Source organism: Mustela nivalis, assembly GCF_964662115.1.
Source record: "Mustela nivalis genome assembly, chromosome: 19".
Taxonomy (NCBI): domain Eukaryota; kingdom Metazoa; phylum Chordata; class Mammalia; order Carnivora; family Mustelidae; genus Mustela; species Mustela nivalis.
In genome coordinates, this window is record NC_139038.1 from 3,414,885 (window position 1) to 3,552,455 (window position 137,571).

A 137,571-nucleotide genomic window follows, 5' to 3' on the forward strand; every position below is an offset into this window, starting at 1 on the left:
GGCTCCCTCCTGCCCCTCCCCACCCTAGGTCTGACACCCTCTGGAAGTCCCCCCCTCCCCCGCACCCTGCCTGCTCAGTTCAGGCTGTACGCGCATTTACCACACATGCAGCCTGCAGGCGGGAATACTGTGGCGGACACATCTTTCAGAAGGGCTAGAAGCTAGGTTTCTGTCTTCTAAGCCTGTTGCAGCCATGGTCCGTGGTTATGGCGGGCAGGGAATAAGACTATTCATAGCAGCGCTACAGCCCATGATAGGCACTAAATATGTGAGAGCCTCAGAACAGCAAAGCTGCACTGCGGAGGGGCTCGGCTGTCCTTGCAGACTGCTGGACACGGATCCGCCCAGCTACGGAGCGCGTGTCGGGTGCTCAGGTCATACTGAGCCAAGGACCCCCCCCCCAGGACAGTGCCGTGGGTGGTCAGGAGACGACCCAGAAATGGGGCAGTGGTGCGGGACCTGCCCACAGGTCCTCTCCTGACGGCACCCGCGTGCCCCAGAGTCCGTGGGGGGAGAGACGGACCTGGGATCCTGGGGTGCCAAGGTCCCGGGATCACAGGATCCTAGGGTCCCAAAGTAAGTTCCCGCGTCATGGGCTCCTGGGAGCTCAGGATCCCGGGGTGCCGAGCTCCTAGGTCTTGGGACCCGGGATGCTCAGGTTCCGAGGTCTCAGGGTCCCAGTCCACGGGGACTGGCGGCGGGCTCACGGCCGGCCCCGCCCCGGAGAGAAAGGCCTCCACCAAAGTCCATTGGCCGGCGGCCTGGCCGCCCCGCCCACGTGACGCAGCACGTGACGCAGCACGTGACGCGACCCGGAAGCGGTCGGGCTGGGTCTCCGCGAGGCGGCGGCGGCGGCATGTTCACGGCGGGGGCCGAGAGTCTGCTCCACCAGGCCAGGTGGCCCGGCCTTTCCCTTGGGGCTCCTGGCGGGGGCGAGGGATGTGCTTACAGAGCGGGGCGCGCGCGGCGACCTGCAGCAGCCCACACAGACCCGCGCTAGAGGCCCGGGGGGCGGGGCGGTCCGGCGGGTCCCAGAAGGCGGCGGCGCCTGAGCCTCCGGGCGAAGGGTGCGTGCGGGGGAAGCGGGGCGGGGGTCCCCAGGCTTGGCGGCGACACCCGCGCGTCCCGCAGCCAGGCGGGGAGCCAGAGGCTGTCCGGTGCTTCAGGGACAGGAGCATGAAGCCGCCGAGAGGCTGGAGAGCTGCTGGCAGTGAGGCCCGGCGAGCTCTGCGTGCCAGCCTCGGTAATCGGATACCGTCCGAGGGCTCTGGGGAGCCAGGGGCGAAATCCCCGATTCAGAAACTCGCTCTCCCCAGGGTGCATTAGATAGGGTGGAGAAATTACCCACCGGCTTCTGGCCCCCAGCTGGCCCTGGACTCCCACTGACTAGTCCGTAGCGCCTTTCCCGAGCCCCTAACCGGCCACGGGAGAAAGCAGGATGCAGGCTAGGACTAAAACCCCACTGTCCCTCAGACGGTGTAAAACTTGACGCCACTTGTTTAGAAGAAAATGCATTCGGGACCACAGGACAGTGACAAACTTAAAAACAAAACACAAAAAACCCTAAAACTGGATCGGGAGCTGGACCAGTTAGTGGGAAGGACTGGGATGGCTGAGGCTGCCGCCAGCTAGGGAAACAAGATCCTGAATACCAGTTAGGTTTTGAAGGCTGGGAACGGGGCAAAAATCTTCTGTGGTCAAAATAACCCTTAAAAATCTGCTCAGAAGGTGCCTTGTGGGTTCATAGCACGGGCTGCATCTCCTTCACTGTTGGACAGATACTCCAGTATTCAAGCTCGAGGATTAGAAATCGAGCTCACCTGAACTCCGGGGATGTAGTACGTGATCACATCAGCATGTGACACAGTCACCCTAGTGCTCTCGCCAAGAGGCACGTAAGCACTGAGACCCACCCAGAACCTCAAGGGGGTCACCTTTCCCCAGCTCAGCTTCTACTCCAGGTCATAAATCTGCAGAGTGAATAGTCCTCACTCTGCGTTCTCTCTCTGTCTCAGGTAGGGCAGTGGGGGAGTTGAGGGTAGTGCATTTTCCAATATCCCAAAGCAAGATGCATGAATCATGCCAATTATTATGCAATTATGCGAAATCTCTCCATTAGGGTTTGAAGAAAGCTAGTCATGATCAGTTAGGTCTTAGTTTTTCACTGTATTCTACCCTAAAGAAGCCTGTGATTCGGGGTGTCACAAGAGAAGTAGGACTCGTGGTTCTCGGAGAAGACAAGCCCAGGACCCTGTCAGCCTTGTTAGAGTCCGTAGGAGTTCAGGTTTGAAAGCACTGGGGAGCTGTTGGAGGGTTTGAGCAAATTGGCCTTTTAGAATCCTGGGATTTAGAGAACATACTGGAAAAGGGATTCACTGGGATGAGGGGTACCACCATTCTAGGAAAGAGTCTGCTGTGTGAGTTTCAGGCAGCCTGGTACCTTCCCGATCCGTCTCGTTAGCCCGGGGAGAAACACACCTGACCAGGCCGCTTTTTTCCTACATCCTCATCCCACACGTGACTGTTGTGTTTGTAAGAAATGAAAACGGAGTGGTGGGGAATTCACAGAGCTTCATCGGCCAACCTTCAAGGAAGAACAAGAAACAGAGGAAGCAGCCCCAGGCCCCCAGCCCCACAAGCTTGGCTGCCCTCCTCGTCAGCCCAAGACTGGAGCTGCCCCGTCTTGGTTCAAAATCCCAGGTTCTGAGGTCGAGTGATCAGTTGAGCCTGGATCCAGTGGACTTCCGCTGTGGCTAGGGGGCTGGAGGGGGCCCTCCTCTGAGAGCACCGCCCCCTGCCCCAGCCAGAGGTCCCTAGTACGGTGTTTCCTGGGCTTGCCTTGCCTTTCAGACTGGAAGAGAAACCCAGAAAACCAGGTTGCTGTTTTGATTTCTGTTTCTGTTGATGCTTGAAGATACATTTTTTTTTTTAACGAAGCCGAGTAAATACTAGGAACCGTGGTAGTCATACCTGAGAACGTGACCCAGTGTTTGTCCTCTAAGGTAGCAGATTTCCCTCTTGTTCCCAGGAGCAGGAGGCTCCCTGAAGGAATCTGCTGGAAAAGCAACTTATTTCAGACTATCCTTCATTTTGTGTGCTAACATCAATGGGTTTTACTTCTTTCACTCCTGGGACAACAAAAACCTGGAGGTGTGGCCTCTCTCCTGAAAGCCTTACCGGCGGGGGAGGGGTCTGACCCCCTGGTGAGAGGGGACAGTGGCTACGTCCCAGGGAGGGTGGAGCCGCAGGTGGTGTCCTTCCCGCACAAAGCCCGTGATGCTGGCTTCTCTGCTCCGTGGGGATGTCCCTTAAGACCCAGGATCATGGGTCAAAGCTCAGGGCGGCATTTCCGGCTCCCGCGGACAGGTCCCCCAACTCCAGGTCGCCAACACCCCGCTTTTCATTTAGGGAGATCCAGGATGAGGAGTTGCAGAAGTTCTGTTCGCGGGTCGCGAAGCTGCTGCAGAAGGACGACCCGGGGCCTGACGCGGCGGACGCCCTACAGAGGCTGTTCCTCATCGTCTCGGCCACGAAATACAAGAGGCGGTGAGGGTGCCGACCTTCGGGGGGCGCGGCCGCGTTGGTGGGGTGCTGAGTGACGTGCCCCCCATGCACGTGGCCCTGCGTTCCCAGGCTGGAGAAGACGTGCGTGGACCTGCTACAGACCACCCTCTGCTCGCCCAAGTGCCCTGAGCAGCTCCAGCTTCTGTGCGCGGCCATCCTGAGAGAGAGGTCGCCCTCCGACGACCTAAGCCTGTCCTGTGACCATGTCCAGAGCAGCCAGCAGCTGAGCCTGGTGGCCTCGGTGCTCTTGGCCCAGGTGATGTGCCCATCCTGCCCCTGGTGGCCCTGGGGCACCCACCAGCCTCCCCCTCCCCCTCCTGCTCTCCTGCCCCTTGTTCCCAGGGACAGGGCAGGGCTCTGGGAAGGGCCCAGTTTCCGGCTGCTCCGGTGACACCCCGGATGTGGTAAGCGGCGGCAGTACGGAAACAGGTGTGCTCGTGGAGCGGCGGCCTTCAGGACCGGCTGCCCCTTCCCCGGTGTTTTCAGACCAGATGCCGTGTCGCTCACACACACAGGCAGGTAATCACTTCACATTCCCCCATGTTCCGTTTGAAGGGTGACAGAAAGGAGGAGGTCCGAAGCGTGGGCCAGCGCGCCTTCAGAGTCCTCGAGAGCCGGCAGCCCGAGGGGCCCAGTCTGAGACACCTGCTCCCGGTCGTGTCCAAGGTCACGCGCCTGGCCCCGCACTCCCTCCATGAAGGTAGCCACCCTTCCGGAGAGGCCACTGTGGGCACAGAGGGAGAGGCATGCCCTGAGGGTCCAGCACCCTGTCCAGAGCTTGTTTTCTAGAAAGTTCTACCAGTGCCACTGCAGCCCGAGTCTGGGGGATTGACTATTTCCCACATGTTGTCCCTGCCCGCCTCCCACCCATAGACCAGACCAGCCTGCTCAGCAAGAGGTTGGTGGACTGGCTTCGCTATGCCAGCATCCAGCAAGGGGTCCCACACGCTTCTGGAGGCTTCTTCTCCACACCCAGAGCCCGGCAGGTGAGCCTGGAGACTCAGGACCTCCCTGTCCTTCCACCTGCCCTGGTTCCAGAACGATCCCTCTTTCATGTCTGCGCTCAAGTGTGGGGGGGGCCTTTGGGTCCCCGGGGTCACAGCCCTCCTAGCCCATGATGCTATGCGCAAAACCCACTGGCAGGGGTCACTTACCTGACAGAGGACCACGTCCACTCAGGTGCCAGTGTTTATGTGTCTTTTGGGGGCCGCCCCCAGTCCTTGAGAGCATGAAGGCGGGGCTCCCACTGGCACGCAGCCCCCCTCCCGCCTTCCCTGATATCTGTGAGCCCGTTGGCCGCACCCCCCAGCCTTAGACCCCAGCACCTCCCCAGCCTGCGTCCCCACAGCCTGTCCTTCCTTGCCTCCCGCAGCCGGGCCCTGTCACCGAGGTGGATGGGGCCGTAGCCACAGATTTCTTCACGGTGCTGTCCACGGGCCAGCACTTCACGGAGGACCAGTGGCTGAACGTGCAGGCTTTCTCCATGCTGCGGGCATGGCTGCTGGCCAGCAGCCCCCAGGGCCCCAGCGCCCCGGACTCAGGTGGGACATGGGGGTCGGGGGGACATGGGGGGGGGGTCACACAGGCAGGAGATGGACGGCACCAGGTGTGGCCCCCAGGTGACGCTGGGAGCACTGGTTGAGCCTCGTCAGCCCCGGGAGGCCTGTCCCTGTCTGCAGAAGAAGCCACAGAGGGCACAGAAGGTCACAGAGGGCACATGGCAGCACGGGTGCTGGCAGCTTTACCGAATGCCCTCCCCCGTGCAGACTGGCCAGTGGTGGGGACAGACTGGGCTTCCGGGAGAGACCCCGCCCCGCCCCGCCCCGTCCATGGCCTCCGGTGGGGGTGAAGGCGGCCACGGTGGGGCTGGGCCTCGGCCGCCTGCTGCAGGGACTCCGTGCCCTCGAGCACCTCATTCTCCTTTCCAGATGACAAGTCGGAGCTGGAGGGCTCCACCCTGTCCGTGCTGTCGGCCACGTCCACCGCCAGCCACCTGCTGCCGCCCCAGGAGCGGCTGAGGGAGAAGGCCTTCGAGTACTGCCAGCGCCTAGTGGAGCAGAGCACACGGCGTGAGTCCCGGCGCCGCATCTCCTTCCCGAGGGGGCGTCCCTGGCTGCTCCTTGGGGGCCTGCACAGCTTCTGTGTCCCTGGGGACTCTGTGTTCCGGGGGCAGAAGCTGTCCCCAGCCCCCAGGCATCTGTCCCAGCCTCCCGTGCGTCTGCCCTGCGGGGGTCGCTGTCCACCCTCCCCTCCAGCTTCCAGAACGGTGCTTCTCACTCACTGTGTTGCCTCTGACGGAGACGGGGGGCCTTTCTTCCTTCCCCAGGAGCCCTGAGAAAGGGGGACGCGGACCTGCAGAAAGCTGTAAGTGCCCGTGGTGTCGGGGGGCAGAGCGGGCCCCCACGCGGCTCCCTGTAATCCGGGCCCCCCGCGTGTCTCCGCAGTGCCTGGTGGAGGCCGTGCTGGTGCTGGACGTGCTCTGCCGGCAGGACCCGTCCTTCCTGTACCGCACGCTGTCCTGCCTGAAGGCACTGCACGCACGGCTGTGCGGGGACCCGGCGCGGGCGCGGGCGCTGCTGCCCATTGCGCAGTTCTTCCTGAGACACGGTGAGCCTCCCGCAGGGGGGTGGCCCGGGCCTCTCTTCCGTCAGTGGCTTCCTTCGTCTGTAGAACCGTGGCTTTGAGTGGTCCAGTGGAAAGGTGTTAGATGGGTTTGAGGGGCTCGTTGAAGCCGAGCAGCGTTACGCTGATCTTGGAACGCTCTTTGCCACGAGAGTTGGCGGGAGTTTCATATGAGGGACCGTGAAACCAGCACTTTCTAAAGAGCGTTCCTCGTCGTGTGACCCAGAGGGACTGGGCAGTTGCCAGAGGCTCTCGGGGCGGGACGGGCGAGGCTCAGCCCCATGCAGGGTGCATACCTCAGGGCCCCTGGCGTCCGGAACCCTGAGCGCCCCCCAGCAGGAGGGGCGTCCTCCTGACAAGGTGAGGTCCCTCGTGCCGGGGCCAGGCCCTGACGAGGCTGGTGCGTTTCAGGGGAGGCCGCCGCCGTGGACTCAGAAGCCATCTTCCAGCACCTGTTCACCAGGGTCCCCTGCGAGCTCTTCCACAGCCCCACGCTGGCCTTCGAGTTTGTCCGCTTCTGCGGGGACAGCCTGCCCCTGTTCGGCAGGAACCTTGACATTCTCAAGCAGAGCTTCCCCAACCTCTTCAAGGCACGCTCGGTTGTTCTCGGGCCGGTGAGGGGTGGAGGGTACAGCGCCCCCTCGTCTCCGTGTGGTCTTTGCAAATTTAACTGGAGCCTCGGTCCTTCTGGTAGAGGAGAAACAGTGACAAGTGCAAAGTGATCGCTGTAACTGTTGGTGCAAAAGGCGGCGCAGGGAAAGTGGGGGGCACCGACACCCCGCCCATCCGGGACCGAGGTGCACTCCCCCTGGGGCAGCCACGGGTCCAGCTGCTGGCCCGCACGCCCCACACGGGCCCTCCTGGTGCCGACCGAGCCGCCACACTTGTTCCTGCAGCTCCTGGCCTGGAACAGCCCGCCCCTCACCTCTGAGTTCGTGGAGCTCCTGCCGTGGCTGGTGGACCCCGGCACTGCTGTGGAGATGCTCCACGCGCTGCTGGACCTGCCCTGTCTGACCGCGGCCTTGGATCTGCAGCTCAGGTGAGCCGAAGGGACGATGCCTGTCCCCGGGTCCCCTCCCCGTTGCCCACTGGATCCCTCCCCGTCCCCTGCTGTTCCACGAGCTGCCCAGACGAGAGCACCTCTCTCCAGCCGCAGGCCCCCGAGGCCCTGGCCTCTGTCTCTTGCTGGGAGAGCCTCACCCTGCAAGTACCGAGCCCCAGGTCCCTTTTAGTTCCTCAGGCTCATCATTGGTGCGGGATGACGCCTGCTCTATCTCCGCAAGGGCTGGGACCGACTCGGGCCTCTGGTGGCCTGGGCCCAGAGCCCACATCTGAGCCTGGTCTCAGGCGTCTGCTTGCTCACAGGCTGTCACCGGCTGCGTCAGAGAGGCCACTGTGGGACACCTCCCTCAGGAACCCCAGCTGCCTGGAGGCTTCCCGGGACCCACAGTTCCAGGCTCTTCTCCAGCACCTGCTGCGAGCCAAGGCTAGCGGAACCGTGGAGAAGTAGGGCTGCTCAGGCCGGGGGGCCCTGGGGTGGGGCCTGGCTGGGGGGTCCCTGGCCCCACGGCCCTGGGTTGGCTCAAAGAGCACTACACATGGTCAGAGCCTGTTCCCAGGGTGGGTGGCACATGTCTGGGGACATCCGGCCCTGAGCATCATGCCTTCTAAGCTAAAGAGGCCCCCTGTTGTTGCTCCCCGGCCCCCTGCCCTGGTAGCCGCTAGCCACGCTGTGGGAGCTTGCTGGGCATAGGCCTCACGCTCCGCCCCTTACCAGCGCGCCAGTTCGGTTCCCACAACCCTGTGAAGTCGGTGCTGTGGTGACTCCATTGTCCAGAGGGAGCAACTGAGGGGTGGCGCACCCCAGGAGCAGGTTGGGGGGCTAGGACCGGAACAAGGCATCCTGAGCGCAGACCCCCACGCACACCCTCCCTGTGTCCCACGGGAGCGGGGAGCACAGCGCTCAGCAGGAGGTGGTGTGTGTGGTTCCCGGGGTGGGGGGCAGGGGAGGTCCTCCGAGGAGGCGGCGCAGGTGGTTTCAGAACTCTCCCGGGCCGCGGCACTGCGACCCCGTGCCCTGTCCCCTTGGGCACCAGGGCACTGCGACCCCGTGCCCTGTCCCCTTGGGCACCAGCATGTCTGTGGGCCCCCGGGGAGCAGGTGCGGGCGCTCAGTGGGACATGCGGCCTGCCCTCCAGGTTGGCGCCCCTCCACCAGCTGCTGCAGCCCATGGCCAGCTGCGCCCGGGTGGTCCAGTGCGCCGAGGCCGTGCCCACGCTGCTCCAGGCCTTCTTTACCGCAGTGACTCAGGTGAGCCTGCTTCCGGGCTGCTCGGTTCCCGCGGCGGGGGTGGTCCTGGGCCTCGGCAGAGCCGGTGTCCTTGAACACAGATCCCACTCTGGATCAGCGAGAGGCACCGGGAGGGCAGCCTGACCGCCCCCAAGAGCAGCCCCGGGCTGGCGGGCACCAGCGGGTGTGGAGCAGAATGTGGGGGAGGGTGATGGGGTGGAGGCTGAGTCTGTGTCTCCCTCCTGATCCCTAGTTTGCCGACGGGGTTCTGGCCAACCAGCTGGCGCTGCTGCTCCTGGAGAGATATGACTCCCTTTACCAGGTGCCCCAGTACGAGGCCCGTGTGCACAGGTGGGCCCTCCTGCCAGCCCCACGAGGTGTCACCCCCCCTGCGGACCCAGCCCCATTTCACTGCCCCCAGCTCAGCCTGCCTCGGCTCTGAGTCCCCACGTTCTCTGCGCTGAGCCCCTTTCCAGCGCCCTCTGCAGCCTGTGCCCTGCTCCCCAGCATCACCTGGGGCCAGCTGCTGCCCACACTGCTCTCCCCGGTCCAGAATGCCCCCGCCTCTGTTCCTCCTCTCCCAGATCTATAATCTCCAGTGCTGGCCCCAGTTCCTCTCCATGGAGCCTTCCAGACCATTTGTGCCCCTTTCCGAAGGCCTGATCCACACAGGCCTGTTTCCCCACACCACTCGCCAGCCCCAGCTTCCTCCCCAGTGGGCCATGGGTTCCTTTAGGGGCTGAAAGCCTCTGGACCTGAACCTGTTCGGAGGCTTTTCCCCCTCCCCTCCTGGCTCTGGTTCTGCATGGGGGGCCACGGTCTGGGGCCTGGGGGCGGCCGCGGTCCAGCAGTGTCCTCCCCGGGCAGGGTGCTGAGCTCCCAGTTCCTGGCCCTGTGCGCGCTGCACCCGTCACTGGTGGTCGAGCTGGCGAAAGAGCTGCTGGAGTTCGTGGGAAGCGTGAGCAGTGTCCGCAGCCGGGGGGCCATGCTCGCCTCCGTGGTAAGGCCGGCCGCCGCGCCACCGCCCCTCTTCCACACCGGGACTCCTGCCGGGATTAAGGCTCTGTCCCCATGCAGGCCTGGGCCATCGGCGAGTACCTGTCTGTGTCCTGGGACCGGCGGTGCACCGTGGAGCAGATCAACAGGTTCTTTGAGGCCCTCGAGGCTCTGCTGTTCGAGCTCACCCAGTCGCGCCCTTCTGCCGCCCTCCCCGAGTGCCCCCCACAGGTCATCGCCGTGCTGGTGACCACGCTGACCAAGCTGGCCTCCCGGAGCCAAGACCTGATTCCCAGGTACTGGCTGGGACAGAAGAAGGGGAGCTGGTGCCGGTTGCCCAGGGTCTGCATGTGGCTCGCAGCACGAGGGCTCCGGTCGGATACCGGTGGCGGCAATGTCCGCACGGCCTCGCTGCTCCCAGCTAATGCCCCCCGACCCAGAGCTTCGGACGTCTGGGCCCCCCTGTGGGGCCTCAGCTTTCACGTGAGGAGTGCACCTGCAGCTGACTGACCGGGATCCCTTCGTCCTCAGGGTCTCTCTGTTCCTGTCAAAGATGAGGACCCTGGCCCAGAGCCCGGCGCCGAGCTCCATGCACCGTGAGGAGGGCGCGGCAGCCGTCCGCACGCGGGCCACTGAGCTCCTGACGCTGCTGAAGATGCCCAGTGTGGCCCAGTTTGTGTTCACGCCCAGCGCAGAGCTGTCCGAGCCCCGCTACCACCGTGACGCCAACACCGCCCTGCCGCTGGCCCTGCGCACGGTCAGCCGCCTGGTGGAGAAGGAAATGGGCCTCCTGCCGGGGTGAGGGGCGCGACCCGCGGGACACCGGCCTGGCCGCAGAATGAGAGCCAAGATGCGGCTGCCACCAGCGGGGGCGTGAGACCTGGGGAGGAGCCCCGGGTGGGTCTGGGTCCCTCTGTGTGGGTCAGGCTGTCCCGTCCTCAGCCTTTGGGTGTTTGTCTCTGTCCCATGCTGAGCTGTGTGGTGACACAGATCTGATTTGGAGCTCTCACCCCGTTGGGGGTGGGTGGGGGCTGCTTGGTCTGTTTCTGGCGGCTCCTTGTTGGGAGGCAAAAGGAGGTGCAGCGGCAATAAACCTCTTCCAGAGAGTCCCTGTGTGCACGAGGCAGAGGAGAGGGCCAGGTGTGGGGAGCGCTGCTGGGCGGGGAGGCCTGGCCCTGGGCAGGTGGGGACCCCCGCCCCGCTGGGCCAGACACTTGGGGCCGTTCCTTCCCACCAACTCACCACCATGTCCCAGATGTTACAGAAATAACAGCATGGATGTAGGCGATCTGCAAGGGAGCCACGTGACTCTCCCACTGGCGCAGCCACCCCTGGGAAGGGCTTCTGCTCAGTGTCCTTTCTTAGCCCGCCTTCTGATGCTACTGAATGATGGAAGACGTAGAAGCTGCGGCTCTTCTGGCCTGCAGTCTTTTGCCATCTGGAGGAAGGGCCGGGCCAACCCAGCAGGGACCCCCCACCCCAAGCCAGGATCGCACTGGTATTATGCCGAGTGGGGGAGACTAGCCGAGTGTGGAAGCGCAAGAGAGGTGTCGTGGTTCCTCCCCCGACCCCTTAATGCCTTCTGCCCCAGTTCCACTGAGCTCAGCTTCCTGCCTTGGACACTAGCTCCCAGGGCTGCCCCTCAGCTCCGCCGGCTGCGCGCAGGCATCCGGGACACCAGGTGGCGCTGGTGCTCCGCGAGCCGCCGGTCTCCCTCGCCCCCCTCGCCCGCCCCGCCCGCCCCGCCGCCGCTCTCCCCGCCCCCGGACGCCGGACCGTGCGGACGCCAGAACCGCGCTGCTGCGGCGGGCGGACGCGGTGCGCGGACCGGACCGAACCGGGCTCCGGCTGGCAGAGTGTCCGCCTCGGCTCCGCCTGGCGTCCCGGGCCCCCGAGGACCTCCGGCAGACGACAGGTGACGCGCCCATGGAGCGGAGCGGTGGGCGTCGGGGCGGAGCGCGCTTGGGGCCCCCTGGTCCTCGCCGGACGGGACAGACCCGGTTCGGCCGCCCCCTGCCCGCCCCGCGCGGCCCGGGCCCGAGGCGGGAAGGCAGGCCGGGGCTGAGGAGCTGGTCGGTCCAGAGGGAGCTGCTGGTTTTGCCAGGTCTCAGGGCGTGCTTTCAGCCGGCGCTCGGCCTGCGTGCTGGAAGTTTGGGTCCCAAAGCGGCGCGCGAACTAGGTGAGCGTGGGTTGGAGAAGACACGTTCCCCCGCTTGTCGGCGAGCCAGGGCCAGACCAGAGACGCTGCCTTTACGTTTTCTCTGCCTGGCGGACCGCCCTGCTGCCTGAGAGTCTAGACAGAAGCTATCGAGTTCAAACCCGGGGAGTTTTCACTCCCTGAGTCTGCAGTCCATGCACTTGCTGCCGCCTGGTGGGGAGCGGGGAGCTTTCGTCCCCTGTGCTTTGGCCAACAGGCTGTGGACAGGAGGGACCGGAGCTTGAGACATCCTGGGGAGCTGGGCTTGGCCGCTTGCACGTCGGCCGTGTCTAAGAGCATTCCTGGTGGGCGAGTTGGCCTGCGAGGCCGGGAGGACCCCACCTGGAGCTCCGAGTCCCCTGCAGCTGCCCCGAGTGCGGGTGAGGGAGTTGTTCTGGGACCTGAGCGCTGTCCTGGTGTTTCAGGGTGACATTACGGCAGCGTCTGGGAAAGTAGGCGGGAGCTGGGCGCAGTAAACGGTTACTGCCTGGAAGGGACCTGCTGGGGACTCTGTGCGTTGTGTCCCCATTCCCAGGGCTCCAGCCCCTTGGGAACCCAGCTACGTAGGACCCCCATTCAGCTCCTCGGGTTTCTCTCCGGCGCTGAGCCGCCAAGACCAGGAGCTGGGCAGGCCTCCCTTGGGCCGCTGCTGGCCTTTTGGAACTGGCACCCTGGATTTGGGGCTCTACGCGTTTTCCTTTTGGGTTCAATCACGTGTTTAAAATGAGTTTTTTTAAAAAAATACATGTGATGTGGTCACGGGCACGCCTCTCCCCCGCACTCACCAGCGGGCCACTTGGGGCTGCGGGAAGCCACTAGGCTTCAGGACCGACCTAGTGCTCAGGTTGGCCGGTGGGGGGGGGGGCACGACACTCCCTCTCTGGGACCCCTCTCCCTGTGAGGGGTGTGTCGGCAGCTGACAGGGCCCCTATTCCTCCAGGTCTCTGTTCCTCTCCAAGACGACGACTCTGGCCCCGAGCCCAGCCCTGAGCTCCCTGCTACGGCCAGTGCTGCCGAGCCTGCTGAACACGCCTGGCGCAGGTGTCCAAGCCCTGCTGTCGCCGCGACCCCCACCACAGCCAGCCACCTGGTGGACCAGGTGAGTCTCCTGCTGGGGTGAGGGGAGGGTGACCCGGGGGACGCCGGCCCGGCCGCAGATTACCAGCTGGTATTAGGGCCCAGTCATGGCTGTGGTGAGGGAGAGGAGGCCCAGGTGCCCCCAGTGGGGTAAGGGCTCGAGCTACTGCCTGGCGGGGGTTGGGGCAGGCGGTTCTAGACCGTCTTTGAGCTATGCTGACTGTGCTGAGCAGGAGCTCCGTGCTTCAGGGTGGGGGCGGGGGGCAGAGGTAAGACCCCACTGGCAGCACTGGGACCCTGTGTCCTCCTGGGGAGCCCGGCGCCGCGCCCACCTTCATTCCACACACGGCCAAGCCCTTCAGAATACGAAAGATAGTTTATTGAATCTGTACATTTCCATTAAAATCTTTATACATAAAAGCTCTGTAACAAACATCACAACTTAGTGTTCTCTGTCCTATAAATAAAATATACACTAAGATGTACGTCTTCCACAACAGGGAACACGGGAACAGCACGGCAGGAGGTGGCCGTCGCCCTAGGAGGGCGGCGTGCGGAAGCGGATCTTCTTGGCTGTTTCCACGTCGGACTTGGCAACCAAAAACCGCATCTTCTTGCCCCCATTTCGGATCAGGTCCACGGCTCTGAAACCCAGCGCAGGGGGAGGAGGAGGGAGCCAGGCTCGCGTTGTGGGGACTCCCCGCAGGCCCAGCCTTGGGGTGGGTGAGGCACGCAGGGCTTTGGGGGAACCTGGGATAGGGACCCACTCTGTCACCCTGCTGTGACACACCCCCTCAAGGGGCCCCCCGGTGGGGCTGCTGTGTGCTCAGAGGTTGAAGGAGCCGGCTGAGCGCTGCACCTCTGCTCCCTCACACCCAGCACAGGGTCAGGATGGGACCTGCTCATGGGCCAGGGGCTCCCCTGGTGGCTGCAGCACGAGGGCGGGGGGGTACCTCAGGTAGCTGACACCCGCCAGGCTGCTGCCGTTCACCTCCAGGATGCGGTCTCCCAGGGACAGGCGGCCATCCGAAGCTGCCGGACTGCCCGGGAGCAGGGTCTGGATGTAGAGCCCGGGGGCGCCCAGCGGCGTGTGCTAGGGGAGAAGTGGCGGCCTCAGGCTTCTGTGCGCCTGGGCCCGGCTCCCTCACGAGCTCTGCCACGGGGCTGCGCCAGACACTGTCACGTCCCCTGCAGGCCCTTCCCTCCTCTCAGATGCCTGCGAGCCACCCGCTGCACTCCTAGCCCTGCTCCCGACCTTCCCCACGAGCTGGGGGCCGAAGAGGGCCTGGCCCAGTGGAGCCCAGAGGGCCACTCACCAGCCCGTCGATCAGGCCCATCCCCAGCCCGGAGGGGCCCCGCTCCAGCTCCACAACGAAGACGTAGCAGAAATCCTCCATGCTGGAGCTGCGGCTGGAAGGGGCCGCAGGGGGCTCGTCCGCGGGACCCACGCTGTCCCCTGTGTGGGCAAGGAGCAGGGGGGCTCTGTCTGCACTGCTGTGGTGGCCTGTCCCCAGGAAGGGTGCTCATTGTGTTCTAGCAAGTCCCCAACTACTGTCAGGGTAAGGGGGTCACACCCCTGTGTGTTTGGAAGAGGCACCTCCATCCCCCCACCCCCATGGCGGGCATTTCCAGGGGCTGAACGGGGGCCCTCTGCTCAGGCTCATTCTGAGACCCTGCTTCTTCCCTCTGTACCTCTAAGTGCTGACTCCACCTCTGTCCACCCCCCCCCCCCCCCGTCTGACCCAGCCCCCCAGCCCAGCACCAGAGCCCCGAGCCAGCCTGCCCCCTTCTTGAGCTGGAGCCACCTGGAAAGACCTGTGGAGGTGGCCCCAGCACTCAGATCTCCAGGAGCTCGGCTGGCGCTGCCATGGCCTGGAGACCCCCAGCCCTCTGCCTCCCCACCTTCCCTTCTGTGCTTGTCTCCTGAGCCATTCCTCCCGGCCTCCCTCTATCCCCAGGGTAGCAACTTACTCCCACAGATGGCTCTGCACGGCCCAGCCGCCCTCTGGCATCCTGGGCAGGCACTGCGAGCCCCAGGCGGACGTACCGCCAGGACCTCACGGTGGCATGACTCCCAAGGGGCTCTGCCAGGTGGCCACAGGGCTGGGGTGCGAGCGGGAGCCCGGGGACACGTCTCACCTCCTGGAGCTGCGTTCCTCCTCCCTTCCAGGAGCATTTTCCCTCTCGGCTCGGGCCAGTCCGGGCCAGTGGGCTCGAGGCTGAGTGGGGTGCTGGGAGGCGTGAGTAGGCACGAGGAGTCTACGTGCAGGGGGCCAGCCTGGGGGCCCCCGCGGCTCTGCCTTCCTGAAAGGCCCCCAGCACGGGGAGCCCCCGCAGAAGCCAGAGTGCGCCCCTGGCCAGCTTCACGGGCTCCCCTGCAAACTAGTGGGCCACTCTGGCCCTCAGAGGTGGTGTGGTGCGGGCCCTGGGCGGCAAGGGGAGAAAGAACTCAGGGACGTGGCGGCCGGGCGTGGTGGGAGAACAAGAGGGGCTCCGGGCACTCCCAGGGGCAGCAGCAGCCAGGCCCTGAGCTGGCTGCCCCCGGCCACCCTGCTCTCCGAGTCCGCGCACCCCCCCCCCCAGCTGCACCCGGTACCTCGAGGCCCCCTGACTGGGAAGACCCCCCACTGGGGCTGGGCTTGCTACGCAGACTCCACAGGAAGTGGCGGATGTAGAGAAGGTGCTGGTAGATGCTGTCGTCCAGGCAGTCGGCCTCCAAGTCCACCTGGAAGCCCTCGCTCGGCAGCACAATGGGTGGGGGGTTTTCATAGGACTCCAGGACCTCCTCTGTTGGGGGGAGGGGCAGGGGATGGCATGACAGGCCCAGCAAGACCAGACTTCCTGTTCCTCCCCAGGTGTGCCAGCCACCCCCACCCCATACCATCAGGACTGGGGACGCGGCCGTGGGGCATCCGGGCAAAGGGAACCTGCCCAGACCAGCGCTCCGCCATCTGTGTCCGGTGACCCACCAGGGCAAAGCTCGAGCTGCCGGCTGGAACTTCTGTCCACAGTGGGCCCCTAACGCTTCCCCTCCGGGCACCCCCCCCCCACTGCCCCCGTCCACTGTGACCTGCATGTGGCCCTGGAACTCAGACGGTGGGGGGCATGTCTGCCCTAAAACAGACCCACCCCATGGGGGCCTCCAGCAGAGCACCCCCACGTCGCAGGCCTCCAAAGTGAGGAGCCCACAGTCCTGCTCAGAGCTGTGGCTCTGTCCAGGCTGAGCCCCTGGGGGACAGGGACACAGTTTCCAACTATAGTTTCTACGTCCTTGTAACTTCTGTGTGTCATAGTATATCATGCAGCGGAGAGATGTGTCCCTAGTTGTGAGAGACACACAGGCCCACGTGGGCCATATGTGCACACGCACGTGGCAAGCACACTGTCTCCACGCGCAGACCCTGCTCTCCTCTTGGTCGGCTATGCCCCAAGCGAGGCCCCAGCCTCGGGCTCCTCAGTGGGTAGGACCCAGCCGGACCCGGAGGTTGGATCTGGGTCATAGCCTGTGGGCTCTGACTACGCCCACCCCACTCTGTGAGGGTCTCCAGGTCCCCAGGTGGGGGACAGGGCAGGGTGTTCCCAGAGGAAGATGGCCCAGGATGAAGGTCCCCAAGGCTCTGCAGGCTCCCGCAGGAAGTTCCCCAGGGAGCTCCTTTTGCCCCATCACGGCGCACAGGGCCTCCAGTTCGTGGCCTAGAGGCGGCTCACCTGACTTGAAGGCTTCAGGGCTGTCCTGGGCGCCTGGCTCCCAGGCACTCATGGGGCCCACGGCCGAGGCCAGCTGGTACTGGGTCAGCAGCCGGTGCAGCTGCGCGGGGCTCAGGGTGGGGAAGGCGGCCCGCAGGTTTGCCCAGCTCATCTGTGCGACAAGCAGAAGCTCGTGATCAAAGGCTCCTGGATGGCACTGCCACACCCCCAGGAGGGGTGTCCTAGGCACTCTGGGGGCAGGGGCAGAGGACCTGGGCTGCCTGGCCCCATGCTCCCAGCTCACTCACGCGGGCCTTGGTGCTCCTGGGGGCTGGTGAGGTCACTGAGGGGCCCGGGGGACAGCCAGCAAGCACCCCACCCAGGGCTCTGTCTACTGACTATGCCCACCACCACGGCACCCACCCCCAGGGCTGAGAAGGGAGGGCAAGAGTCCCAGGGATTTGAAAAGCAGGACTCCTGCTTTACAGCACATCAGAGACCTGACCCACCAGGCTGAAAGGAAAGCATAAACACAAAGCCTCCTACCACCTGGGACCCCCAAGATTGGCTCTGTGGGCACAGGACAGGGAGGCTCCCTCAAGTGGGACCAGCAGCCCAAGCTGTGCGGAAGAAGGTGAACTTGTGCATGAAATCCAACCGCCTACACCGTCCCCTGCAACCCTGGTCTCCACTGGCCAGGGACGCCCCTCCTCTCTGGTGTTCTGGGTCCATCTCTCCTCTGCGGGTGAATCCGCTTCTCTGTGACACCGTCACTCATGACTGCTGTTGGAGGCGCTGGCCCAACTCCTGCCCTCTGGGGCCCCCAGCCTCTGACTTGGCTCTTGAAAGTCAGAAAGCACCCTGGTGGCTCATCTCCAGGATGTGTCCTTATTCTTCCAGAAAGTTCACAGGCTTCTCATGGCCGGGTCCCGATGGTGCGGCGCTCAGCCCTCTGCAAGTCTGCTCCCCCTTCAACTCTTGGCTCCTGGCAGCGCGCTCTGGAACCTCAGGGAAACGGGGGGGGGGGGGGTATTGGTCCCCCCCATGCCGCAGCAGCCACCTCCCCTGCTCTTTCCTGATTCAGTGTTTGGAGCCTGGGCCTTGCCGGCGGGTCCTCCTCTCTTCCCTGCCTTTGCTCCTCTGCTTCTCTCTCTTCTGGGTTTACTGCCAAGAGGCTGGGGCTGTGGGTAGCCAGTGCCTTCACTGGATGGACAACCGTGTCCTGAGGCTACCTTGTTGGGGTGCAGGGCAGCCTCTGGGAGCTGCCCCCTTGCCGCCCAGCTCAGGACAGCCTCTGCTGGCCCGAGGTGGTGCCTTTGGGTTTGCTCAGTTCCTAGAATCCCAGCTTTCCTCCCGTGGCCGTGCGGCATCCAGGGCTGGTGTCAGCGCGGGCCCAGCACACTCCGTGTCCTTACCTGAGTTCAGGGACACTTTCTGGGTGACTTCCTGGACTCTTGTCTCCTGATCTTGCCACTGAGTCCTTCCTCTCTGCGGTCATGGTTTTAGTTTCCAAGAATCCTTTAGGTTCTTTTATAAAGTCCTGTTATTTTACCGACACTAAGGTCTTCTCTTTATGAAGATGGTTTTTTAAGTTTCTTCTCCCTGAAGTCTGTTTCAGGGAATGGTGAACTGTGGCCTGAAGCCTATATTTATAGGGCCCTCAAGCTAAAAATGGTTTTCAGATTTTTATAAAAGCATTAAAACAACAACAAGGAACCTGGGATGGCCAACTTCTCCATGGGTCATGAAGGCTGAAATATGGACCACGCAGCCCTTCACAGACAATCTGCCAACCCGATCCGTGTCCCCCACCCCCTCTCCCCACATCCATCTTGTGTCGGAACCCACTCCCTCCCGTTCCCAGAGAGGGTGCCAAGTCTGCCCGGCCGGCTCACGGTGGGACGCAGGTCTGCTCCCCCCAGGCTGTCACCAACCACCCAGCACTGCCAGGCCAGCCTGTGCCACAGGGAGGGCACAGGCCCCCACCGAGCAGGCAGCCGTCGTGCCTGCAGCACTCAGAAGCTCCCTGGCCCCCAGGAAGCCTCCTTGCTGTCTGCGCTCTAGAACTCAGCCCGGGCACCTGGCCGGGTGGGAAGGGGCAGTAGGACCCGGCGCCACTGCTTCGTCCTCTTCTTGTGCGTCTCGCATTGACAAGGGTGGCTGGGCGCGGAGTGGGGCGCTGGTGGCCCAGTGACCTCCGTGCGCGCATCTGTGACGTCTGGGCCGCAGCCCCTGTAGCAGGGCAGCCGCGGCAAACTCGCCCATTCCTGTGAGCAGTTTCAAATGTTTTCCACAGTTTGACAAAGACGCAGTCATCACTATCCGTCAACGTCCGTGCTGAAGATGTCCCCTTCTCGGTTTCCACACTGGCTGTTGGTGACCTCCCACTTCCTTCCGCTCTTCAGAGAGCCGCTCCTGGCCTGTTGCTCCTCTGCTCTCTTCACACTGCTGGGTTTGGCTGCTCCCGGGACAGGACCTTCCCTCTTGGGCCGGTTCTCTCTGCGTTCTCGGCCTTTTCCGCAGCTCAGATGGTCACCCGCCTGCTAGCTTGGCGCGTCGCATCTCCTCTGTGTTCTTTCTCCCTGGGGACTCGTGCCACCGAGAAGCCAACCAGATGCCCAGGTTCCATCCGTGATCTGCACCCACACGTCCTGTTTCTGAATTTCCTCTGGTGAACCCATGTGTTACTTTAAGAATAAAACAATCCCGGAACTCAACATTTTGACACCTGAGCAGGGTCTAGGCTCCAGCACGTGGGAGGCTGTACCCGCTGAGCGATCTGGGGCCGTGGGGCCCCGGGGTGGCCAGCACGAGGCTGAGGTCGCTGTGCGGGCAGCTGGTCACACCCCGCGGGTGCGCAGTCAGCCAGCAGCTACCGCCGTTACTTAGAGCACCGGTGACCCAAAAGCACGTGAGACCTTCTGTGTGATGACCCTCAGGCTGAGACGGAGGCTCAGACTTGACACCAGACGGGCAGGTCTGTGATCCCCGCAGGGGTGTCCTGGTGGCTATGCCCAAGGTGCCCATGGTCCCGACGCTCCCAGCAGTGCCAGCCGTGCGCACCTCTCCCCATGGTCCCTGCGGCACTCCTGCCAGGCGGGAAAAGTACACCACTGGTTCGCTTTTGTGGATCATCTGTGACCACTGTCAGGTAGCTACCGGGGGGGGGGGTGTCCTAGCTTCCTGTCAAGTGAAGTGTGAAGTGACCACACACAGTTCCGGGGGCCAGACGTCCCCAGATATGGGGCCGAAGCCAAGGAGCCAGCACGGCTGCGTCCTCCTTGCACACGTGGGCCGTCTGAATCCGGCTGAGGCCCATGCCCAGCTTCTGGAGGCCACCATGGCCCACAGTCCCTCTGCAGAGCCAGCTGGGCCATCGAGCCCCTCCTCCCGTCCTTTCTCGGACCCAGGCTTCTGCCTCCCTCTTCCGCTTCTAAGCATCACGTGCTTAGACGGGGCCCAGTGGACAAGCAAAGGAGGCCCCCATCCCGGGGCCCCTGACCTTCATCACACGTGCAGAGTCCCGGCTGTGTGGAGTCAGACGGTGCGGGGCACAGCTGTGGGACAGAAGCCTTCTGCAAGCTCTCGGGGCCCCGGAAGCCAGGGCCGTGACCCTCGCCCGATCTGTCTGGTGCCCCCCTACCTGGATGAGCTGTGCACGGGGCGTGGCCAGCAAGTTGAGTGTGCAGGAAAGCTTCCGGAAGAAGCGCTCCCCGGCCTCCCCATGGCCAGCACTCCGCATCCACTCCAGGAGCTGCTGCAGGCGGGCACAGGCCTGGACGCCGCGGGGCCAGTGGAAGCAGCTCAGAGAGGGGCCTGGAGCCGGGACACAAGGTCACACTTGATGCCCAGCAGCCCCTCCTGGGTGGCGGGTACCGGCCTCCCCAACGCCTGTCCTCCCTGATGGCAAAGCCTCTGAGAACAGGCCTGATAACCGTACACAGGTTTCCAAGGCCCCTAGCCTGCTTCTGGACCCCTCTCTGGGAGGGAGGGCTGGAACACCCACAGAATCCCAAATGCAACCATCGCACCTACAGCCGAGGACCCCTGCTCCCACCCAGATCCTGCCCGTGGACCCCGACCAGCCCAGGAAGGTCATGCTCGTGATATGTGCCATGGGTCTGCAGCACGGCATGGTCACGTTCCCGTGTCCCAGTGGGGCCTCCTGGCTGGAAGGAACTGGCACCCCAAGCCCCTGGCAGGGAGGAGAGCCAGGGGTGCAGAGGCCACGCCCCTTCTCTGAGCCTGTCCCTCCTCGCTCCCCGCCTGGGCTGTGTGGAGATAAAAGGAACAGAAAAGGCCTGTGCAGACCCCACCCCTACCCTGGGGCCGCTCTGCAGACCCTGCCAGACAGTACTGCTCCTGGAGGACCCGCTCTGCCGCAGAAGCTGCTCTCCTGGGCCTCGACCTGCCACCTCGACCCCCAAGCAGTGAGATGCCTCAGCACCCCCAGTGCCTGCGAGCACCCGCTTGGCTTCTCCCGCAGCAGGGGTAGGGGTCCCCAGCCGCCCCCCCCCACCCGGCCCTCACCCTTGTCCAGGAGCTGGTTGAAGAGCAGAGTGCTGGAGAAGAAAAAGAGGTAGGCCAGCACCTGCGAGGCGATCTCGGGGTGCACCCGGAACTGCCGCAGGAGGTCCATGGTGGCCTGGTACACGGACACGACATGGCGCAGTTCCTCAGGCAGCTGGGGGGCAGAGCACCAGCTCTCCCGGCGCTCCGTCTGGAAAGGGGGGCACTCCAGCAGGGCCGGGAGGCAGACGTACAGGGACTGGGGGCGAGAGGGAAACACCAGCTGCACACAAGGCCCTGCCTGGGCCTAGTGCATGTCCTGCCAGACAGGCCCCAGCTGCCTAGGGCCAGCCCCGGGGAAAGGTGCAGAGGACAGAGGGGCAGAGAGCCTGGCCAAAGGGCTGCCAGAGACGCCCCACAGGTCTGGGGGGGAGGGGGGCTGTGCCCCTGTTTTAGCAGACAGAAGAGTGGCCAGCGTCAGCCAGCTGGTCTCTCGGGACCACACCCCTGGTACTGGCGCACCCCTCCTGCAGAGCCAAGCCAGGCACGGCAGCCTGGGGCCCAAGGCAGCAGCCCTGGCGGAAGGCCGGGGGGACGGCAGGCACCCACACTCGTCTCGGGGGTAACAGGGCAGCATCGGCTGCTCCCCAGAAACAAGGTGAACGCACACCTCCCTGGGGAGTCCTTGCTGCCCCCATCCCTCAAGGTGATCCTGGGACAACAGGTCAAGGGCCACGTGCATCCCCACTCGGACCCCTGCGCACGTGGACTGGGGGCTTCTCCCCATTTGGCCGAGACACTGAGGCTGTGTCCTCCTCAACACCGGGCTCCGGGCAGCTGGGAGCAACTGAGCACAGGGCTGCCCGACTCAACCGTCTCAACCCCATCGGTTCTCCGAGCACTGCTCCAGCCCTCCAGCACCACGGGCCCTGCACAGCCGGCCGCCTCCAGGACAAGGGCGATGCGAGCAGGAGGGTGAGGAGCTGGGAGCCGGCCCTCGAGGGCACAGAGGCAGCCATTAGAGCCCCAAATCCTCGAGCAGTGGCGGGACGAGAACCCGTCTTCTTCCAGGTGTCCCACCCCCAGCCCGGGTGGGGGCGCCACAAGGAGCACCCCCCGCCACGTGGGAGCGAGCCAGCCGCGCGCCGCACCTTGGAGACGTAGTACACGCACTGCTGGAAGGCGTGCAGAATGACCTCCTCCAGCGCCGCCATGGCCTCCTCGCTGGCCGTCAGTGCGCAGGAGAACAGCGACTCCCTGGAGCCTACGGGGAGACGGCAGCACACAGTCACCCCTAGAGGGCGCAGGCCACGTCCCCATCTGGGGTTTGGGGCCGCAAGAACCAAAGCCACCCAGCCCGGCCGGCTGCCCCCCAGCCCGGCTGCCGCGCCTTCCCAGGGCCCTGTACTCCCAGGCCCAGCGATGCCAAAGCCACAAGAGGTGCATCCGCGGCTCGTTAGTGAACAGACTCTGGACACGTTTTCTGCTGGAACCAGCAGCCCCAGCAAGAGCAGATTCTGACCCAGGTCCCCTGCAGCCACTTCCTACTCCGCACACAGGTCAAAGGCACACCGGCCAGAGCTCTGAAGGAGACCGTCACTCCCCAGAACCGTGATGTTTCCGAGAAGAGAGAAACCAAACGGCCTACGTGCCCCGTACTCCTCCCGGCACGCGGGAGAGAATGCCCGGGATCTCCACAGCCCCACGGAGGGGGGCGGCCTCGTCTCCATGCGCGTCCCCCAGAACCACAGGCCCAGGGGCATCCACCTCCCCCATCGGGCTGGAGCTGAGCCTGGGCGGCTGGCAGGGAGGCTGCCCAGCAGGGAGACGGGGTGCCCGTGGATGCCTGGTGATTCCTTCCTTCTGGGAGGGGTTTCTGCAAAGGCAAGAAGCCCGGGGATGGGAGGGGGGAAGGGAATGTCCTGAAGGGCCCCCTCCCCCCGACACCGGAGACACGCAGCGCCCCAGCAGCGCTCAGCCGGAGTGCCCACGGCCCGGTCTCCCGCCCTCTCAGCAACTTGCTTCACCGCGGAGCTGCGGGCAGGCAGCTGGGACGCGTGTGTCCCGCAGAGACAGGCGCTGCTCATTTGCTACGGCCTTTTCATTCCCACGCAGCGCAGGTCCCACCGTCTGGGGCTCTCCTCCCAGGGCTGGGGAGGGGCTCCAGGAGCACAGAATGGAAACAGAGCCGCGCACCCCCGCCCCCCCCGCAACATCTGGATGCACCACTGTTCGAGGCACTTCTCTTTGCAGGTCTCGGGTCTCTCCTGCCCCTGGGCCCACAGACCACCCCCGAAGGGCTCACTCCTCTGGAACCCGCCAGAGGCCTGCCCCACCTGCCCAGGGTCCTCCCCTGAACCCGGCTATGGGGTCACACTTGGGACTGACCCTGATAGGGTCTTGCTGCTCCCGGCAGCCCCACTGGCTTTCAGAGAAGAGGTAAATCAGGCAACTTTGGGGGTCCCATGGCTTGGGGGAGCAAGAGGCTCTTACTAGGCTGCTGGACTGTAGCAACCCCAGGCTTACAGAAGCACACAAGGTGCCCACTGCTGACCACGGCCCCTGTAGATCAAACATGACCCCCAGCCGACCGAAGCCAGCAGGACCCGGACCAAGAAACCAGTTCCGAACCCTCTCCCTAGAGCGGGGCCCAGACCAGGGGACCTCCTAGGCAGCCACCTTGTCTGAGAAAGCCCACCTCGACCCCCGGCATGGGCACGAGGGCTCTGGCAGGGGAGGGATGGCAGAAAGAGGCAGCCAGGACTCTGCGGAGCACAGCCACGGGAAGGCTCCCGGCAGATGCCGCATGGGTCTCTCTGATGCCACGGGAAAAGCAGCTGAAACACTTGCTCCTGCGGCGCAGGCTCTGCTGGGTTGCTCCCAGATACAGGGTCCCTCTGCTCAGTTTCCGACCAAGCTGACAGGCACACAAGCCCTTAGGGGGTCAGGGGCCTCTACTGGAGGCCCCCAGATCCACAATGGCTAAGGCAAAGCCACAAAGGTACCCAGAGAGCTCTCCGTGGATAAAATGCCCCCCAACCCCTGCTGGGCCCACCTCCCAGCTGCCTGTGGGAGGGAGGCGTCCTGGGTAAGAGCTTGGAACAACCGAGATTGTTTGCGGAACGCAAAGGCGATTTTCCAGTATTCAGGACGTGACATCTGTTTTCAGAATTCTTCCCACAGAAATTTCCTGCTGAAGGTCAGGAGGCCGAGAGGCGACTCTAACCTGGCCTCTGGCCTCTGCTGATGTGATGTTTCCTCCAAGCTCTCCAGCGCCTGCCCCACACAGGACACAGTTTGTGGGACGCCCGGGTCCTGCCACAGCTTCCCCGGCCCACGCACTCCCCAGGGTGGACAGAGGCGGGGCCCCCGCCACGCAGCAGCCCTCTCCCAGCATCAGCCAGCCTAAGCGACCTCCAGGGCCAGACCAAAAATAACTCCCTCCAAGAGCAGAGGCAGCAGCTACGGAAGCGGAGCCCCCACCAGCTCCAAGTAGCCCGTTTAACGCAGCCAGATGCGGGGTCCCTGTGCTCGGGCAGCAGGCCCGACGGGACCCAACACTGTGCCCAGAAGCCACGGCGGGAGCACGTCTCCCCGCTCACTCTGCTGTGGCCAGAATGGGGGGACTCGCTGTCAACAGCCCCAAGCTCAGAAGGGCCACAGGCGCTTGGAGACCAGCCAGAGGCCCAGTGCTCCCCGGCCAGCGCCACGTCCAGAAGAGGGGCCCCTCCGCTTGGAACCACTGGAGGCCCCAAGGAGACCGGCTTCGGAGGAGGGAGGCCCGAGGTTCTGGAAGCACCACACTCAGGACAGCCCAGTGCCCTGGCTTTGGAGACGCACAGGGAAGGCCGTTTATGTCATATTCAGGAGGAAAAAACAGGTAACGGGCTGCTTCAGGCCCAGGCCTTGGGACAGAGCACACAGCAGCCTGTCCTGCGAGGTCTCACTGGACGCCTTGCACAACGTTCACCCAAGGATAACAGGGATGGGGGCAATAGGTCAGCAGGCCTGAATGCCCACTGGGACACAGAAGGTTCCAGTATGTCCCTCTATATGTCCCCAGAAGCCCTAATTCCCAGGCCCCAGAAGCCCAAGGAGCTCCCAATGTCCCTTTCACTGTGAGGTGGGGGATAAGAAAACACAAAGAAGCCATGGCTGACGAGAAGGGACCCAGACACAGCGGCTGGCTCTGCGTCCCGACACGTTCCCCCAGGCCTCCTCCACTGGCTCCACGTGGCCCAGCACCGGCCCAGCTGGCCCTCCAGTCCACCCATCTGCAGAGCTCCCAGGCAGCTAAGCCAGCACACAGTAGGAGCCTGACCTGTGCAGACCACTGCTCCTCACCGTCAGCCACCAGGAGCCCCTCAGCTCTGGGAATCTAGCCCCTTCTGGGGGCTCAGCAGGGTCCCACACCACCTGGACGAGGTCCAGGGCCAGGTCCAGGGCCCCGGGCTATCTGCTTGGGGTTCTCCCACACGGAGCCCACGGCCACCCCCCGGGAGACACAGCTAAGCACACAGACAACTAGCTGCGTCTGGCAGAGGAGCCCACGGGGGAGCCTTGGCCAGGCCCGGCCTGCCTGCTTGGCTTCCCTCCCAGCTCCGGGGGGAGCAGGGTGAGGGGGGCAGCCTTCAGGGGCAGGGCCGCTGACCACGCCTGCCCAGGACCCCCCCACCACAGGGACCGAGGCGGGTGAGCGGCTCTGGTTTTGTCATAGGAGTGAGGGAGCTGGATGAAAACCAGGCTCACCCACCGAAGGCTGTGGCCCCGGCCCCTGGAGCCACCCCACCCTCCTTTCCCGCTCGTTCCTGGGGCCACGAGGCAGACATGAGGCAACTGAAGTCCCAGCCAGCCTCAGGGCCCCGCCGCAACCACCCTCTTCTGGAAGCCCCACCCTCTTCTGGAAGCCCCACCCTCTTCTGGAAGCCCCACCCTCTTCTGGAAGCCCCACCCCCTCTGGAAGCCCCACCCTCTTCTGGAAGCCCCACCTCCGGCTGCCCCAGGCAGTCTCTCCTGCTGCTGCCATCTCAGGTTCTGCGGGCGCATCCCCTGCCACAGAGACCCCGAAGCCACCCAGCCCCCCGGGGGCACCGTGTCTCCTCTCAGAAACCCCGGAGCCCCCAGTAAGGGAGAGCCGGGGGCCGAGGCACCACGTGCTTTCTACCAGCCTCCCCAGGGGACACACGGGGGAAGACACTGAGTGCGTGATGCGACGGGGGACAAGAGGCTGGGTCTGTCTGACCGCCAGGGTCACCCCCTCAGAGGGACCCCGACACAGCGCCACCTCCCTTGGTTTGAGCGGCAGACTCCAGCCTGGGATGAAGAGGGGCCGGGCCACTGCCCCCCCAGGGGCCCCCAGTCCCCCCACTTGCCCTGGAGCGGCAACCCGCACCTGTGACGTCCAGCTCCTCCTCCAGACTCTGCATGTAGAGCGGGCACTTCTGCTGAATGAAGTAGAGCAGCTCCACCGAGTTGGACATCCAGAAGAGAATGTGCTGCAGGTCCGGGACCAGGCCCGCCATGGGGAAGCTGGCCAGGGAGAGGGGCTCCTGGCTGCCGAGACAGAGGACCCAGAGTTAGTCCTGGAGGGGCCCCCGGGAAGGGAGGCCGGATCAGCACTGGGCACACAAGGACGTTCGTTCCAACGGGACACCAGTGGGACCCCAGCAAACCTACCACGGCCCGGCTGGGACAGGGGTTACACAGACAAGCCGCGGGACACGTGGGCTGGAGACGCACGCCCTCCAGACAGTGCAGGAAGGGCCACCAGGGGCCACAGCCCTCGGGAAAGGATTCTCGTAAACTCTTCTAGCAGCTTCTCTTCTGGGACTGAGACGAGGAGGGAGCGTGGCAGAGCGCGTGGGTGTGTACGGGAGGGGGCGGCCGGCGGGCAGGAGCAGCAGCCCGAGAGTCAGGCTGTCACTGACGCTAAACCAACAACAAACGAACTGCTGTGGGAGGCGCACCGGCGGGATTAGCTAAGAACTTCTGGACGTAGCCGGAAGACGGTGTGGAGACTCTGTGGGTCTCAGTAGGTCTCAAGGCCCTAAGAGCGCGTCACTGGGAAACTTAGGGTTAACAGTCAGGAAACCAGAAGCTGCCCAATTCGGGCCTGGCGCTGCCCACACACGCTCTTCACACGGACTCCCCTGCTAGGGCCGCACGTGTCACTGCAGCTGGTTAAATCAGAAAGCTTCCAGGCACTGGGCACAGGGCTGGAATCTTCCCGCCCCTCTGATGCCCACTACAAGCCTGGGTGACAGCCAGCTCGGGCTGGAGGTAGCCCTGGGGGCACTCCTCCCTCCTGAGCCGGCACCTTGAGACTCCATGCTCCCTTTCTGGGGGACGATGGCGACATCAGGGCCACCTCTCTCCCGGGTCCAGGGGGTCTGGCCAAGCCCAGATCCACCCCAGGCCCCTCTCCTCGCCTCTGGTCTCCTGTGCACCAGCCCCTGGGATCCAGGACCTTGTGACTGTGGCAGGAAGCCCCCAGCACTGTCCTGAGCCACTCTCCGGAAGTCCGGGGGGGAGACGGCGAGGCCGTGCCGAGCTCTGGAGTTTCCTCGACTGCAAGTGTCAAGGGCCAGTCTCTCTGGGTCTGATGTCCTGTCCTGTCGCACCCACTCAGCAGAGGCAGGTCAGCAGGCTGCGCTGTGGTAGCCTCTGAGGATGCCCGAGCCTGGTGGCTGCAGGGCCAGGACACGGTCCCCGGGGCCAGCGTGACTGCACCCAGGGACTCACTCTTCTGACAGATGAGCACGGATCCGTTGAGCAGCAAACCACACAGATGTGACTCAGGTCTGTCTGCGAGGGACAGCGCCCTGGGTGCCCAGCGGTGCAAGTGACCCCACGCCAGAACAGCAACTCTGCGGGCAGACCGAGAGGGGCAGACCAGGCAGTGGCATCTGCGAGGACAGTGCTGTCCCCAGGCCCGGCCAGGGGACATCACAGCAGCTCAGGGACTTCCTGTCGTTCATGATGGTCACAGCCAGCGTCACGGTAGTCGGCTTGTGAGGCAGCCCCTGTGGGCCCAGGTGGGGACCTCAGGCTCCCATGTACATGTTCTCTCGTGCCTGCAGTTTCGTTGCTCTGACGTAGCTTTGCTCGTGTCACCACGGTGTGACCGCTCTCTCTGCCCTGCTCCCCGCAAGGGAAGGCAGTGGCTTTGGGCCGGGTGTCCCTGCTCTCACTGCTAGGTAGGTCTGTGGCTGCCGCCCCCTGCTCGTCTTCCAGAGCCCTGACTGCTGCGGGTCAGTAAGAAAGGATCGATTCAGCTCTTCGGAGCTGAATTCCATTGTGTTTTCCACATCCGTGGCCCTTCTCAATTTCACCCAGAACTCAAAGGGACAGACGGGCCTCTCCTGACAAGTCAACCACCAGGTATGGCCAAGTGGCGTTTTGGAGTCGAATCGCAGCACACCTGCCCCCGCAGGCCACACGCAGCAGTGCACGAACTCGGGGGGGTCTGGGCCCTCCCTTCAAGCAAGCACCGAGCAGAAGCAACAGTTTCACGGATGGGACCCCAAAAGCAGACAAGTGGGTTGACCTCGGGCTGCAAAGCTCCTGCACAGCGGAGGAAGCCACAGTAGAGTGAAAAAGCCACCCACGGCGCGCAAGAAACACTTGCAAACCCTGCATCTGCACGGGGCTACTTTCCAGACCCAGGAGGAACGCCTATCATTCGAAAGCAAAAAACACTAACAACCTGGATAAAAAATGGGTTGAAGACCTGAAGAGAGACTTCTCCAGAGAAGACCTCCGGACGGCCAACGGGCACGCGGGGAGGTGCTCGGCCTCGCCAACCGCCAGGTGAACGCAAACCAAAACCACGACGCGCACTCGCCTCGTACCTGTTGGAGTGGCCATCGTCGAAAGGGCAAGAGATGACAAGTGTCGGAGAGGGTGTGGAGAGACCGGAGACCCTTGTGCACTGCTGGGGGGTGGGTGCAAAAGGGAGCGGCCGCTGTGGGAAACAGGACGGATACCCTCAGAACATGGACAACGGCGCCGCCGTCTGACCCAGCAAGTCCACGTCTGCGTATTCACCAGAAGGAACCGATCAGGATCGCTGAGCGGTGCCTGGGTCAGCGCCGCATGGCTGCCAATACGGGACATGTGGGTCACACTCAGTGTCCACGGACGGAGGACAGGGTAAAAATGAAATCTGGTACATGGTCTGATGAAATGTATTTCAGCCTTTAAAAAATCAAGGAAACCCTGCAGTGTGCTAGACGTTCCGTGAAACGGACTGAGCTGATCACAGAAGGAAAAATACCACAAGATTCCGCTGCGATATCTGAGAAGGTCCAACTCATGCAGAATGGTGGCTGCCAGGGGCCGAGGGAGGGAGACACCGGAAACTGCGAATATGCATTTCAGAACTTAAAGGGGTGGTTTGGGGGGCGCCTGGGTGACTCAGCTGGACAAGCGTCTGCCTTCGGCTCAAGTCGTGATCCCAGCGTCCTGGGATCAAGCCCTGTATCGGTCTCCCTGCTCAGTGGGGAGTCTGCTTCTCCCTCTCCCTCTGCTGCTCCCCATGCTCCCCACACTCTCTGTCAAATAAATAAAATCTTAATAAAAATTTTAAAAAATTCTTTTACGATTTTATTTATTTGACAGAGATCACAAGTAGAAAGAGAGGCAGGCAGAGAGAGAAGGGAAGCGGGCCCCCCACTGAGCAGAGAGTCAGATGCAGGACTCGATCCCAGGACGCTGGGATCATGACCTGAGCCGAAGGTAGAGGCTTTAACCCACTGAGCCACCCAGGCACCCCTAGAAAACTTTTTTTAAATAAAAATAATAATTAGGTGTTTTTTTACCACAATAAAATGAATAAAAATAAGCCAAATCACTGATTGCACCAATATAAATTTTTAAAAACCTACTTGGGAAGCATATGGGAGAGAAATTATTACCGAAAGGAAAATCAAATGCATTTTTGCTAATAAAAATTAAACTAAAATTTAAGAAGTTCTAAAAATATTCAAAATTCAAAGAAATTAAAATGGGAATTGTGCAAGAATAAGGAAATAATAAAGAGGTTAATGGAGCAGAAATCAAAACCCAAGTGAGCAGAAACAACAAAACTGGTCCTTTTAAACATGACGACAAACAAATCCCTGGGAAAATAAATCGAAGGGAGGTAAGTGGAAAGACATAAATCCAACAGGAACTATATACATGAGAGATGAAAATAGTCCCAAAAAAATACAAGGAACGATTTTATCCCAGTAACTTGGAGGACGAAAGCAGAAGTCCCCAAAATCAATACAAGCAGAAGGACAGAACCAGACACACCGATAATCACTGACGAAGCAGGCCGGGCCGGGTCGCCCAGACGCTCCCACAGGCTACCTCGCCAGCCCCCACGGCCTCACCACACACGACCTGATGCGGCGAACTGGAAACAGACCAGGCGGCCCCGTTCGCCTTCTGGGAACCTTGCTATTAAAGTCAGACCAGGACAACGAGTGAAAAATCCTCCATCACTTTGACATGTGAATTCAGGTGAGAAAATGCTAATTAAAATGTCCACAAACTGTCAGTCACCATCCTGCACAAATCCGTAGCCACGAAGGGCTGAATCCCAGCGACTTGGCCACGGATCCGGATCCGAAGAGCGGCTAGCGCCGTGCCCGCACTTTCGGGCACCCGGGGAGAAGGCTGAGGACCACAGGGGCAGAAAAAGCATGCGGTGAAGGTCCCCAGTCACCCACAATGCGACAAGAAGCACAGCACGAGACCCTGAAGCCCACGGGGGCACAATGTGCAGGACGTGAAGCTCGGGTGTGGGTTCCTGGGTGGCTGCTGTCTGTGCTTTTCTACATTTTGGCAGTGAATCAATAACTGTTTAAAAAGGAGAAAGGCGGCATTCCCTGGGGATGGACACGGGGCTGTTTTTTAGCCCTAACGACAGGCATTCTGGATGCAGACTGGGCAGGAGCTGCTGGGGGGAGGCCTCAGTTTCCCCGATGAGCGGGCACTCAGGAGGAGGAGGAGCTAGTTCGGGTGAGGGCTGGGCGAGCCCCTAAATCCTCGGCTCCATCCCCTCCAGGCCCCAACACCACCTGGAAGCCAGGCTGTCCCTCAGGCTGGGGGGCAGGGGTGGGTGGCCACACCTGCCCCTGGGTCCCCAAGGCCAGCCCCTCACACAGAAATCCTAGCGCACGGTGGCCGATGCTGTTGTCTCCGCTACCCTCTGAGGGGCCTGGTCTACACTGAGCACCGCAGGGTGAGCTGGGCGGCAGAGCCCGGGACTCCCGGAACAGACTCGGCCTTGGCGGTACTGCCCTGGGCCCTGAACACGTCCCCTATTGTCAGCGTGGGCCAAAAAGCCCGCGTGTGCGAGCGGCAGGAGCCGCACTCCACCTCCAGCCATTGGTGCATGGGTGGGGGGGGGGCTGCGGCCCCTGCGACAGGGGCGGAGCCAAGTCCTCCTTGCCCATCGCTGGACCATGGACGACACCGAAGCACTGTGGCTACAGCACAGTCGTTGTGGACCAGTGGCAGACACAAGAGTCGAGCAGATCACGGACCCAGCTGCGACGGGCAGGAACCACCCCTGTGACCACGGCCCCTTGGCTGCTGCTGCACCTGCACAGCCCAGAGGGACGGCCAAGCGCACTCGCAGTGACATCGTGGGGCTCCACTGTGCGCCGGGCCGGGATTCCAGGGCAGGCGAAGCGCATGGGGTATTCACGCTCACTGTCTCCCGAGCGTCCAGGCACAACACACAGCACGCTGCCCCGGGGGCACGTGGCTTGTTCTAGCCTCTGTGCTTATGGACGAGGACTTAGGAGTGAACCGCGTGCGCCCCGTGTGCCAGCACCTTGTAGCAGGGCCCCCTCGGGAGTGCACATGGCTGGGTGGCTGCACATGCCCATCCCCATCATTAACACCAGTTTCCCAAGTCCCAGCAGCACTTTGCACACAACGACAGGGCTTTCAATGGACAAGGACCGCCCTAGCTCTACGCCCAGAGTCTGCATTCTCCTGAAGAGGCGAGCTTGCTGGAGCACCATCGTTAGGGGAAGTGAAGGCAGGACGAGGCTCTGGAGAGGTTCTCGCCTTCTCCGTCTAACGGGTGCCCTGGAGAAACTCCCCAAACCCAGCGCTTCCCGGGGGCGGAGCACAGACATGGAAACAGCCACTCGGAGACAGAAGGAGAGTGCAACAGAAGCCCATAGCTGACCCCAAAGGCGTCTGCCCCCCCAATCTTGGCCCCCATGGGGCGGTGCAGGTCTCCCGGGATCTAGGGGCCCATGGGGAAGCCAGACTTACAGCTGCGCCTGCTTCTCCGCCAGTTCTTTGGTTTTCTCCTACAGTTACAAAGACAAGAGAGCAAACATGAGAAAACACAGGATACCACAGGAGGCGCTCCATGAGAACACCACTAAATCCACGGGACGCCATCCACCTAAAAACCACGGCACTGTTGCGGCAGATATCCTGCACTGTGCGGGCCGTTTACCGGAAGCACAGCTGGAAAGGATGAGTGTCCGCTCCGTTCCGGAATGTGACCTGCGCACTTCCCACAGCAGACAGAACCTACACCCACTCGCTGATGGAACCACCGGCGCGGTGAGAAATAAAGTGGTCACGTATTTCACACAACCCGGAATGAACATTCAACGCCGCTTACTGTTGAGCCTCACACACAGGCTCTCCGGCGCCCGCCACTGGGGCAGTGAGTACATGGACGTGTGCTCAGGTGTCCACGCTACAGTTAAACATCCCGGCAGGGACACAGGCTTAACCAACATTTTCTGTCCTTTTTAATCAAGAAATGGTTCCTGCGGGGCACTTGGGTGGCTCAGTGGGTTAAAGCCTCTGCCTTTGGTTCAGGTCATGATCCCAGGGTCCTGGGATCGAGCCCTGTGTCACTCTGCTCAGCGGGGAGCCTGCTTCCTCCCCCCTCTCTGCCTGCCTGTGATCTCCCTCTCTCTCGCTGTCAAATAAATAAATAAATAAAATAATTTTTAAAAAAGAAAAAGGAAAAGAAAAGAAACAGTTCTGGCTTTCGTAGCAAGTTGTCTTCTGTCTAAGCAGAGCCCTAGCTGCTGACCCCGTTACTTGTTCTAGGATCTGCCTCGAGTGGGTGGGAGATAGAGCGGTTGATGCCCAAGACACAGACAGACAAACGAAATGTCTGGAGCTCTCAGAAGACCAGGGCTGAGGCCCACGAACAGGGGGAAGCACGTGGGGAGGCACACAGGGAATGGCCTAGGTCTGGACTCCTCTGCTTCTGAGCTCCAGACCTTGGATGAGGTTGTTCACCTCAACAAGCCTCAGTTTCCCCAGCTGGGACATGGCCTACAGCACAGGCATCACAGCGTCTGACTCACTAGGAAGTGTCCGCCCCAGAGCTGACTTAGGATGGGACGGTGTTCTGTGTAGACAGTCACCGCAGGCCCCGGTGTGGTCGGGTTCCCGCGGGGCACGGACTTGACCTGGTCCGAGCACAGACCACACAAGGGAAGCGACCACACCAGGACAGTCCCAACATCGATCCACGGGGGAACCCTGGGAGGTTCAGATGCCCGCGATGCACACGGGTAACTTACACAAACCTCTGGACTTGACGGCCCATGTCGGTTTTTGCTTTTAAAAGGTTTTGAACATTTTAAATTGGGTTTTAATCTTAGGACCCCATCCAGTTTCTACAACCTATGCAGTTTACAGGCCAAGATGAATGGGCAACTCTTGGAGGGACTGCATGTAACTACCAGCCACGCTTTGGGTCCCCGGGGAGTCCAGGCACTAGAGGGTGGGAGGGGCCAGGAGTCGGTGGGGGCCCTGAGGGCTGGACCCAGGCAGCCTGCAGCGCGCTTGCCCCGGCCCTGCAGGGACAGGCCTGCACTTGCCCCTAGGGGATGCCTGGCGGGGCCTGGAGCCGTTTCCGGGAGGGGAAGGGAGCGCGGGCAGGCAGCAGGTAGAGCCCAGGGGCACTGGCTGACATCGGACCGCATGCAGGCCGGCCCCACAGCTGGGCCCTAATAGGCGTGGTACTGTGCTCTAGAGACCCCAATGGAGGGAAGTGTTTCCACGGACAGAAGGCAGCCAGCCCTGTGCCCCCACCACCGGCTGATGAGGACTCCACACCAGAGTGCTGGCGGAAGACCAGCCTGCTCCTGGCAGAAAGCACGAGGCACGAAGTGGGTGTTGGGGCTCGGGGCCTCCGGGGCATGCCGTGGCTGGGCTGCGCTTGGGAGGGCCATGGGACCAGAGCACAAGATGCCACAGCTGACTGCACAGGAGACAGAGCGCCAAAGAGGACACCCTGGGCTCGCTGGGTGTGCACAGGCAGGGCAGGCTGGCCCTCAGACTTCCCATGGTGGCCCCAGTCCCCACCCAGCACCTCCCACAGCCACAAGCACCCTCCCAGCTGCCATGGCCACACCCAGCACGCCTGTGACTGACCCAGACTGTCTCTCGGATGGCCTTGGCGATCTTGAGCAGCAGCTGCCCGAAGGAGCCGGGTTCCAGGCGGGTGGCCGAGTGCTGGATGCAGAGGCAGAGGAGGAAGGCGGGGGCCAGCTTGTGGTCATCCCCTCCAGGCTCAACCAGTGTCAGGATTCGCTGCAGCAGCGCATCCTCCACCTCTGGCTCGAACTCCAGGTGCAGCGGCCGCGGCCGGGGTAGGGTGGCCGGCGCGGAGCCAGAGGCCGAGGCGCCCCGGGCCCGGAGTGCGGCTCCGCACAGCCCGCAGCTCCGCGGAATGGCACGCAGTCGGGCCAGGGCCTGGGCAGGCAGGGGCTGGGCCTGCGCCGGGTCCTTGAACAGCAGCAGGTAGTAGAGGCCAAGGGAGAGCAGGTCCCCGTGGCGCAGCACCACAGCCCGGCCCCCAACCTCCGCAAAGTTGACAGAGACGGGCGCCCCGGGGATGGGCTCCAGCACCAGCCTGCTCGCCGCCGGCTCTGGGCCCGGGGTCTGGTGCCTGCGGATGGTGCAGTGCAGGGGCAGGATGTCCGGGGCCGAGAGGCTGACGCTGGGCTTGCTGGATGGGGTCCTCTGGCCCACCGTATGCTGCTCCCGGTTCAGCAGGTACACCAGGCTGTCCTGAAATACAAATACTAGGCCTCAGGGGCAGGACACCACCTCAGGCAAATCCGGCACTGGGAAGAAAGGAAAAGGTGTCCCTGTCTCTGGTCACCTAAGTCACATGGCCAGGGCCACCATCCTGGGCCATCCCTACCCTGTAGCCCTTCCTAGCTTGCTGCTGGCCCCAGCCTGACCCATGCTGGGCACCCACACTGTCCCCAGGAGAGGATGCTTCCCAGAGAGGCCTCAGGGGCACACTGGACACCCAGGGATGACTCCAGCTCAGAGACAACAGAGGCCCGACTAGGGCCGCGCTGGGCACAGACACTGGTTCACAGGCATGGCCAAGAGCTGCCAAGTACCCCCCGCCCAGGCCGGTGATCTGTGACCCGCTGTGGGCAAACTCCTTCCCCTGAGACTCCAGCTCGGCGAGGACAGAAGCCTCCTCGAGAGACAGCATCTCCCCAAACCCTCATGCCCTGACACTGTTTCATAAAGAAACTTCCTGTAAGAAAACTCCTGAGCCTGCGTTTCTGGAGCAATAGGTCTTAGCAGTGCAGAAAGCAGATGTCAGGCTAAAGAGAGAGTCTGCACCCAGAAGAACCAGCGGGATCGGTCCGCACCAGCCTGCACCAAGACGGGCCCCCGACGCTGGCCTCCGAGTGTGTGCGGTGACCACCGGGGGCCCTCGACTTAGCTCGCCTCATGGGAATGCGACAAGTCACACCCACCACTGAAGGTCTAACGTGCTAGTGAGACGCGCCGTGTATGAAGAAGCACAATGAGGACGCACGTGCCGAGGGTGCCCTCCGCTCCCGACCCTGCCCACCTGGTGCTCGAGGGAACAACCCCCCACCCTGACCTCTCCGCGGGGAGTCCGCCTGAGGACTGCTTCCCTCCAGCTCTTGCCCGTGGGCTGGAGTGGAGCCCCAGGAAAGCCTCATCCATAACCCTGTCCGGCCTCCTGTCTGTGGCTTGCAGGCGCCAGGCCGAGTTTGGTAGGACTAAGCTGAGCTCGGAGAGCCGCACAGCGCGCACTGGTGCAGCCTAAAGGAGGCTCAGCAAACCGGCGGCGGGTAGAGAAGCCGGGAGGAAGAGCCGGCGGGAGGTTCTGGGGCCTCTGACCCTCCAGCCAAGAGCCCCCCACAGAGTGGGAAGCATGGGCCTGGGGGCCAGAGGCACCTCAAAGGCAGCTTCCCGCAGCGCACCCGGGGCCATGTGCCCCACAAGCCTACTAAGCACCCATCTGGACAAGGGGGCGGGCCTGTGTCGGGGTCCCCACAGCCAGGGCACAGCACGGCCTGAGACACCGTGTGGAAGATGGCAGACGATTCTTTGAGAAGGAACCTGGTATTGGGTGAGCCCCCCAAGCCCCCTGCGGGCTCCTGCTGGGACCTGGACGGAGAATGCTCTGGAAACCAAACACAGGGGAAGCCTCTGCTCCCTCCAGAATCTAGAACAGCCCCGCTTCCACAGCCTCCTCAAAGCCAGAGCTGACTTGGCGGCTCGGACCACTCCGTGGGGGGTGGGGGTGTGCAGCGGGCAGTGGTGCTCACGTGCTGCTGGCTGTAGCCCTGCAGGAGGAGCAGGTGGGGTGACTCGTAGAGGGAGAAGCGCATGGTGTCCCGGGCGCGCTCCTCGGGGCCCTGGGTGGCGGCCGAGCTCAGGCTGCTCTCACTAACGGTGCGGCGCAGCCGGGGTGTGGGGGGGCTCCGGGTGCCCCCCGAAGCCAGGACTGGGGTTCCCTTGGCACGGTGCCGCTGCAGCCTCCGGGCCTGGGCGTTTATCCCTGAAACAGAAGCAACACAGGGCAAATGGTCAGAGGCTAACTGAGTCCCGCCTCTGGGCACCGCTGAATTCAGATCTCATGGACCCACGCGTGACACCAGGCACCGTCTGCTCAGCATGAGATTCCACCCTTTGACCCCATCCCAGCCAGGCTGGGACACCTCTGGGGCTTCCTCCGAAAAGCAGGCAGCCCAGCCGTCCATGACCTGAGATGCCCTGCAGGAGCCCATAACCCTCCCCATCCCTACCAGTGGCACCGCAGCCCCTTCCCTCCAGATGCCACACCCACTGCAGCATCAACTTCTGCCGGGTCACCATGCTCATGTGAGTCGCTGCCCTGTCCCCAGAGCCCTGCTGGCCCACCAGCATGTGTGCACACATGTGCGGGGGGGGGGGCAGTGCCCATGTGCATGTACGCAAGTACGTGTTGTGACCAGGCAAGACGAGAACCCTGCATGGTCCCCCTGCACCCCCTTTACAGTGCCCGCGTCACCTGCACAGTGTCCCCGCACCCCTCCTTACCGTGCACTCGTCGCCTGGCGTACTGAGCCGGCTGGTCTGTCTAGGACAGCATGGCTGTTTGTCCCCTGAGGCTGCCCCCGCCAGGGCCAGGTCAGAACGCACATGCGTGCATGGACACACACACATGCAAACACGCACACACACATGTGCACAAACACCCCCCCATGAAAGAGTCTTATGCATCCAGGATGTGGTCTTTTAAACTGATGCCGCTGCAAACCCAGAAGTCAGACAGAGCCCAGGTCGGGCTCCCGTCACCAGCACGGGCAGAGCTGACCCCGGCGCGTTCTTCCACAGCCTCTGCCGACTCTGCTCTGCACAGCCTCCCTCCACTCCCCGGCCGCCTCCCTTCCTACAACCATTCACCCCCACCAGACAAAGCCCGAGAAGGAGCGGCAGGCTAGCTGCAGCGAGGTGCTGCCTTACCGGAGACCTGCCCTTCCCAGAGGAAGCCGGCTTCTGCAGCCCACGGGAGGCGGGAAGCTGAGTCCGCAGGAGGCCGGGCTGGCGGAGAGCTGCAGTGCGAGGCTGTCTGCCCGGCGCCCGCTGCTCCCTGCCCGCTGCTCCCTGCCTGCTGCAGAGCCGGCCAGCCCAGCCCCTGGCAGGCACCAGCGTCTAGGGCAGGGGGGAGGAAGGGTGGGGGAGCAGGGGAGGGGGGGGAGGGGGACCTTGGGCAGGCGGGGATGGGGAGAGTAGGAAGGAGGGAGCGGGGGAGGGGGGTGGGGGGAGCAGGTGGGGGGAGGCAGAGGCTGCCGGGGGCTATGGGAGGGGCAGAAGGAGGTGGGGGACAAGCGGGGCCAAGGGTGGGGCGAAGGCGGGAGGAACCGCCAGGGGCTGGTAGGGCAGATGGAAGCCAGCCTCCCCTGCCTCAACTGCCCTGTCCCACCTGCTCCTCTTAAGGATGACAGATCCCAGCACTTGAGGCAGCATGGCATGACCATGAGGCCATACTTAAAAGAAGAAACATTTAAAAACCAGCCCAAAATGAAGTTCTAGACCTGAAGCTTCTCCGTCTGGGATGGAGCCAGAGGATGGGAGGAGCCTCGGAACCACCTTCCAGGAGTCCGGAGCCTGAGACTGCGGTCCTTTCCTCTTAGATTCCCAGGGGCTCCCAGGGGCCCCCCAGATGAGGCCTGAGACCAACGGCAGAGTCCCCGGGCTGCAGCCCACAGGAGAGCTCCCCGCCGACCAGGCTCCAGTGCAGCTGGGCTCCTACAGCCCCTGGCACATGGCCCTCCCTTGGCCCAGGGCCGGCTTCTCTGACCCCGCTGGGGCAAGCAGCGGTTCTCACCCTGCACTCAGACCCTCCTGGGCAGCTTGGTCTGGCTTCCAGGTCCCCTTACTGGGTCCCGGGGTGGTCACGTGGCAGAAGGACCAGGGCTGAGGGGTGGTGGGGTGCAGCAGCCATCAGAAGGGACGCACCCAGGCCAGCATGACTCAAGGGCAGCGCAGCCCACAGCACCCAGCGGACGTGACCCTGACGGGACCCCGTGTACCCCCGGCCTGTGGCACCACCAGGAGAACCCTCACGCATGTGTGGACACCCATGCAAGGACACAGAATGGGCCACGGGACCCTCTGAGGGACTGTGATCGTAGGATAAAGATGCTGCGGGGGAAAGGGGGGGTCAAGCGTGCCCCTGGAAGCGGGGTGGAAGCAGCAGGCCAGAGCATGACACGGAAGGAGGAGGACCTCCCAGTCACACCCCTCAGAAGTGCGGGAAACGTCATCACGCACTGCTCACGGGTTACGGGTCACCCACGCACCCACGCACCCACGGAAAGCTCTTCTTAAAAACAGACAGAAAAGACACACATCGAACTGAGGAAACAGCTGTCTCGAGGGGGCGATGTGGAGTCTGCGTATGACACCGGGTACCGCAGCCAGCAGGACACAGGTGCTGTGCTGCCCCAGGACCTGGCCCTGTCTGTGGCCGTATACAGACAACGCTCTGCTTTCACTTGAGAAAATTCTAGATCGGTATGATTTCAAGATGTCGTGTCAGTTCTGGGAGGAAGATACGGGTGTCAGTCAAATTATTCTGTAAACTGTTACTTCTTTAAACTTTCTTAAAGTAAAACTCAAAAACATTTTGTGGGCCTGCCCCAGGCGAGTGACCATGGCTTCCCCACGGCGGGGTGGGGCGCTCCGGGGTCAGGCCAGCCTGATGCCGCTGCTGGAGATGAACCCCATCCCCGCGCCCAGGGAGCAGCTCAGAGGAGGACCCAAGGCTTCCTGAGGGCTTGTAGGACAGCCCCTTCCCTGATGACACCTGATTCTCCTTCAGCTTTGCTGTTGTCGGGTCCATGTGTCTGCGCACCGCGCACTAGGACAGAGCTGCTGAACTTTGTTGTCCTCTGCTCTGGGTGGGGGATGCCAGGTGGCACACAGCCCGACAGAATCCTGGCCAGATTCACCCTCAGAAACCTTCAAAAGCATGGCACATGCCGCTGGCCTGCACAGCGCAGCAATTTTCAGGGCGCTGAGCCCCTGGGGCCCAGGATGCCTGTGATGCGGCTAAGGAGCAGAGAGCAAGGGCTGGGGACCGGGGGGTGTCTGGGGCCTGATGGTGGGGTCTCTGCAACTCCCTCCCCGCACGGGTCAGGGATTTCATTCACAAGGGGGAGACTGGACCGGGAAGCACTGTTCTCCAGCGAAGGAGTTCTAATGAAATAAGAGGGCGGCAGGGTCCACAGCTCCCAAGCCACAGGGAGTCTCGGGGGAAAGCGGTTCGCCCTATGGAAGAGTGCCTCCCCCGGCCTGTGGGCGGAGCGGGTGGAGATGCGCTCCAAGGCCTGGGAGGCCGGAGGACGCCCACTCTCCCATCACACCCGCCACCCGCCCCACGTGGGCCGGACGTGCTGATCCCACAGTTTCCTGCTCCGCTGCGACTGAGCTCAGTGAGGCCAGAGGTTCTGGCCTGATTCTGTAGGTCTGAGGGACACCCAGGAATCTGTACTTGGTAAAAGCACCCAGAAGGCTCTGGAACACGGTAGACAGGCAGAGGAACTCCTGCAGGGTCACTCTCCCTCCTTTGTCCCCAAAGCCCTGTCTATAGAGATGCACGGAGCCCTTGGTAAACTTACTGGACCACCTACCAATTTAACTTGAGTTTTGGATTTCTAATTCTTTTCTCCAGGCAAGTGTGTGTGAGCTCCCGGAAAGGTGGCAGATACGAGCTCCCCACTCCCACCCTGACATACCTGCGCCAGTGGAAAAGCAGAAACACCCAGCAGAGGAGGGAGAGCAGGGGTCTGGGTAATCAGAACCTGGGGAGGGTTTGTGCAGCCCCAGGGCACACACGGGGCCCACCTCGTCCCATTCACAAACAAGGACACACACAGGACCCGTCTTGTGTTCACAACCAAGGATACACACACGGGGACCCACCTTGTCATGTTCACAACCAAGGACACACACATGGCACTATGTCATATTCACAACTAACGAAACACACAGGACCCACCTTGTCATGTTCACAACCAAGGACACACACAGGGCCCACCATGTCATGTTCACAACCAAGGACACACACAAGGGGACCCACCCTGTCATATTCACAACCAAAGACACACATAGGACCCACCTTGTCATGTTCACAACCAAGGACATACACAGGACTGACCTTGTCATGTTAAAACCAAGGACACACACACACCACCTATCTTGTCATGTTAACAACCAAGAAGACACACACAAGACCCACTTTGTCATGTTCACAACTAAGGACACACACACAGGACCCACCTTGTCATGTTTACAACCAACACACAAGGGACCTAACCTTGTCATGTTCACAACCAAGGACACACACGGGGAGCCACCTAGTTGTGTTCACAACCAACAACACACACAGGACCCACCTTGTCGTGTTCACAACCAAGGACACATACACAGGACCCAGCAGGCCACCTAACACTTGCTAATACACACAGGCACCAGACCCAGAAGCAAAGTGATTACTTTCCACATTTTGAGAGGATTACTGAACTCGAGGAGATTCTGAAGCAACTGGAGGCACAACCCAAACAGGAAGCATGGGGCCGCCAGCCTCTCCTGGGTGGTCGGCGTCTGACCCGGGAACTGGGAAGGGGCTCCAAACCTGCAGGTGTGACCGTGATTGAGACCGTGAGAGAATGGTCACATCTGGGACTTGCTTTCCCCTGGCCACCGGCTCTAGCTTGACCCTCACCCGCCCGGGGAGGAGCCCCCCCAGCGTGTGGCTCCGCAGGGCAGGGCTCCCTGGTTCCTCGTCCCCTGCTCGGACATGCTGGGGGGTGGGGAGGCAGCCAGCCGGGCAGGGAAGGAGGAGGTGAGGGTGACACCTGGGCACCACAGCTCTTTGACATGTATCCCCCTCTTCTCGCCCCAACAGACTGGAGCAGATGTCCCCTCTGCTGGTGGAGAGGAGAAGACTGTGCATACCAGGGGTGGCAAAATTAATTTTGAAAACAGTGGGTAGCTGTCACCAGAGCTCCAGTCATGGGCTCGACGCTGGGTCCAGAACAGCGCTGGAAAGAAAAACACAGCTCTTTCCTGAACGTCACTAAGTTCAGGACAATAAATTTAACCTGCTGGTTTTACCTCGGAATCCTGTTTGCTCTTCCCTCTGGGACTCTAAGAGTTTGAAACAATATGTATGATCTGGAAACTTTAGTGTTGTGTGCGCCCGCCGCCGGCCGGGGCTGGAGGTCTCACAGATGTGGTTACCACTGGCAATGGACAGGGCCACAAAACGGTCCTGCGTAAGGGAATTTTACTAGAATTGGGGGAATTAAACTATTTTAAATAATCCCTAAGAACAGTTGGGATACACTCTTAACTAATGCAGAGGGGGCTCAAGAGAGTCCTCTTGAATTAGGATGTCCTTTTGACCTTAGCAAAGGCAGGGGATGGAGTTCTCGGTACCAAGCAATCCTTAAAGTTAATGTTTTGTATTCAAAATACACAAAAAAGAACAACTAACTTACAGATAATTTGGGGAGCACCTACCTACTACATAGCCAGCCTTCTTCTGGGCATTCTGCATTTAATTCTACTTCGTTCTCACATTAAACCCCATAAAGGTTTAATACCGCAGGTGGATGGAAATACATTAGCACAGCTTTTGAGGACCAGTCTGACCACTGGCAGAGAAAATTCTCAACAAAATGTGTACCGAGCCCCCTCCCCCAGCAGGGAGAAGACGAGGATGCTGCTGACCGTTTCTGTTCAACATCACATTGGAGGTCCCCGGGCAGTATAATTAAGTCAGGGAAAACAAAGGAAAGGTCTAAGAATGGAAAAGAAAGAAAGAAAATTATAAGTATTTTGCAAACACTGTGATCGAGTTTCCAGAAACTGTGGAAGGATCTTATGGACAAATTACTAGAATTAGTGAGGTGAGGAGATGTGGCAGGTGTGCACGTCCCATCATGTTTTCACACGGGAGAGACAATGAGAAAAGGATCTGCAAAAGTAATGACACAAAACCACTGCAGAGTAAGTCCATCAGACAAGGTGCAGGACCACGACGCTGAAAACTGCACAGCACTGCTGGCGGAAAGAGAAGTCTTGACACATAGAAAGGTTTATACCAAGCTGATGGAGTGTACGAGGTCAATTCTCTCCAAATTGGTGTGTAAGCCCAATGCAGTGCAGACAGGGTCTCGGCAGGGGTGTGTGTGTGTGTGTGTGTGTGTGTGTGTGTGTGCGTGTGCACAGGGACATGTGCATGAGCGAGTTTGTGCATGTATGTGTGTGTATATGCAAACTGGTAAAATGCATATGGCAATGCAAAGGGTGAGGTAGCCTTGAAGACCAACAACAACACTGAACACTCATACTACCAGATAAGAACCTGTTTTAAGCTACGAGAACTGAGAGAATGGGGCACCGGTATATGGGACAGAATGGGACATATATGGGACAGAAATGAGAGTCCTGGAACAGAACCTCACATCCACAGGAAGGATGGTCTTCTCAATAAATGATACTGAGCCAACTGCATCTCCATACAGAAAAAACATGAATCACGACCCCTACCTCACACCATTCACAAAAATTAACTCCTGATGGATTACAGATCTAGACACGGAGGCAGAACAAGAAAGCACTCAGGATAAAACACAGGCCAAGATGTTCATGACGTTGGGCACACGAAGACTTCTTGCATGGGGGGGAAGGCGTCGCTCACAAAGGGAAGACTGCCCACGGATGCAGTCCTCCGTGAGGTTACAGACCCTGACAAGTACAGCTCTCCAACAGGACGCTCACATTGCTCAGAGAAACAAGAAAGGTTCGGAGGAACTCTAAAAGAATGCTTCTTTTGTCAACCAAACTAAAAATCGGATATAAAGTTTAACTGTGTGGTTTGTGGAATAACAGCGAAAACTGAATTCACAGCCTCACCAAGTTTCCCGTGTGTAAGTTAAGACACTGACTGGGAAAAAGAGGGACCCTAACATTTGGAAGAGGGAAAGCAGGGTGGGCTCCAATGACGCAGAGAAGCTTGAACCCCTGATTCAATCTGAGCCTTACTTACCAAGAGAAGTAGACTGTCTTCCTGAATCTGAAAAAGACCGGCCTTCCCTTGCTTCCAGAACATACAATAACCTCCTGTGGGAGCCACAAGAGGAGGCCTCCCTCTCTGAACACCCACTCCCGCCCTTAAGAGCACACCTCAGTGAGCGACTAAACCCACAGGGGCCAAGTTTCAGTGGAGACCAGAGCAAGAGGAGGATGGGCAGTGAGTCTGGGCTGCAGGCAAGCTGCCCCGACTCTAGGGATCCGACAGCCCCGGGAGAATCTGCGGCCACTCTGGGGTTGGGAGCATGGCTTCTTCTTTGAGAAATAACTCCTGAGCCATTACTGAGTGGGACTTGGAGGGTCTCATAAAGGGCTATGGCAGGACCGGAGACCTGAGTTCCCCTCCCCATCCGGGGTGGTTTCTGCTTTTCTGACACAATCATTGTACTATGAACTTCTCTTCAGAAGAATCCAGAGGCCAAGTGCAGAGTAAGAGGAGACATTTTCAGGACACACATTGGAAAAAGACTCGTCTCCAAAATCAATACGAAAAAGGCAGAGAACCCAACAGATAAGTAGATGAGACTTTGAACAGATACTGCAAGGTAAGAGTGTCCCGAATGGTCTTTAAACATAGGAAAATGTGGTTAGCCTCATTAATCATCAGATTTACAAATTAAAACCACAAAGCAGTACCACTGTACCACTGTGAGAAGAGCTAAAATGGAGAAGACAGGCCGCACCAAGTGTGAGAGAGAAAACGGAACAGCTGGAACTCTCACACCGTCGTTGGGAGGGAGAACAAGCAGGCACACTTAGGAGAAAAAGGTTGAGCAGCATCTCTGGCCGCGGGACGTGCGCGTGCCCACTGCCCCCGGCCCCGACTCCAGCGCCAGGTGCACACTTTATTTACTTATTTGAAAGAGCACGAGAAGGAGGAGGGGCAGAGTGAGAAGCAGACGCCCCACCGAGCAGGGAGCTTGATGTGGGGCTCGACTCTGGGACCCCGGAATCATGACCTAAGCCAAAGGCGGTCACCCGACCACCTGAGCCCCCCCAGGTGCCCCTCCCAGGTGCAGACTTGACAGAAGCGCACGCGTCATCACAACACGGGCCCAGCAGCACCACCCGACTGAGCCCAGCCTGGAAACAAGCCGAGTGTGTGTCAGCAAGAGAATGGCCGCACAAACCGTGCGCACTCACACGTCGCAGTACTGTACCGCAATGATAACGAGGGACCCGCTTCCCTAAGCAGCAATGTGAGCACGTCTTCAGAATAGGATATTAAGGAAAAAAACAAAACAAAACAAAACAAACAAACAAACAAAAAAGCAAGGCCAGAGACATCAAAGTCTCCAGCAAGACAATGGCAAACCAAATCCAGCAAGAGATAAAAAGGAGGGTACATCACCACCGAGCGGGATTTATGCCAGAACGCAAGGTGGATTTAACACACAAAAAGCAATCAATCACTGGAAGGCACCAAATCCAGAGACTACGAGCCTACGCCATGCGATCCTTTCCACAGACACAGCACAGTGCTCGGGACGCCTGGGACAGCTGAGGAAGGGTCTCCGCAAATCCTCTTCCCAAAGACCCACACTCTCAAAACAGCTGAAACGACACTACCGCGTAGGCAAAAACCACAGGGCTGCTATCACTGAAAAGCGGGAAGGCAGCCGGGAGGAAATCAGGACAGGGACTTGAGAGAGGGAAAGGCAAAGGCTGAGTCAGAGTGACCTGATGGGGACGGCACAGCATGACCCGCCCAGGAGCCAAGCCAGCAGGGACGCACCGGGACATGCGGGGACACGCCTGTCCTCCAGGCACAGCTCGGCTGCGCAGTGCTGGCCTCATACCGCTTTCCCCGAGGCCAGCCCCCCGTGCTCTCCGCCCTCACCTGCACACGGTCCCCTCCCCAACTGCCGCCACACATACCCCACCCTGGCCTCTCCAGGGCAGAGAGGACACAACCTGGCTGGCAGGGGGGCCCTGGAGGAGACCCTGGGGACCCCAGAAGCCAGGCACACGGCACAGAGACCACTCACAGTAGCCGTCTACACCAGCCTAGTCTACCCCAGCGGTTCTGAAAACGGGCTGCCACCAGGAGGGGCTGAGTCATGTCCGCTCCCTCCTGGGCACACGCAGGCTGTCCGCAGTGGGCGCCCACCGTCCACTGCCAGCCCTGCGGCCTCCGCTGCCCCCGGCTCCACCGCCATCGCGCACTGCCAGCTCTCCCCCCAAGGAGCTGCCAAATGCTTGCTTCCTGCCGGTGACCCAGGGACTCGATTCCCGGGGAAAATGCAGATGTCCTGAGCTCCCTTTCTCTCCATGTACCCTGGGAGAATCCAGGAAAACTTCCACAGGAACAACGCGCCCCCCGCCCCCCGGATCTCTGTAGCAGCCCTATCCCTTCAGCGGGGTCAGACGGACACTAATAGTTCAGCATACTAATCTGTGTCTGCTCTCATGCGCTTGCAGTATCTCAAATCCAAGCACACCGGTATGGAATGAGAAATATAAACACTTGATAAACATCATAAAAGCGGTCGACCTCGCAAATCCTCTGGGAACACAAACTGCTGCCCCGAGAAACCGTGCTCCCCTGTCAAACCAGCAGACAATTTTAAGTGACGGAATCACGCGATGCTGAGGATACGGAGATGCACATTCTCAGAAACTGCTGGTGGGGACGGAAAGTGGCCCTGACCCACCCCCAGCTTTAAAAGTAGCTCTCAAGGGGTGCCTCGGTGTCTCAGTGGTTAAGCGTCTGCCTTCGGCTCAGGTCATGATCCCAGGGTCCTGGGATCGAGCCCCACATCGGGATCCCCGCCTAGCAGGGAGCCTGCTTCTTCCTCTGCCCTTCCTTCACCCTGCTGGTGCTCGCTCTCTTGCTGTGTCTCTGTCAAATAACTAAATAAAGTCTTTTTAAAAATAAAAAATAAAAATAGCTCTCAAGATATGTTAGCTCTACCACTATCAGAGAGAGACAAAGCAGTATCTAGAGACGCCTCCTTCCTTCCACAAAGCAATTCTACTTTTAGGCTGCTGTCCTTCAGAAATAATCAGAAAGGAATCAAACATTTATGTACAAGGATGCTTATATAAGCTTATTTATGAACAAAAATGGGAACTATTCTTAACTCCAATAGAGATATGGCAGGTATCACTCACCGGCATTAAAAATTATGTTCCCCTGGGGCGCCTGAGTGGCTCAGTGGGTTAAGCCTCTGCTTTCGGCTCAGGTCATGATCTCAGGTCCTGGGATCGAGCCCCGCATCGGGCTCTCTGCTCAGTGGGGAGCCTGCTTCCTCCTCTCTCTCTGCCTGCCTCTCTGCCTACCTGTGATCTCTGTCTGTCAAATAAATAAAATCTTAAAAAAAAAAATTATGTTCCCTGGGGTGCCTGGGTGGCTCAGTGGTTTAAAGCCTCTGCCTTCAGCTCAGGTCATGATCTCAGGGTCCTGGGATCGAGCCCTGCATTGGGCTCTTTGCTCAGCAGGGAGCCTGCTTCCCCCTCTCTCTGCCTGCTTCTCTGCCTACTTATGATCTCTGTCAGAGATCAGATCAAATCTTTAAAAAAATTATGTTCCCAATATGAGCAAATAAATAAAAGTTTATAAAAAGGGCATATAAAGAACACAAAATATATAATGAAATGCCCATTTAAAAAAAAAGGGATATAACTATGTATATTTAGTTGTGTAAGAAAGTAAATACGACACTGAGCCTGGAACAATAGGCGGGGACATTTTGGTGATTTTTAGTCTCTTCTTTATACTTTCCCTATTTTCCAAATTTTCGACAATAGGAATGTCATTTTTTAAGCAGAGAAACTGCATTTTTAAAAATTTTTATTCTATTTTACTTAAATACAGTTAATTACCATACAGTATAGCATTAGTTTCAGAGGTAGAGGTCAGGGATTCGTCAGTTGCACGGAACACCCAGCGCCCCTTCCATCCCGTGCCTTCCTTCATGCTCGTCACCCAGGTACCCCCTCCCCGCCTCCGAGACACTGCATTTTAAAGCACTGATGAGCATTATTTCCGTGGTAAAACCTGGACCCTCTCCCATTAATTCGAGCCTCATGAGGAAGTAACATCCCCTCTTTAGAAGGAACTAATAACTCAATTAAGATCATGGGTAACCGAGTAGATAAAATGCTCAAGCTATTTATCAATCAGTGACAGACAGACAGACTGTGAAGAGCCTTCCAGAACCGTGGCAAAAAAAACACAGCGGTGTGGCAGAAGCAAGAATGTTATTTAGCTGAACCCAAGGCCCCGTCTGGTTCCCCCAAGATGACGAGATGGCGCTAAGTCTTCTCTCAGGAAGGACCGAGCGACACGTGACAGCTAGCACACACAGACGCGGCTGACCCCGGGCCACTTTCGGCTCCAGCCACAGCCAGTGGGCGTCCCCTGAGTCCAGAGGCAGAAGCAGTTCCTCCTAGCAAAGCAGAGCAGTCCCGTTGCTCTTAAGGAAGCCTGCCCCCAGAGAAGCGCAGCCCCCCCCCACCCCGCAATTCTGCATCTCCACCGCCCCCCACTGCTGCCCTGGAATGAGCTCCCCTTGCTCAGCGCTCACCGCGGGCTGGAAGAGACGGTGGAGGCTGCTGCTTTGAAAGTGGAGCAAAAAGACAAAGATGAGAAACTAGGAGACCAAAAATCAGAAAAACAGATCCAGGACTTGAATAACAGAAGAGCCAAAAGAAATCATCAAGGCAGTAACATAGCTTTTCAGAACTGAAGATCATGAGTTTTTAGACTAAAATGGCCCATCCAAAGTCCAACACATAAGAGAGACTAAAAACGCATGAAGGGGGACGCCTGGGTGGCTCAGTCGGCTAAGTGGCTGCCTTTGGCTCAGGTCATGATCCCAGGGTGCTGGGATCAAGTCACGCATCAGGCAGAGAGACTGCCTCTCTCTCTGCCTCTGCCTGCTGCTCTGCCTGCTTGTGTGCTCTCTCTCTCTCTCTGACAAATAAATAAAAATTTAAAATTTAAAAAATAATAAAAATGCATGAAGGGTCAAGATATGCAACCATAATTTTTTAAATGAAAAGGTAAGACTAACCCCAGAGTCCAAATACACCCTCCCAAGGCGCACAGGTCACCGTTCAGGGCAAGGCTGGGGCACATAAAGAAATTATGTGCTTCCAGGAGAAGAAAGCCACTGAGCATGAGGGGTGAGGAAGCACAGTATCTAGCAGCTTTTCAGAGGGGCACTGGAAGTTACCAGAAATGGGCCAACACCGTCAAAGTTCTAGGAAGATCCAGGAAGAACGTTGTTTTCAACTCTACATCCAGATAAATATTGAGCATTAAGCAAGATAATGATCTTTTGAGACATACAGGGTCTTAAGCAATTTTAATTCCCATGCGCACTTTCTCAGGAAGCCACCGGGGAGACACCCCACCAAGAGAGAGGCGTATAACCTAGAACAAGGAAGGGAGAACCAGAAGAAACAGGGGGTCCCTCCCCAGGAAGAGGCATGCGAACCATGGCTACAGGCTTCAGGGACAGCCAGCCCAGACTGAAATAAGGCAGGAGACTCCAAAACCCTGGAGCCGATCAAATATGCCATATGTCCGAGCATCTTTTCATCTTTTTCTTTAATATATAGATTCTTTATTTTTAAAAAGATGTGTATATATCTTTGTATAGACAAAGGCAGGGGAGGGACAGAGGGAGAAACAGACTTGCCACTGAGCAGAGAGCCAAATGTGGGACTCGATCCCAGGACCCTGGGATCATGACCTGAGCTGAAGACAAATGCTTAACTAACGGACCCACTCCGGCGTCCCCAGATACCTGAACATCTTGAAATAAGGTAATGGGCAGAGAGCTAGGGAATACTGCATTAGCGAGAAATACCAAGAAAAAAACAAACAATAATGACAATAATTAATTTCAAAAGAAACTAAAGGTTGGGCAGGAAGGAAAAGTGCACCCTGGTTCCTAATCCAACCACCGCTCGGACTGACTGCACGGGAGTGCGCACGGCAGCTGGATGTTTGAACAAGAGCCATTCCAGCCTTCACAGTAGAAAGTCACTACATGTGCCCAAAATTTAAAAAAAAAATCAAGTAGTAGTAGGATAAGCTTGTTATTTTAAGCTGTGGAATTAATGGAATTAAATGACTAGAAAGAAATAGTTCACCGATGAGAATGATTTCCTTGGAGGAGCGCAAAATTGGGAAGAAGGGCAGGCTGGGGCAGGGAAATCCACGTGTGGTCTTTGTGGTTTTGTTTTAATTTTTCTATTTTTTTAAATAATTTTTTTATTTTTAATTTATTTGACAGAGAGAGATCAGAAGTAGGCAGAGAGGCAGGTGGAGAGAGAGAGGAGGAAGCAGGCTCTCTGCTCAGCAGAGACTTGATCCCAGGACCCTGAGATTATGACCTGAGCCGAAGGCAGAGGCTCAACCCACTGAGCTACCCAGGCGCCCCTATGGTTTTGTTTTTAATGATGACTGCCTTAACTGTGCACCTATGTAACTTTGGTGAAAATAATTTTTTTTTCAAGTAAGCTCCATACCCAGCACAGAGCACAATGTGGGGCTTGAACTCATGACCCTGTGATCAAGACCCAAGCCAAGATCAGACCCCAGCTGAGATCAAGAGTTGTATGCTTTGGGGGGGTCTGGGTGGCTCAGTCGGTTCAGCATCTGCCTTCGCGTCCTGGGATCAAGCCCTGCACTGGGCTCCCTGCTCAGCGGGGAGCCTGCTTTTCTCTCTTACTCTCCCTCTGTTCTCTATATCTCTCAAGTAAATAAATAAAATCTTAAAAAGAAAGAAAGAAAGAGTTGTATACTTAACCAACCGAGCCACCAGGCATCCCAATAAGTAAATGTTTTTAAACATATATCCTCTTCGGGGCGCCTGGGTGGCTCAGTGGGTTAAGCCTCTGCCTTCGGCTCAGGTCATGATCCCAGGGGCCTGGGATCGAGTCCCGCATAGGGGGTCTCTGCTCAGCAGGGAGCCTGCTTCTCCTCATCTCTCTCTGTCTGTCTCTCTGCCTATTTGTGATCTCTATGTCAAATAAATAAATAAAATCTTTAAAAAGACAAAAAAAAAACCATATATCCTCTTCAATCTACTAAACGAATGAATGAATGTACACACTCAGGGTCAACATGTCATCCATTCCTAGATACACTTTTCTTTACATTTCAAATTCTTGCCATTATTTGCATCTTTGAAAGTGGTAAGGTGTCCTGTATGCACACGGCTGGTCAGCCTGGCCATAACTTGGTTGTCACTCCCCGCGAGGCCGGGGGTCGGAGGAGATCCTACAATATTTCAGTCAGTTACGGATTATTTGAAGAAGGAGCATGAGTGCGGGCTGTCACAATACAAAACTCACAGAATTTCATGCCAACTGCTGGGAAGAAGGCCGCAGAGATCACAGAGGGGCCCTCTCTGTGCTCCCGAGGGCAGAGAAGAGGCCACTGTGTGCACAGGGGCACATCCATGGCCCGGGCTTGAAAAGAAGAATCAGACACTGGACTTATTTCACTCGCCTTTATCTTTTCATGTATTCGCAAAACAAATACTGATGAAAATCCACATTTAATGGGGCACCTGGGTGGCTCAGTGGGTTAAGCCACTGCCTTTGGCTCACGTCATGATCCCAGGGTCCTGGGATTGAGCCCTGCATCGGGCTCTCTGCTCAGCAGGGAACCTGCTTCCTCCTTTCTCTCTGCCTGCCTCTCTGCCTACTTGTGATCTCTGTCAAATAAATAAATAAAATATTAAAAAAAAGAAAAAATCCACATTTAAATAAATCTTTAGGTTTACTAGAGCTCTTTAGGGCAGTACGAAACTAAGAATCCTAAGTAATAGTGAAGCATTGTGTCCGGTTTAACTAAAAGTCCTTTTCATTTTAGTGGTAAGTAATACATATTATTATCTATTTTAGTGGTAAGTCATGCACAGTCCTGTATTGTGAAATTGTTCTTAATGATCCCAAAACATACACAGCACTCCATCCACACCATGGAATATTCTTTAAATCCTGAAGTGAATGAATGGGAACTGTAATGGGGGGGGGGGGTTCTCCATCTCTGACAAATAAATAAAATCTTCCAAAAAAAAAGACGTAGAAGGAGTTTGGCAGGAAAATCAAGTATGCGATCCCATTCCTAAAAACAACAGACTTTGACCCAAAGCCCGTGCGTGTGCCTGCTTCAGTAGGATCTGCACCAGACTGCCCAAGCGCAGAGAAACTACAGAAGACCACTGAGGGAGGCCAGACTCTAAGACGACGCCCATCACCTCCACCTCCTGGGATTACTCCCATCGTTGTGTTCGAGGGCCAAGAGATTCTGTAGATCTGAGTGAGGCCCCGACCAGGTTGATCTTAAGATACAAGGACAATCCAGCGGGCCCGACCTAATGTGAGTGCCTTCAAAGCAAGGAGTTTTCTCCAGCCAGTCACAGAAAACAGAGACCTGACCTCTGAGAAGGGTTTGAACAAGCGGGTGCTCCACTGTGGGGCTAGGAGGGGTCCCTGGTTAACAGCTAGCAGAAGGCAAGGCAGAGGTCAGATGGGGACCTCAGTCCTGCAACCCCAAGGAACGCCATGCTGCCAGTAGCCCATGGCTTGAGAGCCTGGAGCCACCAAGTGAGCGAGGATCCTGCTACCCGGCGCCAGCCTCCCGACCCGTGACACCGTGAGACACTAGAAGGCATTAGATGCGCAGCTGTTTGTTGCACAGATGACAGTGGACTTGTGTGCTGCGAAGTGAGGCACTGCTGTGACCGACACGTACAACAGGGAAGGTACTCCAGAGTCGGGCAGAGGGTGGAAGCCGGAAGAATCCGGGGAGCACGGCAGAAAGAGCCCCGACGGCCTTCAGCAGGCTAGTCAGAGGAAGGCGGGCGGGAAAGACGCTGCTGTAAGGGCTTGTAAGAGAGTGAGCACTTCCCCAAAGTGCCTCCGAGGAAGCACAAACGGCTGGGAGCGGCGTGTCCCAGGCATCCGGACTCGGAGCGGGCGGCAGCAGAGGCTCACGAGGACACGGGGGATGTGCCCCCAGCAGCCTGGAAGGGGGACTGGTCGTGCGGAAGCACGACCTGTAACCGAAGGGCCCGATCGGATCACTCAGCAGAAGCCACCTGCTTTCCGCTGGCTCCCCGCCTCGAGAGGCCGAGAGGAGAGAAGCAAAGAGCTCAGGGTCCACAGGGAGCCCCGCTGCAGGACAGCAAATGCTCAGCCTCCCCGCAGACGGAGGAGGAGACCCCGCCTCGGGGGAGTGTGGCACAGAGACGAGGCTCACTGTCCCGCTCAAGCCTCTTTCGGCGCCTCGGAAGGGCCTGAAGGTCTGAGCGCTGGGCCACACAGAGCCCCTGTGGAGAGACCAACTCGGGGTGCCCCTCAGCCGTTCTCCCCACCCACCCAGGGGCGCTGCAGCAGCTCGCGAGCACCTGCACATCTCAGCAGAAGCTGGAAGCGGAGAAGGGCCATGTCAGGAGCGTGGTCTGTGGCGGGGGTCTATGTGACAGGTGAAGGCCCCTGGGGTCCCGGCCGGGCTGGGCCTCCAGGTGCCCAAGCACAAGCAGCTCAGACAAAGGCAGAGTGAGCTAGGCGGGTAAGGAGACCCCGCCTTAGCTGTGGCCAGAGGGAGTCACTCGCTGGGCTGCGGAGGAGTCCCAACTTTCAGGAAAATGCGAGGCTGGCTCAGAGCCCAGCGGACGGCAGGCGGAGTCGTTCCAGGCCTTGAAATGCAACCACAGACTCCAGCTGCGGTTTGCCTGGCTGGATTTCAAACACCGCCAGCGACTCCACCTCGCCGTCCACGGCCTCTTTCTAACCCGGAGCACCGGGATCCTTGTCCTGCACCTGGCCAGCCACGGCCTGCCGGGGGCCTCCGGTCCCACAGGCCGGCAGGTGGGGAGGCTGGCGCCCTACACCTGGGGGCTGTGCTTACTGGATGGACTTGGGCCCCTGCTCCGCGCCCGACTCCCACGATGTACCCGACAAGCATTTGCACTTGAACGGACACATGACGGCATGAGGCTGTGGGGCCCGGAGGGGTGGGAACGTTCTGCCATTGCTACGGTTATAGAAGTGGATCTCGGGTAGCCAGACCGAAGATGACCCCCCACGACCCTTGCCCTTGTAGCGTCACCTCCCCTGAACACGGAGGAACCCGTCCATGTGGAAACCGTCACGCCCTGAGCGATGGTCTGCTTTAGGGCAAAAGAGGTTTTTGCAGATGGGACTGATCAGTTCACTCTGGGTTCATCTAAAGGGAGATTATCTGGGGGTGGGGGTAAAAGCCAAGAGGAAGGCAAAGATTCGAAGAACCAGGGAGGGCTGGTCCAACACTGTTGACCTGCAGGGGTGGGGGGCCATGTGGAAAGGAGATGGGGGCCAGCAGGGAAGTGGGAACCTCAGTCCTCTGACCGCGAGGAAACAAATTCTGCCAACAGGAAGGCTGAGCCTCCTGACACGAGCTTAGCCTGGGTGACGTCTTGGATTTGACCTTGCGGTGCCTGGAGATCCCAGCCACACCACAACAGACTTCCAACCCAGGAGCTGAGGCCTGGGTGCCGTGCTTACAGAACGCTATCCTATGGCAAGAGAAAATGAACACAGGCCCATACCACGTTATTACCAGGGAAATCAGGAAGCATCACAACGGCGGAGGCACTGATGTGAGATGGCAGAATTCCGTGGCACAAAAAAGTTTCTATCATGTGAGCAGATTTATGGAAAATTATACATGAGTGAATTTGTTAGCATTAAGAGACGTGGTTTTTAAAAAAGATTTTATTTATCTACTTGACAGATAGGGATCCCATGTAGGGAGAGAAGCAGGCGGCGGAGCAGGGGAGGGGAGCCCGATGTGGGGCTTGATCCCAATAACCAGGGATCATGACCGGAGCAGAAGGCAGAGGCTTTAACCCACTGAGCCACCCAGGCGCCCCAAGAGAGGTGTTTGTTCCCTAAAATACAACAATCTAATCAGGACCAGTCAGCTGACTGTGGACAAGGACAGCATTGCTACTGAAGACGACAGACACTGGCCGCGCGGGGCACACACAACTGAGAAAGAAACTGTTCAGCCAACCTCTGACCAAAAAGAACCCAGAGGTGGGGGTTTCTGAAGCTACTCTGGTCCTGAAAGCGTCGGTTGGTTCCAGGCAGCAAGAGCAGGGGTGCAGCAAGAAACCAAAGCCCCGGGCTCGCCATGCTGGAGGGCCCACTAGAGAGACCCTCCCCGCTTTCCCACCCTTACATTCTCTGGCTCGGGCTTCGTAAACTGCTGCTTCTCCTTCTGTCCTCTGGAGCTCTCGGGGGAGCAGTATTGGAATTATCTTGTCCTCAGCGTGAGGAAGAACTGGCCTGTTCAGACGCAGGGTCTGGGGTCCGCACGGCGGGCTGGGTCTGGGCGTGCGTCCGAACTGCTCACACTCTCTCCCTCACTCTCTCCGCCAGGGAGACTGTCCAGGAGTTCAGGCTTTGCTCACGCACTACTTCCAGCTTGCACCACCAGTCTTTCCAAAGAACCTACTTTTCATTTTATTGATCCTCTCCCCTGTGCGTTTTCTGTTTGCTTTCTGCTCTGTACTGTCTACTTGCTTCTCTCACGGAGGCTATTAGACATGTATTTGTACCTGACGCAGTAGGCAGGGAGCTCATCAGTGTCCGGGCTTCATTCAGTATAAGCATGTAAAGCAATGGCCCTCCTTGGGGGCACCTGTGTGGCTCAGTCAGTTGAGCGTCTGACTCTTGGTTTCAGCTCAGGTCATGATCTCAGGGTCATGAGACTGAGCCCCGTGTCCGGCTCCACGCTCAGCACAGAGTCTGCTTGAGAGACTCTCTGCCCCTCCCCCTACTTGTGCTAGGTCTCTAAAATAAATACAATCTTGGGGGCATCTGGGTGGCTCAGTGGGTTAAAGCCTCTGCCTTTGGCTCGGGTCATGATCCCAGGGTCCTGGGATCGAGCCCCGCATTAGGCTCTCTGCTCAGCAGGGAGACTGCTTTCCCCCCTCTCTCTGCCTGCCTCTCTGCCTACTTGTGATCTCTGTCAAATAAATAAAATCTTAATAAAATAAAATCTTAAAAAAAGAAGCTATCCCTCTCCTTTCAAATCCCACATCAGCTGCCTCCCCCAAGTTCTGATCCACACTGAAGTCTTCCTTGATTCCTGAGTTACTTGGAAGTGTTTGAACGTCTACGTATCTGAGTGCTGTGTGGGAGACGGCCATCAGTGCTGGGCAGGACCCATTCTCTCCTCCTCCCTAACAGCAGCACGGTGAGCAATGACGAGGTAACACGCCCAGCTCACAAAAACTACCTTTCCCAGTCTTCCCTGCAGATCGTCAGGGCCACGTGACAAAGGTCCGGTCAGTGAGCGAGGACGGCATGTTCCCACTGGGACTTCTAGGAAAGTTCCACAGGAGGATGATACGGTTGGCAAAGACATCTTGCCCGGCCCCCTCTTCCTGCTTCAAATGCTGATGTGATGGCAGTGGCCTTGGGATCATCCTGCGCTGGAGGGGACCTTCTGGACTGCAGGCATGATCTAGAAGGGTGGGGCTGAACATAGCAGCAGCTGTGATGACCCCGACTACCGCTGCCGATAGAAAGAAAAGAAACCTGTCTCGGGCTCAGCTCGTTACCTAATGCAGCTCCTGACACTTCTAAGAGACCACTGTGGTACTGGGGTTTTGATCACAGAATAGTCACACGTCTGAGAGCATTTATAACTTAGACCAACAATAAAACGAACACTGCTTCATCCACCACCTAACCTGAAAAAGGCAGAACATTTCTAGGCTCACTGTGTTCTTGAAACTACACCTCCCTGTCTCTCCCCACCTCTCATCTCACCAAAGGGAAGCACTACCCCGGATTCTGTGATTAACGTTCCCTTTTACAGTTGGATCATGCAGTTTTGCATCCCTAAGTTATACTGCTCTACTTTGTACCCCACTATTTTTCTGCAATTGTCTTGTTTACTCCAGGTTACGAGCTAGCTCTACGCTGGCATGAAGCTACGACTCATTTGACCTCACAGCTCTACGCTGTTCGTTGCATGAAGACACCACCATCTATCCATTCCCCCATTTATGGGTTTGTGGGTTATTTCAAGCTTTAAGCTATTACAAAATGCTGCTCCCAACACTCCTGTACGTGTCTCCTGGTAATCCATGGAACAGAGTCTCTAGGAGAGTGCTTCCGACTCTTCTGACACCACAGCATATGTAGAAAATGCCATTTACATGCACACTGGAGGAAAACTGGAGGCATGTAGCACTCTGGAGGCAGCTGCAGAGGCGGCCCACAGAAAGGCATGTTTAAGGTTCGGGGGACCAGTAAAAGGAATCACAGCAATGCCACACAGCCTGGTGGCAGAGACATGCATGACCAGGCCAATGGTGCTGGTTAAGTCCAAACTGTCTCCCAAGGGGCAGAGAGCACTTCCCACTTCCACAGTCCCATGTTAGAGCTCCCTCGGCTCCCCCTCGTCCACAAGCCTGCATGTTGTCAGACTGATGTTCTGTAGGACCAGTTGCTGTGGTCTTACCATGTTTCCTCACCGCTACAGAGATGGGGCATCTTTCTGCATTCCTAGCTCCTCTTCTGAGAAGCCTATGTACTTCTCTTGCCCATGTTTGACTGGGGAGTTTCATCTTGAACAGACTGTTTCTGGCACCCTTGATACAGTCCAGATAGTAATCATTTGGCGGCTTTATGTATTCTATAATCTCCCTGCGCGGGCTTGTTTTTCACTTTTCACTCTTAATTATTTATGACAATTAAGAGATTCTGTGCATCAGTCTTTAATGGTTTCAGTCATTTTTGGGCATCTTCTTTAAGAAACTCTTCTCTATGTTATTTGTTATTGAATAAAATAAAACCTGTTTTGTAATCAGAGACTATGCTCTATGAATCTGACGTTCTGTAATATGCGGAGTCTTATTTTCTGATCAAGCAGGAGGCTAATTTTTGCACACGTCCAGGGCATATTTGAGAATGATACACACTTTCCAATAGTTGGCTGGAAGGTGCTCTAACAGATGTCCAATAGATCAGGGATGACCAACACTGGCCAGTGGGGGATGGTAACAAATCCAGCCCCGGCCATCTGCGTACATATTGTGGCCGCTTGCACTCCACAAAGCCAGGGTTAAGCAGTTGAGACAGAGACCGTATGGCCTCACGATGCTGAAAATATTTACTATCTAGCCCTTTATAGGAGCTTGCCAACCTCTCACGTTCAAAACTGTTACCCCTGTCCTTTTATTTTTTTATTTTTTTGTCTGCTTGGTAATGGAAGAGCTGCTTTAAAATCTTTTATGACAATGATACTTTGCAATTTCTGCTAATCCTCACTTGTTATGTTACTTTATGTTGAGGCTCATTTATTGTGTGCAAATAAGTTTCAAATTGTTCAATGTTCATGGTATATCATTTATTCTACCACTAGAACAGTGGTCACTTTTTGTCCCTAGTTATTATTTGCTCTGAAATCTGCCTGGGTGACATTGTCACTCTACCAGTCTCTCTTCCTTAGCGTGAATTATTTCCATTCTTTTCTATCTTAACTTTTGGATGTGTCTCTCGTATATAGCATACAGCTGCGCTCAGTTATTCTGTGTAATCCGATGCGCACTTCTTAGTCAGAAAGTCTGGTCCATTCATTATGTATAGTGACACATACTTGGTTTCATTTCCACCCTCTTAGACTGTATTTTCTTTTTACCTATTTTTTCCTATGTTCTGCCCCCCTTTTTTCTTGCCTTTTTTTTTAAAAAAAAATTATTTATTTATTTGTCAGAGAGAGAGAGAGAATGCACAAGCAGGCAGAGAGGCAGAGAGAGAGCAGGTTCCCCACTGAGCAAGGAGCCCGATGTGGGACTCGATCCCCTGACCCTGGGATCATGACCTGAGCCGAAGGCAGTGGCTTAACCAAATGCACCACCCAGGCATCCCTTGCCTTCTTTTGATTAAAATTTTTGCTCCATTTTTTTTACCTAATAAAGGTTTGGTTTTTTTTTTTTTTAAAACCATGCAACACTGTCTTTTATTATGTATGGCTTTTAAAAATTATTTCCTCAATCTCTCCATACAGAGGCAAAAGAAAGTATATCATTTAACCTACAGAACTGGGAAATATTGACCACTGCCTAGAGGAGGGAAAATCAACCCTAAACAAGCTTAACCAGGAGGCCAATTCATCTGCCGACCTCCAAGGACATGGAGATGAAAATGATAGACAGACTGTGCCCCATCTGAACCTTCATTCACCACCACTCGATAACCCTTCTTCAGGCCCCAATCAGCAGCACATTTCTTGCCAACAATCATTAAATGTCCAAGAAGACTTTCATCATCATCTTCTGCTACAGAAATCTGGGATATATGTTTCTTGGGTATCACCAGAAAATGAGTTGGTGCTTGAGGGGAAATGTCATGGAAAGCAAGACACTGGTCATCCTCAAAAATGATTTTGGCTGGGATTTCCGTGCGAATGATCTTCCCGAAGATTGTGTCGCCACCAGGCCGCGCGGCCAGAGCCTTGGTGATCTCATCTGCCATCTCGGCCTCCCTCCCGCGTGGACGTCCTGGGCAGAAGCTCGAGAGGAGGGAGCTACCTAATGAAGTTTTAACGCTTTCACATGTTCCCCTAGCATGATAACATGAATTCTAGACTTAATATAGTCAAAAATTCCATCAGTGTCTTAACCCTCCTCTGCAACAATGTAAGAGCAACTGAACTTTTTTTTTTTTTTTTTTTTTTTTTTTTTTTTTGAGAGGGAGAGAGAAATGGAGCAGAGGGAGAGGGAGAAGCTGACTCCCTGTTGAGCAGAGAGCCTGACATGGGGGCTCGATCCAGGGACTCCAAGATCAACATGACCTGAGCCTAACTAAAGCAGACACTTAACCAACTGAGCCCCCCAGGCATGCCAGGCATCTGAACTCTTTCTGTCAGATTTAAACCCCTTTGCTTGCTTTTTTATTTTTATTGTGGTTTTCAATGGAGAAATACATCATCTGTTTGCAAAACAGCGCTTGAAAAATACAAGGGGTACAGGTTTTACAAACAAAGCCAACTCCAGTCATGAGACACTATGTACATCATGTGAAAAAAACTTGTCTGATATTCAGTTAATGAAAACTAGAAAGCTCCAAGTTTCCAATGTAGTTAAACAAGTAGAATTACATAAAACACTTAATAAACTAATTTTCCCGCCAACGTGTAAACAAAATGACAAGACTACATTTGTGCCTGGCAATTCCAGCCAGACCCCACAGGTCTCGCGCACACTTCACCTGACTTACTGTGGCGGAAGGGCAAGGTGACTGCACGGGGCAAAGATGTGGGCAACAGGAACACTGTGAACTTGACATCACAAAGTAGGGGTGAAAACAAAGCCTCAATTACTGCAGAGCCTAAAAGGAAGAAGACTATATTCCAACTTTGGAAAGTTAATCTAGAAGGATAGGGAAAGGGCTTAAGAAATAAATTACGGTTTCACATGAAAAATGCACATGTGGTAGAAAGGCAGGAATCAGGACCAGGCTAACCGGAAAACTGTCGGGCTCACTGTGTCCAAATTAAGACAAAACTTCAATTCATCTACATCTGCGGCCATTCACGTGTCCTAAACATGGACGTCCTGCCACTTAGTTATGAGTAGTCTTTTTTTTTTTTTTTTTTCTTTTAAAGGAAGGCATTCCTAATCTCTTGTAGAATAAAACAAAAACCGGAAGCTACTAGATATCAAGTGCTTGCTAGGAACTATTTTGTATGTTTCCACATATAAAATTCACCGATAAATTTTAGTTATTCCTTGAAAAATAAAAATTGGCTTAAATATTTTGGAGAAGATAACTTTTTGCTACAGGTTTAAACTGGAAATTAGCTTTACTGTAAGCAGATACTCTGTGGGTGCACACAAAGTTTCTCCTCTGTAGGTCAAATAGCCATCCGAGACTGGTAACTGTTTCCCAATTCATTACTTTCAGTAAAGCTTTCATGAAATATTAGCCATGGAATCAAAATCCAGTGTTTTGTACCATGTGACCACAGGATTGTGGGTTTCACATTGTGGTTAAGAATACATTAGCATTCTGGGTTTGTTTGTTTTTTTTTTAGGACTCTTACATACAAGCATACCTCGTACATACAAGCAAAGAGAAGGAAGGGGAAGTAAAAGGTTGTTTTTTAGGACAAATGCTTAAGGACACAAGAATATGGAGCTCTGTTAGCTATGAGACAGTATTTGCTGTGTGACTGCTGATTGTATGCACTCTAAAACAATTCCACAGATAAAACCAACATATTATTTCTTGATGGCATCCCGGCAAAACCAAAGACTTACTGATCACTGTTTCAGTGTCAGATATATACCCAATGAGCTGACATTTCATTTTAAAGGGTTAAAGCTACGTCATGGGGACCAAGCTAAATGGATGTTTGTGCTTTTTCTGGAGTTTAGTACACACTGCACAAGGGCATCCGGTTTGACAGTTAATAAAGAAGAAAAATCTTTAAGAAAAAAACTAAAATTCATCAAGCTGAAAAACTTAAAATTAGTTCTACTTTCTAATAAAAATATACATAAAGTGCATCATCAGTGTAAGGAATTTCAATACCAGTTTGTATTGCAAATTTTCCCCAACAATGCATCAAACATAAATCCAGTCCGGATGTCAGGCATGGGTACAAATATAGCTGGAGGGCTTTTTCTCTTTTCTCTTTATGGGCAGTCTTCCTTTAAAAGTTACTATAACCGCTGCTGACGCATTTGTAGTAGTACTTCTAGCATCATATACTAACCTGGACCTCTGATCAAATTAGCCAAGTAAGGGAAGTTACCAAGTAAGGCTAAATCTAGCTTGAGTCAAATTTAGTTTGGTACCCTTCGTTCTCCTCCTTTAGCATTTGAAGACCACAGGTTGGGTTGGCAGATATAATTTATGGACCTTTGAGGTTGTTTGTATCAGTTCAATCTGTCTTCCCGAATTCTTGGTAATAGGATCTGCAGGGAGAGCCAGGATATTAGAAAGTTCTGTACTGGATGTTTGCCACAAGGCCAGCCACTGTCGGAGTAGTTTCTAATGGAGTTGTACTTGTCTCTTTATGAGTCTGTTCCTCTTCTTTTAGTTTCCTTGGTCCTTTATGAGGTGAGAATGCCGACTAGACGCCCACGATAGGATTAGCTATGTTTGTCGCAGTGCTCCCTGAAGGCCTGGGTGGATGGTTTACCAGACGTGTTGAAGAAACAACTCTGGCAACTGTGGCCTTTGGTAGTGGAGGGAGGGCTGGCTGTGAGGCAGTCTGAGGAATGCTTTCGCTTGACGCACCTCCTAAGCTTTCGCTTGGAGTCCCTTGTTGCAAGGAAACTTCAGTAACTTGTACGGCGGTCACAGATGCTGCCATTACAGCAGGAGCAGGACTGTTTCTGCCCTGAGAGCTGCCAGTCACTGGGCCGGTCTTCATAGTGCCAGCAGGTAAAGGCACAGACATGCTGTCTTCACTGTCTGTAGACAAGCCAAGGCTGCCGTCACTCAAAGCTGTTAAAGTGACACCTTCCGATGAATGGGTTTTCCGTTTCTGAAGCACATGATTAGGCAGCAGTTGATGAAGTTCCTTTCTTCTTAAATGCATTGCAGCAATTTTCATATCCATCTCAAACATCTTGCTATTTATTGCTTGCCTATAAACGGTATCTGTGAAAGACTGGATATCATAGGTGAGATCAATACTGAGAACCTCGGAGTTTTCTGGCCTTTTTAACACTAACCCAATCACCCACATTGTACGAAATTGTTCCTTGTCAGGATTTTCTTTAGGTGCCGGAAACGACTGAGGATTCACATGCGCCAGAGTAATAAATTCATTCTTCTCCAAGCTTCCAACCAGGATTCGGATTTTTGACTCCACCAAGCCCACCCATTCTAGATGTTGTTTTTCTGTTGGTGCACTTGCTAGGAGTACAATATAATGCTTATACTTTTGAAAGAAGCTTCGAGCTTCAAAAAGCTTAGACCACTCTGCCTTACTCAGCAAAATTTCATGTGTGATAGCAAGCCCTTGTTTAAACTCCTCAATCATGACCATCCTTGTTGAAACAGACACATTGTATGTGGAGTTCTGCTGTGGGTACGCTGGTGTGATTATGGGCATAAGATGGTACCTATCACTGGGATTTACTCTTGGGTCCCATACAGGCAAATTAAGATTCCGCTCTTCAGGCTCTTTCAGTAGCACTGGATTTGGCCATTCCCATTCAGAAAATACCAAGAAAAACTTACGAACAAGAGTTGATGCTATTGCATTTGGGTAGAGCTGGCAAGTTCTTGCTACTAGCATGGCCCAAGAAACACCTCCCAGGAATCCTAATATATTGGAATAGATATTGTGGCATTTGGCCCACAGTTTGATGGCTCTGAGAGTTAACCTGAAGTTGTCAATGTTTGGAACTAGATGTAAAATTTCATCTGTCACCCGGCAACCGTTAAGGCTTCTTATGCATCTAATATCTAAGTTTTTAAGCAGACTGTCATCTCTTAGGTCCAAATCTTCTGGAATAGTCTGCAGCGCCAACCTCGCAAACAAAATATCAATCTCTATACCATCAAAACACAGTTTAATAACTGGTACAAAGGCCTCCTCAACAGCCCTTAAATCTTTTACTTCTTCGTGTAGTTTCAATTTGTCATAGAATGAGGTGAAAAAGTCACTTCGATCAACATGTCTCGGCGCAACGCACAGCGCATCAATGTCAGCGCCTTTCGTGTGTACTCCTAATCTGTAAGAGCCAAACGTAAAGATTTTCCCTCCGACATTTTCAATTACAGCTTGTGGAAGGCTCTTGCTTTCACTGATTTCTCTTATCCATTCCTTTACCAGATTATTTAATTTTTCCAAAATTAAAATCCTGCGCTGCAGTTCCTCTTCCTCTTCAAAAACCCCAAAGGGCTTCAGGGTTTCAATTAACTTCTGGGTAAGTACGCAGTCAGTCTCCTTGGGGGCTGCTAAGCTGATGGGGGAGGAGATGCCATAGCGCTTGGGCGGCGGCGGTGTCTGTTGTGATCCGGGGGTTGTCACCGGAAACGGCATCATCTCTAGTGCGGGCCCTGCCACGCCAAGTCCCCCGCCACCGCGACCGCGACCTCCACGGCTGCTGCCCGGGTCATGATCCGCTGAGGCGGGAGGGGCGGGGCTCCTACCAACCCAGGTCCAACCCGCTCCCTCACCACTCCCGCCGCTTCAAGCGCCTCCCGGTAGTCCCCTCGGCCCCAACATGGCGCCCGGGCCCTCAGAGAGGCGTTCTAGAACGGCCACGCACAACACGTATGCCACGGCGCCTGCGTGCCGCGCGGAGCCTCACGGGAGTTGTAGTTTCCGAGGTTCCGCCACAAAACTCCCGACAGGTGTAGGTGGTCGGGGTACGCCTCGCTCTCGGCTTCATCCGTACTGGTTACACACACCTACCGTCCAGTCCCTTGATCACCATTTTCCCATACACCTCAGATCGTCTTCCTCTCCAGGGTCAGCTTCGGGTGGCCTCTGCCCTCAGGTGCATCCTTCAGAAGCCCCTCAAAGTGAGGGTCTGCGGTGCAAAGCACCTGCATTGCGTCCTCCGCGGCCAGGTGCCTGGCCGGTGGTGTAGCTGGGTCTGCAACTCCGGGCTGACAGTTCTGTTCTTCCCAGCTGCCGCCTCTGGTTTCTACGGTCTCTGTTGAGAAGTGCCCAGTCTGGCTGACCTGCTCCCCTGTCCTTTCCTCTGGCAGCTGCAAAAATCCTCTGTGCCCTCAGTCTCCTGCGGTGTGACCACCACTAGGTGTCAAGGGGCACACGTGATTTCTGAATCATAAGATTCATGCTTTTTATTCCATGACCTCAGGAAGAAACTCAGGCATGTCCTTAGAATATGCTCCTCACACTGTTCTCTTCTCTTGATTCTCTTCATGTGGACAAGGATAAACTTTCTCATTGGGTTCTCCATGTCTCTTACCTCCTGTTTCCTCCTGGGTGGTGATCAATTCTCCAGTTGTTGTAGTTAGTCTCAGCTGTAGTTAGTCTGCTGTTTAAGCCATCACAGAAGCATCTATTTAAGTACTTACATTTTTAATTACTGGAAGCATTATCTTGTTATTTTCCACATCTTCCCTCTTTGGAAGACATTCTATTACTTCCTGTTTCCTTTCTACCTTTTATTCAGTAAACATTTCAAACTTACTTATTATTCTATAACTAGTTATAACTATTACTAATGGTCCCAATTCTTAATACTCTTAAGTATTAATTCTTAATACTCTCAAGAATCTGAGTCTAGCTTATTTTCTATGGACTCAGACAGGCATTGCTTCAGGGGTCTTATAATTTTTGGATCGTGATCTCATCTCTGGTGAGTCTGGGGATGCCTGTGTGGATGTCCTTCCAAAGAGGAATCGTTTCGTCCCTATCAGATGTCCTTGTATGCTATCAAATTGTATGCTGTAATTGAATTCCTTTTCCAAGGACTAGCCAGATCACCTGAGTAGTGTGATTCTGAATCCCAAAAATACGTTAAAGGAAGAGTGGTTTTTTATTCTAGGGAAGAGTTTTCCCCACCCAGAGCCCAGATCCAGAAGGAGAACTCTGTCACCTCCTTTTACCAGCTATCAGATTCTTCCTCTCCCATCTTCTACACTCAGTGTGTCGCCCTTCAAGAGTTGCAACCATATCCAGGGGTTTCAGTTCCCACTCCCTGCCTCTTTAGGTCCTGAAGTCTCTCTTTTCTTTTTTAAGATTTTATTTATTTTATTTGACAGACAGAGATCACAAGTAGGCAGAGAGGCAGGCAGTGAGAGAGGAGGAAGCAGGCTCCCTGCTGAGCAGAGAGCCCAATGCGGGGCTCGATCCCAGGACCCTGAGATCATGACCTGAGCCAAAGGCAGAGGCTTTAACCCACTGAGCCACCCAGGCGCCCCTCTAGGTCTCTTTCTTGGGCAGCTGTTAAACACCGTCTGCATCTTTTTTGACCTATAGTAGCCTCTCCTTGGCCTCCATGGCACCACGCTCTTTGTGCTGCCATGTATACTCTGAGCCTCCCCTCAGGCTAATTTGCTGATTGCCCCTCCTTTTCCTAGCCTCTAAAGTTGGTGTTTCTCTCATTTCGATACTAAGCTCTCATTTCTCCTTATTGTATGTACGTACATTCACTACCTTGATCTGTATTTTCACAACTTTATTTTTTTTAAGATTTTATTTATTTATTTGACAGAGAGAGAGATTACAAGTAGGCAGAGCAGCAGGCAGAGAGATAGGGGGAAGCAGGCTCCCTGCTTAGCAGAGAGCCAGATGTGGGGCTTGATCCCAGGACCCCAGGATCATGACCTGAGCTGAAGGCAGAGGCTTTAACCCACTGAGCCACCCAGGTGCCCCTATTTTCACAGCTTTAAATATCACCTATTTACAGCTTAATTTAAGCCTCTGTAACAGACCCTTTTTAAAGATTATATATACACACACATACATACATATGTATGTATGTATATGAGAGAAAGCACGTGCACGCACGAGAGAGGACAGGGGAGAGGAGCAGAGGGAAAGGGAGAGAATCCCAAACAGACTCCACCTGAGCACACAGAGAGCCCCACACAGGGCTCAATCCCACAACCCTGAGATCATGACCTGAGCCAAAACCAAAAGACAGACACCTAACCAACTGAGTCATCCAGATGCTGCATGACAGACTGCCTCTGAGCTCCAGATCTGTATTCTGACTTCCTGTCTACCATCTCCATTGAACATCTGAAACTTAACCTAGTCTGAAGAGAGCTCTTACTCCTCCCTCCATAATTTGTTTCTCTCTCAGTCACCATTTTAGTAAATGGCATCTCCACAAATGCGCACGCCAGCAACTGGGGAGTCGTTCTCAACACCTCCCTCTTTCTCAAACTCACCATCGAGTTCATTTACAAATATTGTTGATTCTGCCGCCAGAATGTATTTGGGGTTCATACACTTCTCTCTGCCTGTTCTCTCACAACTCTACTTGAGGTCACCATCAACTCTCATCTAGACTCCTATAATAACTTAATTAACTGCCTATTACGGACTTTTTCAAGTATTTTCTACGAGGAGCCAGAGTGGTGTTTTAACCCCTTCAGTGGCCTCCCATTATACTTAGTCTAAAATCTAAGATACCCAACAACCCAGGTTCGTCTTCCCCTGACCATCTCTCCAGCCTCAGTGCCCACAGCTTCCCCCCATGCTCCAGCCACACGGCCTTCTTCCAGTGCTGAAGGCACTGAAGGCAGTGCCTTGCCTTTGCTTCACTGTCTCGCATCCCTGAGTCTGCACACAATGCTCTTCCCTCCGCCCAGAAAGCTCTTCTGGCTCCACAGGTGTCCACTACTCTTCACCTGGTTAACATGTTGTCATCATTCTTGAGACTGGCTTAAAATTTACCTCCTCAGAGAGAATTTTCCTAACCTTCACACTCCACAGCAGTGACCACAGTTGGTAATTACGTTTTCCATGTGATTGTTTCTTTGCCTTTGCTTCCCACTAGACTCTCCGCTCCTTGAGAACATGATCTATTTGTTTTTTCCCGGCTATCTATATATACACCCGGTCAGGCACCAATGGAGTAGCGCTCAGCAAATATTCGCTGACAAATGAATGAATGAGCACGAAAAATAAAATTCTTTCTCCTTTGAGTCACTGGTAATCAACATCCAGAAGACTCGTTTCTTGGATTTTGATTAGGTAGAGGTCAGTTTCCGATCTACACGTTGCAACCCAATTCATTTCGGGGCTCGGTTCGTAGCTACTCATCCCCGTTGGCTACAGGGAGTTCCTGTGGCCTCATGACTCCAGCAGGCCACGACACTACAGCACCTTTTTGATGAGGGAGGTGTCCGTGGGTCAGGGGCTCATACTCAGTGCCTGAGGATGGGGAAGGGCCACACAAGGAAGTACACCACTGTCACAGCAGCCTCTCTGGAAGAAGCTGGGGTCCAGCAGTGCTTACTAAGAAACCAAGTGGATGTGTCTACAAGCCAGAAGTTCTGTTTCTGGAGAATACCATCAGAGAACTCTGGAAGGACCCTTAAGAGGGTGGATGTACCATTGTTCATTGTAGGATGAAGCTGGATTTAACCTGAGTGCCCGTGATTTGGGGAACGGATAATGTGGTGTATGTAAATACATGGAAATGATGGAAAACTATGCTTCCGTCAAAAGCAACAAACTGAAATTTACAGCACCACAGGGAGATATTAATCTTATCATGCAGTGTCCTTAAAATTAAACTTTGATAGGGCACCTGGGTGGCTCAGTGGGTTAAGCCTCTGCCTTCAACTCAGGTCATGGTCTCAGGGTCCTGGGATCGAACACCACATCGGGCTCTCTGCTCCACAGAGAACCTGCTTCCCCCCTTTCTCTGCCTGCCTCTCTGCCTACTTGTGATCTCTGTCAAATAAATAAATAAAATCTTTAAAAAAAAAAGTTTGAACTTTGATATAGTCAAATCCATCTACCTTTTCCCCTTGCAGTTTGTGCCTTTTAAGCCTTCTGTGAAGTCTTTCCTTCTCTTAGCTGAGGCCAATTATCCAAACACCAATTACAAAATCCTTTCCCCACTACCTAGGAGGCAATCTACATTGCACCAAATTCCCATTGGGTCAGTCAACATAGGTCTGCCTCTGCCTTCTCTATCCTGTGCCCTCCATCTGCTGGGAAATTCTTGCCCCTAAACCACATGTCTGAATTACCGTGGTTTTAAAACACGTCTCAGAGCTGAGGAGGCCAATCTCCCCCATGCTCATCTTGTTCAAACCGATCTTGGGCATCTGAGAACCAGGCTCCTTTCACAAAGATGGACTCAGTCTGTGCAAGGACAGCACAGCAAAGGTGAACTTAGGATTCGCTTACGCTTTCACTCCATACGCATCCGAACATGTGTTCAAGATCTCTGGCGACATTTTTGCCACTACAACCATCAGAAGGAAAAAAAAGGAGTTGACTAGCATTCTCTGTTTATTATTATCTAAAACCAGTGAGAGACACTGTGCTATATGATTTAAATATATCCCCGGCAAGCTTTCCCCAAAATTATAAGACCCTTTTGGGAACCAACAGATATCAACCTGCTTTAAATGTTAATAAAACACAGTTGTTAGTATGTTAATATTTCTTGGATATGCTTCACGTGGTTGGCTGGACTAAATGAGGTTTCTCTTTTCATTTAACGAGATTCAAAATTTTGGTTTTATGTCTACCCGTTTCAAGACAACTTTAAAGAGGTTGATGTGCTTTGGTCCAATTTGGTACAACCCAGAAGGGATCAAGAACCAGTGGATTTGTTATACTAGGCACAAATGCTGGCTAATGGGTTTGTTTGTTTGTTTTTAACATACTTCTTCCAGAATTTTAAAATCAGTTTCGGTAAAACTGTAAAGAGGTTTTAGAAAATGAGTTAAGTGTTATTTATAGAATCACTAGTTACTAGTGACAAGCAATTATCACCCCCTCTCGCCATGTGAGCATCCCAGTTGGGGGCCGAACATGAAGAAAGATGAGGAACCGGGGATCTGAGGGCTGCCAGATGTCTGGTGTTCCTGCTCGTCCCCCGACCCCGACACCTAACCCCTCTGGCCCCAGCACTCCGGGGGAGCCCGCACACCTGCACACACACTCTCCTTTTCACTGCCTAAATTCCTGCCCTGCAGTGTCTACACTGGCCACTTCGCCAATCCCTCTAGTTTACAGCTTGTCAACATTTTACACCAGTTCTGACCTCCCACTGTGGGTTTGGAGGTAAGCTTTGGAGGCTCCCTGTATAATGTGGCCAGAAGTCCCCGGGGAGGCGAGGGTGCTGCTGGCCGGGCCCCCAGTGGGTGCGACCCAGCTCAGGGGAACAGGACTGTTAGGCCACCTCCAACACTGCACTTCTTTTTTTTTTTTTTTTAATTTTATTTATTTATTTGACAGACAGAGATCACAAGTAGGCAGAGAGGCAGGCAGAGAGAGAGAGAGGAGGAAGCAGGCTCCCCGCTGAGCAGAGAGCCCGATGTGGGGCTCGATTCCAGGACCCTGGGATCACGACCCGAGCCGAAGGCAGAGGCTTTAACCCACTGAGCCACCCAGGTGCCCCCCAACACTGCACTTCTTTGTGAAACTGAAGGTTCTGGACTTTTTAAAAATCTACACAAGGAATTAAAGATGAGACAGGTATAAACAAGTAACCATTCGGCTTTATGTTCTCTTTGAATTAAAAATTCTCAAAAATGTCTTTTAAGCTCAATGACTTTAGACTGATAAGAAGAGTTAGCAGTTGTCTTGCTTTTCATCAAACCACGTAAAATAAACTCTGCCCACAATGATTCTATCCCTGTGACTATGCTTAAAGGAGTCTCACTCAAGACTCACAAGGCAGTCACCCCCCAAATAAAAGAAGACGAAACCCCAGATTGCCTCTTTTATCCTGAGAGAAGTTCTTAAAGAGCAGATTCATTGCAGAAGGAAAATGTCAAAAGCACAGGGAGGTTGGGGGATGTGTGAGGATGGAACTCATGGTGCACAATCCGTGAGTGGGGACAGCGGAGGGCAGCCCCAACATTTCTGCACCTGGCAGGGGGGTGTGGGGGTCCAGGCTCCGTCTGCCCATCTGTGGATGGAAAGGTTTAAGGAACCACACACCAAAGTCAGGTGCTCAGAGTCATGTATCTGCCACCACCAGCCACTCACACTGGGCCTGAAGGAGAGGGGAGGTGGGCAGCTTGTACCGTCAGGTGCCCAAGGGGCACAGTCACTCAAACGACAGCTTGGACCAGGGACCGCCGCCCAATCGGCACACCACCCTCTCTCCTCCCCGTCCCCAACCCCCAGCAAAGAAAATGGACTCTAACTCTGGAGTCTTAGACACAAGTGGGAAGTGGGACTCAGGGAGGAGCTTGCTCCCCTTGCGGGCAGCAGTCCTTCAACAGGCACTTAACGAGCCCCTACTGTATGCCCCACACTGCACAGACCCTTGTATGGTGGTTGGTCACAAGCCCGGAGGCCGAGAGGCCATACAGTGGGGTCTGCACACCTCGGGTCAGAGGCTTTAGACCTGCTCTAAGCTTGCCTCCTTCACAGAGGACACCCGAAGCAGGGAAGGAGCCCCCATGTGCAGGGACTGGAACAATGCCGAGCCTCCGAGGGCCACGCACGCCACACAGGCATCCACAGGCAGGAAAACAAGCCCCGCATGTCACCCTTAAGTTACTGGGCTTTCAAGGCACCCAAGTCCCTCCGTGAGCCACAGAGAACAAGCGTGGCCTGAGGACCATGAAGGCACATGGCCACGTTTCCACATACAGGAAACATTGACCACCGGCCCCAGTGGTCAAGCACTTGCTGTGGCCAACAAACTAAGCTCAGGCCGCTGGGTCCAAACTGGTGCTTCCCAGTCCAGGACCATGTTTGCCCCCAGGGACACCCGCTAATGCCAGAAGACATTTTCAGTTGCCACAGCAAGAAGGGGTGTTGCTGGCACCTAGCGGGCAGAGGCCTGGAACTACAAAATACCCTCCGGTGTACAGGTCGGCCCTCACAGCAAACCATGGACCGAAAACGTCAGTGAGGCCAAGGCTGAGAAATCCAGGCTAAACACACCCTTCAGGAACCTTCACTCTCCCCCTCCCAAGCCACTGATAGAGACCACATGGCCCAGCTGTCACCCCTCCCCAAAGTGTGCAGAAGTGATCACTATCTCCGTGTCAGTGACAGGACCCAGAGCCCTGTCCGAAACACCAGCCTCCTGGGAATATGCGAGTGGGAGAGGCCCTGCTGCCCCGCCTACGCAGCCGCCTCTCTCCCGGAGCGGATGCACAATATTTTGATACTCTGGAAATCAGGGGGAAGCTGGCAGCTGTGAAAAGACAGTGTTTATGAAAACAGAACCCAGAGTGCCTGAGTGCATTACTATGGGTGCAGAGTAGTGGTCCAAACGGTGAAGGGGAGCCCCAGGAAGCGCCCGGCGCACCCTTTCACGCCCTGATTCAGAGGGGACCCCCCTGAGTTTGCAGGAAGAGGGCCACTCCCGGCTGCTGCTTAGCTCCAAAGAGCCACCAGGACGCAAGCTCTGGACACTGGCTAAGCGAGCCCCGACCCCCAGGCCGCATGAAGTCACGTGCACACTGCACACACTGGTGCACACAGATGCACACATACACACACATGCATATGTGCACACGCAGACGGTCCCTTCCCTTCCCCACCACTCTTCCCAGACGAGGCAGACTGCTGCTGGCTCACAGGAAGAGCAGGGACAAGCTGGCCTGCTTCTGGGGGAAGGAGGAGAGCAGAGAAGCGTGGAGCCCCGCAGTGCAGGGGAATTCAGTCGGGGCCCACATCCCCCCATCCCCTCCACACCCCGCCCCCGCAGCCTCCCGGCCACACACAAGGCCAGCGAGGCGCCCCCTCTCTAGAGGACAGGCAGGCACAGCAGGGGCTGGGGGAGGTGGGGTTCGGCAGGAGACACCGGGCAAAGTCTGCCTGAGCAGGCGGACCAACAAGCTTGAGATTCCTTCTCATTATCGGACTTGGCCCAGAATCATCAACACACACGGAACATTCGCTGCAGCTCCTGGGGGGCGGCTCAGACGACCCACAGCCTCCACATGCCTCCCTGCACCGTCTCGCCCATCACGGGCATGGGGGGTACAGCATGGTCAGGGGTCCCAGAGTGCCCAGACCACACCCCAAGGGAAGGCCAGCAGCAAAGGCCAACTTCCCGGGGTCCAGGAGGCCTGCTTCAGGCAGGTAACACAACCTGCTTCCAGCCCGGAGAAGTGTGTCAGTGAGACTGCTCCCGTCAATAGACTCTTTATTTGAAAGGTTTTGCAAAACCAGCACCAGGTTGAATAGGCTGTGGGCAATCAGGCCTTCTCTTGCCTCGGCTCACATAAAGGCAGGCCATCTGCAAGGGGCTGGTGAAGAAGGAGACAGAGTCCCATGTCCTACAGATGGCATCTGGCCCCAGGGCCCCACCAGCCATCACCTGTACGACACAGAGCCAGCTTTCAAAGGCCCTGGCCGGGCACCCAGGGCAGAGTGACCCCTGTGCCCTTCACTCAGCAGAGAAAACACCAGGTGAGACAGTGACCAGGAGCTGAACACCAGTGCAGGCCCTCAGCATGTCTGCCTGGCCTGGTGGGAGGCAAGGCAGGACCAGATAAAAAACCAAAGCCTGGGCCTGCCAGAGGGCTGGGGAACTCGGGGTGCTGGTCCAGGGAGGCTTGAAAACAACAATACAAACTACACCCAGGCCTGCTTGTGATTCTCACCATGTGCCAGCAACTCCCAGAGCCGTCAGGGGTAATTCCGCCCCCATCAGAAGGACCCCAGCTCTGTCCTCAGCTCAGTTCTGCCTAGAAGCACACGGAACAGACTGCTTGCCACATACAGGAAACACTAATAACACGCAACTATGACCCCCTGCACGTCTGCCACGCACCGTGCTAAGCGCTTTACTGTATCACTAACGCCCATGATGCTGAAGTCATGGCCTCATGACTGCTGCTGAATGTCAACCATGGCCCCCTCTGGACTGTGAGACTCAGAGGTTCCCATCAGGCCCGAGTGACCCCAGCCCCTGGGAGACCCACCGACCCCCACCCCACCCCCTGCTCATCTCTACACACTGAAAGTACAAAGCAGGCCCCGGAGCAGAAGCAGGGCTAGAGAGAATGAGCATTTGCAACACTCGGGGACACACACAACAGGTCAGGAGGGCTCAGGGCCCCTTTCAGCCCCGGGACATCGTGAAATCAAACGACAACACAGGGCCACACAGAACAAGTCCCTTCTTTACACAGAGCCACCATTTTCTCCAGGAAATTAAGAAAAAAACAAATACAACTTAAAATACATTTAGGAGTCTTTCACCTTTGAAAAAAACTATTGTTTATGGTGTTCACCTATTAACATAATCAACTTCCCACCAACTGAACAAGAAGCAGACACAGAGCGGCGGCCCATAGGCCTCCAGCAGCCCCAGGCACCCACAGACCCAGGCCCACCCAATGCACCCCGTCCCCTCTGGAGACCCGACTTCCTCCCTTGTCCTTCCACCGGCTCGTCCCTGAGATTCCAGACTTCTCTAACGCACGCGCCACCCGCCGGGCCCCAGAGCACGTGGTGCGCCCGGCTCTGACCGCAAGACGAAAGCACCAGCCCCCAGTCCTGCAGGAGAGACGGACCCCAGTCTCCAAAGGAGCTTGAATTAAAGCGGGAAATCTATGAAGTCCTTAAACGCCGTGATAGAAAACTCAGCCTGGTATTCCTGAGTTTTCCCCCAAACAGAGCTCCGAGCCTCTGGCTTTCTGTTCTCCCCAGGCCCGGCCCCGCTCTCCCTGAGGCTTCTCCCCCTCCTCACCTGCGGTCATGGTGTCCACGTCCTTGGCTGCCAGCTCCTCCACGTCAGACTTCTTTCTTAGCTCAAACCTCCGGGACAAGCCTTCTCGGGGTTTCCATAATTCCTGGATCAAGAGGGGCTTCTCGTTATCTCCAAAGACCCGAAAGCACTCAGCCTGCCACTGCTGCCCCGAGCGGCCGGCCTGGCCCACCACGTCGCACAGCACGTACTGGCTGGCGCACTCGGGGCTCAGGGCGTAGCGCTCCAGCGCCTCCTTCACCAGCTCCTGGGCGCTGGACATGCAGGTGGCCAGGACGCTCTTGTAGTGCGTTCCCGTGCAGACGCTGTCCCCGAACACCTTCAGGACCCCAGGGGCCGAGAGCTGCGTGGAGAGTTCCGCGGGGTCGTCGCTGGCACCCAGGCTGGAGAAGGTGGTGTCCAGGTCCCGGTACTTGTAGCTCAGCGTCCTGGACAGCATGCTGGACAGCAGCTGGCTCTGCCGCTTCAGCTTGCTCTTGGTGGGGGGAGACATGATGAAGTGGGCCCCATAAAACATGGCGGGCCCGTCGTCATGGACAAGGGCGGGTGGCTCTGGCCAATGGCACGGAAAACACTGCGTCCTGGGAGAAAAACGTCAGGTGGGTCAGCATCGGCCATCGAGTGGCAAGAGCAAACGAGGCTCAGGTGAGTCTAGCGGACATAAGGGGTCATCCAGGGCCTCTCGTCCCAACCCAGCTAGCAGCACGCTCCCTCTGGCCACCAGAGCACCTAAGTCGCAGGGACCACAGGGGACAAAGCAGGTTTGAACAACCTGAGTTGCCCTTCAAGGAAAGCCATTACCGGGAAGCATAAAGAGCTCACCAAGAGGTAAGCCCCGCTCTGCAATGGGGTTCTGATGTCTGCGGAGAGCCAGGCGCATGCGCCCTGTGGCAGGCAGCCAGGAAACAGGCCGTGGGCACGTGGATGAGCGGACTTGTCCAGCAGAATTGCGACAGGGCTGGCGCTGTCCCGTGGGAGGCAGCCCACAGAGGGTAGCAATGCTCATTGCCTTAAGCTCAGCCTCTCCTACACCATAACCCCTAATACGCAAAATTAATCACAAACACCAACGGAACTATAAAAACGGGCAAAGACACGGACACATTAACAGAGTGATCGGACACCCAGAACACAGATCCCCCAAAACGCGGCTCCTCGATGACTGGTCCTGGCTTGAAGGAGCTGCTTCCCTGGGACAGCTGCTCTACAACGTCCACGCGACCACAATGGACACAAAAGGGCTCTTCCAGAACCAGCGGAGGCATGACTGGAATGTATGCATCCCACCCACCGCATCCAGCCTGGTATTCAGCCATACAGTCCAGCGATACAGTCTCACTGGACAAATCAGAAGACAGCTCTGGGACGCTGTGGTGTGTCATAAAATCATAATTCCATGCACCTAGAGCTCGAAGGGCTTAGGATTCTAAAGAGAGAGTTTACCAGACTCTCCCTGCCCAGGAGCTGTGGGAGCAGGAGGGCAGCCTCGGCTTCCTAAACACCGAAGCTTTGCAACAAGTCGGGGACACTGAAAAACCGCACCCATCCATCACCCAGCCACCCTACATTCAACTCCTGTGCTCATGTCCTCGCCGAAGAAACAGGAGGCAGACTAACCCAGAAAAGTCTATCCTCTCGAGGCTCTGCAAACAATGGCCCAGGTCCCAGTGAGTACAGCAGTGGGCCACTGTCTCTGGGACAAATGTCAGCACTCAGCCAGTGTCTGCAGTCCTGACCCACTGCCGGCTCCATAGGCACCAGAGAAGGCTTTCTGGAAGCGAAGCTGTGTGCTTAGGGCAGGAGAAAGTCACTGAGAACCCCTTCCAACCAAAGGACCCACACTGACCCCAAGGGAGCCCACAGAGGACCTGCGCTTGGGCCTCCTGCTAGCTGTCCTCTAGGCTTCCGTCACGTTCTCTAAGTCCCTCACTCCGTCTGGGATGGAGAATCTGGACGAAAGTGTGGAAGCAGACCTGCCATTCAACTCCTCTAGGACCAGCCTGGGTCTGTCCACCGCCGCACCCTCAGAGAATACCAAATGCTTCAGAACCTTCTGACAGCTTCATGCGCCAAAGGCCAAAGACGAGGTTCCAAACACTGACGCCTGCCCCTCGGGGGTGGGCGGGGGACACTCCTGTCCTGTAGCCTATCATTTGTGCCCCCCCCCCCAAAGCTCTTTAGCACATGCAGTCAGTGTCCTCAGCAGAACAAGCCTATGGGGCTCTCTGTGGCCTCCATGAATGGCTCTAGAAAGGCTTCGTTTCTCTCCTCCTGAAGAATGTGAGACCCATCTCCTTGTGAAATCCTAAGGAGGCCAGAGCTGGCCCCGGCCCCCACCCCCGCACCCCCCTGCATGGGCCGGTCAGATACAACTGAGGCCTTTTGGCTAGAGCCTGCATGCTAAGTTCGTACGCCACATCCGCAGCCCATTCCCACTCGAGCCTTCCGCGTTACACAAGCGTTACACAACGTGCCTCTCAGGACACCCCGGCTCAGAAGCCTCTGGGTCAGCACCTTCTCAAAGGACCTGAACCCTCCCCAGACTCTCTGCTTACCTGGCCGGCTCCTTCAAGCACAGGTCCCAGGGTCTCCGCCCAAACCCAAAGTGGCCCACAGGCTTGGAAGCTGCTGCCTCTTGAGAAGGGGTCTGAATTTGAACTTAAATATGATGCCGTCAAAAGACAAGAAAGGCCCCCAAGGTGCGGCGTAGAAGGGACTGCTGTGCCTGGCACGGGGGCCAGGTTCTGTATTAATTCTGCCTTAATAAACAAGAAATAGAAACTGACCCAGCTGCTAGGTCCCCACCCAGGGCCTCAGAAGTGAGCTTCCCCACCCCCCCTTCTCTTCAGCAGGATTCCAAGGCAAAGTTCGCAAAAGCACATCAAGAGCAGAGAAAATGTAGGACAGACTGTGATCTGTTCTCTTCACGAGCGCCTTCTTAAGCCCCAAGAAGTCCCGGCAAACACAGACCCTGGTCTGTTTGGTCTATCTGGTCAGGAAGCCTTTTTCTCTCCATGGTCACTCCCTCTGTGGCCATCTTCAGAGAGCAGCCCCCCCTGACGGCGGCCACGTGTCCCCTCGCCAACGTCCTCCCTGATTGCAGAATGCAGACGACAACCTATTTGTCCCCCTGTGCCGCCGGATGGTCCCTAGCAAGGCCAGGAGCGCAGGCACACCCTCCAGAGCAGGGTGCGCCCTGGGTAACCCGATCTGGGTTTTGGAGGCATGACCTGTCCCTTCCCCTTGCTGCCCACTCCTCTTCCACACAAACATTTGGGGGAAACACAGGCCCAAGGGTGTAAGACACTTGCTGTTGCTTCTCTCGGGCGATGTTTTTCTCTTGTTCTCCAGAAAGAATCCAATTTCTGATGAAAACAAGCTCAAGTCACACCAGTGAGTGCAACGAGCGAGGTCAGAACCGGGCTGATGAACTGGGTGGAGGCACATGGCCGGCCCAACGCCGCAATGTGGAACTCATTAGAATTTCCACCAGGACAGGGAAGGAAGAGGGTAGACTCTCAGGCTCGGCTTTGTCCCCACCCTCCATAAATCCTACCTTGACAGCTCTAGCCAGAGCAGTGCTGTCAATCACAAAAATAATTTAATCAGATGTAATTCTGACAGGCTACCCTCTGGAGAGGTGACTTTTCCCACCAATGGGATGAAGGCTCCTCTCTGGAATGCACAAGAGGTACTAACTGGAGACACCTGTAATCACCCTCCACTTGCAAATTCTTTTGGGCAATTCAGATTAACCACTTAACAGGGTACGTGGGGGGTGCTGAGCAGGCGGGTCTGCAGTTCCCCCCCACCTTGGTCCTAACCAACCGGCTCCCTGATGGGAAATAAGCCAGTTTCTTCCTGGGGGGGGGGGGGGGGCGGGCCGAGCTCCAGCTCAGCATCTGTTTTCTTAGCTGCACTATTTGTCGAGGGGCTGGAGGTGGTACAGAAATAGCTGGGAGACAATGCTTTCAGCTGGCACACGAGTGGGAAACGCGCTGCTATGTGAGCAGGGAAACCAGGACCGGCTGTGCGCCCGGGGGGTATGTCACGCCGACCCTGGAAGGAGGGCGCAGACCCCCATGCCCTGCTCCCCGGCAGCGCCCGCGCTGCCAGACCTCCTCGAACGGACCACCAGGGAGACTGGGGTGCCCTGCAGCGGAGGGCCAGACTCCCGGGTCTCGGGGGACCGTGGCCGCAGCCGAACCCTGGAACCCGCAGGGCCCGGCCGCCCTCGCCCGCGCTCGCCCCCCCTCCGGGTCCCACCCCTGTCCCCCCGCCGGGGCCGCGCCGGGGGCCCGACAGTGGCCGGTCTCCATGACAACCGGACAAGCCCGGCCGGAACGGCCCCGGAGATGCCCCGTGAGGGCCCCGTTGCCCCAGCGCGCGCCCCGCGGCCTCCCCGCCGGCCAACTCTGCGCCCCGGGGCCCTGGCCGCCGCTCCTCGCGCAACCCGCGCTTACCTCCGCCACAGCCCGCCGCCGCCGCCGCGTTCCCGCGCGGCTCCCACACCGCCGTTAGCCCGCGCCCCCGCCCCACGCCCCGCGCGTGGCGCGGCGCCTCCTGCCGGCCGCCCAACGGACGGGGCGGGGCCTGCAAGGGGCGGGGCCTGTGGGGCGGGGCCTCCTGCCACCCCCGCCAACTGCTGGGCGGGGCCTGGTGGGGTGGGGCAGGGCCTGCTAGGGCGGAGCGAGGCTTTCCCCTGACAGCCACCTACCTAATGAACGAGGGTTAGACCTCGAGGGGGTGGAGCCTCGAAGGAGGGGCGGGGCTCGTGAGGAGTTGGGCTGAGCGCCAGCGCCACCTGCCGGCCAATTAATGGCTGTGGGCGTGGCCTCGAGTATAGGGGCGGGGTCCCCGGGGGGCGGGGCTGGCCGCTGAGAGCCAGGACCAAAGCAGCCAACCCCTGAACGCAGGTCAAGGGGTGGGCCTCCGCAGGAGAGGCGGAGCTGTGCTATGCTCTAGTGCCCCTGGCTGGTCTAAGGCCTTGGGGGACCGGTGGGCTGTTTTGTCCCAGGCCCAGCAAAAGGAGGGAAAAAGACAAAGCAAACGATTACCAAAAAGGGAACAGACCCAATATATGAACAGCTAAGACCCTGAAAGTGTCCCATTTCCCAGAAAACCTGTCTCCACCCAGCAGCCAGAGTGTTAAATAACAAATCAAATAATGGCACTTCTGCTTAAAACGATGCAAAACGGGGCCAGGTCAGCTCCGGGGCTCTGGCCCAACGGCCCTCTTTGGATAACGTGTTTCAACAGAAGCTCACGTCCTTAGTAGTCCAGCATCAGTCCTCCTGCTGGGGTTTCACCTTGGGGAAAGACTCATCCCTTTGTCCACACCCGGGGCATTCACCTGGTCTTGAATGTAGATGCAGAATTCTGACCCTGGCAGTGAACATTTTTGCTGACAGCTCGCTATTGGGGTAGAAAGTCTTGTAAGAGTGACTTCCTATATGCAAGAGGAAAGGGGCAGGGGGACAGTCATTAATGGACTACCTACTGTGTCATCTCACCTAGAGCTCACGTTGACTCGTGGGAGGCAGACATTTTTTCTGCCACTATTCAGATGAAGAAACAAAGGTTCAAAGAGACCAGACAGAGGTAGAGCCCAGAACTGAGCTTGGATTATAGAAGACCCTTTACAGGACTCCCCACATACCACGACCCCCCCAACCTTGACCCTCAACAGGTAAATATCAGGGCTGGAAGGAGAGCCTGGGGTTAGTTCTGTGTTCTCCTCCTAAGGTACTTCTTGGCATGACCCAGCCCCTGCACTCCTCTTCAACAGGTGTTGGCACACGGTGCCCTGTGGGCTGTCATTTTTGTAAATAAAGTTTTATTGGAACACAGCCCCACCCATTTGTTTATGTCTTGTCTGTAACCATTGTCACGCAACAGAGAGTTTACAGCCTGGAATAACATAAAGGAAATACTATTCTCTGGTTCTGTACAGGAGTTGCGTGGCCCCTGTTCTTCGGGATCTCGTAATGCCAACTATATGGGATTACTACACTGTTTCACACGTCTAGATCTTGGCTCAGGCCTTGGAACACTTTTTCAACTTTCCCAACTGTATTAGCTTTCCGGACCTGCTGTAGCAGAACACCACACGCTGGGCAGCTGAACCTGCAGACATTCATTCTCTCACCGTCTGGAGGCTAGAAGGCCAAGATCAAGGCGTCTTGGCTTCTCCCAAGGCCTCTGTCTTTGGCCTGGGGATGGCTCCGCTCTCCCCAAGTCCTCACGTGGACGGCCCTCTGGGTGTGTCTGTGTACTAATCTTCTAAGAACGCCAGTCATAGTGGATTAACACCCACCCCAATGACCTCGTTTTACCTTAATCCCCTCTTAAAGGCCCCATCTGCCAATCCAGTTGCGTTCTGAGGCATTGGGGGGTCAGCGCTCCAACCCGTGGATTTTAGAGGGACCCAGTGCAGCCCTCACACACATCTTCGCCCCTCCTCCAATCCCCACTCTTCCTTTAGGACTCAGATTTGGTGTTTTGTTTTTTTTTAAGATTTTATTTAATTATTTGACAAAGATTGCAAGTAGACAGAGTGGCAGGCAGGGAGAGAGAGGAGGAAGCAGGCTCCCAGCCGAGCAGAGGGCCCGATGCGGGGCTTGATCCCAGGACTCTGGGATCATGACCTGAGCTGAAGGCAGAGGCTTAACCCACTGAGCCACCCAGGTGCCCCTCAGCTTTGGTGTTTATAGGGTAGTCAACCTCCAAGGGGATCCCCAAAGGGCCCTCCAGCCTCAGCAGCCCTCAGACGGATGCCGTCCTGACCGTCAGGCTGACTACATCTCCCCAGGGTCCATGAGCCAGACCCACCCAGCAGAGCTGCTCCCAAATGCCCAACCCTCAGAAACCGCAAGATGAGAACAGTTTCTTATTGATTTAACCCACTGGTCTGGGGACAGTTTGTGACGTGGGAATAGATAGCTAATGCCTTTTCCGGGAAGGGCTCCCTGTCCTCCAGACTTGGACCTGCACTGCTCTCCTGTGCTCCCGGGTTCGCATTCTATCAAACCCTGCCTACCTGGCCTGCTGCCCGCTCTATGACCCCTCCAACCCAGCACTCCAGCCACGCAGAAGTTCTGTTCTCAAACGTGTTCTGTAAAGGCAATCCCCTCATTTGCCTTGGTTACTGCAATACTGGATGCCTAGCAGGTGCTCAATTAAATACTGGCTAAATGAGTAAACAAAGGAATTGATAGATTGCCACCCATCTCCTTCTCGTCCCTTCAGCTGGAGGCTTATCAAGGGCTAACAACTGAGTTTTATTCATCTGCCCCAGGCCCATGGGCAGGTGAGCAAAATAAGTTTTTGAGCTGCAAGATTGAATGTCTTCAGAAATCCAGGGAATAAAACAGAGTGTTGAGCTGCCCCACTATGGCCACCAGAGGGCGACAGAGACCGGAATATCGTCAAGGAACGGCGCTGGCGGTCCAAATGCAGGGTTCCCAAGAGATGACCTGTTTAGAGGCAGAAAGACAGGGCTCCTGTCTCGGGGGAGGGGTGGGGTGGGGGGGATGGGGGGTGAGGACCAGAGGAGAGGAAGGACAGGTGGCAGCAAGAACATGCATGGTCTTAGATCCTGGCCTTTCTTTCTGTCCAAACAAGGGATTGAATCCTGGGATTCCATTCTCAATGAACTCGGCACTGAAACCCAAATCCGGGTTTGGTGGTTCCCTGTACACTTGTCAGCCAAAACTCAGTGATTGTTACTTTTCTTGCCGTTGTATGTTGAGCAACTTCCAGTCAACAGTGTAGTACTTCCTGGCACTGGGAACGTATGGGGTACCAGGAATATGGAGAAATGATATTCGATATTACTCAGTTTAAAGTTGATATGGTTATTCTGATGTAGGTGCCTAATAGGCATTTCGATCTGCAGCTCAGGTGAGACGTTTCATTGGAAAACACTGATTCCAAGCACAGACACGGGAAATGAAGCCAGGAGTAGGTGTGTCCAGTTGAAACAAAGCTTTTCCACGCCGTTAAAATGGCTGAGGTCAAGGTCACTTGACCCTTGCTTGCTTGGTCTGTTCTACGAAACCTGAACCCCATTTGTTTGATTGTCAAAAATTTTAGTGCCGGTGGGACTTAAGAAATCACCCACCTTTGTGGTTAGTAAACTATGCATGGGGAGGTAGGCTCTGGAAACTCTAGTCCCAGTCTTGGGCTGGGGAACATACTGAAAAGTCGTCTTTCCAACCATAGGAATTAGGATCAACTACGACCATGTGACAGGATCACAACATCAAATCCCGAACATGGGCACAGGTGGTCTCAAGAAACACACGTCTGAAACCAAATATGTTCGGCTAAGTCTGATATTTCATTATTTTGTTTACTTGGTTTGACGCCTGGGACCATTTCTTACGGAGGGTACCGTTTGGTTTATGATGATGTATGCACGAGAACAAATAATTAAGACTGAGAAAATACGATGCAGTAACTTTTTGGAAGTGAGAATTGGGAACACGTGGTCATTTTTCAATTTGGGCTGAAAGAGCTTGGTCCAGCTGGAGATCTTTCTATCACCCAAGGAGAGACATGTGTTGTTGGGCTGGCAGAAAGGGCTACTTAAGATGACGAAAGTTCCCGCCACAAGACCTGAGCTCCGACAGGAGAACAAAGGCCCAAGCAGGAATCTGAGACCCCCGCCCTGGGCTCCAGTGGACCAATGGGACCCCAACGAGCAGGCGAGATGTCCGTATAAGGTGAAACTTGCCAAAAGACCCCGGAGCTCCCCTCAAGACCCCTTAATAAGCCCCCTCCTCCCTGCCTTGGGCGCGACTTCCGCGGCTCTGCTTTCCAGAGTTGGGGAATCTCGCCCGAGGGTGCCCACCTCCTCCCGGTGCAACTTTCCCGGCTCCCCTTCTCCTGAGCCCTGAAACTTCCTCCGGAGAGTGTTTTTAATAAATCTTGCCTTGCACCCACTTTGCCTGGTGTTGTGTTTATCTCGCCGGAAAAAAAACTTTACATGTGTCAGAGCCTTAATCTAATTCAGTGTCTACATGGAAGCCACGAGAGGCTAACCGACTTGCCCCAAAGCACGAAATGTTATAACATCGCTTCTCTGTCGCCAAACACATTCAAGAAGAGGGGCCAGTGGGATAGACCAGGATTATGAACGGTGATAATTTCTGGGTGATGGAGTTTGAGGCAGGAGCCAAAGATAGCCTGTGGATACATCTGCAACTTACACACTCCTTCCACTGTAACTCAGACTCTCCGTCACCAGGTGGTGGGGAGATCTGCCTTCCCTCCCCCTTGAACTTGGGAGGACTTTTTTTTTTTTTTTTTTTTTCCTGGAAGGACTTTTTAGCTGTGTCCACTGGAGAACATAGCAGAAGTGAAGACTTCCACAGCTAGGTCATAAAAAAGGTCATGTCTCGTACCTGGCTCTTTCTTTCTCTTGGGACCCAGCCGCCCTGTTGGAAACTCAGACCAAGGGGCCAGTCACTCGGTGTGTATTAAGATGTCTTTGCTTTTGATGTTTTCATGGCTGTTTCCACCCCCCGGAACTGTGAGGGACACACTGTCCTATCCAGGTCAGTCATTTCCTGATCTCTTGGCCTTACCATCCCTGAATAATAAAATCTACATTTTAGAACAGGCTGCTTGGTCAGTCAGGGCCCTCCCCGGCTGCCAGGGTCACCCACCGGACCTGTGAGCGGACGGAGTTCACCACCAGGCTTCACACCTCGGGCTGAGGCCCAGACTCTGAATTCCCGACTGACGGAAGCCATGAGAGATGCCGGTGATTACTGATGTTCTAAGCCACTGTATTTTAGGGTCCCTCGTTTTGCACCAAGAGACAGAAGAGTTTTTAATTTACTTTACGCTTTTCTGAATATTCCGTCTTCTACAGTGAACTGCTCTGATAAAAAGAATGAACAGATGTCATTTTTTAATAGGTCTTATTTGTTTTAAAGATTTTATTTATCTGAGAGACAGAGACAGAGCAGTTGCATGAGACCACAGGAGGGGCAGAGGGAGAGGAAGAAGCAGGCTCCCCACTGAGCAGGGAGCAGGACACAGGGCTCGATCCCAGGACCCTGGGGATCATGACCCAAGCCGAAGGCAGATGCTTCACCAACTGAACCACCCAGGCATCTCTGGACAGACGTTACTTCTAAAAAGACAGCCGGACAAGCGTGACCCATCTTGAATTTTTATTTTTTTTTTAAGTTCTTTCTACTCCAGGGCAAACAGTAACATTGACCAGCAGGATTATTCCTCTTGGCTACAAATGTTTATCAAAGGTCGTATTAATACAAAAGAGAAATTTCACAAACACAGAGAAGGTCCAATACCAGCAGGACGTCTTTTTTTTTTTTTTTTTTTTTAAGTCATGCCACAGATGCCAGTCTCCAACACTGTAGACACGACACGTCTAGAAAAACACATGTGAAAGGCAGTCAGACCTCCTGCTCCCCAGCCCCACCCCTCAAAAGAAAGGACTTCCCAAGCAACAGGAGTGGAAAGATTCCTCGTGAAACCCAGGGGAGTAAACAGGAGTGGCGGAAAATTCATCCCACGGGAACCAGGGCCCGGGATTTGAAATTGCTTCTGGGCGCACAGTAGCTTTTGCAAAGTTGCTCATTTTTTAGTCGGATTCGCTGTCTCCCTACCTTCCCAGTCCTGACTGAAGGCACAATGACCCACATTCCTGAGGTCTCTATGACCATCCAGCCCCTCTAGGTCCCCCCGAACCTGGGGCCATCATCAGGACAAGAGACCCCAAAATTGGGTTTTGGATTCCTCTTAGCGGGGTCAGGGTTCTGAGCAGCCAGATCCTCCAAAGCTCCCAACTTCCTTCTCCTTAACTGTCCCCATTTGGCCCTGGGTCCCCAAGTTCTCAAGGTCTGGCCCCACGAGGACCCCTGCCAACCACACAACTGGGCACTTCGTACATAATACCAACGCCCATGCCTTCCTGGGACAGAACCACCGAGATCAGTTTCCAGAGCTGATGGCCCAGACCCACTTGTGAGACATACAAGCACTGTTAACAGGTTGCACCCGGCACGCTGAGAGAAAGACAAAGGGTAGGATGTCTAGGGCAGTGTGGGAAACAACCCTATGCATCACGCGGGCAGGTCTGTTTCGGCGACGGACGTGTGAACCGGCATCAAAGTGTAAAATGCATTTCTTATGATGGATGTTGATCAAAAATTTTGGAAAACACAGACGTCTGGGAATAAATGGAGAACGGCTGACCCACGCAGCCTCAGCCTGATCCCATGAGACATAGGTGAGCCTCCTGTGAGGGCCTGCAGCTGGGACACGATGACCCCCCCCCCCAATGGCAATGCCACAGCAAGGGTACAGGTGGGTTTGAGAGCCCATCAGGAGGCCGGCTTTGCAAAGAGTAGGTGTCCAGACACCCGCAAGCTGAGGTTGTGTGGGCAGAGAGAATCCACGCAGACCTGGGGTAACCCACTGTGGCTTCACCCCACCACCCACAGGGCCCCAGTGATGAAGGGCCGCCCCACAGCTCGGGTCTCTGTGGCTGTCAGGCCCTGTGGGAGGCATTGGGATCCAGTGTCCTACACCCCCTGGGGAGGGCCCCAGCCTTGGCCAGTTCCCAAAGGCAGGAGCAGAGAACACCCACATTTCATCCTTGGGCCTCGCAGGGCTCAGGCAAAACTGACGGAGAGCAGGAACCGAGCAGCCAGAAAACGGCATTGCTCCGGTCAGGGAAACGGGGCCCTGGAAGGACGTGAAAGAGATGCCTGGTCCCCGGTCCCCAGAGCTCAGCTCCCGGGGAGCAAGGCAGCAGAAGGAGGACAATGTGACAGTCAAAGGCCATGACGCGGATTCCAGCACGGCCCTGCACCACGGATGACCTTGGGCAAGTCACATAGCCTCCCTGAACAGCCTCAGTTTCCCTGTCTTGCCGGTTTTGCCGGGAGAGGTACACAAGAATGGGAATGTGTACACGTTCAGAGCCGTGTGTATACTGCCTGTTACACTGATAAAGACGGCGTCGACTGCAGAGACGTGTACGCAGACCGCAGGCCGCGGCATGCTGCTCAAACAGCTCTCCAGAGACACCAGGCTCTGATCTGTAGCCTTTGCCGATTCCCACGGCGTCAGGATTCCCACTGAGACCAATCTCACACTGCTCCTGGTTTAACAACTTGCCAGCCCCGGGATATTTAACCACTGGTCTCCAGGATGTCATAAGCACGCAAAGCACAACACCTCCATGGCCTCCTGTCTCCCATGGGCAGTGGACAGTGACAATCAGGATCCCATAAGCCCAAGCAGCCATGTAACAGGCAGCGGGCAGCGGGCAGGGACCCCTCCCCGGTCCGCACCTCCCTCTTCTGCCCTACCCCCACTACAAACCAGACCACCTGCAGAACAGGGCTGTGTTCCCCTCCCTACCCCCCACCCTCCCCGAGAGCTCACGCCCCATGCCAGGGCCAGAGCCGGCTGCTCTAAACCTTCCAGAAAAACCAGCTCTTGGTAGAGCCCACTCAGGGCAGAGTCAAACCCACTACAGGCTTGAGTTGGGAAAAACCAGCCCAGGAGCCTCCTGCCAGCATCCTGGCTTGTCCTCTGATGTTCAGACTCGCCTAGAGTAAAGGCCAGGGCAGAGTCCACGAGGACCACCGTTGGGAACTTGCCCAGCCCTGGATGCAAAGGGCCAACATATCCACAAGGGTGTCCCAGACCAGTGCCCACACCTGTCCTGCCTCCCCATCCTGCTCCCGTCTCCAGGATCCTGCCAGTGTTTTAGGGAGTGAAAACAGGCTAAAATGAGGGAAGTGTTGGTCTGGGATCTCGGCCCCTCGAGCGACATTTGTAACCCGCTGTAAAACAGGGAAAAGTCTAGATCAGTGGTTCTCCACAACGTTGGGCCTCCCAAGGTCCTTTCGGGGGCTCACGAGATGAAGCTGTTTTCATGAAAGCACTACGATATCGTCCTGCCTTCGTGCAAATGGTTTCCAGAGACAATGGCACAGGTGACTGTCACACACTCACCAAAACCCAAGGCGGGGGAGTCCTGAGGGCTTCTGCTGAGCCAGACATTTAAGAGATTTGCAAGAATGTGAAACCATGCCACGCACCCCCACCCCGAAGTCTCTTTTTGTTTAGAAAAATGTAGCTCTTCTTAATAGAAAAAAATGTTACTGATGTTAACGTGTAGGGAGTGTATCTTTACGTGATTTAATAGATAGTTTCAAATACTATCAGTTTGAGTTTCTAGTATGGCGAATGTTAATATTAGACATATCTAACAATACTGAACAAAAGTTCTTTGGTGTCCTCCATAGTTTTTAAGAGCACAAAGGAGCTCCACGATCATAAAAAGGCTGGAGAAACACTGATCTACTAGCACTATGATGAAATAGCCCCCCTCCCCATATGGGCTTTGTGCCCACCCTGGACATGGACAGTCTGGAAATGGACCAGCAGCTGACAATCAGCCGAGCGAGACCACCAGCTCCTTTTACGGCTGACCAGATGGAAGCCCAGAGAGGGTAAGTAACCTGCCCCAAGTCACACAGCATGTGGGAAGTTCAAGCGCACTACAACCACACACGGAAAACCGGGCCACGAGGGAGGGCTCGTATTTCCTCCCTGCCAGACGCAGAGACCCCATGCCACCTGTGCTGGGCTGTGAGAGAGGCAGCAGGCTGCACATTCTGTCGCTGGAGGGGGACAAGCCTGGCCACGGTGCCTGGGGAAGGAAAGAGAGGGCTGTGGGAGGAGAAGGCACCGGCCCCAGCTCTCCCCGGCTCTGCGCCCCGGGCAGGTCACTCCTTGGCCCTCCCCCTGACTCTCTGGGTACAAAACCGACCTGTCCCAACCCTTTTGCATCATGTTCAAGGTCTTGCTACTCAGCCTCCCAGCCTGGGAAGCACAGTCCCGGCCGGCCACCTGCGCACAGGCAGGGTGTCCCGCTGGGACCTGGGGCTTGGAGCTCTTTATAGGGGTCCAGTTTCTGTGTGAGCAGGATAGCCTCAGGCCAGAGAATGTCCTGGGAGTGAGCCCAGGGATGGGGGGCGGCACCACTCCTGCCGGGCTCCCGGCCACTAGGAGCCATGCCATATGGCTACACATTCTCCCAGATCAGCCTCTTTTGAAAGCCTGAGTGAAAGCTTCTGTCAGTGCTTCCAACACGGACCTGGACATGGGGCTAGTGAACAAAGCCTCAGACCTTCAGTATAACCAGTCAGAGCACACAGGCCAGTTGACAAGCCCACCGGCATGTCAGCAGCAGCTATTCACAGGCTGGGAACCCTAAAACGGACTTGCCGGTGTTTTAGGGAGCAGACAGTGGAGCGGGGGAGAGCCCACGGCTGCCACTTATTCGCTGTGTGCCCTCGCATGAGTTACTTCACTTCTCTGAGCCTCAGTCTCCAAGTCGATGGAAGGGGATCCTCCCCACTTCGCAGAGTTGTCGTAAAGACCACACAAATCCCAGGGCTTGGCACAGAGCTTATGAAGCATTAGGGATGGAGCCCAACTTCAGGAATGGCCCGGGTAGAAACACAGGCTGCTAAGGGGTATTTGTGAATTTCCGACCTTGTGAATGTCGGAAACGAAGTGAGAGAGAAAGAGCCCAAAGCAAGAGCCATGGTTAGGTCCTTTGCTCCTGGACACGAGTCTGTCCTCTGGATTCTAACCCGGGAACCCCATCACTGACATGTGGGGCATGGCCTCCAAGTAGATGAGCTCCAGAGTGGGGCTTCTGGAACCGGTGTCCAGACTCCAGAGCACGATCCTGATCTACTGGCTCAGCAGCAGTCCTAGGCGGGGTGGCAGCAGGGATCTGGGGTCCAGCAAACCCCTGCAGAGGCTCCCTGGCCAGATCCGAGGGAGTTGAGAGTCTGGCATGCTGGCCCGTGGAGGGCTGGACCCTGAGCAGGTCTGCCTGGCTCCAGGTTTCAGACCCCGGAAGGCAGAGCATCTGGGCAGCCCAGTGCCAGGCCCACTCCCCCACCTGCCAGGGCCCCCAGGGACCCCTGGCTAGCTCCGTAGCTCCGTGAGGATCTGGGAAGTGAGGGAAGCCGTGGAGGCAGTGGTGTGCCAGACGGGCCCATGCGGGCCTTCAAGGGCCAGAGAGGGGGAATCCCTCCCAAGACCTCTTCCGTGATGTCACCTCAGCGGCTTGAAATCAGCCATGGGAACATTTATGCCATGAAAATCAGCAAATGCTACACACCAGTGTTTTGTTTTGTTTCTGAAATTCTTAAGGATGTTCAGCCCAGCATTCCTCCTTGGAGGACAGACGTGGGGGCAGTGGGTGTCCTTGGAAACAGGTGGTGCGGCCGTGGGACCTGACACTTGGAGATTAGATAGTCCTGGCTTCCAAGCTTGGCTTTGCTGGATGGATGCTGGGTGGCCTTGGGGAAGTCGCCAAACTTCTCTGTGCTCTGGCTTCCTACTCTGTAAGATCAGCAAATGGACCTTACCCAGCAGAGGGGACTATGTCAACCAATGGACAAGAGCGTCAGGAAGCCGCCAGCACAGAGACCGGCCCCCGGGAGGGGCGCCCTTTGGGTAAAGCCTCTGCCAGACCAGATTCCTGCTCCTTCCCCTCACACCTGCGCTGCACCATACCTGTGAGTGTGTATGTCTGCATACTCACGTGGGACGGCCCCAGGTTCTTTCGGGACCCTGCAATGTGGTTCCCAGAACCCACCTTTCAGCATCTGGTCGTGCAGTGTGTGGGGGTGAAACTGACCAGTGCCTTCTTGACTAAGTCTCTAGGTTCATTTCCCAGACCTCTGAGCTCTACCTGCCTCTCTTATCACCTGAGCTGTCCCCCACCCCTGCTTCCCAGCAGGGGCCGGACCACCAATTCAGGAGCTCAGCGGAGCTGTGGGAAAACATTCGGAGCTCCGTAGCATTTGCAGACGAATTTGGAAAGGAGAGCCTGGTGCGGTAAAAACCCAGGAGGGCAGCATTTTGCGGAAGCCCTCCGGGCCACCCCACTGTGCTGGGCCCCCGCCCACCACCAGCCTGGCTTTGGGCCCTCCATCCAAGCCCCCTGCAACTCCCATCCTGCCCCCATCCCTGCCCAGTGCTTTCCTAGGATCCTCCCCAGCCTGACCCTGAAAGAAGGACGCTCAGCCCTGTTCCCAGCATATGCACGATTTCCAATCAAGGGAAAAAGGCAGCTCTGGTCCGTGATGTTGGCTTAAAGCCCACCGGCCTGAAAGCTGCTGGCTCCGGGGACGGCCGTCAGCAAGCTCCGCTCAAGGCCTGTCAGGGATAGCCTGCCAGCTAGCAGGCAGGACTCTCCACCAGCCAGCGCACCTGCCTTGGCTGGCCCTCATGATGGCCAGGGGACTCGCTAAGCAGGCTGTCACCTCCAGGCCTGTCCCCCAGCCCGCCTAACTCAGGAGCAGCAACAGAAGAGCCCGGAGCATCGAAGAGTCCGGAGCATCGAAGAGTCTTTCTGACCTTCTCCCTGGTTTCCTGGGACATGATAGCCACTCTGCAGGATCGTTCTAGCATGTGACAGCCTCAAAAGTGGCCAGGAAGAGGGAGCTGGCATCTGAGTTCCCAGTGCCCTGCCCTCTCTACCCCACCTGCCCAGCACACAGACTGGAACACTTACCCACAGGAGGGACTGGCCTGAGGAACATCTTTTCCTTCCCTGCACTGCTGGTGACACACTTTGGGGGAGGTCCGGGGTCTAGGTTTGGGTGAAATGGAATGCTGGGAAACTCACTTTCACAATGATGCTGAGGAAGAGAAAAGGTTCATGGGAAACAACCTAAATTGGACCAAGGGGAAGGAATGTGGTCACGGACTTACAGCAGTGTCCTCACCAGCCTGTCCACAGTCGGAAATTCCACCATTAGTGATTCACTCCTTTGGCCAGCACAGCTGACACTCCTGGACGAGGGTCATCTTCACTATCAAAGGCTGCTTCCCAAGGACAGCTAAAGGAGCTAATCAGAATACCAGGCTGGGTATTTCACATTCATTACCCCACTGAATCTTTAAGCAAACTTGCAAGGTGCTGCCTTACTATCCCCACCTTAGAGCTGAGGTTAAGGAACTTGCCCAAGCCCTTACAAACAGAAGCAGCCAGACTGGACGTCAAGTCCAGCAAGACACAGCTCATCCCTTAAAGAGCTCCCAGGGTGGGAGGCAGGTGCAAAGACCAGGGTGATGAAGGATAGAGTTCCGAGCCTCGATGCAGGTAAGCACAGGGGCAGGGTGGAGGGGAGGTGATGGGAAGTGGGTGGGAAGCCCTAAGTCAGAGGAAGGCCAGAAGTCCCTCGATACTGATGCCTGAGCAGGGCTTTGCAGGATGAGTAGGAGTAAGAGGGGTGGATGAGGGGGTGAACCAGCACCTCCAAAGATGGGCATAAAGGGGCAGGCTGTCTTGGGGACAATCCAAGATCAAGTAGCCAAAAGGAGGGGGCAGAAGGAGATACAGGTGTCACAGAAGGAGCTCAGCTCTGGGGTCAATAAAGAAGTCCCAGGTCAGTGTCTCTGTCCCCCCATCACTGGCAAACTTCCTCTCCCCACACCAACCTCCAACCCTGACCCCAACTGATGGTGGGCATACTGGATGAAGGCAGCTTCTGGAGGCTGGGTGTGCCAGTGTAGACACACACACACACACACACACACACACACACACACGGCAAGCGGACAAAGCTTACCCCCAGAGTCTGTCAGCTCAGAACCCGCCTGTCTGAGGAATGTGTCTGATGGCTTCGGTACATGGGATTTCAGGAACTCTGAAATACTTTGGAATGTACTAGAAATAAGCACAAGGCGTCCTGTCTTGGAGGCTGAGAACTGTCTGCCTTGAGAGATGCTTGATTCAGAGAGTCCCAGGTTCCCGTTCTGCTCAGGAGCTGGGCCTGGATCCCCTTCCCCAGTAAACATCCAAGCATCAGCTACAGAGGGGCCAGCCCAGGCCGGGGGGGGATGCTCTGAGGACAGGTCCCTGGAAGCCTTGTCATGGGGCCACTAGGGGCTTGAGAGGTAGGGGCATCCCAACACTGGGAACGCTCTGCCCAAATCCCTATCAAACTAGCCAGGTGGCCAGGCCTTCTCTCCAGGTCTCATCGGAGGAGCCTCCAAGGGCCGCAGCTTGGCACCAAGCAAGAATCTGAATGCTGGCATCACAAGCCCTGAATCTGGAGCAGGTGAGCAAGTCCCCCGGAACGAATAGCTCCAATACTTTCTCTGGATTTTTTTCAGCAGAAGAAACGGCCAAGTAACGGCTTCCTCATCCCCTACCACTCACTCCTCCTCTGTTCTGAGAGACAGCTATGCGGAGCAGAAGGCCAGCGGCTGCTCGGGCTGTCTGCCTCGGTCTCCCTTCACTGCCCCCAGACGGCCTGCACCGGGAGATTCCCCGGCAGGAGATAAGCAGGCTCCCCAACATGGTCGGACCGTGCTCCCACGGCAGGACACACTGGACAGGAGAGTCTAAGGGGTGCCATTGTGAGTGATGAGTCCATAGGTTCGTGGCCACTCAGAGCCCCTCCCAGAGGAGAATCCTGATTCCGCACCATGCTGCAGTTGATTGGTGATGTCTGCTGTGGTCACGGATATTCACCATCCCTGATCTACAGGCTGGGTGACCTCTTCCCTGAACAGGACACAATCCCCCAGCCAGGACTTTGGTCGCAGAGGAGGCCCTGGCCAGTGAGGTACAAACTACTCCACCGACCCCCACACGGGCCCAGGGTCCCCCTCGTCTGCCAAGACAATGTCTGCTCCCTTTTCTGTGGATGTTAATGTTGGTTGAATTAGGAAACACTTGCCTAGAATAGAAACACGTTACAGGGTTAATTGCTTCTCTGCCAAAATGACTACATGCTTTCTTCCTCACCTGGGACCCGAAGGACATTCTGGCTGTTCCCAGGAGTAGCCTCCGACCCATCAAAACTCTGCCCGTGGACGTGCAGACGGGCCTGGGAGCTGTGCTCTGGACCAGAGTTCATAGAAACACTTCTCGCGATGCTCTGGCCCTGTGCAGTCTGGGCTGCCTCATTTGGACACCTTGGCCTGCAGGGTGCTGGGCAGATAGAGGTACCTCCAGATGGCATAGTAGTGGGTACCAGCCCCGAAGGCCACAAAGAGATGCCAGATGGCGTGGGCAAAGGGGATCCTCCCGTCACTCTTGAAGAACACCATACCCAAGCAGTAGAAGACCCCTCCGGTCATCAGCTCCCAGATGCCCTCGGTGTTGGGCTGTCAGGAAGGACAAGGGTGGGGGCATGGGTCAGAGAGGCAGCCGCCAAGGCTGAGAGCCCCCTCCCACCACTCCCCCACACCCCAAAACGAAAAGAGACGTGGATGGCGAGCCAGCCCAGATGCCTGGGTAGGAGGTCTCAACACGTGTTGTCTATCCTCTCCAACTTAATTCTCAGATGTTACCATTTCTATCAAAATCTTGAAGACTATTCCAGGTTCTCAGCAGCCAAGTTTGACGTATACTGTATCACAACTTTCTTAAAAGGAATACAGGTCCGGGATGAAGAATTATAGAGAAACCAAACAAAAATCATTAAGAAAAAAGGAGTCGTCCTTGCTGCCAGAGATGGGCGCTGTTAACACCCACATGAGTGCTTCGTGGTTAAAGGGAATGGCAGAGACTGAGCGAGGAGAACCTGCCACACCATCACCCCCCCACCGCCCCCCGCCTCCCCGGGGCCACCCATACACCTGTTACAGGCTCCCACTGCTGACAGTATCCTTCCAGAAACACACGCTAGGCACTTCAGGTGGATGTACGAGGCCCAGGAACTGACTGTTCCAGACAAAGGGGTTCCTTCACCATCTCCTCCAGGCTGCAACTCCACCTTGGGTCACTGCCCTGTGGGGGGACCCATCCGCGTCTCACAGGGACAGCCCCCTCCGGCGTCTGAACAGCTCCATGGTATTTCAGCGTCCTTGCGGACACGGATGCCCTCGGTCCTCGAGAGCGTCATACTGGAGCATTAATGACCCAGGAGACTCAGCCCCTCCCCACTCCTGCTCCCTCCACCAGCAAAGGAGGCAGGCAGGACCGCACGTGGCGGTCATGGAGACGCGCCCACGGCACGCACTACGGGAGGAAAGCGGGTCGCAGAGAAGAGGAACAACGGAGTCCGTATGTCTGCGTGGCCACATCGATTTGCATATAAATAAATAAATGAAAAGAACTCGCAAACTGAACGGTGGTTGCAGCTGGGGCACCGTACTGGGGAGGAGGGGGATGGGGGGCTTGGTTCCTTCACGCATTTTCAGACTTATTTTTTGCAGGGACTGTGTATTTAACTATACCTTGACTATACAAAAGTATATATATGCACTTAAACATATGTAATACATCGTTTGATGGATATTGTATAACTTAGTACTTATTTCATGCAATTTATAAAATTTATACATTTTTTAAAGATTTTATTTATTTATTTGACACAGAGAGATCACAAGTAGGCAGAGAGGCAGGCAGGGAGAGGGGGGAAGCAGGCTCCGTGCTGAGCAGAGAGCCCAGTACGGGGCTCGATCCCAGGACCCTGGGACCATGACCTGAGCTGAAGGCAGTGGCCTAACCCACCGAGCCACCCAGGCACCCCTAAAATTTATACATTTTTAAGTAAGTTTCAGAGTTTTTTAAAAGTCTAAACTTTTTTTTAATCTTTTTTTTTTTTTTAATTTATTTATTTGAGAGACAGACAGTGAGAAAGAGCATGAGTGAGGAGAAAGTCAGAGGGAGAAGCAGACTCCCCATGGAGCTGGGCGCCTAATGCGGGACTCGATCCCAGGATTCCAGGATCATGACCTGAGCCGAAGGCAATCGTCCAACCAACTGAGCCACCCAGGTGTCCCAAAAGTCTAAACTTTTAAAAAATATTTATCTAACATAAATTATATAATGTAATATTTAATATGCTTCATAAAATTTTTTAAAGTTTTTAAAATTTAAATTGCTTTAAAATTTCAAGATATTACAATATAATAGTTGGTTTAATTCATAAGATCTTTAAAATAAATGTAAGTGAATTCTTTAATATTTAAAGAAATTAAACATTTTTCATTTAAATGACAGCATACTTATTTTATTTTTTAAATACTCTTCATAGATTTTTAAACTTTTTTTAAAAATACATTTAAATATTTTAAATTTTTTTAAATGTTAAAAATATTTATTATAAATTTTTTAAAATCAAAAAACAAATGTAAAAGAATTTTTTAAACTTTAATATTTGTTTACTATAAATTATATAATGATATAATGTAAAGTTTAACTTAATAATCCTCAGAATTTTTTTTAATTTTTTAAAAAATAAATTTAAATATTTTTTAACTTTAAAATTTTAAAAATATTTAATATAGATACAATAATATAATATTTAATTTAATATTATACAGCCTAAGGTGTGCCTGGGTGGCTCAGTGGGTTAAGCCGCTGCCTTTGGCTCAGGTCATGATCTCAGAGTCCTGGGATCGAGTCCCGCATCGGGCTCTCTGCTCAGCAGCGAACCTGCTTCCCTCTCTCTCTCTCTCTCTCTCTGCCTGCCTCTCCATCTACTTGTGATTTCTCTCTGTCAAATAAATAAAAAAAAATCTTTAAAATATACATATTTAAATAAAAATGAACTTGGAGGGGAAAAGGCAGTCTGTGAGAATAAATACAAATCATTGGGAAAATGCTGAGCAGACGAAATGATGGGGCCACAGATTAAAACATAATTAAGCTACCTTAAGCAAAACAGCTTGGTGTCAGGATAGAGACGGGCCCCTGGGCGAAACAGAACTGAAATAGCAAAGGGAGACCCACATCTACGTGTGAATTAAACGTGACCAAAGGAGCTCATGGAAACGACAGATAATTGACATCACTGGCTAGGGGCTCAGGGACGGATCACCGTGCCCAGGAGAAACCACAGCGGGAAGGTTAAACCACAAGACAGACAGGAGAAGACACAGGTAAACATTTACGTGAACTTGGAGAAAGAAGACCCTCCTAGCCATACCGCTTAGGTTTGTAAAGCTATACAATGTTTAAAAACACAAAACCCCTACTAAACTCGACAATGTAGAATTTTACCACCTCCCAATAAACCACTGTATAAGATAATAAACCTGGGGAGGGTGCCAGGCTGGTGAGTTTACTGTGCCCACTTGACAGATGGGACAACTGAGGCTGGCAGAGGTGAGGTGGTCCACGTGTGGCCCACCCAGCTGCTTCTCTGCCTGGGCTCTGCCCCTCACGGGTCCAGGCGGAGCGGCCCAAAGATCCTCGTCCCCACAGTCAGGAGTGATGGGGGCCAATCTCAGCTCAGCCACTCAGGGGTGCCCCCACCCCCTGCGTGAGCCAGCCAGGCCGTCATGAACAGGACTTCATGTCCATCTCCAGGGACTTGGGACTTACTATGTCCCAGGCCCCGACCTATTCGCTGTCCGTGGGTCTTCCTATCGAATCCTTAAACACACAGGGAGCCTGTCACAGGGATGGGAGCTGAAGCGGGGGGCCGGGGGCTGACGCGGGGAGGGTCGCCATGCTCCCTGGAGGTTAGGCAGGGTCAGCCCCTGCAAGGCCAGGGAGTGGAGCCCCCCAGGGCTAGCCTCTCTGCTCTACTGAGTACCTCTTGAGGCCTCAGCTTGCCCAGGCACCAGAGGCGGGGCTCAGACACGGCCATCCCCAGAGTCACTCGGGGTCCCTCCAGCCCGCTGGGGGCCCCCTGGCCGGGTGGGTGGGACTCACCATTGAGAGGATGACCAGGGCGGGGAAGAAACCCATGACCACGTAGCAGAGCAGCTCCACCAGCTTGTACCTGGCAGGAAGACAAGCCATCTGGGCCTCGGGACAGCCTCCCCAGGAGGAATGGCACACAGCTCCCCGTTCTGGGTAGGAGGGACACCCCAACCAAAAGAGTGAGAAGAACGCCGCCCTCTGCCCAGCCCTCCTGGGCTCTGACGTCACCCCGGGACACGCGGCAGGTGCCGGCAGAGCTGGGTGGCCCTGGGCAGCCGTCCGTCCCTCTGGGACTTGGTCTCCATCGGTGGGAGAACAGGCCAGGATTGTCCCTGCTAAGCATAGCGCATGTGCGGGCCCCTGCCACAGCTCGGGCCAGGGGCTGTCATCACCACAGGATCCCAGGACCTCTTCCCCGCCAGGCCCAGGCAGCTGCCCTCCATCCGTCCGAGTGGCTGCACTGGCTGACAGATTTGCCCTCCCTGGAAATTCCAGAAGTCAGCTACTCCTTTTTGCTTCCATAGCTCTGTTTCCTTCCTCACACAGCAGAAGGGAGCCTCTCCCCTCATCTAACAACCCAGCTTAGGGAACACAGGTAACACGGAACCTACAAGGTCTTTTTTAAAACCTCTTCAGATCGACCCTACAGGCTGTGGCTCTGGTGGCCACCCCCGGGGACTGAACCCCAGGATGCCGGGCAGAGCTGTGCCCTCATGTTTTGGGGTCGTCCTGGGGCCTCCTCTCCCCAAGACCAGGGAGGAGGCCCAGCCCACCCGATCCCCTGCCCCGTCCCCAGCCTTGGCTTACCGCTCGTGGAAAAAGAAGACATAGATGGTGCCCACCGAGGCCATGATCCAGACCAGCCAACGCATATGGGAAGCCCAGGGGCCCAGCTCCCGAAGGTTCAGCCTGAGAGAGAGCCAAGAGCACAGCCTGAGGGGGGTTACCCGGGGCCCAGCCCCTCCTGGGAAGACAGACCCCAGAGAAGCCCCAGGCCCCGTGGCTCTGCAAGTGGGATGTGGGCTCTCAGGGTGGAAAGACAGACAGAGAAACAGACAGAAACAATAAGCAATGATTAGAGGAAAAAGGCTCTTCCTTCCTGATTCTCCCACCAGCTTCCGAGAGCGGGCTTCTCTCTGCGCTGCTGGGCTGAGGCCATTTCCCCTGGGGCAGGCACCTGCAGGGGCCCGGCTCTCTCTAGCATTTGGCCACAGCAGCAAGGCCACACCCACGGCCACCCTCCAGCAGCCTCTCTGTCACCCCGTAGGCAAAGACCAGGCCCTTTCCGACGAAAAGCGGGGGGGGGGGGGGGGGGGGACTGGTCTTAGCCGTCCCTCGTTATCTGTCACTACGGGCTTTCTCTAGATTCTGTGTTTGACCTTCATTGATGGATTCTCCCCTCCTCTGATCTTCTACGATGAATCCTTTATATCAAATGTGCCGCGTTCAAATCATTGTATGGTTTCTGTCTCCCAACGGCACCCTGCCAGATACACCGCGCTGTGGCATTGTCACAGCAGCTGGGAACCAGGAGACCGGTCCGCACTTAGGGGAGGACATCTCCCGGCGTGTCGCTAGGTGTGGTGGCGGTCAGCGAGGGGAGAGTAACAGGCCTGTATTATTTGCACACGTGAAGAGAGACGTGTAACTGTGTGCGGGACACCGATCAGAGCCCCTTGTCGGGTGAGGAGCAGGAGATCCTTCTAGAAATGGTTGATGATGGCAGGGGTTGCGGGGGAAAGGAGCCTTTCCCTTTTTTCTGGAGTGAATTTCTTCAATGAGAATGTCTTATATACAACTTCTGTCCACCCCCGTGTCCTCCCCAAAAAGCAATCGGCTCCGAGTCCAATTGTTATTATGAAGAAGCTCAGGTATAACTGGAAAGTCTAAAGGTAATAAATAAATAAATAAATAAATAAACCGACGCATTACTCGGAAGAACCATCGGTGAGGATCATTCTAACTGGCTTTCCAAACAGACACAGAACAGGCCGGTGGGAAGGAGACTCAGTATAAAATGGGTCGGAGGGGACGGGCAGAGGAAGGGAAGGAGGAGACTGGCTCAGATGGGGTTGTGGGGAGCCTTGACAACACAGGTCATTGCTTACTGAAATATCCCACTGAATCTCCACCTGATTTTAAAAGAAGAAAATGAACCCTCCCCTCCCCCCACAAAAAGTGTGCTGCATTGCAAACAAATATTTCTGCTCCTCTCTCTCTCTCTCTCTGCTACTCCAGAGGCTTTCAAGAATCTTTAAGAATAGGGGCGCCTGGGTGGCTCCGTGAGTTAAAGCCTTTGCCTTTGGCCCAGGTCATAGTCTCAGGGTCCTGGGATCGAGCCCCGCATCAGGCTCTTTGCTCAGCAGGGACCCTGCTTCCCACTCTCTCTCTGCCTGCCTCTCTGCCTTTGCACACGTGAAGAGAGACGTGTAACTGTGCAGGACACCGATCAGAGCCCCTTGTCGGGTGGGGAGCAGGAGATCCTTCTAGAAATGGTTGATGATGTAATCGCTGTCTGTCAAATAAATAAATACATAAATCTTAAAAAAAAAAAAACATAAAAATATGGGGTTTCCTGACTGAGGCAAGGATGGGGGAAACCCATGGTCACTCACACCCCCACCCCCTCCATGGTCTTCTAGTTACCTCCAGGGCTTTTCAGAAAACGGCGTGAGAACCATTCAAAGAAAAATACCCACCAAATGATTCTACACCGCCTTGCCCCATGTCCCGCTTTCCCATGCACCCAGCCCGGAAACTGGTCACCACGCCCCTTTGTCTGTCTAACTCCTCCCACACAACCAATCAACCCGCTCGGCCACATGAAACGGTTTCTGGAGGTCAGAAAAGGCCGCCTCTTAGCAACGTCATAGGATTTGAGCCAACACATCCACGCGCGGGTACTAAGGAGACTGACTGTGGCAAGGTCTCTCCTACCCAAGGGACGGAGCGCCCCAATCCCAGAAACATCTACAAGCAGGGGACGGCCAGGAAATGTTATGCTGTTGTAGAAAAACAAAACAAAAGACGGGGCATTCTTCAATGTACTAATACAGAGAGTCGCCCCCCCGGTGAAATCACCAAGAGAGCAAAAGCAAATCAGAGTTTGTATAGTGCCCTCCTTTTGCATTAGAAGGCAGAGGAAAAGTATGAACACAGATGCATTTACGGTATTATGGGCACACACCTGGGGCTCTCTTTGCACAAAATAAGTCTGGAAAGAGACTCAGGAAACTGTTCGTAAGTAGTTGCTTCCAGAAGGAGAACGGGCAGAGGGCGTCTTTTTACCGACATGCTTTTGTGCGGGGGTCAACAGATGACCCCCCAAAGAGAAGACATTCAGAGAGAGGAAGCCAGGCCAGGCCCCCCATCACTTCACCCCTGCCCAGGAGGATACAGAGATACTCACCAGGGTGCGTAGGATGCCGCGATGAAGAAGTAGATGACCATACGGTCGAACATGTGCAGGCAATGCTCCACCATCCTGGGGCAGAGAAGGGGTAGGGGACAGGGTTAAGGTCCCAGAGCCACGCCCTGGGACAAACGTGCCTCCTTGCCTGTAGGTGCAGAGGGGACTGGGCTGGAGGCTCAGATGCCAGCATTCTGGTTCAGGTCCAGGTCTGGAGCCAGAAGACCCAAGTTCTAATCCCGACCTCACCACTTATGGACTATGACCTTGAACCAGCTCTCTGATCTGTGGGGTGGGGAGGACACCAGCAGCCCATCACAGGGCGGCCGTACGGGTTAAGCACATTGGTACTTAGCATAGCACCGTGCGTATCAGGATGTGCTCAATAAACGTTCACCGTTTTTGTCGTGACCTCACGTTGAGTAGCCAACGGTAGCCGTCAAAGTATTTGCCCAGTGTGGTGGCCAACCTCCAAAATGGTGCCCAAAGAGCCCCACTTGCTTGTATCCACACCCATGCGTGGTCCCCTGCCACGATGAATAAGGTAAACACATGTAACCAACAGAGGCCTAAAGAAATATAGTGATTTCTGAGGCTGGATCATAGACGCTGCAAGGTTTCCCGTTATTTAAAACTCCTGGGACTGGGGCGCCTGGGTGGCTCAGTTGGTTGAGTTGTCTGCCATCGGCTCAGGTCACGATTTCAGGGTCCTGGGATTGAGTCCCACATCGGGCTCTCTGCTCAGCAGGGAGCCTGCTTCCCTTCCTCTGCCTCTCTGCCTACTGTGATCTCTCTCTCTGTCACATAAATAAATAAATAAATAAATAAATCTTAAAAAAAAAAAAAAGATAAAACCTCTGTGATGGAGGGTAACGTATTACAGAACCACAGATAACTACTATAAACTGATTCTGCCCAGAAAACCGCAGCCCTCGGTAAAACGGACCGGGGATCCTGCGTGTAGTTTCATCGCGTGTCCTCCTAGAAATGAAAGTGGCAACAGCAGCTAGCATGATGTGTGCAGCGTGGGCTGTAAGCACATCACTGGTCTAAGCGTATTTACGAGCATTAACTTCTTAATCCCACCTGGAAGACAGGTGCTGTTTTTTTCACCGGCTACGTGACAGGTGAGGACAGGAAGGGCCAGCACAGTCCCACCGGGGGGTTAAGCAGGCATTAAACCCAATGACTGGTTTCTTAGTGAGAAAAAGGGGAGGGAGATTTGGACAAAGAGACACACAGGGAAGAAGGCTGCGTGAAGACACAGGCAGCCGGGAGTGACAAGCCGGAAGTCTAGGAACACGGGGGCCCCCAGAAGGTGGAAGAGGCAGGATTTTCCCCTAGAGACTTCAGAGGGCGCACGGCCCCACCGACGCCCGGATCTCGGCCTTCTGGCCTCCTAAACTACAAGAGAATGAATTCTGTTGTTTCCAGCTGCCCCGTCCGTGGTCTTTTGTTGCAGCAGCCACAAGAAACTCATACAGTGGGGCAGGACCGAGACCCACAGAGAAGGCAAGAACGGGAAACAGGAATGGGAGCTAGAGCAGAGTCACGGGGCACCTGGGGGGAGGAGCGGGCCGCCGCAGCTGGAGATGAGGGGTCACTGCAGAAAAAGGGACAGAGCTTCCATTCAGGAAGAGGAAGAAAGTTCTGGAGTTGGGCGGTGGTGTTGGCGCCACAGTGTGAATGTGTTTAAAGCCCCTGAGTTGGATGCTTCAGACTGGCGAAGAGAGTCCATTTATGTTATGGGTATTTGCCCCAGTGTTTTTAAAAATGGAAAGCAAAGCAAAAATTTAAAAAATCCAAGACAATGCCCAGACCGTAGAATTATTGAAAAGATTACGGGTGATGTCTGCACGCGAGGCCTGGACCCGGGGCGGTGGCGGGGTTGGGGGGGGTGCCCAGAAGGGGAAGGTCATTCTGACGGTTCTGACAGTTAGGAGGGTCCCTCGTAACAATACTGGGAGCTGGGGGTTTGCTCTCTGGGCCTCTTGGGGGTGAGCAAAGGAGGCTCATGGGGGGGTGAGGTGGTCTGCCCAGCTGGGACCCAATCCCGGGTGGCCAGCCGAAGCAAAGACAGCGTGACAGTCACCGCCCCAGACCCCTCTGGGTTCAGCTAGGCACGCCCCCCCCACCCCGCCCTGGTCACCTGCCCGACCCACATCGCTCCCGTGGACTAGGCAGAGGCACCTGAGATGGCTCTTCTTCCAGGAGATGGTGTGGAACACTGTGGACACCACGAAGAGCCCACAGAGGCCAAGCCCATAGACCCAGGCGGAGATGGCCTCCCAGTCGTCGTCGGACAGGAAGTAGAGGTTGGAGCTGCCGAGGATGCTGGGAATGATCCAGAGCTGAAAGCAGAGAGGGGGTAGGTGCTGCAGGGCCAGGCTTGGCCGTGGGGAGTGGGGAGGTACACAATCCCTGAGCTTCCCCGAGCATGTGCCCACCGTCTCCTCCAGACTCGCAACGTCCAACAGAACCTCCGTCCCTGGTGGGAAGGTCCCAGACCAGCACCATCCAGCGTGGGATCCACTGGGCCCCTGACCGCCAAGCACCTGAGTCGTGACTTGCCAATAACGTGAAGTTTTTTGTTTTATTTCATTCTCATTGATTTTAGTCTCAATTGCAGCCACCCCACGGAGCCCGTGGCTACCATATTGGGCAGCACAGCTCTAGAGAAGATCGTGGAAAACACGAAGGCTCCCCACCTCAAGGAGCATCGCCGGTCACCAGCCTCACGGTCCCCGGGCACGCCACGCTGCCCCACACCCGTGTGGTTGCCCATGTAGTTAGCGCCTTCTGGAGAAAATAGACCTCCCCACCAGGCCCACCTGGAGAGCCCTTCTCTCTTCACACCTTGGTTAACCCATCATTTCCCTGGAGAAGTCTAGAACTCTCCAAAGCACTTTCAGGGACCCCCTCCCCGAAAGTGTGCCCAGTTCTGCATGTCGGGAGCACCTTTTCAGGAGAAACGGTCTACGATAGCCCCAGCCAAGAGAACTGTAACGTGAGTCGCCCAGGTCATCTTGGATGTTCTGGGACTCGTGTTTTTAAAGGGAGAAACAAACAGGTGAAATGAATGTGAATACTATATTGTGTTCAGCCCAGTGGATCCAAAATACTGTGTACTATACACAAATATATTAAGGAGATATTTTACATCCCGTTTTCCCTGCCATGGCTTCCCAAGTGAGCATGAAGGTCATGCCCACGGCACATCTCCAAGGGATGAGCTGCATTTCAAGGACACGATAGCCACTCGGGGCCAGCAGCTACCAAACCAGACAACGTGGGTCTAGAGTTTTCATGATTTCCAAAGGGGTCCCCTGCCCAGAGAAGGATTTCTTAGACAAGACAAGGACTCCAGGCAGAGGGAACGGCATATGCCAAGACCTGGAAGTGTACCTTCTATCCAGGAAACAGCACATTCAGGCGCTGGAACCTGGGAGAAGGGTGTGGCAGGGGGGAAGCCGGCTGACTTACGAGCTAACTAACACTGCTGCAAGCTTCCTACGGGGTCCTGATGCTGTGCAGGAACCAGGGAGCCAGGAAGGTTCGCAGAGAAAAAGAGAGGCACGCTCAGTACCACAGTCCAATGTACCCAAATGGCCTTCCCTCCAGATGCCACTCACTCTTCCAAGGGCCACAGAGGCTGTCAGTCGGGACACTGTCGTGGAAGAGAGGTGGACTCTCTCCAAGGGTGAAGAGGCTGCGCCCTTCCCACCTGAAAGTGTCTCCTGCTCTCGACCCCCCAAAAGCCAACTCACAGCGTGGGTAGCGCAGTTGGCCGCATGCTCGTACTCGGTGGGCTGGTACCTCTTGTGGGCGGGGACTCGGTGGTTCATGAACCTGGAAAGACAGGCATCATTCCCGGAAGCTGGGCCAGGAAGCCGGGAGCAGCTGTGGTCCCAGGATTCCCCGGAGACCTGACGTTGGGGTCCCTCCTGGTGGGAAAAGAGGATCCCTCCCCTCCCCCTCCTCCCTCCCCTCCCCATCCCCCTCCTCCCGAGCCCCCCTCCCATCTTCTCCCCACCCCCCTCTCCCCCCTCTTTCTATGACACTTTTTTTGAACTGGCCAGTATGTAGTAGTGCCTGATCCCCAATGTGGTATTCGCTGCAAAACTTCACTAAATACAAAATTCTCTTTACTTCCTGTTTCTCTTTTCCCTCCGTGAGACATAGCGCAGGGCTCCCTGCTCCGACAGCCTGATCGGGTCTCACTTGTGCCCCCACCCGCATAACCACCACCACGTAGGAGGAGCCTGAGCTCATGGCCTGCCCCCCCCCAAAGGGCCCTTAGGGCCCCTCCCAGTGACTCTTCCCTCAAGGGAAACCACTTGCGACACTGTCATCATTGATTAGTTTGGCCCGTTCTTGAACTTCCCATCAATGAGATCACACAGCACAAATCCTTCTTTGTCTGGCTTCTTGGGTCCCACGTGACTTGGGCGAGATTCATTCATATTGTTGGACGCCGGGAGTGGCTGTTTTCATCGCCATAGAGAATTCCAGACACTATTTATGTTATCCGCTCTCCCGGAGGTGGACGGTCCGATCTGGGGCCACCACGGAGAACCCTGCTCGTAAGCATCTGCACACACTTCTTTCGTGACCATCGCACTCATTGCTGCCAGCATAGGTCCACACGTGGAAACGCCAGTAGCTTTATCTGGAGCAGTAGGCATTCCTGGGGGCCCCTCTAGTCTCTCCTTTGACCACACTGGAGCTCAGAGGGAGACACCGCCCCACTCATTTTGCAGAGGGGAGGCTAGAGCGCAGAGTAGAGGAATGTTGCCCCCCACCCAGGTGGGACACAGGCGGGCCAGACTGGCGTGACTCTGTGTGTGGTTGGGGGGGGTGGTGCGAGTCAGGGTGGGAAGGTCGCCCGGCAGGGTGGGGAAGGGCATCAGAGAGCTGGGGGGTGAGTCTGCAAGCACCTGGTTCCCTCCCCGGACTACACAGGCTCAGGATCAGGGAAACGGGCCGTTCACCTGTTCCCCCTGGACTCTGCTGACCGTCACCCACCCCCGGATGGAGTTAAATTCCACTGCGACATCAAACACTTCCCTCCAGGATCCCAGTAATTACTCTGAAGACCCACAGACATAAGCGACGGGCATGTGGCTCAGAACAAAGGGCTCAGCGCAGTAGAGTTCACAGAGCATTTACGGAGCACCTTCTGTCTGCTGAGTCCCTGCCTGGTGCAGGTCACCGAGCATATCCTGGGCTTTTGGGTGCTGGCACCACATCATGACAGATTGCAGAGCATTTATGAAGCACCTTCTGTGTGTTGGATCTATGCCAATAAAGTTCACAGAGCATTTATGAAGCACCTCCTGTATGCTAGATTCACATTAAGCATACTTCACTGAGGATTTGTCAACAACTCTATGCACCACACAGTTCATAGAGCATTTGTTAAGCACCTTCTGTATGCTGGTTTTACACTGAGATCTAGGGACAGTGGGTTGGAGTGACCCGGCCTTGCCCTCAAGGAACTCACAATCCAGAAGGCACCAGATTCAAGCAGAAATCCCAATACCATGTGATTCATACTCCCCATCCTTTCAGGAAACCCTCAGGAGCTCCTACCACATGCTGGCTGGAGTTGAGAGGAGGGATAAGGCAGAGTGTGAAGGACTCCAAGAGGGCGCAGGCTCCCCAAGGCACGGGCACACCCGCATAGCACCCAGCTCCACAGTGGGCACCAGCCAACAGGTATCAAGGGATAAGTGAGTTTACCAGACAAAAAGACAGGTAGGAGAAGGAAGGGCACTGGCCCACGAAGAAGTAGACATGGGTGTGCAGAGCAGGGTGGCAAGCAGCCCAGTGTGTACGGGGCAGTGTTACGGGCTGGTGTCTTCCCAAAATTCCTATGTGGATGGAGGTCCTAACCCCCAAGGACCTCAGAAAGTGACCCCATCTGGAAACACAGCTGGAGCAGGTGTCCTCAGTTAAGATTAGGTCCCACCGGAGGAGGGCGAGCCCCTAATCTGTTTATGGGGAAAGAACCACCGAGCCGAAGCCCACGAGACAATGGAGACACAGATCACAGTGATGTGACCACAGAGGGCTGCTGAAACTGCCAGAGGCTGGGAGACTGGCACAGAAGCCTCTCCAGGGCCTCAGGAAGGAGTCAGCCCCGTCGACACCTTGGTCTTGCACTTCTGGCCTCCGGAGCTGGGAGACCAAATTTGTGTTCAGTCACCAAGTGTATGGCCATTTGTACCATAGCCCTAGAGACCCTAACATAGGTAGGCACTGTGTTCATTTTGATAGATGCCGCCCAAAAGCCCCCAAGAGGGCTGGTGCCAACGAGGCTGAGGGCGGGCAGAGGCCAACTGTGCAGAGACACCGCCGACGTCTTTCTCCAAGGTGGGAAACCGAGTCTGGGGCCGAGGGAGCACTTGTCCACCTGCCACCAGGCACAGCCCGGCCCAGCCACTCTCTCCTCTGCTCCCTTAACAAACACCAGTAAGCTACCCACGGTGCCAGCCACACGGGTTCAAGGGCGACATCGCGTTGCCGTGGCAACCCACGATGGGCAGCTCTTTATTTGTTTCTGGGTTTCACAAAACCCTCCTTGTCTCTGCCCCGTGCTCCAGCCACTGAACAGGAGAACGGCGGGCGAGAAAAAGGCTGGGAGACGAGAGCCCAGGGCCCCGGGGCAAACGCCCAAAAAACAGAGTTCCCACAACCCTCCAGAACCAAGAACTTTTTCTTTACCTCCTTGTGGCCTACTTTCTTCCTTCAGAGCCTCTAGGCAGTCATTTCTGAAGAGAACAACGAATTGTTTTATTTAGGCTGTCACTTTTCCTTTGCATTTACATATAGTATAATTTCTTGCCTTTTTTTGCTACCCAGTATTATGAGCTCAGGCAAATGGAGACTGACGTCACCACCACCACAATCAAGATTAATAACAGATCTTGGGCGCCTGGGTGGCTCAGTGGGTTAAGCCGCTGCCTTCGGCTCAGGTCATGATCTCAGGGTCCTGGGATCGAGTCCCTCATCGGGCTCTCTGCTCAGCAGGGAGCCTGCTTCCCTCTCTCTCTCTCTCTGCCTGCCTCTCCATCTACTTGTGATTTCTCTCTGTCAATAAATAAATAAAATCTTTAAAAAAAAAAAGATTAATAACAGATCCTTCATCCTCCCCAAACACCCACACACATGGGGTCCCTGATTACCCCTCCCCAGGCGCGTAACCACCACCCTGTTCTCTGCCCCTATAGCTTTGTCTTTCTACGTGTAAATGCCCTCGCAGGGTTGGCCTGCAGCAGTTTTGTTTTTGGGTTTTTTTTTTTTAATGTCTAAAAAGAATTTATTTTATAAAGTCAAGTGCTTTCAGGTGGGAAGAAATGGCTCTGAATGCCAAGCAGGGATTTACTTAGTTCTACTTAAAATACATCTAAGGGGGCACCTGGGTGGCTCCGTCAGTTAAGCATCTGCCTTCGGTTAGGTCATGGTCTGGGGGTCCTGGGGTCGAGCCCCACATCAGGCTCCCTGCTCAGCGGGAAGCCTGCTTCTCCCTCTCCAGTTCCACTCTGCTTGTGTTCCCTCTCTTGCTGTCTCTCTCTGTCAAAAGAATAAATAAAATCTTTAAAAAATAAAATAAAATCATCTAAGATAAACTTGTTTTATACAAGGAGAAAATGGGCCTTCCTAAATCACACATTACTGTTCTTGGCGATTATTCTCAGCACTTCCATCCTATCTCTCTGTCTCTCTTTTTTTTTTTTTTTTCCTGCATAGCCTTTTGAGTTTGGCTTTTTTTACTGGGCATCATGTATGTGAGGTCCATCCGTGTTGTCACTGTGTTCCGATGCCTCCTTCCTTTTTACTGCTGAGTCCTATTCTGTCCTCTGGACATACAACAGCTTGTTTATCCGTTTCCCAGTAGAGAGATAAGGGACTCGTTTTTAACAGATGAAGCATATAGATAAAATTGAGAATGTTCTAGAACAGAGCTGACAGGCAAGGAGCAGCCTTCCAGATTTTGGGACGTTCCTCTCCAAAGAGTTGATATTTCCAGGAGGCTGTTACTAGTTAAACTAAAGGAGGGAAGTGAGCCTTTCTGCCTCCTCTCTGAAGAACAGAATCACCATTCTGTGGCCAACCCTTCTGCTTAGATAACCGCGGGGCCATGGCATTTGTGAGGGAAGGGGAAGGCAACTCCACATGGAGAGCTCCCATACAGAGTCAGGATCCAGAGTCCACACCAGCAGGGAGGCAAGGACAGAGGCTGAATTCCATTCTAAACAGATGAAGTCAGGGATTTGGAGCTGGGCATAGCTGCATGGAAAATCTCTGCAGAGTTACTTAGGTGCTTGGAGACCTGGGGGGAAATTACTTCCCTTCTCTGCACTGCAGCTTCCTTGTAAAAAAAAAAAAAAAAAAAAAAAAAAAAAAAGGAGACACTACTACCAACCCTACAGGTACCATGAGGTGATATGGCTCAAAAGTGGGGCACCTGGATGGTTCACTCAGTTAAGCAACTGACTCTTGATTTTGGCTCAGGTCATGATCTCATGGGTCATGGAATTGAGCCCCATGGCAGGCTTTGAGCTCAGTGGGGAGTCTGCTTCTCCCTCTCCCTCTACCCCTCCCCCTGTTCATGTTCTCCCTCTCTCTAAAATAAGTAAGTCTTCTTTTTTTTTAAGATTTTATTATTTATTTGACAGAGAGAGATCACAAATAGGCAGAGAGGCAGGCAGAGAGAGAGAGAGGAGGAAGCAGACTCCCTGCTGAGCAGAGAGCCCAATGCGGGACTCGATCCCAGGACCCTGAGATCATGACCCGAGCCAAAGGCAGTGGCTTAACCCACTGAGCCACCCAGGTGCCCCTAAAATAAGTAAGTCTTCTTAAAAAAATGGCTCAAGAGGCCACAAGAATAGACATACTTTTCACCTCTTCCTGGAGAGCCCAAAGAGCCCAGGCACCATTTTTCTTACTGATGGTTGACCCACCCATGTACCTCCCATTAAAGCCCACCACATCCTGGCAATGTAGATATTATTATTCCAATTTGAAGGTGAGGCCATACAAGGTTAGGCCAGTGGTTCTCAACCTCGGCTGCACAAGGACGGGCAGGTCAAAAAAACCGTGATCCACCCATATGATAGGATAGTACTCAGTGGTAAAAGGGAAGGACATTCTGATATCTGCTACGCATACAAACCTCAAGCATGGGATGCTGTCCCATGAGTGGAAGAAGCCAGACACAAAAGGTCTCATATTATATGGTTCTATTTATACGAAATATCCAGAATAGGCCAATCCGTAATGACAGAGATTAGAGGTTGCCGCAGGCTGGAAGGAGCAACCACTTAATGGGTACAGGATCTCCTTTTAGGGGGATTTGCCATTCACTTTAAAATGGCAAATTTGGGGACGCCTGGGTGGCTCAGTTGGTTGGACAACTGCCTTCGGCTCAGGTCATGATCCCGGAGTCCCGGGATCGAGTCCCACATCGGGTCCCAGCTCCATGGGGAGTCTGCTTCTCCCTCTGACCTTCTCCTCGCTCATGCTCTCTCACTGTCTCTCTCTCAAATAAATAAATAAAAATCTTTTAAAAAAAAGCATAAAATGGCAAATTTGGGGGGGCACATGGGTGGCTCAATCAGTTGGGCATCTGATTCTTGATCTCAGCTCAGGTCCTGATCTCAGGGTTGTGAGTTCAAACTTTGTGTTGGGGTCCACACTGGGCGTGCAGCCTACTTTAAAATGAAATAAAATAGGAAATTCCATATGTCAATTTCACCTTAATTTTTTTTTTAATGCTAAGGAAAAAAATCACCTAGGAAGCTTTTAAACACGCCAATGCCCCCAGCTACATCCCAGATCAAATCATCTGGAATCTCTAGAGCTCTATGGCTGGGACCCAGGCATCAGTATTAAAGCTGGAACATTAGTGGGCCGCTGAGACAGAGAAGCACTGAGTGAGGTACATGAAAAGCCCAAGCTGGAAAAATCCCAGTAAAGGAGTTAATCTGAACGTCTAACAGTAGATCAGTGGTAAAGGCATCCAAAGATGCCTGGGAAAAAAAGAGAAGAGGTGGATGGTATTGGGGTTTCTGGTCACAGAGGACTTTGGCTGCCCCTTATTTCTTTGAACTTGTAGGACTGGGTGGGAGATAAAAGGAGATTTCCCATTGCCCTATACTGTCTGAATTTTTATGGGATTATATTCAAGGTCTTTGTGTGTAATTAGAAGTCAGTTTTTTTAACTGTGTAATGACATGGGAAATGTTTGCCATATATCTTTCATCAGGTGGGAAAGTGACTATATAACTTATTATGATTATAGTAAGGTCAAAATATGTATACAGATGGAAGAAGTCCCATTAATGCACGAAAATGAAATACATATTTGTGGTGAGGCCATAGGATTCACTCTTTTTTTTTTTAAGATTTTATTTATTTATTTGACAGAGAGAGAGATCACTAGTAGAGAGGCAGGCAGAGAGAGAGAGAGAGAGAGAAGCAGGCTCCCTGCTGAGCAAAGAGCTCTATGCGGGACTCGATCCCAGGACCCTGAGATCATGACCTGAGCCAAAGGCAGCAGCTTAACCCACTGAGCGACCCAGGCGCCCCATAGGATTCACTCTGGATGGCATTTTTCTTCTTAAGAATTCATTTAAGGGGGGCACCTGAGCATCAGTGGGTTAAGCCTCTGCCTTCGGTTCAGGTCATGATTCCAGAGTCCTGGGATCGAGCCCCGCATCAGTCTCTCTGCTCAGTGGGAGCCTGCTTCCCCCTCTCTGTCTCTCTGCCTACTTGTGCTCTCTGTCTGTCAAATAAATAGATAAAACCTTAAAAAAAATTCATTTAAGGGTTTGGAGGGAAGAATGCCTATCAGATTACAGTGTTGTATCATGGGCTGGGAGAGATAATGGTTATGGGTGAGAATGCCCTTCCTTAGGAGACACATGCTGACGTGTTGGAGGATAAGTGTCCGGATGCCTGGAATTTATCCTCGAAAGGTTCAGAGAGAAGAGAAAGTGATAAAGCCACCATTGCAAAAGGTTAATATCCAGTGACTCTAAGTGAATGGTGCTCATGAACTTTTCTTGCAACTTTTTAAAAAAGATTTTTATTTATTTATCTATTTAATAGACTGAGAGAGTTCACAAGTAGGCAGAGAGGCAGGCAGAGAGAGAGAGGGAAGCAGGCTCACCGCTGAGCAGAGAGCCCGATGTGGGGCTGGATCCCAGGACCCTGAGATCATGACCTGAGCAGAAGGCAGAGGCTTAACCCACTGAGCCACCCAGGCGGCCCTTCTTGCAACTTTTTGATACACATTCAAAATCTTTCTGAATCAAAAGTTGGGGAAACTTCTCTTAGGGTCACTATGCCAATGCTTTTATGATGTAAAGACTGCAACAACAGAAGACCAGTCCTCTGCTGGGAGGTGATGTCACAGACACGATGGGATGGTCACAGAGAAGACAGCAGTGGGAACTTCTGGAGCCCAAAGGGCAGCAGGAAAGGAGTGGGAAGGTGGAGGAGTGCTCAGAGGCTGGAGGTGGGGGGGTCCGCCAGGCTGGAGTGGGAGCTGGGCCTGTGGCAGGGGTCAGGAGGCAATCCCAGTCCCAGGATCCCAGCGCTGCAGCTCCAGAACCTTTCCTGACTCATTCCCCAGGAAACTGACCCTGCGCTCAGTGCACAGCTGCCCAGAATAAAGGAAGTCCTGGAGGACAACATCTGGAGTTAGGCTGTCTACCCATGTCCCCCTACTCTTGTAGGGCTGACAGAGCTTTCTCAGCGGCTGCAAAATGTTGCCTTATCCCCATGACTCCCTAAAGACATTATCAATGCACCTCGGTATTACAGATCTCAAATCTGAACATTTTTAACTGATCATGAAAAGGAGAAGATAACGTGACTTTATAAAATGTTTGCATTGGCTCTCCCACTGTCCACAAGACAACAACCATACTTCCCAATACATTTCCAGTTATCAGCTTTGGAACTAGCTGGATGGGAAGGTGGGTAAGTAGACCGGAGAGAGGCAAGCGGCTTGATAGGCAAGTAACTAGGTAAGTGGATTTTTGTCTGGAAGGTTGGGTGGATGGATCCACGAATGGGAAGATGGGGGATGGATGGATGGATGGATGGATGGATGGATGGAGGGCTGGGTGAGTATGTGAGTAGGAGAGATAGGCACACAGCTTGGTAGAAAAAGAAGTGTATAGGTAGACGCAAAGTTGTCTGAATGGACGGAAGGATGGATGGCAGAAAATCTGTTTTCCAAGAGGAACACCAAATCACTTTCAAGTGTTTCCTTCAAGTAAATTATGCTTAGCTGAGGCTCAGTGTTCTGCCTAATATAGCACCGGAGTCCCAGGAGATGCCTGTTCCAGTCCTGTCTTAAAGTGGCAAGGGCTTTCCCTTCCCTCCTCCTGCCTGAGCCTTGCTCAAAGTGAGCAGGTCCGAGATTCTGACTGCCCTCTCTCTTACACAAGGATTCAGAGACGCTGAACTACAGGCTAGGAAGTAGTGCCGCTGAGATGTGAGCCCAGACCTTCAGACTTCTGGTTTATTCTCTGCACTGCACTCACGCCCCCTTTCAGCCCTGTCTTTGGTTCTGCCATCAGTCTTTTACATGATAGTATAACATATCTGGGCATCCTCTCCAGAATGGAGAATCTGGAGGCAAAGAATGGAAGGGACAAAGCCCTCTCCCAGCTCCTAAAATCACTGCTTCATTGGCCAGTGGTCACAGCAACCCTGGTCACAAGTGGCCCACCATCCCCAGTCCCCCCCCAAGCCCCAGCTTTGTCAGTCCCTCCCATCTTAGAAAGTCTAACACCAAGACTCAAAGATCTCATACACCCGGGCAAAACCCTGGTCACAACACAAGAACAAAAAGAGCCTGTGTCCCATGGGGACCTGCTTCTTTTGTTTCCTATCCCTGCCTTAGACCCCACAATTTCCCCCACCCCAAAAAAGCCCTCCCCATGGCCCATAGTCATCATGTTTCTGGGCCTCCCACATATCTTTTCTTCTGCCTAAAAATCCCTTCCCCTCCTCTCTAGCTGGAGAACTCCTATTCAGCCTTCAAAGCCCAGGTCCAAAGGCCCCTCTGAAAAGCTTTTCTTGATCCTTACACCCCCATCTGGACTGGAGAGTAAACAGCTCTCTCTCACCTGTAGGTCTCTGCACAAGCCGCTGCTGTCATGGACCCCTTCTTTCTCTTCCTGGGGCATTCCTAGGCAGAGAGAGTGGCTCCTTTCTTTGGACTCCCACAATTGCCCTTGCAACGCTTATCATAGCACCTGCGACATGGCCGTGGGTGCTTCAGGGTCGGTCTTGGCCCCCAAACTGCAAACAAGGGCCTGTCCCCAATTTACCTTCATCTTCCTGGTACCAGGGCACAGGCAGGCATGCAACAGGTAAGGCCCATGTCAACTACCTGAATCGCCCATCATCTCAGTGTTTATGAAGTCATTACGACTTGAGAGATAACAAGTTAAGAAAAGTCCCGGCTTTTAAAACCTTCCAAAAATTTTGGAGCAGACAGACTCCTGAGACGTCTGGGTCAATCCAGCCAGGATGAGAGGTTAGTCCAAGGTCATGCAACCAAAGAGACGGGCCCAGGAGCTGAACGGGAAAAGCAGAAGATGTGATGGGGAACCCTACGGGAGAGACCTCGGAGAGAAGGGTGGGAAACACTACTTTTTTTCCCTTATATTTCTGCATTCATTGTTTCACCAGTTCCAGTGTCCATCTACTACATCAGTAATTTTTTAAAATCTCATAAAAAAAAAAAATCTTAAACACGGAAGTCCGTATTTGGAATCCGTATTCGAGACCAGGCGTTCTCAAAAGGACCGCATCAGAGTTGGGGGGAGGGAAGCGGCTGGTCGCAAGGAGAATGCTGGAAACTACCCAAAAATGCTCATCCAGGGCAGGAGGGACAGAAACTGAGGGAGCCATACCATGGAACGGCGGACTGGGTGGACAGGCCGGCAGCTGCACAGGGAACCCGGCGCGCATCTGAGACACGGCGCTGGACCACGGTACCGCTCTTCGGCTCTATTTCTAGAAATTTCAAAGAATCAGCCACAGGAGGCTTTGGTGATAAAAACCTGGACAATGGGTACCCTCGGGAGTGGGGGACAGTGTCTGGAGCGCGCCTAAGGGGGGGTGTCTGGTACTGTTTGACACTTTGATCTAGGTGCTGATTCCCCAGCGGGTCTAGGGTTTGAAAGGCAGGCTCTCCTGTAGGTTATCATCCCGCAGAAGCCCGCAGAGCAGCCCCACGCTCCCGAGGGCTAGGTCTGGGTGGGGTCTGAAAAGGGATGCTTTTCGGGGTGCCTGGCTGGCTCAGTGGGTGAAGCATGGAATACCTGACCTCAGGGTTGTGGGTTCAAGCCCTACATTAGGTGTAGAGATTACTTAAAAATAAAATATTTTTTAAAAAGAGGGGTGGAGGATTGCTTTTTAAACCATTTCTGCCCCAGGCAGGGCCGAGGGTGGCTGACCTGCCGGGTACCCACCGCCTGGACCCCCCAGCACATCCCAGCTGCTCACCGCCCCTCTTGTCAGGTCCAGCCTTAGAGCTGCTGCAGTTTCTCCCTCTCCTCCCAGCCCAGGCCCAGGGCTGTAGCCCCCAGAGAGAAGCCGCCTTCCTCTCCCAGGAAAACTAGAGCGGCCGGCCCTTCCGGACGGGGCCGTGCCTGGCAGCGGGCAGCCCTGGGATCCCAGGACAGAGGACTAAAGAGATGCGTCCAGGCTTCCACACAAAAGGGGATCTGTCTGTCTGTCCCACAGAGGCCAGGGCAGCCGAGGGCCAAGCTGGCCCTGGGCCCTGAGAGCCTCCCCTTCTCCAGCTTGGCCCCAGGATGCTTCTTTGTGTCCATTCATGAATGCAGGCCCCTCCTGGGTGCAGACAGCATTTTGGCTCAGGCTTTGGGAGAGAGTTTTTGGGCCGGTGCCTCCCCACAGTGGTCTCAAGATCAAAATCCCCGGGGAAAGCGAGTGGGAACAGGAAGGGGGAAACTGAGGAAGGGGTGAGAAGGGGACAGGGGAACTCTGTCACCGTCTGTAGGAGGGAACACAGGCCTCAGGGCATTCCATGTGGACAGCACCTGGAGGTGTGTACCTGGAAGGACTGGCCGGACAGACCTGGACAGACCCCAGCCCCAGCGCCGTACCCTCCCTGCGGCTCCCTGGGGAACGTCCTCCCCTCTAGGATAATGAGAGTCCCCATCTCTGAAGCAGGGACCACCCCTGTCCCCTGCCTCACTGAAGTTGCTGGAAGACAGCAAGTGAGAGACCTTTTGAACCAGAAATCCTAGGTTGGGCGGGGGGCCTTCCACAGTCCTTGCAACAAAAGCAGAGGCAAGCCCACCCCCCCCACCCAAGCGCGCAATGGTTTACTGCCTGTGGCACTCGGCCTATGCCAGGGACACAGTGAGCCGAGGAGGGTGCCAGGCCTCTGTGCCCAGTGGGGAGCATCCGACACCTGCCCCACACGGCCTCCCAAGCAGAACCAGCTTGCTTCCTAACAAACCCCTCGGCGGCTGCGTGCCCTTCCCTGGGCTCATTCCCCACTCTCTTGATGTGCCTTGGGATCGCCTCTCACACTCGCTGCTTGCCTTTGGGTCCTTGTCTTGGGGTCTGCTGCTGGGGAGACCCAAACTCAGGCGGCTTATCTGTGACTTAAGAGTCGGCCTCTCCGGACACCAGCCACAAGGCCCCCGGGCAAGCAAGCACCATCACTTCTCGGTGCGTCCAGTCCCATCTGGGGATGCGGCTGTGACACCAGAAGGCTTGTTTGTATAGCACTCCACGGTTCGCAAGGCTCGCTCACACCCCACCCCCTGGCTGCTCCGGGCGACAGCTGCCTGAGCCTGGGACCTACACCTGCTCGGTTCACTGACGCTTTCCCTGGGGCAGAGCCTGAAATGAATCTGAAGTCACTCCTCACCTCCCCTCCAAAGCCCTCGGAGCTTGCGGGGGCGGGGGCGGGGGGGGGGGCGGCGATGCTTCCTAGCCCATTTTTCCAAAGAGGAAATGAGGCTCATAAAGGCGGCCAGCAGAGTACAGCCAGACCCTGACTTAGGGATGCAAGGGCTTCTCGGGGACCATGGCTCTGGCTCTGCCACCAAAACGCGTGGCCTGCAGCCTCCCGCAGACGAGGCTGCCCTGGCCTCCCTGACCCATCCCCATCTCGGTGGTCTTCCCCTCCCTGCTACCACGATGGGACTACAATCCAGAACATCCCCCGTGAGAGCTCATGGAAAACATCTCTTTCATAGTGACGGCCCCTGGAACGACTAGCCCTGCCAACCTAGTGTCACCGACGGCCCTCCTGGGACAGGCAGAACCACAGGAACTCCGAAGCAGAGGGCGGGGGATATGCAGAAGCTGGATTTTCACCCAGTTCCATTACCTATGACCAAGATTCAGGCACCCATCCCTGAGCACGGAGGCTGCCTGCTAGGAGATCTACACCTCTCTGGGACCAAAGGCACACATACACACACATGTACACACACATGTGCACACACACACACTCACAATCTTAGAATATCTACTCTACAAACAGACTCATTCACTTTGTCCTCCGGAGGCCTTTCTTGCCCAAAAATGAACCATGGTTTTCTCTTGGATGAATAATGAAGATCCCACCACTTGGGTACACTAAGTGCAGAGAAGTTTGCGGGGGGGGGGGGGGGGCAGGTGGGGGGATGGTGCTGAGCAGCCGGATATTCAAAAGGAGCCAAGGGACCCCAAGATCAATCTTGGCATCAGCGGAAATGGGGAAGTCAGATGTCTAACACCCCCCCCGGAGAGACGCACGGTGAAGTGTCTTGCCTTTCTGGCCAAGAACGTGATCCTGAACCTGATCTAGCCTCCACAGGTATGCTAGCTAACACAGCGCGAGCCCCATGTGGTTAAGGAATTACACTTTCTCTAAAACTAGGTAAAAGTTATAATTCAAGCGCATCAGTAGCACAAGGGAATTATCGCCAACACTCTCAGGTTAGGGAAAACCTGTCCTCACCAGCTAGAGATGTGCACTGAAATCAGACCCTCCGGGATTTGTCCTCAAATATGGTGGCAGAGAGAAGAAAGATGAAGCAACTTTGGCGAAACGTTGGTAACCGTCAAGTTCAGGCTACAGGGCGTAGGGGGTTCATTCTTCTCTCTGCTTTTATGAATGAAAGTTTTCATCAGGTGAGGACTGGAGTATTTACACAATCGCAAAGTAATCCCTCCCCGCAAAGGCTACCAATTACCGAAACCAACAATAACTTTTATAGACAGAAAACCTGGAGGACGTCAACATGAGCAAGCAATTGGGGTTCACTGCCCGTTACGAGGCGCCTAGAAGGACTGGCATCGCTTCCACCAAAAACATGGAGACCAAAAACATGGAGCCTCAGTCTAACCACGAGACCCCCCAAACAGAGCCCAGGGACCCCCACACTGGGACAGCCTCCAGAACACCTGGCCTGGACACCTCGGGCCCAGGAAACATGGACGTCTGACAGGAAGATGGGGGGTGAATTCTGGATTTGATGAGGTTAAGGAAACAGCACAGGGCACCCCGAATCGGACTTGGCAGCCAGGACAGTGATGGGGCAAAGAGGCAAAGTCGGAATCTGGAAGGTTCATGAAATAACCTTGCATCGATGTTCACATTCCTTTTTTTTTTTCCTCCTCTTTCCCTCGCATTTAATAAATGACCTACATATGTGCCCGTTTTCAGCTAGGTTTCATTTATTTATTTATCTTCTTTTTTTTCATCATGGTAAAATATTCTCAGTGTAGAATTTACTGTCTTAACCAGTTTTCAGGGTCCAGTTCAGGGGTGACAAACACGTTCACCCTGTTGAGAAGCCGCCACCACTATCGGGCTCCAGAATGTTCCATTCCCCCCCACACTGAGACTCTCTCCCCAGGACACACTGACCCCCACCCCCTCCTCAGGAGACGCAACAAGCTGCAATCCTATCTGATGGCACTCTCTTTCCTTTTTGGCCACACCTGCCTCCTCTCACTCCACTGGGCTCAGGTGGAACCACACACCATCACCCCTGACAAGCCATGCCTGACTCCCAAACTCCATGCTCCAAAGGATCTAGACTTGACATAGCCCTTCCCCCCTGACCCCGGTGACAGGCTCAGGAGTGGCCATGCGATCCAAGCCAGGACACAGACACTCGAATCCAGGATAGTGGTGATCCTGCCAGGAAAGAGAAACTCTGGGTCCACAAAGGCTGCGAGCAGTCCAGACAATGCAGCCCCCAGAGGAAAGAGAGCCCAGAGACAAAGAGAGACAGCCCGGGTCCTCTTTGAGACCCTGGATCCAGCTGCACCTGAACCCAGACACTCCTGAACTTTTTCAGTTCTGGACACAAACTCGTTTCTTTTTTCTGATGTTCCCTTCTCTCTCTACCTCCCTTCCTCTGTCCTGCCTTCCTTCTCTCTCCTCTAAGCCAGTTCAAGTTGAGGTTTTCTGTTATTACTTACACCTGAGAGTACATGGCTGACCCTCAAGCACCAGCCCCCCCACCCCCAAGCCCCGGGCACTCGAGCAGAAACCGTGCCCATCTTTCCCTGCATGCTTGTCAACATTTCAATTCTGCCATCACTCACATGGTATTATTGGGAAACTGAGTCCTCCCCTAAAGCATGAGCTTCCATATGTCTCGGATGGAGCCCGCGATTCTGCATTTCTGACAAGCACTAGGTGACGCCAGTGTAACTGATCCATGGAGAACCCTGCAGAGCAGCCTTAGAGGGTCCTGCTCTCACCAACACCCACAAACCAACTTAAAGGATCCTCATGCATCTGGGTCACGGGGGATCCAGTGCTCATCACTGGCAACAGTCCGAGCTATCGCCCCAGCCATCTACTTTAACCCAAGCAAGACCCAGGAGAGGACTTCTCCACCTCTCTTGTCCCGTGTCCTTGAGACCAAAGACAATTGCAAACCCATACAGTGGAGTACTGTTCAGCCCTAAAGAGGAAGGAAACTCAGACACAAGGGATGAACCTTGCGGACATTCTGCAGAGTGAAATAAGCCAGCCACAAAAGGACAAACGCTATATGACTCTACTTACGAGAGATCCCCAGAGTCATCGGAGTCCCAGAGACCGAAAGCAGACGGTGGTGCCAGGGGCCGGGGGAGGAGAGGCAGGAAGGGGGTATGTGATGGGACCAGAGTGGGAGTGATGATGCACAGTGACGTGAACGAGCTTTTATGCCCCTGAACAGGACACCTAAAAACGGCTAAGATGGTAAATGCAATGTTAGGTATACTTTATCACATTAAGAAAGAAAAGACCGTGTCCATGTGCTGTGGAGGTCTGTGGGTGACACCAGATAACGGGGAGGACATGGCCAGCCCCAGTGCTGAGGTCAGAGGGAAGCCCCATTAACCCATCCATCAAAGCCTTGCTCTCGGGAGACATGGCACACGGGTGCCTACCCGAGAGTCACTGCCCAGCGGTCTCAGCCGCCGTGTCCCACTCTGCCCATGGTTCCAGGCTCCATATATACTCAGGACCTGACCCAGAATTCCCAACAGGGGCACATGGCAGCCAAGGAACACCATGCACGATTCATAAATTCGTATCAACCCTGAACTTGCCCTCATCGGGGCCCGATGTGCCCACCAGAGACATGATACCTACTCTTCACCTTGGCTCTAGAGGTGAGAAGTTTCCTTTTCATAAGAGGAGACTCCATCACACTTGCAAAAAAATAAAATAAAATAAAATAAAAATACTTCAGCTGTACTTAAGCCCTTAAATAAACAAAATACACATACTTTATTTTACGTAAATACTTTCTGACTTCAAGTTTTATGCTTATTAATCTTCATTTGTATTTTGCCTTTCAAATTTAAGAAAAGTTTGGATACTCTAGAGTATCAATTTTTTATATATTTGGTTTACTTTATAATTGTGGGGTATCTTTTATTTTTATTTATTTATTTTTTAAAGATTTTATTTATTTGATGGAGAGAGAACACATGCAGGGGGAGCAGGAGAGGGAGAAGCAGGCTCCCTGTTGAGCAGGGAGCACAATATGGGACTCGATCCCAAGACCCCAATATCATGACCTGAGCCAAGGCAGATGCTTATTAACTGACTGAGTCATCCAAGCGCCCCTAGATTTGATTTAAATAACCACAGGTAGGGCCACGTGGATGGTTCAGTGGGTTAAGTGTCTGACTCTTGGTCTCAGCTCAAGTCTTGATCTCAGGGTTGTGGGTTCAAACCCAGCGTCACCCTCCATACTGGGCATGGAGCAGACTCTAATTACTTAATTAATTTAAATAAATAAATAAATAGATAGATAGATAGATAAATAAATAAAGAGCCACAGGTGGCCTAGTGCGACTGCCCTGAATCACACAACTCTAGATGATTACTAGAACCCAACTTAAAGGGAAAATCTTGAGTGGAAATAACATAATTAATGATTTTGCTGCAATGAAGAGAAAAATAACTGGTATGAAATATACAGCAATGAACAAATTATGCATGCCTCTATCTTACTCCCCATTCAGGCACGGCTGGTCCAGCCATAAATGCCAAGGCACCCGCGGCCAGCCTTCAACCGCCCGAGGTCCATGCTTTACCAGAGTGTTCCATTTTTGTCATTATAGGAGTATATTTGCCCAAGAGGACAGAACCTGTTTTGTTGAAAAGCCTGTTAGCTAGATTTTCAACTTAAAATATTCAGACATATGGTGTGTGGCCTTCCCGCAGGACACTTGCTCTGGCCCCATCATTGCTCAGGACGGGCCTGTCGGTGAACGAAGGAGGCCGCACACAGAGAGCACGAGCTCTGGCCCTGTGCCACAAACACAGGTGACCGTAGGGATCGAGATCCCCATGGCTGTGTGGGAGGCAGAAAAGAAAAGCACGGTCCAGATGTGAACCTCACTATGTGCTCTGGGACCAGGAGCAAACCATGTAAGGATAAAAAACAGTAACTCCTGGGGCGCCTGGGTGGCTCAGTGGGTTAAAGCCTCTGCCTTCAGCTCAGGTCATGATCCCAGGGTCCTGGGATCGAGCCCCGCATCGGGCTCTCTGCTCGGCGGGAGCCTGCTTCCCCTCTCTCTCTCTGCCTGCCTCTCTGCCTACTTGTGATCTCTGCCTGTCAAATAAATAAACAAACAAACAAACAAACAAAAACACAGTAACTTCTGCCCCCAACAGCTAAGGGCCAAAGGAGATGGTGAAAGGAAGGTGCACGGTCCAAGAAGGGTGCCATGGCTCAGTGACAAAGTTGCCTACTTAAGAGAACCCAGCAAAGAGATGAGCAGAATCAGAACACAAGCTCCAAGCTCCTTCCACTCCTGCTCCCCAAGGATACCACTGTGGGAAGAGCTGGGCCCTGACCTTCATGTGGCCTTAGCGGCAACTTCAAACCCGTGGCAAGAACAGAGCGATGGGGGCCATTCCTGGGGGCACCCCAAGACCTGGTCCTTATAAACTGGGCAGTCAGTGAGCATCACAGGAAACTGAGACCCACAGGTGTTGGCTAATGCCCAGAGGTTAATTTCCTTGCCCAAAGGTGCACAGCCACTAGTCATTCACCAGATCTAACTGGTACCTACTCAGATGACAGGTGCTATTCTGGGCCCCAGGGAGGCAACAATGGGCACAGACAGCGGAGACGACTCTTCCCAGCCTCCCTTGAAGGAAGGCGTGGCCACATGCGTAAGTCTCCCCCTGGGAATGGGAACTGTCTTGTAGGACACGGAGAATCCAGCTTGGTTTTCTTCCCAAGTCAAGAATTAGAACACTGCCAGGACCCAGAAGCACCCTGTGTATTCTCCCCTCCCTTAGAGGTAACCACTGAGCTGATTTTGCAATAATCGTGTTCTTGCTTTCCACGTACCTTCCTTCCTCTGCATTCCTAAACGACAGTTGGTTTGCGTGTTTTTAAGCGTTGAATGATGGGATTCATACCTTCCTTTGTGTTTTGCTATCGCTCAACACATCTATGAGATCTATCAACACGGCTGACTGAACGGGAAAGTCACCCTCCTGCAGGGTCTTTATGGATATCTACCATGCTACCGATGACCTTTGGGATGTCTCCAGGTCTTGCTTATCACGAACGACACTGATGAGAAAATCCTTGTCCGTTTCCAGTGACGCACGTGTGCACAGGCTCCTCCAGGGAAGATCCCCAACGACAAACGAGCAGCTTTTGCAAAACAATCGGTCTTTTTACACTTTGTGTCCTCTTGTTTGTCTTTTTCTCATTGTAATTGTTTACATGTTCTGGACGTTAATTATCTTGGTGGGTAAATGTGCTGCAAATAGATCCTTCAAATTTACTTCCTTCATGGCATTTTTCAGTGACTAGAAATCCATAATTCTTGGGGTGCCTGGGTGGCTCAGTGGGTTAAAGCCTCTGCCTTCGGCTCAGGTCATGATCCCAGGGGTCCTGGGATCAAGCCCCACATCAGGCTCTCTGCTCCGCGGGGAGCCTCCTTCCTCCTCTTTCTCTGCCTGCCTCTCTGCCTACTTGAAATCTCTGTCAAATAAATAAATAAAATATTTCTTAAAAATCCATAATTCTTAATGCAGTCTGGTTTACCCATCTACCCTGTAATGATCTTAACTTTTTGTGCCTTCAGAAATCTTTACCTAACACGAAATCCAAAAGATAGTCTTTCCTATTTTCTAAAAGTTTTCATTTTTTAAAAATTTCACTTCTAAGATTTTTAATCCATCCAGAAATGCGGTAGGGCTCCAGTTTCACGGTTTCTGTCTGGATAACGAATTGTCTCAGTACCGTTTATTCAATGGACGAGGCTTGCCTCGTCTGATCAGCAATACTACCTTTCTCAAAAACCAATGTCTTTATAGGCATGAATCTGTTTCTGCCCTCTTTATTCTGTTCCACTGGCCAATCTGCCTAGCCCTGCACCAACACTACAGTCTTTAATTCCTATAGCTTCATAATAAATGTATTTCTTGATCTAGGCAGACCATTCAAGGGTTCCGGTTAGAACCTGAAAGATGAGCTGGTCCAACCACCCAATGAAAAACAGAGGCTCAACAAGAAAAAACATCTTTTACAGTATCATACGGCATTTAACTCGGAACAAGGTTAAGGGCTGAATGGTTGTGTTCTCCCTCCTCCCCACAAAAAATTCTTTTTTTCTTTTTAAGAGATTTTATTTGACAGAGAGTGAGATCACAAGAAACAGAGAGGCAGAGAGGGGGGAAGCAGGCTCCCTGCTGAGCAGAGAGCCTGATGTGGGGCTTGATCCCAGGACCCTGAGATCATGACCTGAGTCGAAGGCAGAGGCTTAACCCACTGAGCCACCCAGGCGCCCCCACACACACAAAAAACTCTTACGCTGAAATCTTATTTCCAGTATGATGGCATCTGGAGGTGGGACATGTAGGACATAATTAGTTCAAGGGGATGGGGCCCTCATGAAAGAGATTAGTGCCCTTCTAAGAGGCCAGAGAGCGGCTCCTTCTCTTTCTGCCACATGAAGATACAACAAGAAGTCTGTAGTCCGTAACCCAAAAGATGGCCCTCGCCAGGACCCAATCATGCCAGCACCCTGATCTCAGACCTCCAGCCTCCAGAACTACGAGAAATCATTTTCTATTGTTTATAAGCCATCAGTCTATGGTGCTTCCTTACAGCAGCCTGAACTAAATGAAACAAACGCACATCTCTCGTCCTGGAGGATACTCCTGTGCTATTGAACACGGCAGCCGCCGGGCACGTCGGGCTCTTGAGCACTTGAAAAAGAGCTAGTTCAAACCGAGATGGGCCATGAGTATAAAATACACAAATAGATCTCAAAGACTTGCTGAGAGAATGAAATGAAAAGAGAATGTTAAGTATCTCATGAATGATCCATTCATATTGATGACATGTTGAAATGCAACATTTTGCATATTAAGGATCAATTACAATACATTCTTTAAGTAATTTCACTGTTTTTTGCCTTAGAAAATCAATCACACTAAATTGAATGGCTACTAAAAAACGTACAATTACGCATGTGGCTGGTGTGACATTTCTTTTTTTTTTTTTTTTTTTTTTTTTTTTGGTGTGACATTTCTACTGGATGACGCTAGCTCATACTATTAAAGTCACTCAATCAGGAAGCCTTTATTAAGAACCTAACTTGTGGGCTGTGCCAGGGTAAGGGCCATGCCACAAGGAAGGGAACAGAAATAGTTCTAATTGATGTCCTCTACTTCCTCCCTGGACTTGTCACCCATAGAACAGAACCGAAAAAGCTCCTGGTCCAGCCCCTGGCACAGCTGGAGAGCTCTAACCCAGCCAGGGAGGGCAGCACCAGAGTCCAAATCTACAGCTCATTCAGAACAACCCTCCTGTCCTTACAAATCAACCAGCAGAGATCCAGAGAGGTTGAGACACTGACCCGAGACCACACAGCAGATGCAGGACAGGCGAAGGCCCATGGTACCATGGAACAGGCTTCAGAGCTCATTCTGCGCCTGTTTGCACCTGCGGCCTCAAGTCCTGGAATCTGCCCTTTCCTTCCAGCGAACCCTCTACCAACTTCTACCTCAGAATAGCATACAGGACCATTGAGAACAAGCCTTTGAAAATCCAAGTGCCCATATCAGAGAGGATTCCATGGATTGGGGCAGCCAGTCCTTCCCACCTTCCAGGCAAATGAAAACCCACAAGAACTTCCCCATGTGCCCCCTTCCAGTGGGACTCCCCAACCTCACGAAGAAGACATGCACAGCCTCCCCCCTACCCATGCCATGCTCAGCCTGGACATCTCTGATCAAGCTCTGCCATCTGACCAGAACGTGTGGAGACCTCCTGGGGACAGGGACCCTCAGCAATTGTCAGGAGACAATGAGCCACATAGATGTGAATATCAAAAATGATGCCACTCTGGGGCGCCTGGGTGGCTCAGCGGGTTAAAGCCTCTCCCTTCGGCTCTGGTCGTGATCTCAGGGTCCTGGGATAGAGCCCCATATTAGGCTCTCTGCCCAGCAGGGAGCCTGTTTCTCTCTAACTGGCTGCCTCTCTGCCTACTTGTGGTCTTTCTCTGTCAAATAAATAAATGGGATCTTTAAAAAAAAAAAAAAAAAAAGATGCCACTCTGTCTCAAATTCACCCCCTGCCTACCCCACCCAGAAGCAGCAGACCCAAGGGGGAGGGCAAAAAGTCAGCAGAGCAGGCTAAGTGCCCCCCCTGGGTGCCCAAGCACAGGCAAACGCCCACACTCCTGAAACAGCTTGTCCTCCCTCAAGACCTCTAGGGGCTGAGGGCTACTTCTAGGAAAGGTTTTCCTGCCGGCTTTCAGGCAAGCAGACCCCAAAAAATCTCAGAGAAACTTAATGGTTATGAACCTCCCCCATTTAACTTGTAATCAGTGCAAGGTGGAGCTTGGCTTCCACTCCGCAGTCCGGCGGGGCGGGGAGGGGGGGGGGTATCTGCCATCACCATTTTAGGAGAAACTGAGCCTCAGGGCTGTGAAAATGCCAAGATGGACAAGCAGCAATCCCTGGGTTTTAAGCCTCAGTTTCCCCACCTAAAAAAGAGCTTTAAACTCATTCCTCCAGTTGTCATGGGGGCGGTGAAGGCTGGGGGGGGGGGAGTGGGGGCGCGGTGATGGAAAGGGCAGTGTAGGGGGTACTGGGGGAACCCCGCTGGGGCGTGCCAACACCTTTTCTCATTAACAGAAACACCGGATAAAACTGAGCGATTACTCTGCTCCGGGAGCCACGCAAAGTGCCTCACGGGGTGCCCAGGGACGGGGACGTTCATTATCCCCGTTTTGCAGACCTGGAAATTGAGGTTCCGGGAGATGAAGCGACTCGCCTCGGGGCTCGCCGCCAGGAGAGCAGGCGCTGGGAACCCGCGCTCCTTCCGCTCCGCGGCGCAAAGCTGGGCGGCGAGACTCTCCCAAAGACCGCCAAGTCTCCTTGCTGGTTTCTTCCGGCCGAAGCTAGGGTCCATTTGTCAACTCGAATTCTCCGCGCCGCGGGGGGAGCGAGGCCGGCGGCGCCGGGCGGGTAGAGAGCCTCGGCCGCCCCTCCCCGCGCGCCCCCTCCCCGCGCATCCCCTTCCGGGCCCCCCCCCGACCGCGCGCGCGCGCGTCCCCTTCCCCGCGCGCCCCTCCCCGTGCGGTCCGCTCCCCGCGCGCCCCCTCCCCGCGCGTTCCCCCTCCCGCGCGCGTCCCCTTCCCGGCTCGCCCCCTCCCCTCCCCTTCTCCCCGCGCGCCCTTCCCCGTGCGGTCCGCTCCCCACGCGTCCCCCTCCCGCGCGCGTTCCCTTCCCCGCGCGCCCCCTCTCCTCCCCTTTTCCCCACGCGCCCCCAAACCTCACCTCGCGTACTTCGTCTTCTGGAAATCCAAGAGCCTGGGAGCGAACATCGCGGCGGTTCCATCAGCACCCAGCCCGAGGCTCCGACAACCGGCGCGAGGCGGGAGCGCGGGAGGCAGGGAGGGAGGCGCGGGGCGCGGGAGCAGCAGGTAGGCGGGCGCGGGGCGGGGGCCGGCCGGGGGGCGCGCGGAGCCCGAGCTGGAGCCGAGCCAAGCCGGAGCCGGAGACGCCGACGCCAAATCCCTAGCAGATGGGGCGGGGGCGGAGCCGGCGGGGGGGCTCCGGGCCAATCGCCTTAGTCCCCTCGGCCGCGGCCCCCTCCCGGAGCCCCGCAGACCCCTCCTGCCCTGGCTGGCTAGGGGAGGAGGAGGGGCGATAGGGAGGGATGGGGGCTTCCCCTTGGAGCCCCTTCCCTCCCTCTCCGGGTGTGCCCTCCCCCGGTAGTTTCCAGAGCGAGGTCACGGCCTGCTAGACGGAGCCCCGCTGTCCTCGGCCGGGACTGGGCTGGAAAGGGAGCGGACACTGCTGGCGCGCCAGGCGTCCAGGCCCCCGGCGTGGCCGGCCGGGGGAGTGGACTTGTAGCTCGCGCTTCCCCCAAGGCCAGCGCCTGCTGCTTCCGAGCGCCTGCGAGGCGCGACGGCCCATGGGATCCGCCCGGGAATGGCCGCAGTCTCTGGCGGAACCTCTCCACTCCCAGAGACTGTGACTCTAGGAACCCTCACGACCCCCAGACAGGGGCACGCGCATTTTAGTGTCGGATCGCAGCGTACCCACGATCTGCCCACTCACCCCCCCCCCCCATCTTCTACGAAATGCAGCTCTCTCCTTTAGGAGACCTTGGTTCGGGTTATAGGCTGTGGGAAACCACCAACAGGAGCGGATGACACTTTTGGGGACTGAAGGAAGCAGAAGAGCCGTCACCATGGAAAGACAGGTGTCTAAACTGAAAGGCAGGCACCTCCTTCCCCCCTCCTCTCTCTTCCCTTCGGTTCCCAAACCCCAGCTCCCTGTGATTTTAAATAACAAGGCTTTCTTTGAGATCCTAGTACACATTCAGGAAATAATCCCACCCAGGGCAAAGCCACCCTATGGAATTCATTTCTGCACTCCCAAATGCTGGGCACAGAGACACCCAGGATTAGTGTGGACAAGAAGAATTGCGGGTACAGGCATTCACAGGCTGCGGGGAGAGGGAGGGCTGGAGACAGGGACCAGAAAAGGGGTCTGGGGATGTTTAGGAGGTCAAATGGATTTTAGAAGTGAAGGGTGACCCCTGGGCTTCTGGCTGGCCCTGCTGAGTGAGTACTGATGACATTTGTGGGTGGGGAGAGAGGGGGAGGACCCCAAGGGAGGAGCAGCAGGGAGTTGAGGGAAGATACGATTTGGGTTTTGGCCAGGTGGACTTGAGGTCAAGGTTCCAGGTGAGCTGGAAAGTTCCTCAGAGCGAGCTGCAGGTTTTGAACTTTCATCTGGACCTCCCAGAGCGGCGACCTCCAGCATGAAAGCCACCAGCCTCCTGTGTCTGGTTATTTCTACGTTAAACAAAATGAAATGCAGTTTGAAATGCAGCTCTTGGGTCACACAAGCCACATTTCAAGTACTCACTCAAGAGCTACATGTGATCCGTGGCTGGCCTGTCGGACCATTCCCAACACCGCAGAAAGTCCTAGGGGGCAGCGTGGTTCTAGAAGATCAGGGAGTCAGCCAGCCGGCGACGAGCAGCTGTTGGAAATGAAACAGAAAAGACATTCCGTCCAGAGTACTCGATGCCAGGAGAGAATAAGTCACGTTCAGGAAACTTGTTTCAGTTGTCTCTTTACATTTTGGGAGAGGCTCATGGGTACAGGGACCAACACCTCCTGTCCTCTCAATGGAGGAGGGAAAGAGACTGAGAGGGACCAGGGGACCCTCCCAAGGTCACACAGTCAGAGGACCTGCCCAGGATCGGAGCTCTGAACGTGCATTTCATGGCTTCTTCCCTGACCCTAACCTCCCTCACCATTGTTGGGACCCCCCGACCCAGGCCTTATTGTTAGTCCTACTGGGACACACCTGTCCCCAGGTGCCAGGCATACCTCCTCTTCTGCCCTCAACTTCAATTCCAAAAAGGTCCCTGCTGACTTTATAGAAGTGAAAGCCCCCAGGGGTCTGACCTCCCTGTGGTCCCCTCTTCCCCGGGAAGTCCAGGGCAAGCCCGGGGCATCGATCATCATTGAGCGCAGCCATCCAGAAGCTGAGGGCAGCCACAGGTGTGGGACCAGAGCTCCGCAGGCTGCTGGCCCGCTGGCCTCCTCCCGCCCCCCAGTCGACCTTCCCTAGGTCTTGGCAGTGGGCTCAGTGGGGCCCCAGAGGAGACCCCTGAAGGAAAACACAAACCTCAAACTGGATTTTCTTTTTCTCAAAGAGCAAAAAAAAAAAGTTGAATAAGAAATGTTACTATTTTTACTGCTGGGATCCAGTTGTTATGGCAACTGAGGGCCTGACTCCCCGGGGAGTCAGGGTTAGACTGTGCATGAAGGAGATGGGGTGGGTGCCGGGGGTGGTAGCAGCCACGGGCCAGGCCTTGGGCTCCTGACCCTGGAGCCCTCCGGGCTCGCCGCTGCCCCACTCCCACCTCCCCGGCTCTGTCCTTTCCCCCCATGGCAGAAGTTCACCTGTGCCCACGTCACTGTGGCCAGCCGTCTGTTTGGTGCAAGCCTACCTCCTGCTCACTGTGTGGGTTCGGGCTCCCCCAGCCTTGTCGCCGGGCCTGTCCATCACCACTCCTGGGAGGGGGTGCCTGTCCCCTTGTCTCCAGATGCAAACTGCAGCCCTTCGCACAGTGACAGCTCACGGTCACCTAAGAGATCGGACCCACAACCAGGTGGCCAAAACCCACCCCATCTTTCCTGGGACTCTGGGGCTCCTTCTCTGACCCCCGACCCAGAAGGCCACCCCACGCCACCCCCTCGGTCAGGCCAGCCTCGACTGGGAGCTCTGAAGGTGGCCTTCCCAGGATCCATCACCTGCCTCTGCCACCAGCTAGCCTGTGTGCCCTGAACCCAGGTGCTTCCCACTCGGGGCTCAGTTTCCCCACTTGTAAAGTAGAAATAACAGCACCTTTCTTGCAGGATTACTGAAGGAACAAAGGCAGCCCGGGCCCAGTGTCATCACTGTTACGACCCCTCTAGTCCCCTCTGTAACTCTACAAGGGAGGAGTGCCCTTCCTAATTTGCAGGTGGCTGTCCTCAAGCAGACACAGACCTACATCTGTCTGTCCCTCAAATGCCCTGCACTGTTGAATGCACACTGATTAAGCACCTACTGTCTTCCTGGCTCTTTGGAGGGGCAGAGTGGCAAGCGGGGTGGGAGAGAAAGCCGCCCACCCCCAGCAACCACCCATGCTTTTCACCCCTTCCCTGGATGGAGCCTGGACCACACCACCAGTCTCCTCCCATGAGGCCACCCTCTGCCATCTGTCCCCAGGACCCGATGTCCCCTTCTGACCTGACCTGATCCTCCTCCTCCCTCCTGGTGACTTCTGTCCTCAATCAGCAGATCTATATGCTTAGCAACAAAGTCCCCATTGTCCCCATTGTCTTGGCCTCACCAGCCATAGACCAGAGCAACTTTCTGAAACACAAGTCTGATTAAGTCCCTCTCCCTAAAATCCTTCAGTGGCCCCCTTCCCTTCAGGATGGAGTTAGGATAAAACAGCCTTGCCCAGCCCTCATACCCAGCAAATGAATCCAAACAGACTCCCAGAATGTGTACAGGTTTCTCATGCTCTGTGACTACGCAGATGCTGTTCCACCTGGAAGGCCTTTCCCTCTCAGTTTGGCTAGCAGGTCTCTAGTTATTCTTCCAGATCCAGTTCAAAAGTCACTTTTGCCGGAGGTTTTAAGGAAATGGGCTTTCCTTCTCTTTGTGCCACCTTCGAACCAGCCCAAGGCCCCATGGTATTATCCTGTCAAAGCCCACCAGCAAAAGACTTCAGGGAGGTTTACTGACTGGTTGCAAGAAGTCAGAGGGCACGCCATGGGGAACCATAGGGTTCTCCTCCAGGACGGGTCAGGAAAGACTCAGGGCAGAATTTGTACTTGCCTTAGGTGCTTGGGGAAGTTCAAGGAAGTGGGGTTGTACTTTTTACTGGATACTATTAGGAAGCAGGACCAATTTTTGGTGGCATATCTTCTTCTCTAAAAGGGGGACAGAGCAGGGGGAGGGTGGGGCTGTGATTGACAAATCGGTGAAAGTCATTTATGTTAGCCAGGAGAGTATGGCTTTTTGGTATTTTTGTGCTTTGCACGGGGACCTTAATTTCTGTGGCTAGACAGGTTTTTGAGCTGGTTTTGGTCTCTGTCTCACTATACCAGAGTCACAGAGTGGCGTTGTCTGCAACGGGTAGACAACCCCTGGCTGGCTGGGACTCCCTTTCCTCTCTCAACCCTCTGCCGTGAGATCAGCTTCCTGCCCAGCTTCTTCTAACCTGTGGGGACCACGGCTACGGACAGGACTGGGTTCAAGGTAAACACCCACGCCCGGTAGGTAGACGGTGAGTGGACAGTAGGCAGCTGTCCCACGTAACTTTTCTCTGGCGTTGGCTTTGCCACCAGCCAGCCACATTTTCCTGGTGTGCAAAATAGGAAGAAGAAGGATAATCACAAAGCCAGACAGGTGCTTTGCCTGCATTGGCCTCTTTTCCTGTCTCTGTCAACTGCCCCGGGTCGGTTCTGCAGTGGAGGGGCGCTGTGGGAACACTTTCTCACTGACTTTGGCCCAGGGGTGCTCACCTTCCAGCGTCTCCTGGAAAGCTTGCCACAGTCCTGATGCCTTGGGCCCCCTCTCAGAGCCCCTGGCCAGTTGGTTGGGGAGCCGCTGAGTACCTGTGTGGTTCTACAGATAATCTGGGTGAAGTCCAGACAGAGTCTAGAGTGTAAGTCTGTCCTTGGTCTCCCTACCCCCCAGAGGTAAGGCTCCCCATCCCAGATCTCACTGTCCACGCTCTTCTCCAAACACCACCCACCAGACTGCTATCTATGTGACCGAAGACCATAGGGGTCAATGTCAAAAGTGTAGTGCACTCTGCGGAAACGCCGGAAACATTTTTAAATCCTCCATCAGCCCCTTGCACCTCTAATGATATGACAGCAAACACACTGAAAGCTGACATCCACACTGAAGCAGTCCTCAGCTACAAACTTGCAAATGTTACTCCTTTCAAGCTTCTCTCCAGTTTCTGGCTGCTCTTGGTCGTTTCAGATGGGATCTGATGCGGGGAACAAAGGCAAAAGAACAAAAAATTAAATTGCCTTCCGACGTACAGCCCATTGACAAGTCCCTGGGACGGGCAGAGTGACCTTCCTCTAGAAACTGCCTCCATGTAAATCTTTGCTAAGGTCAAAAGGCAATCTTAGCTTAACATTATCCTGACCTCCGGGATCCTGTAATTCTCCTTTAACACGCAAAAAAATCCTTTGAAAACTTCCTCTATCTCTACGTCTTCCCCCAAGATTTTTCTTAGCAATCATCCTCCAAGCATGTGCACCACTGATATGCATCTGAAGGGTCTCATGACTAGGGTTTTACTAGACAGGAATAAAGATCCTTTTCCTAACAACAGCTAGCCCCTCAAGGTCCTGGAAACCTTGCTTCCAAATTCCTAAGAGACTTACGCTCTCCCTAACCGCCTCTCAACTTGAAAGTATATAATGCACGGCTCTTTCTACCCAGGAGTCCTGTCCCTGTGCTTTAATTAAACCACTTTTTTGCACCAAAGACATCTCGAGAATTCTTTCTTGACCATTTGCTCCCAAACCCCAACACTTCCTACATCAGTATCTATATCTATATTTTATCTATAATCCATCTCTATGTACATGTATGTGTAATTTATACACGTATGTCTGTATACATACACACACTCACATATAATTTATATATATATACTTGTAAATATCAGATTTTATAATATATATTCAGATTTTATTTGATCCAGGTTGTTAAATAACCAATATTCAATCTAGTAAAGCCATAATTGGTTTTACTAATCAATTCATGAATATCGGGCAGCATCCCATGCAGCAGGCAGAGGGAAGCTCCACTGCAAGGAAAGGAAAGGTTTTTTCAAGACACAGAGAGAACGGAAAAGGGACACTATACGCAAAGAATGCGTTATTTTAGACAAGTTTGCCCTCCTGTGGGGAACAGGAAAGTGTCTATCTGTCAATTTCCTAGTGCCAACCAGGAAATTCCAGGTTAATGGGTTCAAGATTACCTTTGCGGGGGAGGGGGGACACTGCAGTTAGATTAGGTATTAAGTCCAGGTTTCCTGATGTGAGGCTCTTAACACAAATGACTCCCTTTAGGGCTGATAGCTTTCTTTTTAACCGTGTCTGTCTAACTGCTGCAGAGCTTGTCTGACCAGGATCCCCCAGGATCCCCTGACCCCTGTCATCGCTCAGAACTGGGACTCTGACTGTCCATTCTTGGTTTAGCCTACTGTGTGCTGGACTCTGAGCCCGAAGGAGCAGGGTTTGTCCTGGTCACTGATCAGCTCAGCTGGGGAAGCCACTGTGACCGGGGCAAGGGAGACTTTCCTCTCTTCCAGCTTTGCGGGCCCGGAACCAGCTTCAGATCTTTGCAGGAAGGCAAAGGAGCAGCTCCCAGAAAACAGCTTGTTCCAGCTGGGGTTCCTGGGAACTAGGCTCTGAGAAGAGATTAAGGCAATGAGATTGATCAAGGGATTATTCTTGGGGTGGACAGCAGGGGCAAGGTGGTGGGAGGGGGGCGCTTCCTATCCACCAATCACTGGGTGCAGCTGCAGGAGAGGGGCACAGCAATCCCTTAAGGGGTCTGACAGTCTGGAGCGCACCTCCTCATTTCTAGCAAGTGCCTCATCGGACCCTCTTTGAACTGTCCCAGACTCCCACCACCTCCAGAGAAATGCTCTTCTCCCTTCTGCTCTACTCCAGCCTTAGCCAGGAATCCAAATCCCGAGCTTCTAAACCAGCAGAAATGAGAGCAGGAAGTGAACTAGGGAAGGGAGGGTGTGGGGGCCAGACCCTGGGGCATCTGGTCTCTGCATTCTAGACACCCCTCATCTCAGCACACTATCCAAATCCTGAAGGAGGAAAGGAACTTGGAAGTTACCTCTGCCTTTGCCAAATGCCCAGGGCACCATTCAAAGGACATTAGACCCAGAGACGCGTCCACACAGGCTGAAGCCAAATTCAAATCCAGGCCCTCCACTGACTTGGGGGCCTCAGATTTAAAGCAAAAACAACCAGGCAGGTAAGATCGGTAATGATAACCTGATTTGTCATGAGAAGAATGTACACCAAACTTCTTGCTGGGGGAGGAGGTGACTTCCCCCTCAACATGAGAGGATTGTCCTCTGGCTTTTTATTTAAAAAATTTCCCTGGGACCCCAGGAGGAAAATATCATTTTCTAAATATTCATAAAAACTGGTGTGATGTGGTAAGTAGGTTTTAAAAAACCTACTCGTTTTGGTTTTATACGTATAAGAAACACAAAACTTAATTGCATGTTTAAAGAGAAAACCATAGGACCAAAATGGCGTCACTTCGGTTAAGGCCCTAAGTCAGCCGATACTTAGGCCCAATCCAACTGCAGTTTCAAATGACCCAGAAACATAACCTTTAACAGGTCAATAAGGGAGTTCCCCAGTCAGCTCTAGGAAATCTATGTATAGACCCCATCCATTCCCCTTAGAAGGGTGATCTTGCCTAAAACAATGGATTCTTTGCTATAACAATCTTCTCTATTTTTTAGAAAGAATTTATTTATTTATTTGAGAGACAGTGAGAGTGTGTGTGCGCACAAGCAGGGGAGGGGGTAGAGGGAGAAGCAGCTTCCCTGCTGAGCAGGGAGCACCATTTGGGGCTCGATCCCAGGATTCTGGGATCATGACTGGAGCAGAAGACAGACACTTAACAACTGAGCCACCCAGCCATCCCTGTATAGCAATTTTTAAAAAAGATTTTATTGATTTATTTGACAGACAGAGATCACAAGTAGGCAGAGAGGCAGGCAGAGAGAGAGGGAAGCAGGCTCCCTGCTGAGCAGAGAGCCCAACACGGGGCTTGATCCCAGGACCCTGAGATCATGACCTGAGCCGAAGGCAGAGGCTTAACCCACTGAGCCACCCAGGCACCCCCCGTATAGCAATTTTTTTAAAAGGCCGTATCTTTGTACCTGTCATGCGTATATATGCAGAAGAGATAAAGTTCAACTGTGTGGTGCTCCCAGGCCCAGTTTTGCTATAATTAATAATTATAAGCTTTAATTAACATCAGTCACAGAAATGTTCACTGTTTGAATTTCCGGGAGCTGACTGCCTGCTCTGGCTTTCAGCCCTTCTCTCTCCGGGGCCTCTCTGATATGTCCCAGCCCTCATCCATCCCTGTCCAGTCTGCTCTACTCTCCTACCTCCTGATTACTGGACACCCCAATCCCAGCCCCAACAAGAGGATTCAAAGCATAGGATCCAGCCTTTAGAGAATCCCCTTGGGTCCACTGTCTGGGCCTTGCTGGCCTCTGGTGGCCAGAAGCAGAATTATCACATTATCACACATTAAAAATGACAAGCCTGGGAGCTGGCTCAATCTGGAAGTGTCGGGCTGAGAACAGGCCTGCTCACCCACCAACCCACCCTGAGGATATAATCAGAGTAACCTTCTCAGCAATACATGTCAATTTCTAAAATGCACGGACCTTTGCCCCATTGACCCCCGCTCTGGGAATCACAGATAATATCTTCTTCCCAAAATGTTATTTCCTCTAGTTCTAAGTCAAAGAGAACAAGAGGAACATTCTCAATTATCCTCGTGTTAAGTGAAACCCACAGGAAAGTAATCAGCCAAATCTAGAATGTGGGGGGCTCTCCTGCTACACCAGGGAAGACTGACTTCATGCAGAAGCCAGAATTGAAAACTCCAAGCCTGAAGAGAAATCTGGTAGATTCCCACAGCCCTCCTGGGATTCCGGACAGCTCTGGGAGCCAGGAAGAATGCACCACTCCAGAACATTCAGAGCGGCTGTAAATGGGGTAAACTTGAAGGCATTCTCCGTGCTGTATCCAGCTGCGTCAAAACAGGTGGAAACCTCATTGGCACGAGGAGCTTACCAGAAGTTCACACCTGCATTTACGGGACAGTTAGGTCCTGCTTCTCAATAGTGCCTCCTAGCAAGCCAGGGTTTCAAATGATATTCCAGTCAACCTGGCCTTACGGAAGACGGTGCACATGCCCAGGTCTACACCCTCTCGGGATAGACCAGAGAAAGAGCACTGAGCTACGAGCTTCTGGCTGAATATGGCAGAAACAAGTAAATTCTCTGAATTACAAGAGCAGCATCTATCCCATACATACAACAGGAATGGCAGAAATCTAATTGGCCAAGGGGCTTTTGCACAAGCTTGGACTCATCAGTGGCACCTGCTGCACCAGCGATGACCCTAGATAGGCATGTTAAGGGGCAAAAAGAAGAGGAAAAAATCAGAGATTGCTCAGGGTGGGACTCGGGGATGCGATTCTCAGAATCAGTCCGGCCAAGCCACTGACCAAATAAACAAATTCCAAATGGAATCATCCTGTAGAGGCAGAAATGCTTTTGGCAAAATCCAACCACGTTTCACAATGAAACTCAACCAACTCGGAATAATAGGAATAAAGGAGGGAACTTCATCCACACAATGAACTAGCAGACTCTTGGATCAAATAAAGACACGCTTTGAAAATGGAGCTCTTTGGGGCACCTGGGTGGCTCAGTGGGTTAAGCCTCTGCCTTCGGCTCAGGTCATGATCTCAGGGTCCTGGGATCGAGTATTGCATGGGGCTCTCTGCTCAACAAAGAGCCTGCTTTCCCCTCTCTCTCTGCCTGCCTCTCTGCCTACTTGTGATTTCTGTGTGTGTGTGTCAAATAAGTAAATAAAATCTTTCAAAAAAGAAAAGAAAAGAAAATGGAGCTCTTTGGCAAAAACTGTACCAGAATGGTGACCATTTTCTGGGGATGGGAGTTCTGGGGAGCTCCAGGCCCTTTCCACCCCTTCCAGTGATGGCTAGACTGCTTGTTTTTACACCTGTCACCATCACAAGGCTGCCGATGTTCAAAGCTACCGATATTCAAGCATACCATGGAGTTTGGAGGGAGAGATGGTATCAGGAAAAACTAAAAATGCTATAAATCTCACTGCTTTTACAGAGATTCCGCTGTTGTGCTTGTATAAACGCCTCTTAGAAGGTTGCAAACCTTAAGAGTTCCAAAGAAGGGGCGCCTGGGTGGCTCAGTGGGTTGAGCCTCTGCCTTCAGCTCAGGTCATGATCTCAGGGTCCTGGGATTGAATCCGGCATCGGGCTCTCTGCTCAGCAGGAAGCCTGCTTCCCTCTCTCTCTCTCTGCCTGACTCTCCATCTACTTGTGATTTCTCTCTGTCAAATAAATAAATAAAATCTTTTAAAAAAATAAAAAAGAGTTCCGAAGAAGTTAATTTTGCTCATTTTGGGCAGTGTTCTCATTGCTTGCACGGAGGGATGGTTTTCAAAGATTCTTGCCCGCCTCTTCGGAAGTGCTTGCTGCCATTCATCCAATCTCCATAGCGCCCCCAAGAGGCGAATTATCTAGTCCTTGTTATTATTCAGGAAATAGATGTTCAGAGAGGGTGCGATCGTACTTAAGGAGACATAACCTCCAGAGAGCCTGAACCTGGATTTGAACCTAAGTGTGCCTGTCTGATTTCAGTGTTGTGCTTGTCCCAACCTCCCTCCCACTGCCTCACCTACTGCAAGGTGCACTCCAACGCCCTTTCACTCAGCCCGTAGTTCCCTCCTCTGTGCCAGCTGTTCAACCCACGGGTTTATTTAGAAACTCGCCCGTGGGAGGATTGCTCATCTCTGAATGTGGCACATGAGAAGACTACTTGAGGAATGCTTTAAGCACCAG

At 54.8% G+C, this 137,571-nt stretch overlaps 4 protein-coding genes and 1 pseudogene across 19 annotated transcripts; 1 reads left to right on the forward strand and 4 right to left on the reverse strand.

Moving 5' to 3' along the window:
- The first annotated feature begins 794 nt into the window (after positions 1-794).
- On the forward strand, positions 795-10,577 carry AP5Z1 (adaptor related protein complex 5 subunit zeta 1). 2 transcript variants are annotated; one of them, XM_082714197.1, is made up of 17 exons: positions 795-897; positions 3,409-3,546; positions 3,634-3,820; positions 4,120-4,264; positions 4,438-4,550; positions 4,937-5,105; positions 5,493-5,633; positions 5,891-5,928; positions 6,009-6,171; positions 6,598-6,776; positions 7,083-7,225; positions 7,552-7,692; positions 8,385-8,496; positions 8,729-8,826; positions 9,343-9,475; positions 9,553-9,767; positions 10,003-10,577. In XM_082714197.1, the coding sequence occupies exons 1-17, from the start codon at positions 857-859 to the stop codon at positions 10,271-10,273; spliced, it is 2,427 nt and encodes an 808-aa protein (XP_082570323.1). In that variant the 5' UTR covers positions 795-856; the 3' UTR covers positions 10,274-10,577. The 2 variants fall into 2 exon arrangements, with proteins under 2 accessions (XP_082570323.1, XP_082570324.1); XM_082714198.1 differs by lacking the exons at positions 9,343-9,475; positions 9,553-9,767.
- Positions 10,578-13,102: 2,525 nt separating this feature from the next.
- On the reverse strand, positions 13,103-78,772 carry RADIL (Rap associating with DIL domain). Of its 4 annotated transcripts, none has more exons than XM_082714196.1 (15): positions 78,666-78,772; positions 74,185-74,783; positions 36,538-36,770; positions 34,361-34,999; positions 32,222-32,259; positions 26,334-26,494; positions 22,093-22,205; positions 20,963-21,200; positions 20,076-20,248; positions 16,454-16,604; positions 15,342-15,532; positions 14,885-15,170; positions 14,062-14,201; positions 13,699-13,838; positions 13,103-13,389 (listed from the first exon to the last, which is right to left on the reverse strand). In XM_082714196.1, the coding sequence occupies exons 2-15, from the start codon at positions 74,717-74,719 to the stop codon at positions 13,284-13,286; spliced, it is 3,144 nt and encodes a 1,047-aa protein (XP_082570322.1). In that variant the 5' UTR covers positions 74,720-74,783; positions 78,666-78,772; the 3' UTR covers positions 13,103-13,283. The 4 variants fall into 4 exon arrangements, with proteins under 4 accessions (XP_082570322.1, XP_082570320.1, XP_082570321.1 ...); XM_082714194.1 differs by having other exon boundaries at positions 13,103-13,495; positions 78,666-78,770; XM_082714195.1 differs by having other exon boundaries at positions 14,062-14,249; positions 78,666-78,770.
- On the reverse strand, positions 58,899-59,393 carry LOC309854754 (adenosine 5'-monophosphoramidase HINT1 pseudogene; annotated as a pseudogene). Its single transcript has one exon. The product of its transcript is annotated as an adenosine 5'-monophosphoramidase HINT1 pseudogene (transcript).
- Positions 59,750-64,094, reverse strand: PAPOLB (poly(A) polymerase beta). The gene has a single exon (XM_082714199.1). The coding sequence runs from the start codon at positions 63,891-63,893 to the stop codon at positions 61,965-61,967; it is 1,929 nt and encodes a 642-aa protein (XP_082570325.1). The 5' UTR covers positions 63,894-64,094; the 3' UTR covers positions 59,750-61,964.
- Positions 78,773-84,371: 5,599 nt separating the features above from the next.
- On the reverse strand, positions 84,372-127,071 carry MMD2 (monocyte to macrophage differentiation associated 2). Of its 11 annotated transcripts, none has more exons than XR_014306407.1 (8): positions 126,634-126,774; positions 104,072-104,153; positions 102,495-102,655; positions 100,305-100,379; positions 97,703-97,804; positions 96,905-96,974; positions 93,041-93,402; positions 84,372-87,907 (listed from the first exon to the last, which is right to left on the reverse strand). XR_014306407.1 is itself a non-coding variant. In XM_082714206.1 (8 exons), exons 2-8 carry the CDS (start codon positions 113,482-113,484, stop codon positions 93,199-93,201), a joined length of 726 nt encoding a protein of 241 aa, XP_082570332.1. In that variant the 5' UTR covers positions 113,485-113,514; positions 114,840-115,055; the 3' UTR covers positions 84,372-93,198. The 11 variants fall into 11 exon arrangements, 7 of the variants coding, with proteins under 7 accessions (XP_082570332.1, XP_082570329.1, XP_082570330.1 ...); XR_014306408.1 differs by having other exon boundaries at positions 84,372-90,923; XR_014306409.1 differs by having other exon boundaries at positions 84,372-90,923; positions 91,857-93,402.
- Between the last annotated feature and the right edge of the window lie 10,500 nt (positions 127,072-137,571).

Excerpts from the sequence above, each read along its gene's own strand:
- MMD2 (XM_082714203.1), bottom strand. The coding sequence starts at position 126,680 with ATGTTCGCTCCCAGGCTCTTGGATTTCCAGAAGACGAAGTACGCGAG. Across the intron at positions 104,154-126,633 it reads CAGAAGACGAAGTACGCGAG|GTTCATGAACCACCGAGTCC; the intron begins GTGAGGTTTGGG and ends CTGTCTTTCCAG. Across the intron at positions 96,975-97,702 it reads GTCTTCTTTTTCCACGAGCG|GTACAAGCTGGTGGAGCTGC; the intron begins GTAAGCCAAGGC and ends TCTTCCTGCCAG.
- PAPOLB (XM_082714199.1), bottom strand. The coding sequence starts at position 63,893 with ATGATGCCGTTTCCGGTGACAACCCCCGGATCACAACAGACACCGCCG.
- AP5Z1 (XM_082714197.1), top strand. The coding sequence starts at position 857 with ATGTTCACGGCGGGGGCCGAGAGTCTGCTCCACCAGGCCAG. Across the intron at positions 4,265-4,437 it reads CCCGCACTCCCTCCATGAAG|ACCAGACCAGCCTGCTCAGC; the intron begins GTAGCCACCCTT and ends TCCCACCCATAG. Across the intron at positions 6,777-7,082 it reads GCTTCCCCAACCTCTTCAAG|CTCCTGGCCTGGAACAGCCC; the intron begins GCACGCTCGGTT and ends TTGTTCCTGCAG.
- RADIL (XM_082714193.1), bottom strand. The coding sequence starts at position 74,719 with ATGTTTTATGGGGCCCACTTCATCATGTCTCCCCCCACCAAGAGCAAG. Across the intron at positions 16,605-20,075 it reads CCCGTGCACAGCTCATCCAG|ATGAGCTGGGCAAACCTGCG; the intron begins GTAGGGGGGCAC and ends CTTGTCGCACAG. Across the intron at positions 13,496-13,698 it reads GCGGGTGTCAGCTACCTGAG|GTTCCCCCAAAGCCCTGCGT; the intron begins GTACCCCCCCGC and ends TCCCTATCCCAG.